This window comes from Leptidea sinapis, chromosome 7 (genome assembly GCF_905404315.1).
Source record: "Leptidea sinapis chromosome 7, ilLepSina1.1, whole genome shotgun sequence".
Classification (NCBI taxonomy): domain Eukaryota; kingdom Metazoa; phylum Arthropoda; class Insecta; order Lepidoptera; family Pieridae; genus Leptidea; species Leptidea sinapis.
In genome coordinates this window covers 12,547,261-12,691,439 of record NC_066271.1, presented here as the reverse complement: position 1 = coordinate 12,691,439, position 144,179 = coordinate 12,547,261, and the positions used below count along the sequence as shown (strand labels likewise).

At 36.2% G+C, this 144,179-nt stretch overlaps 6 protein-coding genes and 1 non-coding gene across 12 annotated transcripts; 4 read left to right on the top strand and 3 right to left on the bottom strand.

Moving 5' to 3' along the window:
• Positions 1-3,389: 3,389 nt before the first annotated feature.
• LOC126965477 (uncharacterized) lies at positions 3,390-6,018 on the top strand. Its single transcript, XM_050809108.1, has 2 exons — positions 3,390-3,902; positions 5,398-6,018. The coding sequence occupies exons 1-2, from the start codon at positions 3,582-3,584 to the stop codon at positions 5,776-5,778; spliced, it is 702 nt and encodes a 233-aa protein (XP_050665065.1). The 5' UTR covers positions 3,390-3,581; the 3' UTR covers positions 5,779-6,018.
• A 4,663-nt stretch (positions 6,019-10,681) lies between these two features.
• Positions 10,682-47,772, bottom strand: LOC126965233 (macoilin). 4 transcript variants are annotated; one of them, XM_050808716.1, is made up of 14 exons: positions 47,383-47,771; positions 44,567-44,708; positions 43,506-43,632; positions 42,401-42,561; positions 40,440-40,550; positions 38,337-38,483; positions 37,089-37,329; positions 33,943-34,056; positions 30,002-30,141; positions 27,808-27,980; positions 26,139-26,237; positions 22,191-22,329; positions 19,432-19,612; positions 10,682-18,107 (listed from the first exon to the last, which is right to left on the bottom strand). In XM_050808716.1, exons 1-14 carry the CDS (start codon positions 47,460-47,462, stop codon positions 17,836-17,838), a joined length of 2,127 nt encoding a protein of 708 aa, XP_050664673.1. In that variant the 5' UTR covers positions 47,463-47,771; the 3' UTR covers positions 10,682-17,835. The 4 variants fall into 4 exon arrangements, with proteins under 4 accessions (XP_050664673.1, XP_050664676.1, XP_050664674.1 ...); XM_050808719.1 differs by having other exon boundaries at positions 47,333-47,393; XM_050808717.1 differs by lacking the exon at positions 33,943-34,056 and having other exon boundaries at positions 47,383-47,772.
• A 6,411-nt stretch (positions 47,773-54,183) lies between these two features.
• On the top strand, positions 54,184-70,755 carry LOC126965243 (recQ-mediated genome instability protein 1-like). Its single transcript, XM_050808741.1, has 7 exons — positions 54,184-54,411; positions 55,031-55,221; positions 58,368-58,464; positions 62,833-62,945; positions 66,776-66,916; positions 67,729-68,483; positions 70,580-70,755. Exons 1-7 carry the CDS (start codon positions 54,335-54,337, stop codon positions 70,727-70,729), a joined length of 1,524 nt encoding a protein of 507 aa, XP_050664698.1. The 5' UTR covers positions 54,184-54,334; the 3' UTR covers positions 70,730-70,755.
• A 2,466-nt stretch (positions 70,756-73,221) lies between these two features.
• Positions 73,222-83,195, bottom strand: LOC126965226 (ubiquitin carboxyl-terminal hydrolase 16). 2 transcript variants are annotated; one of them, XM_050808697.1, is made up of 7 exons: positions 83,049-83,195; positions 82,005-82,878; positions 80,779-80,902; positions 80,050-80,200; positions 78,060-78,204; positions 77,483-77,578; positions 73,222-76,939 (listed from the first exon to the last, which is right to left on the bottom strand). In XM_050808697.1, the coding sequence occupies exons 2-7, from the start codon at positions 82,846-82,848 to the stop codon at positions 75,345-75,347; spliced, it is 2,955 nt and encodes a 984-aa protein (XP_050664654.1). In that variant the 5' UTR covers positions 82,849-82,878; positions 83,049-83,195; the 3' UTR covers positions 73,222-75,344. The 2 variants fall into 2 exon arrangements, with proteins under 2 accessions (XP_050664654.1, XP_050664655.1); XM_050808698.1 differs by lacking the exon at positions 77,483-77,578.
• A 2,464-nt stretch (positions 83,196-85,659) lies between these two features.
• LOC126965223 (Golgi-specific brefeldin A-resistance guanine nucleotide exchange factor 1) lies at positions 85,660-140,117 on the top strand. Of its 2 annotated transcripts, none has more exons than XM_050808686.1 (30): positions 85,660-86,168; positions 86,344-86,462; positions 87,885-87,993; positions 89,362-89,529; positions 92,148-92,250; positions 93,340-93,572; positions 96,275-96,455; positions 97,108-97,276; positions 98,751-99,320; positions 100,416-100,566; positions 100,812-101,008; positions 101,551-101,759; positions 103,166-103,331; positions 105,051-105,270; positions 107,024-107,172; positions 108,851-108,977; positions 110,233-110,357; positions 110,975-111,102; positions 112,655-112,877; positions 113,225-113,372; positions 123,168-123,274; positions 124,153-124,357; positions 127,928-128,043; positions 128,998-129,079; positions 132,505-132,590; positions 134,883-135,053; positions 135,759-135,926; positions 137,342-137,441; positions 138,155-138,618; positions 139,099-140,117. In XM_050808686.1, the coding sequence occupies exons 1-30, from the start codon at positions 85,868-85,870 to the stop codon at positions 139,768-139,770; spliced, it is 5,967 nt and encodes a 1,988-aa protein (XP_050664643.1). In that variant the 5' UTR covers positions 85,660-85,867; the 3' UTR covers positions 139,771-140,117. The 2 variants fall into 2 exon arrangements, with proteins under 2 accessions (XP_050664643.1, XP_050664644.1); XM_050808687.1 differs by having other exon boundaries at positions 138,155-138,250; positions 139,099-139,291.
• LOC126965540 (U11 spliceosomal RNA) lies at positions 89,990-90,120 on the top strand. The gene has a single exon (XR_007729554.1). It is a non-coding gene; the product is annotated as a U11 spliceosomal RNA (small nuclear RNA).
• On the bottom strand, positions 114,997-119,290 carry LOC126965262 (collagenase-like). The gene is made up of 5 exons (XM_050808764.1): positions 119,055-119,290; positions 118,137-118,404; positions 117,750-117,839; positions 117,148-117,335; positions 114,997-115,122 (listed from the first exon to the last, which is right to left on the bottom strand). The coding sequence occupies exons 1-5, from the start codon at positions 119,241-119,243 to the stop codon at positions 115,018-115,020; spliced, it is 840 nt and encodes a 279-aa protein (XP_050664721.1). The 5' UTR covers positions 119,244-119,290; the 3' UTR covers positions 114,997-115,017.
• Positions 140,118-144,179: the final 4,062 nt, after the last annotated feature.

Here is a 144,179-nt window from a genome sequence, read left to right as displayed (position 1 = left end):
AACATTTCTGATTTATATGCTAGTATTAAGTCATCCACATAAATGTTTGCAAACAGCTTTTCTCCTCCTTTTTCTAATATATACAAGCAAGGATCCGCTGAAGAATTCTTAAATCCGATTTCCAACAATTTCTCATGTAACTTCAAGAACCATTGTCTTCCTGCTTGTTTCAAACCATATATGGCTTTGTTTAGTTGACATATTCCATTATTTTTATATCTAAAAGCATTTCTTTTGCTTTTTTAATCAACTCTATGTCTTTTCCATGTGTAATTATGTATTTTAAATATTTATCCAGATTTTTCGGCTTCTTCATATAAATTTGTTCATCTAAATCGCCGTTTAAAAATGCAGTACACACGTCTAGTTGGATGGATAACTTAAATTTATTTTCAATTGCATGTGCAATAAGTATTCTAAGAGTACTCATTTTTGCAACAGGTGCAAATGTTTCAGTGTAATCAATTCCTTCTTTCTGATTAAACCCACGCGCCACAAGTCGTGCTTTTCGTCTATCTATTTCTCCCATTGCATTATATTTATATTTTAAAATCATTTTATTATCAATAAAATTTTTGCTTTCGTTCCTGTGTACAATTTTCATACTATTATATTTAAGATGAGATTCAATCTCGCTTATTATTGCATCTTCCCATTCATCCATGTTCTCGTCTATTTCACAGAGGAATGATTGTTCAGCATCCATCTCATAATCTTGATGCCATGCTGGTGGTTTTCTCTGTCTTTTATCAGTAGAACTAGTCAGATCTATTTCATCTGTTTCTGTATTTGCGTCAACAAATATTTCATCATTGTTCAATTCCTGGTCAGTTTCATCAATTTCATGTTCTTTCAAATCTTTATTATCTGCTACATTTTCTTTTTCAGGAGAAAATATAATTTCTATTTCCTTTTTATTAACTACATCTTGTTTTTGTTCTCCTTTGATCTCGTTTTCATACATTTTGTCCAGTATTTTGACATCTCTGCTAATCATTACCTGGTCTGTTTTTGGGTTGAAAATCCGGTATGCCTTGTGATTTTCCGAATATCCTACAAAAATTCCAGGTGTCGCTCTGGCTTCAAATTTTCCATTTTTCTTTCCATTTTTATGTACAAACGCCTTGGTTCCGAATATGTGAAAATGTCTTACTGACGGAACTCTCTTTACCCATTTTTCAAATGGAGTCGCGTTACCAATACTTGTGCAAGGACTACGGTTTGCCAAGTAGTTAGCTGTATTAATAGCTTCAGCCCAAAAAACTTCTTTCATATTGGCGTCTATCAACATACATCTAGCTTTATCAAGCAATGTCCTATTTTTTCTTTCTGCTAAGCCATTCTGTTCTGGCGTGTATGGTGCGGAGTCTCCTTTTGATGCCATTCTCCTTCAAATATTTGTCAAAATTATTATTAATATATTCTGTCCCATTGTCACTTTGTAAGCATACTATCTTCTTTTTGGAAAAGTTTTCAGCCTCATTTTTGAATTCCTTAAATTTTGATAGAGTTTCATCCTTAGTTTTCATTGTATATACTCTTGTATATCTTGAATAATCATCTGTAAATGTGATGAAGTATTTGGAACCCCCTTTCGATGGCTGCCTCATGGGACCACATACATCAGTATGCACAATTTCTAATCTTTCATTTGTACGTTGCTCATTTTTAGGTGCATTAAACGGTAGTTTTGTTGCTTTGCCTTTAGCACAGACTTCACAGTCTTTAACTGTGTCACTTTTATTGAATTCTAAGCCTTCCATAAGTTTCTTATCAAGTGCTATTCTCATTTGTCCTTCATTTAGATGTGCTAACTTTCTATGCCATTGCTGCATTTTGCTTGCTTCGCAGTAATTAGCTTTCTCTTCTATGTTTTCTTTAACGTAGTACAAACCGTCTGAATGTCTCTCTGCTTTTAACAGAATTTTATTGTTTCGCATCACGGTAGCATTTTTTTGTTTAAATAAAACTGTTCCACCTTTGTCTGTTATTTTTCCAACTGACATTAGATTTGTAGTCAGTGATGGTACGTACAAGGCTTCAGTTAGTTTCAGATTTGGTATTTTATAGGTGTAAAGATTTGCCGGACCTTGTCCTTCGATTTGTGCAAGACAGTTTTCTGATGCTAACCTTAACGTTTTGTTATCAGCTTTGTCCATATTAATGAATCTTTTCAATTCATGACTCATATGTGACGTACATCCGCTGTCAAGACACCATTTCTTAATTTTTTCTTTAATATCAGACGTATTTAGGCATGTTTCTTCTAAGCAACATAGACTTGCATTATTTTTATTAACTCGGTCCACTTTTGACCAGCATTCATGAGCTTTGTGTCCTTTCTTTTTGCATTTAAAACATTTAACAATAAAGTTTTTATTTTTGCCACGTTGTCTACTGTACAGCGCCTCTTGTTCAGAGTTTTGTTCACTTGTACTAGCTACATTTTTTCTTGCCTCAGCTTCTTCAATTATCTTTATTTTCAAGTTGTCTGGATCTGGTAGATCATCCCTGGATTCTATTGCAATTCTAAAATTTTCAAAAGATTGAGGTAAGCTGTAAAGCATCATAATACTAAGAAGATCTTTATTAATTGGTATGTCCATATCTGCTAGTTTATCGACGATATCCATAAATTTATTCAAGTGATTGACAATATTATCACCATCTTTCATCTTCTTCAATATCAACTCTTTTAATAGGCTTGCTTTTCTTGCAGGACCTTTGCTATAATAAATGCTTTCTAGCGTATCCCAGATATCTTTACTTGTTTGACAATTTTTAACTTGTTTTAATTCGCCCGGTGATATTATGAGAAATATATAGCTCGGCTAATGCTAACTCATCTTTTTCCATATAGTCATTCAATGCATCACCTTCTCGCGTTGGTCTCTTAATTTTATTTGAAACATAGCTCCAAAGGCCAAGTTTTAATAGTACGGCTTTTGCATGGATCCTCCATGTATCGTAGTTTTCTCTTTTCAATTGTTCTATGTGCACGTGATTACTCATTTTTCTCTTTTATATTCCCGTTTCTGGGCCCATAACCTGTTATATGAGATAGAGCAGAGTATCAGCAGTCGACTATGAGCAAATCAGTGCATTCACCATTATTTAATATAAGAAAACAACTTTATAAATGAATTACAACCTTTTATAACCATGACAACGTAATAACTGCTTTGTAGTCATAGTAGCCAAAAGTCACTAATTTCTTCTTCTATGAGTAAGACCTCTATGATAGTCTGTGGCCACCCTAATATAATGCATTTTGACGGACACTTTTTCATATACACAGATGATTCTCCTTGCCTCTACCCTCTCATACATCCGGTATGCTCCTGTCTAACCGTGCCTATCCTAGTCTTTGTATGTTTTACTTTTATGTTATTATTTCTTCTAAGTTCTATCACATGTGTTTTCTAACAATTTACCAGGTCATAAAATCCCAAACAAAAAAAAAAATCTAACAATTTGCTTACATTTTGTTGTTTTTACTTTGATGAACTTAGCCAATTTGATTTTGAACGTTGTCCTATTTAAGTATTTATATAGGACATATTTTGTAAGTTAAAAAGATTATGCGTTGGGGGGAAAAGGATACTCATGCATTCGTCAAAATATACTTGGCCCAAGAATGCCTATGGAATCCAAAGGATTTCTATTTTAGAAGTAAACCAGATAGACACACTGCGCGCAAACAAATCATATCACAGTTTAGTTTACAAACTGGAATATTACTAACAGAGGACGAAGTTAAAGCAAAAATTAGAAGCTTGTGTTCGACTTACTGTCAAGAAAAGAAAAAAATTGAGTCACGTTCTCGTCCTGATTATGAGTTTAGACCAAAAATAAAGTGGTTTTATGATTTCCACAAATGTTTTAGCAAACGGAATCTTCAGGTAATATTTTTCTATTGTTTGTTTCTCTTGATGGCCATTTTCGGACATGTTTAAGCACCTTATTGAATGATATAAATAAAATAAAAGGTATTTATTTCAGGCATAATAAAACCCATAGTTACAAAAAATTTTGGACACTGTAAAGGGGTGCCAAGTTAAAAGTAAAATTAGACTAACTAAAACTATATAAATATTGCACAGATTTGTGCAGTCATTTTTTGTTCTTGTCCATGTGAACAGAGATCCAGTGCTTAAACACTGGATTCCTGATGTCGTCAGTGACAGCCACGAGTTGTCGGAACATTGCAGTCTCCGCTAAAAAGAGGCAACGCGAGACCGAATAATGGCGAAAAAGTCGGGGACCCCAGCATCTGCGAACGTGCCTGACGCGCTGCAGCACCGCGGGAGCCGCATAAGAGCCCGGAACGCATCATTGTACTGGACTCTTATTCTGCTCATAGCTTTCTGAGAAAACGTTACCCACAGCTGGAAGGTGTACATGCCTAAACAGTATGCCTTGAATAATCTGGTTTTTACATCCTTGCTGCATTTTGCAAATCGTCGAGCGAGCATGTTGCCTCTGACTGCAAAGGCCCTCCGCTCGCGCTCAATGTCATCATCGTCATACAACCGTTCCGTCAACAAATGTCCTAGGTACCTGAACTGCTTAACTACACCAACCACCGTGCCATACAAAAACACACTCGGCACTCTCTCCGGAGGCTGTCTTGCCTTAAACACCATCATTTCAGTTTTAGAAACGTTGTATTTCAGTCCGTGCGCATTTCCATAATGCTTACAGACCGAAAGCAGCTTTCTCAACCCCTTGATCGAGGGGCTGCGGAGCACCATGTTATCCTCATAGCTTAGGTTATTCACGCAAATATTCCCTATATGGCAGCCGATCTTGGTGCTCCTCAATCACCCCATTGACATAAAGATTAAACAGATCCGGAGAAGTCACCCCCCACTGCCGAAATCCACCCCTAGCCTATAATTGCTAGAAGTTGCGTCACCCCATTTTACACAGTTATATATTATATAATTAATGCTTAGCATAAGTACTATTATACATATTTTGCTTAGTTAAAATGAACATGTAACTCATATGTTTTATTGTTTCTTCTGGTATACATCACTTCCTCAGCCATATACATATAAAGTACAGTAAAAGATATTTAATATGATGAAATAAAGTAAAGAGACACCATAATAGTTGCTTAGATAATTTATATGTCGAAATAGTCTCTTGCTGTTAGACAACAGATTAAAACAGGCCAGGTTTAATACTTTAGTGTTTGTGACAAAATCCATCTTACACTCCGAATTTGTATGACACTGTGTTTATGTGTGTATATTGCTCAAAATAGAGGTTAACTCTATACTCAATTTTTTTGATGTTTTCACAGCTGTCATAGCCTTTCTAGACGTATAAATGATCTAAGCATATTTGAGTACCATAAACAAAACATTCATTCAACATAATCTATTTTAGAAGTCACAATCCAAACTTGATGGAGCAGAACATTCAGACGACTCAAATTCCAAATCCTGGGGAGAAAATGATCAATCAGATGATCAAAGAAATTTGAGCTCACAAAGTGACGAATATTTATGTATCCTTAAACCTGAGCCAGAGCAAGAAGCTATTATTGCCAATGAAGATAATACTGTGTATAGATCAAAGAGACGGAAATATGAACACAGATCAAATGAAGAAAACAATAACAGTAGAAACAGGAAAGATGAGTTTGATGTTTATGGTGAATATGTTGCAGCCCAGTTACGGACAATGGAATTAAAAAAGGCCCTGAGATTACAACTTGAAATACAAGAAATGATAAGTGAATCTCGATTATCAGACTTAAATCAATAAGTTTATAGTTCAATTTTATTTACAATTTTCAACATAAGTGCACTAATTTTAAGTAATATGTAAAGGATGTAGTTATTATTATTATATTGATTATTTACTGTTAATTTATTATTATAAACAAATAAAATCTTTTTTTATTCATTCTTAACATCAAATGATTGTGGCCCAGATGACAGCAATGATAATGCACAGATAAAATATGTAGCATCTGATTTAGAAATAAAATCCAAACCTTTCAAACATGTGCATTTTATTTTGGCACAGACTAAATACAATTTCTTATTGTTTGGAAGAGTGAAATGGAAATTCATTTTAGATGGTGTAGCACACATTCAGTGCTGAATCACAACAGCTGTGGTTTATCATCCATTGTTGTGGTGTGTTGTTTATGCAAGTGTTGCATTTACAAAAAAATCGAGGTACTGTAGAGGCTTTTTTGACCTATATTTTATTAAGAAGTGAATTCACGCATATTAGTGTGCTTGGAAAATAAATGATAACTAAGAAATTGCGATTTATTACAAATACCTACACAGATTAATAAGATTCTTAAATTTTAGGAAAGAATATAATTAAACAAAATGATTATTTTTTCTTTATTTTTATTTTTCCCTTACCGAAGGGTTCCCATTTTTCTTTTCCTATTATTTTAATTTTTGCGCAATACTGCCGCGACAGCCTTTTAAGTCCTAAAGAGTAAAAACAATAAGTATATCCCGCTAAGAATGTTTTAACTAATAAATTTCGACACGGCAACACTGATTTTTCAAATCTACCAAATATTTTTATATGATCTTTTAAATTAGTCCAAACTTTATCAAGAGTAAAAAGAATAATGTGTGTAAGTAACATGTTTTCACATAAAATATTTCGATGTGGTAGCACTATTACTTTCAAAAGTACCAAAGAAGTACCTCTTAAATCTATCAATGTAAGAAATATAATAAAACCTAATATTATACCTAATCTGATGTTTTTTCATTCCACAAAATACCTACTTTGCTTTAGTTTTTTCAGCATAGCCCATAGAGTAATTGTTATTCTAGCTACTTCCAATAATAATTCAAATTGATTGAATTGGCCTCAAAATTTATTATTTAGTTCTAACAACTGATTTCATATTGGCATTTTTACAGGAGCACACGGTCTAAGCCCGATTGCAAAAATACCATCCGGCCTGCTCGACTTCCTGACATGCAACGAAAACAGAGCTCGCCGAACAGTTTTCTATCTGAACTGTAGTTAGGTATCTACTTCAGGCATAGAGATCTGACACCGTGGGATAGTCGGCGGTGTTTTTCCTTTGTCGTCAAGAGTAGATTTGCAGGCAAAAAGAGCGCACAGAAGATCGGCTTCCTCTTTTGCCTTATGAGCCAGGTTGTCATTCCTCATGTGCAACGGAGGCAGGGACGGCTGGTTGAAGTTACTAAGAGCAGCTTACGACCACGACCAGAACTTGCGTGTGTCATTCGGGTAACTGGAAGCTTTCCAGTTTTGACAACTTGCTTCGATTTCGCACGGGCGATTTGCCGCTTAAAGAATCTGGAGGCTACGTTATATTTCCACTTTCGATCCTTTGAGCCCAGCGCCGCAACCCAAGTTCGATACGCCTGTTTTCTGCAGTCGGATGCTGCTTTAACTGACGCATCGAACTAGGGCTGTGATCTACCACCGATCGGTACTACACAGCTTGGCATAAAAATATTAATGCCCTGTAGTATCACATCGGCTACTGCAACCACGCAGGCACTGGTTCGCTGGTGGTCTGCGACGTGGGCGTTGGATAGGCACTACACTCCTAACCAGGTAATGTTCCAAGAGGGGCGTCGACAGAGACCTGGTAACTATCTGGATGTTTAGACGGCATGTGGCTGTCCGCATTCGGGAGCCGCGTTGGCGAATCAACCAATTGGGACAGACCATACGCCAATGCAAAATTATGCACAGATCGCCCTGCGTACCTGCCTTTAGTACGTGAGATCCAAGCCATTCGGCATTGTGCCCGTTGAAATCACCCAAGACTACGATTTCAGCGGATGAGATCTGTGCAAGCACATCGTGAATTGCCGCTTGAACGCAGCCCATGAGATGATCCGTTTCTGCGTTAACACTATGGAACACTAGACATACGCATAGATGCGGACGGGTTCCTTAAAAATCTACACCACTCACAATTGCCTCAAATACTCAATCAAAAGCAGATATCCTCCCTAACGTACACACATACCATGGCATGTGACAAAAAATTATGCTCAATTTTGTAACCACGGGGTCTCAAGGTGGTGGTGGACGGCGTTTAAATTGGAGTGGATTCCCTTGATATTGTAAAAGTCCACATTTCAATTTTAAGCCCTTTTTATGGCCCGGAGTAAGTTCTCTAGTCGGTGTTACTAACTGGTTATAACATTATTAAAACTACGTCGAAAACATTCGAACTTTTAATGACGCTATTTTATTTTAAAAGATAACCCGAGTATCATTTTATTTTTTCTTAAACCAAATAGTGATCAGTGCGATCTGTCATTTGGATTGGATCACTTAAAAAATATATTTTTTCGATCTTTTTTCATGTTGGGGCAAAAATATCACTTGGAATACTTTCGTTCTCCCTTCCACTTATTTATAGTCATGACTCATGTGAGTGTATTTTTATCTTCATTATAATTTTATCAAGGGGAGTGTTCAGAGGAGCTGTTCAGGTTGATTCCAGCGGCCAAATTCCACCACCGAACATTATGTGCAAAGTACCACCCGCATCATGTAGACGTCTGGCATTCCACGCGTTTTGCTAGAAATGTCTTGCCTTGCATAGCCTCTTTGTGGATTTTCGTTTTCCAGAACAGATACGACTTAGGGATGTTCAAGAAAAAGGCATACTCCCACCTTTAAAAGCCGGCAACGCATTTCTTGACACAACTGTGGTTGCGGATGGCCATGGGCAGTTGCCTCACCTATCCCCATGCGTGAGCCTCTTGCCCGTTTGCCCCCTCTTATTTAAGAAAATAAAATTACAATGCAATATATATATAAAATACGTGAAAACCAGTCCAGCCTATTATACATTACTGTTTAAAATTATGTTTGTTGCTAATTAAGTTTGTTGTAGATAGACTCTGGCTGCTGTGAAAACGTCGAAAAATATTGAGGTTCACTCTTAACCTCTATTTTGAGCAATGCAACACTAATACAAATTGTCTAAGGTTTGTTGTGGGATTCCATGTGAATTGTCAGTAGGTTATAAGTGGGGTAAGACATCCATGGGTTCCATTAACACAAAAATAAAACAATTTTTTAAGACAGATATTTATTGCTGTAACATTCGTTCGTAGTACAAACAAATACCACATAATTAATGTCCTTTAGTGAAGATCCAGATCGATTCACTTTACAATTTTCTCCATTTTCGCGCTCAGGTCGGTTCTTGTGGAAAAATATACTATCACGTCCGAGCTGCTGACATTTTACAACTTATATTGAACAACAGAACTTAAAGCTATTTAAGTACAAGGAAAAAAATCCGTCCGATACTTACCTACACAGAATATAACTGACTCGCTGGGTTATTGTACATCTTGTTAAGTTATAACTTAGTTTAAGCCAATTTCTACTTCACGACATCAATATTGGACACACAATAGTTATTCAATTCGGTTATCAATTACTTTATAATTATATTAATTGCTAACTTAAAAAATACATACTTAACTATCGAAAATATGGTGGCATAAATAAAATAATAATAGTTATACAATATTATGTACTAGTATTGGCATTATCGTCTCGAATTATTGACAAATGAAAGAACACTGACGCAATTGATAATTGTTATATGAAGAAAGGCCCATTGTTATCAAGAATAAAACCACGGTCAAACTATATGTACAAGAAAATAGAAATGATTAGTTAGTTCATCAAAATAACGTGACATCATTCATTTTGTCATTTGCAAGTTAATTTCTTTTATCTGGCAGGGTTCTACGTTGTAGATCCATGTTATACAGGTAAAATGACAAGAGAATGCTTATACTATTGGCTTATGAAAACAAAGATGGCCTGCAAAGAAACGAGAAATATTATCTACATCTAAAGATGTTATGCTGATTAATATCATCGTATAAAAATTTAAATGATGAAAAACAGCGATGACAATAGATGTTATAAGACAATAGAATGGACACTTCCATTTAAACATTTTTTACAAGTCATGTCATGTCAAGCCATACAGAAGTGAAAGGAATGGTCAAAATGAGTCATGATTGGGAAGGTTCGGTAGAAGATTTACAGCCTTACTTATAAACGTAGTGTAAAGTTACAGCGATGACAATAGATGTTATAAGACAATAGAATTGACACTTCCATTTAAACATTTTTTACAAGTCATGTCATGTCAAGCCATACAGAAGTGAAAGGAATGGTCAAAATGAGTCATGATTGGGAAGGTTCGGTAGAAGATTTACAGCCTTACTTATAAACGTAGTGTAAAGTTACAGCGATGACAATAGATGTTATAAGACAATAGAATGGACACTTCCATTTAAACATTTTTTACAAGTCATGTCATGTCAAGCCATACAGAAGTGAAAGGAATGGTCAAAATGAGTCATGATTGGGAAGGTTCGGTAGAATATTTACAGCTTTACTTATAAACGTAGTGTAAAGTTACTCCAACTTTAAACTTACTTCTCCCTGCCATGTAATTCTGTAGTGACAAAGGTAGGATAAGGACAAAAAGTTTTAAACTTGGAATAACTTTACTTTGCGTTTATAAGTAACACGGTTAATGTCTACCCACACATATATGTTAAGTCCGTGTTCCGTCAAGGTCTATCTGGTATCAGACGTGACAAAGGCCGGGGTCTCCATATAGGCATTTTAGTCGCTTTCTTCTGTTCGTGTTCTCGGAGCGTAACAGTTTTGTGGAATGAAATGGATTATTAAATGGAAAGCGATACATGTCATGGCTCTTAGCTCACAGGATTCAATTGGGTTTGCAATTGCTTTAGATGTAAAATAGATGGATGATGAAAAAGGGAGACAAATAGTGATTAGTATGACAAGTTTCTGTAAGTACAGACTCATAATTTTATAACTAATGATTAATGTGTACCAATCATTACTAAATTCAACAAATTGCAACGAAAATCTCAATGAACACAAATTGATTTGAAAACAAAATTTATGAACGATGCGTGGCTACCCGCTACCTCTCGCGTTCCGTGCGAGCGTTCTACAACTGAGCCAACCGTTCGAGTGACGTAAATGTCTTTGTTCAACTCTCATGTGGCTTCATTTTTTCTATTTTAAATTTGTTTAATCAATCCCAGAAGTGAGGGTTATTACTTTAAAAAACAAATTGTTAGTATCAATAAAGTCATGCACGTCACGGCCCGTCATTCGCCCGGGCCCTGAAACTCCTTTGCCGACAAGAACACGAATGTGTGTGATTTAGCATAAAAGTAGTGAAATATAAGGCAACTTATGTTTTATCAGACTCCAGGCGATACAAATTCAATCCGTAGCAGTTGGCACATGGACAAAGAGAAAAAGAGACAATTAGACTTAGGCTCTTTCGTGGCACAAACAGGTTACCACGAGTTAGCAGAAATAGTTATTTAGATATTATATATAAAGAAAATTGTTGAATTGTAATCTTTATCTAAGATATATACCTCACTATATATATATTAATGAAACACTGTGAGTACATTAATATTTCCGCGTTCTGAATCGATGATGTCGTGAACTACAAAATGGCGACTAGAGTAGACAATGTTGTCGCAATCTCATTCTTAATAAAATAAACTTCGATCAAATATTTACTAGATTAAAGGGCACAATTGAACGTGTGGCCATAATTCTATTAAGTGTCAGCCAACGTACGGACGCGCCAAAATGCCTCCGTGTGCTTTTAGAAAAACCTTTAGAACTAAAGTGTCTGTGTTTCAGTTTAACAAAATTTAAAAATCATTACTTCGTGGATATGGGCGCTAATAATCTAATAAATATTTTATCGAAGACAATAAACAAATCCTATAAGAACAGCCTCTGTCTAACAAAATTTCTTTAGATATTATTAAAAAAAAACTATTTCTTACATAACCATAAAAAAATTATTTTTAAAATTTTCGCATTTGTTTCTGTTATGGATGGCATAAGGAGAGTATACAACTCCTTTACAAAGAACAAAATGGAATAAACAGACAAAATTATATCTAAATTATTTCAATAGCCTCTTCGTGTAAACATAGAAAATCAAAATAAGAAATTGTCGTACTTGGCGTAACCTTATAATATTTATATATAAACAAATGCAATGGAAATACAGTAGAAAGAATGGAAGATCATAATATTCAACACGTTTTACCAAAAAAAATCAGCCTCATGCTTCCAAACTCCCGTCAAAACATAATACTGTTAGCTGAGCTAGGCTCAACATCAACATCTGTGTAATGCACAAAATAAAAAAAATAAACAACATCGTTCAAGTATGTCCATATTGGTTGTAAATTTGTATACAATTTCGAAAGCGCAGCGTCCAAATTAACTTATCTAATCTAGGTCATAGCCTCATATGAAACGAATATTAAAAAATATAAACGTCAAAACGCTGTTGTCAGGTTTTGGCGCCTTTTTAGGTACACGTGTATGGATGAATGCGCATACTGTGCAGTGCCAAAGAAAAAAAAAGGTACACGTGGTGATCTGTGATAGTCAATAATTTGTTAGATACACAAAAACTTCATTTCGATCTTCACTTAGATATTTCATCATTACACATTTTTCTAAAATTATGATTGTGGTAATTGTAACTTATATTGTTGAAAGTAAAATTTAAAAAAAAACTATTTTATCATGCGTTTTCACTTCCTATCGTGTGCGTACACCATACTATATTGGAGAGATGATGATCCACAGAGGAAACATGATATAAACGTATTTAACAGAGACTTATAAAAATAATTTTCCTCAAGAAAATGACGCAAGTAATGAGAAGCCAATGATCTGAATAACAATAAAATAAAAAAGGTCGAAGTCGAGTCAAAAAGGCTTATAAAAGTAAACAGGTACTTACATTTGATTTTTGTTATAATAACAATTCTAACAGTGATGTAATATATTCAAGTCGACCAATAAATAATAGACATGAATAGTTCCGGATTAAAATAGTTCCTGGAACTATGTTCTCTAATGGAACGATAAAGGTCCAATCCAAGGTGTGACGTTAAACAGGTTCGGACAGTCCGATCGAGCCACGGACAGAATGAGCAAATAAATATTAGGCTGACTACCGAACCGACGTTCCAGGTACGACCCGACCTGTCATGGGTAACATTAACACTATATATAATCTGTTCTCTGTGGCCTGTGCCATAAAGTCGAAAATCATTTATTAGTATGTATAATTAGATAATAATTTATGATTTTTGGAGGATTGGTTTTAATCTACAATAAAAAAACTGTTCAACTAAACTGTGTTGTCCAATATGTAACATAAATTAGGAACTGTAAGAAGTAAAACCTTGTTTAAATTATGCATTATTAATTCCAATATTTATAGTACATTATTTAAAAAGAATCGATTTTTTTTTTTGGAATATAATATCTCGTTAACCAATTAAAATCGAATCGAAACAACTCGTCATGTGGTTAGTCTATGATTTCATTGACATTCAGCGTCATTTTTTGCGTACTAAATACCACTTTTAGTTAAACTTGAAACTAAATACCTACACGTAACAATAAAGGATAATTGAATTTGATTTCAATCCCATACCGTTATTAGTGTGTTTTTGCGTCGAGTTGAGTAACTTATTATATTTCTTCCGTATATTATGCTAAAACTATTACAGTGAGTGTTATTTATTATGAATTAAAAACGTAGTCCGAACTAATGTACCTACTTACTTTATTATGCGATTAGTTTTTCTCTGAATCTGGGGTTCCAACCAGAAAAATATTGTTGTGATTTGTAGTGTACTGACATCTAGTCTTAACAGAGTATGTGTTAACTATCATTGTCACTGTCACGACATCGACAGTGACAATAACCGTGTGACGTTGAGTGCTATTAGGAAAGATTAGTTGTTTCACTCGTGAGCAAACGATGAACATTACATGAATGAAAATAGAATTATCAAGTTTTATTTTATGCTAACATTTATCGAGACACAAAAATATTTGTACGTGGCCCAAGCTCCATACAATACTGGTCATTCTCCTTTAACTACGGTGATGTAAAAAGAAACGTAATACGTCGTTAGGGCGACATCTAGGGGCTTGTATAGGAAATAAATGACACAAAAACTTACATGAGCATATTAACAGCACAGTAGCAGAGAAATGACGGCTACAAACTGTTCTTTATCTGTTTTATTACTCTTAGTCGTTTTTGTACTTTCAGTATGATGGATGAATTATTATGTCAGTTCAGACACTTTATTTATTAACTGTGTCATTTTTAGACTTTATGATAATTAATATACAACGGAAGAAAGTAAATGTAAACATATTATCAAATAGAAGTCGAAGAATTAACGAGCTAATGTTTAAAGTAGGTAAATATTAATTAGGAAATATTCTAAAGCTTATACACGAAATTAATTCAAATCAGACTTATAAAAATAGGATTGGTGGTAAATTTATTATTTGGACGCCACGCTTAAATTAAATATTATATTTATCAACACAAGTAGAGAGGTTTGAAGCAACAAATACATCATATTTGTAGAGAAAAAAAAATACATTAATCTTATTAAACACGTTTAAGTCATAAGTAAACATACATACTTGTAAAAGTACATTAGTGAAAGTACCTCACAAATGCAATGCAAGAAATCTGATTGAAAGTGAACCGGCTGCACTCAGTGGACGCCATCTTGTAAACAGTAAATCCCACTTTGACAGTTCCATGACGTCATGCTTGACAGTGTCAAACTGTCAACTTACACGTCATATCACACAGATAACTATATATTACAATTAATAATAGTAACAAATTGTAAGATCATTAATCTTTTGTTGGATCCGGGCATTTCTTTCATACTTATAATAATAATTTGACAAATTACTCGGTCACCTTCAATAAGATTAATGTATCGCGAAACATGACGCATTTATCATTGAAAATGAGAAATGCGTCGTATTTCAACAACATAGGACATCTGTGGACCATTCTATGGATATCGATCAATCAGATCTCAGCAGCAACTAGTCGCTGTGGTCAGCGTTTTCTAAAATTAACGGCAATTTGATATAAGGTACGACTTTGTGTAAAAAAAAAAAATTCACTAACGACATGACTAGCGTTGTTACGTATTTGTACAAATCGCAACATAACACAACATTTGAGATAATTATAAATTAAGGCGGCAATTTAGGATAATAATCTATAACTGTCTTAGTAATAAACGCATCGAAATGTTACTCCAAGTTTAAAATTGCATCTCCCTGTCATGTAATTCTGTAATGACAAAGGTAAGATAAAGACAAAAAGTTTTAAATTTGGAATAACTTTACTTCACGTTTATTAATAACACAATAAGGGTAGAAATAAACTACTCCATGCCATGGTACCAAAAAGGCGCATTTTTCTGCCGTGAAGCAATAATGTGTAAGTATTATTGTGTTTCGGTCTGAAGGGCGCCGTTACTAGTGAAATTACTAGGCAAATGAGACTAAACATCTTATGTCTCAAGATGACGAGCGAAATTGTAGTGCCGGCTCAGAATTTTTGGGTTTTCCTGGGCGGAACCTGAATTAATTACCTTCAGCTGAACGTCTTGCTCGTCTTGTCTCTTATTTTCATAAAAAAAAAACATTTTACAGAAACAAATACATAGCGCACGTGTCTGTAAGTAGCTAATAATAAAAACAGTTGTGACACATCAGAGCCCATCCTAACACAGCTTTTGCGTAATGGGGGCGAAGCAATTGTTGCGACATAACACAATGTAGGTAATAATGCCTAAGTTTAAGTATCCCATATTTAATATAATCCCAGGTCATCTAACAAAATATATAATACCGATGCGGTTTTAACTGGACACGACACAAGAGTAGTGTGTTTCTGGCTTAAAATATATGCAATAATTATTACATACTCTTTGAATGGCAATCGAGAACTGGCATATCAATAAATATCCAAACCGGTAATAAAATTACGAAAAGTATGTTAAACAACAGTAATGACGTCACTTCGATAAAATTAACTAATCGAGGCCGCTGCTTACTTGTACTCTTTCACAGAAATTTCTGAAATAACGTCTCCATTCCATATTGACGTTTCATGAAAAATATCACCATTTATTATGCAAACATACCGGACGAATGAATATAAAAATACCAATGCTTAAACGAAATGCTTAAAAAATAAATGACTTGACAACTTTTTTTTACCTAAGTTTTAATTTCCGTTAGAAAAAAGTTTAATTATAACAAAAAGATGTTCAAATACTGAAGATTTGCAAAACACCGCGCAGTGTCCCATACATTTCCTTCTCAACCTTCGTTTTATTACGGACAACGACAAATGAGTGTACGGGTCACCTAAGGGAAGTGATCACCGTTACCCACTCTCTCCTGGAAAACTAGAGGAATCTTAGGACCGTTGCCGATCTTTTTTTGTTATTGTGCGTTAAACAGTTTTAAAATATAAAAACAGTATACACAAATTTAATGTATACCAAAATTTACGAACGATGCGGGACTGCAAGATTTACGGTCGATGCGTCACTCGAACGGTTGGCTCAGTTGGTAACATAGCTCGGCAATCACGGGTTGAGTCCCGCATCGTGTACAAATTTTGGTATAAATTAAATTTGTATATTTAATCCCAGGAGTAAGGGATGTTACTTAAAAATAACAACAGTATTCTTATAGAATAAAGAAATTATGAGATTTTCAATTAATCAAAGAGATTCATACCTTACAAAAATAAGTACACGGAAATGTGGTTATTGTAAACAGTTTATCAGCAAACTTGCCTTTGATATTATTACCACCGCTTCTTTGTATTACAAATCTACATTAAAGAAACGAAAAAAAAAATATAAAAAATGAGATCATATTATGTCGTAAAAATATCAGTAATATTGATGTTACTGAGCCGGACGCTTAAAGCTCTTGTTTTATCGTAAGTCATTCAGTTATATAATATGGTTTTATCAAAATTGACTTTCATAAGTGTACAAATTTAATTTTAATCCTACAGTTTGTGTGAAAAATGTTTAATATAACGATATTTCTGAAGCCGAAACATGGGAAAAGAATAGACAATAATAATACGATTATTATTCGCAATGAAGTCATCTTGGAATACCAACATATTACCTCATGAGATTTTTTTTTTTAAATGGAATAGGAGGACAAACGAGCGGGTCACCGGAGAAGAAAATAATACTAAAAGAACATTCTTTAAGTATATGTTTCTTTTTCGACCTTATGAAGCGTCGAATGGTGGGTAATGATCAAAAGGGGGGTAGTATATTATACAAATACGTAATTATACCTCGGGAATTATATTAACAGTAATATAAGCACTTAAATTACCGCATACACAAGGCTATATGAGAGGAGAAAGAATACTTTCCTACTCATTTCGACAAAAAATTAATTACTAAATAACTTTCCATTTTCTCAATCTTGGTGGTATATAAAAGAATTTTGTTTTAATGTGAAGATCTATCATATTTATTGAAAAAGGCGTTACATTGCGGAAATCCATAATTATCCAAATGTTTGGAGTTTTCTTTAGCGTTAATTCCGCCAATATTTGTCTTTAAACAATTCGACACGTGTTTCACCTCTACACGCACTGGCACTGAGTGCCAGAGTTTGGCGAGTCAACATCTCCTGAGAATGCCTCGTGTAGAAGTATCGTATTTGGATCTATCATATTATTAACGCTGAGAAGACTCTTTTGAATGAATTATCCAAGATGACTTTGATCTGATAGCTCATTGATTCTCCCTATGAAAGTAATCATCATCAAGCACACAGAGTAATTCACAAGATAGATAACTGAATGACTTACGAATCGTTTGTATATTTAACTCACAATTACGCATCGGAGCAGAGTCGTTTCGGGGTATAGTGAGGCGCGGCAGGATCCAACGGAGATCGGTCATACAGCTCGTGGCTCTCGAACGGATCACGATAGTCGACGCTCTCGCGGTGCTCGAACTGCTCGAAGTACTCATACTGATCAGATTGCTCGAGCAGTCTGAGTTTGGACACAGCGCCGGACATGGGCCGGACTGGCTCGGATGGCATTACCGCTACCATTTGAGCCTTCAGCTCTTCTATCTCTTTCTCCTGGCGTGTTATTAGTCCTGAAAGAATAAAACGGATATTGCTAGCATAAAACAGTCGAAATGTAATTTATAACAACCCTTTTTGGGCGAGCGAATTCTTTCTGTAATTATCTCCCATAATGCAAATTTTACCAGTGGGAGGCTCCTTTGCACATGATGTCGGCTAGATTATATACCCACAGCGGCGCCTTTTTCTGCTGTGAAGCAGTAATGTGTAAAAATTATTGTGTTTCGGTCTGAAGAGCACCGTAGCTAGTGAAATTACAGGGCAAATGAGACTTAACATCTTATTTCCCAAGGTGACGAGCGCAATTAGAGTGCCGCTCAGAATTTTTGGTTTTCCAATAATCCTGAGCGGCATTACATTGTAATGGGCAGGGCGTATAAATTACCATCAGCTGAACGTCCTGCTCGTCTCGTCTCTTATTTTCATAAAAAAATATTATAATATAGAGATAATGTAAAGAATGTAGTGGGTGTTTAACTACTATAGTGGTCAAAATCGATGATATACTGCTCGAAGGACCAATACATTTTTATACCTTATCAAAATGTATTGGTCCTCCAACAATCAAGGTATGATGAGGAAAAATTTTTGCGTACGAACCCAGCTCGACTAAACGATACTATACGAGGCAGCATGACTAAACAAAAATATCAAGAGGAGATAGTAGAACCTGTTTGTGTCCCGCACAGAATCCAAATAAGCCAGGAATTTCTATTCATGCACGACAATGTATCTTCCCATAGGAATTGGCAAGTGTCACCCGCTCTCCGAGTACACGATATTCGAGATTTGGTTTGTTCTTCTCAGACGTGCGAATTAAATCCAATCGAACATGCTTGTGACATGTTGGACGGGGTTTGTGGGGTTTTCCGTCCAATTTGATAACATAACAACGACCTTTCGAACATATCTAAACAGCATTTGACCCCATACCACCAAGATATTGACAACCTAAAAGGTATAAACAAGTCGTTGCCAATGTATGAATAATGCCAGAGAGGGCATAGATTTAATAAGATCTTTCTAATTTACATGCAAATTACTAACTTTACAAGAACAAACAAAGCTTTTCCTAATTAATTTTCTATAGGAATTGATAACTAATGTAATATTTTAACGAAAAAAATACAAATCGAGTAGTATTGTTTATTTCTTATTTAGGCCATAAAATAATCTTCGATTATTCTTTTTACTACAATAGCAAATTGCGCATAGTTTTTTTTATAATCGATGAAATTTTAAATATCCCTAGAATGTGTTGATGTGTGTATAAAGTGTGAAAACATGCCTACTGAATTTTTAACTTGAAAGATCCACCTGAAAATAAACACTTACCCTCCTGTTGGGTCATGTGTCGCTTAGCGTCTCCCAGCGCGGACAGCAGTTCCAGCTTAACGCGTGTCTCCGACGACAGCGAGAGCTCCAGGTGAGCTGCCCGTTCCTGCAACGCTTGCCACGTGCGAGTACACGGTTGTTTAACTTTCGCTTCCTCCTGTCTCGCCTCTAGTGTTCGTACCTACAAATTATTATAAAAATTATATGTCAGCTAGTCAGCTTCGCCAGAAACAATACCCGATAGATGTCATTATTTAAAAGGCGTCAAATCCTATTGAAATGGCGTTTGAGTGAGGTCTGTGTTCAGTTCCGCAGATACGTCGTGTCATATCGTTTAGTTTTAGACGTCAAAACTGACGTTCGTAAGTGATGACAGAACTTGTTGAGTATACATAATGGGAAATATAATAATTAATATGTATTTCAAATTGTATCGTTTTATTTTTCACCCATATTACTCTTATTAAATAAAGCGTATTTCCCCAGAACTATTCAAAATTACCAAGTTCCTGGAGAATGCGCTCTATTCAGATATCAAAAATATAAAGTCGTTATATACATAGCAATATTATACTATAGACTAGTTCCTATTACAACACTCAGAGGGCGCTTCAAATTGATCGTTCAATTTAATTGCCGCGAGTGGGCTCATCAAACTTAGCCCCCCAAAAAAATTTATTTTCTATTTTTGAATTTTCAATATCGCATATCGTTAGTTCGTAGTTTGTTCTTAATTGGTCGCTATATATAATTGTTTGTTATTTTGTTGTTTATTTAAAAACAATTAATTAAAAACAAACCCTTTAGTTAGCCCCCGCCCCCTGTTAATGGGGGGAAACGCCTACTATTTGGTTCTGGCACTCGCCGGCCGCTGCCGCGGCACGCTACGCTCGGCTCGTGCGTTGTGCTGTTCTAACATAACCTAACCTAACCAATTTTAATGAATTGCAATTTTTTTTTTAAATAAATAAATCGAGAACAAACAAATGTTTATAGAGAACAATCAAGAACAAATGGCGAACGAACGATGTAAAAAAAAAAATCTGGGGGGCTAACATTCTTAAGCTCCGCGAGTGGGCGCTCTTTTCCCCTATTCTTATATAGTCTTTGTGTTGAGGCCTTCGGTAGAACTCACTGAACTTTTTATATATTTCCATCCGTACTTATTGTCCGATTGAGTTTAATTATTGAAACTAAGTATACCTTTGTGGAACAAGCCGACCAGACTCTTATTTCGTGTTATTTCTTGTAAATAAGCGCTTTCGTCCTCACTTCTTCGTCGCTTGATGGCAACGGTAGTGTAACACGCGCAATTCGTAAATGTAAAAGCTTATATTTTTTCGGGAAAATAAATATGTGAAGATTACTTCATATCTTAGCAGTTTTTATAAATAGGCTAGTAGATAAACGCTCGCTGCGTATACAGAGGGTTCTTCGATTCAGCATTATTCTATAAAATTAATTCAAATAACGTTCTAAGTATATAAATTAACTTAATTAACCTTGTCTTACGTGTTACGATTTTTTATCTCAAGTAGGCCACAACCGGAGATAGACTGAATATTGGGAATGGCCGTTAAACAATGATTCTTGTATCGTTTCAGCGCTTGGGGACCTGCATCATTAAACTAAACTTTTACTGTTATATTAATACACGCAATGCAAAGTTACTACAAGTTTAAAATTACTTCTGCCTGTCATGTAATTCTGTAGTGACAAAGGTAAGATAAAGACAAATGGTTTTAAATTTAAAAATAACTTCATTTTGCGTTTATAAATAGCAAGTTCTGTGGTGCAAATGCTAGGGTCGTTGCCTTTCATTTGGAAAGCGCACGTTTGACGACCAGTATGTAAATATGTGTTTAATATATCTGTATTTTTGATATTTAGACACCACACCGCCATATTATGAATAAATTCCAAATTTGTGTGATAAGTTGACAAATTCACATCGGCCCAGTGTGAGCGATTGAAAACCATGGGCTCAAAAAGGCTTGAATCCATCGTCACATCGAGTTAAGGAAAAAAAACCGTGAATTCCACCTTCCCATACAACACTGTGCGACATTTTTTCAAAGTAAAAAAAAACTCTTTCCAATTATGCTTAAACTAAGCGCTTTTGAATTGTCACTATAAATATTTCTTTTAAAATTAATATTACTGAATCTACCATAAATACTTACTTTCATTGTATTACTTCTTGATTTTTTTTGTTTTTTTTTTTCATTATTTGTAACACGCTTATCTTTAGTTTTTTATATGCGAAAACTGTCAATGGTAAGAAGATTTATACTTTTTTAACCTATTTATGTTACGTTATACTATTTGTTTTCCTAATAAAATAAATAATATGTTCGGAGTAAGTAAGTCGAAACGCCAAGAGTTAGGATATCATCCTTACCATTTGGATGTGTGGCGTTCCTCCACAGTGCGGTTTTCAAGGAGCTTTCTTCCACGTACTACAAAGCTGTGGAATGAACTTCCTTGTGCGGTGTTTCCGGGACGATACGACATGGACCTTCAAAAAAAAGCGCGTACACCTTCCTTAAAGGCCGGCACCGCTCCTGTGATTCCTCTGGTGTGTTCACTTGAACAACAGGTGACCCGTACGCTCGTTTGTCCTCCTATTCTATAAAAAAAAGTAGAGCCCGTGAAAAGAACATACGAGAAACTCAACGGCCACTCTCTTCAATCAGATACGAGTTACAATGGCGTTGTTCGACTATATCTCGTGAACTATCTTGACTGGAGCACCGTACCTGTTCACTGGCTTGCACCAGGTCTCGCTGCAGTCGCTCGGCTCTCTCTCGTGCGCGCTGCAGCTCTCGGCGAAGCGACGAAGCCTCTGCCTCTTGTGAGTTCAATTTCGAACGACATCGCGTGCTTGAGCATTCTCCACTAGACAAAAATTATGAAATGAAATATATCTTTATTGCACACCAAAAAATAATTGAACATAACAAAAATCGAGACTACAAAAAGCAATCTCCTTTCAAAACTTCCATCATTTGGGCTTCCCGAGAGCTTATGCAAGTGGACCTCCAGCTTCCTCACTGGGCGTAGCATACAAGCCGTTGTCGACGGTTTTTGCTCGAATCCCAAGCCCGTGAACACTGGAGTGCCCCAAGGCTGTGTGCTATCTCCCACGCTGTTTCTTCTGCATATCAATGATATGTTGGACACCTCCAACACACATTGCTATGCAGACGACAGCACTGGTGATGCCGTATACACGGGCCATGCAAGTCTCTCTCGGGAAAACGTCAACCAGTGCCGGGAGAAACTTGTGTCTTCTATCGAGTCCTCTCTCGAGAAGGTCGCGGACTGGGGTAAATTGAACCTTGTCCAATTCAACCCCCAGAAGACTCAAGTTTGCGCGTTTACCACTAAAAAATCCGAAGAGCTGTTCAACCTGATTCCCGCCGCCGAATTCCACCTTCGCACGACACGCCACAAGTTAGGATATCATGCCCACCATCTGATGTGTGGCGGTCCTCCACAGTGCGGTTTTCTAGGAGCTTCCTTCCACGTACTAGCACAAAGCTGTGGAATGAGCTTCCTTGTGCGGTGTTTCCGGGACGATATGACATGGGTTCCTTCAAAAAAAAGCGCGTACACCTTCCTTAAAGGCCGGCAACGCTCTTGTGATTCCTCTGGTGTTGCAAGAGAATGTGGGCGGCGGTGATCACTTAACACCAGGTGACCCGTACGCTCGTTTGTCCTCCTATTCCATAAAAAAAAAAAAGTAAATATAACCTAAAATTATTATTCAATATCCATTGTTCAATCGATAATTTGTATCTTATGTCTATGCCTAATTACTGTCTGCTAAAAGATAATATAATATATATATATGGAAGGTTAGCCAGCAGCTAATAATTGAGGACTCACAATTCATTCATTTTTCAAGCAGGTATCGAATCTTTTAAAGATACCTACTTATTGAATCTTATTTTGAATTACTGATTTGAGTAGGTATATATAGTATGATGGTGTCGGATCATTCATACAAATAATCACAAGGTCTGGCATGTCAATAAAATGTAGATGTCAATTCCGTTAATGCAAGATGTTTTGTTTTTTAATCTATCTATATATATATATTTATATATAAATGAATTGCTGTTCGTTAGTCTCGCTAAAACTCGAGAACGGCCGGACAGATTTGGCTAATTTTGGTCTTGAATTATTTGTGGAAGTCCAGGGAAGGTTTAAAAGCTGAATAAATATGAAAGTGTTCGTTTGATGTGTCCCCCGTCGTCCGATATTTGTTTTGTATGGACATATTTTCTATCAGAGAATTTATTGACGCACGGTTTGACAGTTCTTCTGTAAAACAAATTCATTACAACAACAGGGAGCATATTTTACGAAATAATTCTTGATGTCATGATATATTATTGACAAATTCATAAAAAACATTATTTTATTTATTACTAGCTGATACCCCGCAACGTCTTTCGCGTACGTATTTTTACACCTTGGGTTACATTACTGGACTTGAACAGTGAAAGAAATATTCAGATCGGTTCAGTAGTTGCGGAGCCTTTTCAAAGCAAATAAACAAACAATCAAATCTTTCCTCTTTATAATATTAGTATAGATATACAGAACAACGTCTGTCGGGTCAACTAGTAAATTATAAAAATTTATTTCTTTTGACTCCCATATCTTAGCGCCTCAATATTTTTTATATAAACATCGTATAAACTTAAGTTTATAATTAATATAAACTTGTACTAGTACGATGCTTCCTTAATTTTTAAATTGTGTGGGTCCATTCTCGCCATCATCCTTTTTTGTATTTAACATTAAGCTAATATTAATTTGAATGTGGGGTAAAGTTTTGCTGATGAAATAAATTAATTTTCTATGTATTAATGTTATTGTATATCATTGGTCACACTGTAAGGTTAATCGTTTGGTCGTAGCTTCGCCAACATTAACTGTCTTATTCATAATGACTTAACGGAGATTTAAAACATCGCTAATATACGCTTGTTAAAAAATGGTATTCATAAGCGCATATTAGAGCTAAAACGCTCATTATCTCTTCGATAAAGCTGACGTGACTTATAGTAGCTAGGACCCTTCTATAAATCTATTTTAAGCACTCGAACGCAAAAAACATGGCCGACATAGATCAGCTGTTCGTTAAATAATGTGATAAATAGCTTCCCGCTCATAGTTTTTGGATATCCGTCATATATTGACAACCGACAGACTTCAAAACTTTGAGTTTTGAATTATGAAATTATTTTGACACCGACTTTTAACAACTGACAAACCATTGACATTGAAAAGATGTCTGTTTCCATTGACACATGACATGTTTTTTTGTACGAAATGGCACCATTGCGTACTATAGAGACGTATTAGTTATGGGAGATTTATCTAACGTATATGAATAAGGAATTTTATCGGACGTTCGATAGGCTTAAAACACGTTTTAACTAATTACCTTGTTGTCTTGCAAGCTTTATAAGCTTTATACCTTCGAAAAACGTTTTATTATGAATAAGGCAGCAAATCTTTAAGACATACATAAACTTCTCTGACACTAACGTCAGATGTCAGTTTGACATTGTCGTTTACTCTGACACACACCCAGCGCTAGCAGCTGACAGTACGCTTTGAATCGGTTCACGTCGAATCAATGGTTATGTTAAAATTTAATTGGTTTATGACTTTTTAATAAAAAGTGATCTAAAAATAACCTTTAGCTGCTAGTAGGTACTTACTAATTTTTTGTTACGTCATAGACTAAACATATTTAACGTGACCAGCGCAATCGTTCGTTATCGTAATCGGCTCGTTAAATAATAAATTTAAAGAAGTAGGTATTATGACAGTGGCCTCAGAATTTGGTGTTTGTACAAAGGAATAAAAATAATTTCACAAAACTAAATGAGTATATATTAATACTAGAAATAAGAGTAAACTTGTCATACCTGCCACAGGACTCCATAAAGTCAGTAATTCTTACTACTGTCAATGTGTTCGTTTCTATAATAAACTCCCCGAACAGATAGCAAATTATTTTATTTTAGTTTATTTATTTAATAAGTACAACGACATTACACATATTATCCTCGCCAACTAGTCTTATATATTACAGGGTATTGTGTCTGATATGTATAACAATTACGGTGTACGTCACTTTGCCAAATAACTATGAGATACTAATAATACTAAATGATTTTAAATTTTAAATAATTAATAACAATAATATAACTCAATTTTGAAATGCTCCCAAATCTTTTGCTTAAAACTATATAAAGAGTCATGAAACACATCCAACTCGATGCGACCATTTTTAATGTCTACTAGCTGCCCCGACAGACGTTGTTCTGTAGATAGTAAAAAAACAACTGTTTTATATTTCAAAACATCAAAAATTATTTCGTAAATATGCTCCCTGTTGTTAGAATGTAATTGTTTCGGCACTGCAATGTAATGGACAGGGCATATCAATTACCATCAGCTGGACGTATTACGACTTATTTTCATATAAAAAAAAACAATGTTATCAGTTCAATAAACGTTTTGATTTGATTGATTTGATCACAGTGCCCCTTAGAATTTTGTGTTGTCATTTACAATCGCTTAGGTAAACATTTTGCTAATCTCTTTATGTGTCGTTATAAAAAAGAGATACTTATTTGAAAATGGTAAAATGTTGAAGTAATCCACGGTGGGGTACTCACGTGGCTTGCTTCGGTGTCGGGGCGGTACTATTGGGTTGTCGTCGCTCTTCGTTCTGTCGCCGCTCCATCGCCATGCGTTCGTTGCGCCATGTATTCATTCTGTAAACACAAATTCAAAGCGTTCGTAGCGGTTCTAGCAAGTTATCCAAATCAAATCGAAACCGAATTTTTAATAATATTAAGTTGTTATATTATATATATTACTGCATATGAAAGTGAAGTTTTGTGGTCGCCGTGTAAAAATGGCGTAATTGTAACCGCGATGAATATTTGCCGATGAATCAACAGGTGTACGTAAAATTACATTAAGGGCGGTTTTCCTGTCACGCGGATTTCCATCCGGGGGCGAACTTGGTCCGCATGCGTTTTTTTTAATGAAAACAAGGGACGAGACGAGCATGACGTTCAGTTGATGGTAACTGATACACCTTGCCCATTACAATGCAGTTCCACTCAGGATTCTTATATAACGGCACTGCAAATGCGCTCCTCGCCTTGAGACAAGATGTTTAGTCTCATTTGCCCAGTAATTTCACTAGCTACGGCGCCTTTCAGACCGAAACACAATAATGTTCACACATTACTGCTTCACGGCAGAAATAGGCGCCATTGTGGTACCCATAATCTAGCCAGCATCCTATGCAAAGGAGCCTTCCACTGGTATACTACAACCGCTCCTGTCTACACGCAAGACAATGTCCCACCTGCAATCAATCCGCGTGCAGCACGCATGATAGGAAACACATGTAAAAAATTATAGGATGCGAGTGAAATTCCGCGTGACAGGAAAACCAGTCTAATATTTAGTCTGGCCACAAATACTGTTACAATTAAAAATAAAAAAAATATTACATTTGAATTTCGAATTTGTCATTTTTATATGATTGTTTTTTAAAATTGAGTAATTAAAATTGTTTTTTAATATTTTAACAAACGAAATGACCGTATTTATGCTCAGAGCTCTAAGAAAGATTCCAAATGAGCCGACAGCGTGCAACGTGGGTACTATCTGACTTCAGTGATGGTTTGGTGGGGTATTTATGAAGGGGTGATTGAGCCATATTTTTATGAAAAAGGTATCAAAACATTGGCACAAGTGTGTCAAGATACCATTCTTGAGAAGGTAGTGAAGCACCTTAATAACACCATGTTTAATAACAAAGAATGGTCCTTCCAGCATGACTCCGCGCCGGGTCATAAAGCTCGGTCTAAGCACACTTGGTTGGAAACAAACGTTTCGGATCTCATCAGAACTGAGGACTGGCCGTCGTCTAGTGCCGATCCTAATCCGCTGGATTATAATTTATGGTCAATTTTATACGGCTTGCTCTTCATGATAATTTGAACTCCCTAAAACAATCCGTACGATTGGCAGTGAAGATGCTATTTTAAATTGTTTTATATTTATGGATATAAACTAACACACTGTAAAAATAATAAATATTATTTCCAATAGAAATATTTTTTTCTTTGTTTCAGTAATTAGGGCAAGATTATACTCCTACCGCCAGATGAACTACTCTGGTACATCGGACATTTCATACGACATTTGACCGGGGAGAAGACACTACTATACTACTTACAAAGTTAGTTCGTGAAGGGTACAGCTTAAAAGTTATTATTATCTGGGTACAGCGTGGACTAGTCCCTGCTGGCCAGGTCAGCTCACTTGTGCTGCAGCGCCGTGTGCGCGTGTTTGAGATGCGCGTGCTCCGCTCGCCGCGTGCGCTCGGTGGCCACGGCCGCCGCCAGCTCGCGTCTGGCGTCCGCCTCTCCGTTCCGCGCCGCCGCCAACTCCGTCTTCACCCGCCGCAGCTCCTCGATGCACTCCCGTGCTATGCGCTACGTGACAAATATTCTTTCAAAATAAGTTAATGGTTCCAAACATTACGGCCGGAAGAAGAGCACCTACGTGGTCGCGGAAAAGTCTTGGCTGCGCAACATCCGAGAGTGGACTGGCGTCGCGAGTAAGGCAAAACTATTTCGATGGACAAAAAATTAAAACTACAAAGCTGTCCGTCAACCTTCGCTAGTCGGAAAGGCACGCGAAGAATATGGCAAAAGATTTAATGAATGAATGATGCTGAGGAGTGTTCCCAAACTAAAAAAAGTGCAGTTTAATTTAAAATGAAAAATACAACTATTCAACAGAATAGCATTGAATAACTCTCACTAACTGTTGTTCAATGTAACTCAATGCTATATGCTAATTTAGGATAGCTTAGGTAAATCTTTTCTTTTGTCTAATAGTAATAATTCTAATAATTTTTAATTTTAAGACCTAATATTTTATGACAGTATGTTGGCAAGATATATCAAAAAGTAAAAAATGTACTTATTAAATAAAAAAACAACCATCTCTAATGCTCTACCTTTTTAGATAAAAAGGACGCTCTATTCATTCAATAACTATTCCCAAACAATATATTATACTAAAGAAGCCTCACTCCGCAAAATCAATTAAAGAAATAGGGACTCTTGCGGCCATACAACAAGGTGTAATTCAGATCGCACAGCGCTAACCTACATTTTTATTCACCTAGAAGTTGCCTCTCTCTCTATCGCATGACTCTTACCTCTTCTGACGACATTAGGGTTGACTTATTTAACTAAAACTATACCTAATATAAAGTCTTCTATAAAAATAGCTCAGATTTTTCTATAATATAAATACGTATGAAATCGTAGTTTTAAATCAATATTCCTTCTTTGTCAAACCTACATTATTGCAGATAGTTATGTATGCGCTGGAACACCACAACACAGTCAAACCTACTTAGTATATAGGAAATAAATAGGTAGCTATCATGAAAGGTAATTTTATTATAATAATAATCAGTTTAAAATAGTTTATTTCAGCGTCTTAAGGACGCTTAAAAAAATAAAATTTAGATGGCAATGACTCTTAATATGCTTTTCTTTATTTAGGTTTCTCCATTTTTAAAATAATGATCGGTAAAGTAGTTGACAAAAAAGGTCGCGAGTCCCTACTGGCTGGCCTACTGTGCAGAGGCCGCCGCACCAACTAACGATTTCGATACCTGCACGGGGAGTGAAGAAGGCCTGCTATATAAATATATACTTTATCTTATTATTTTTGTAGTTTTTAACTCAAACTACACAAAGATTGAAAAATGAACGCGTTCAGTCCAGCGCTGATGAATTGCTACGAGCGTAGAGCTACGTCGCGCTGACGATAATCGTCGGTCCTATGTACGCCGGTCCGCTCACGCGCTATGGCGATAAAAGTTACGCGCGTAGAGCTACGTCGCGCTGGCGATAACTGCTACGCGCGTAGAGCTACGTCGCGCTGGCGATAATTGCTACGCGCGTAAAGCTACGTCGAGCTGGCGATAATTGCTACGCGCGTAGAGCTAAGTCGCGCTGGCTATAATTGCTACGCGCGTAGAGCTACGTCGCGCTGGCGATAATTGCTACGCGCGTAGAGCTAAGTCGCGCTGGCGATAATTGCTACGCGCGTAAAGCTACGTCGCGCTGGCGATAATTGCTACACGCGTAGAGCTAAGTCGCGCTGGCGATAATTGCTACGCGCGTAGAGCTACGTCGCGCTGGCGATAATTGTCGGTCCTATGTATGCCGGTCCGCTGACGCGCTATGGCGATAAATTAATGCATTCAGTGCCACGCCGACCGAGCGACCGAACCTACGCGCGCGTGTAACATCGTCATCAAAAATCGTAAATAAAAATTCGTGTTCTGGCAATTTCGAATATATATCAACGGAACGTCCTGCTCGTCTCGCCCCTTATTTTCATAAATAAATTCCCAAAGATGTTAAAAAAGAAAATTAAATGAAATAAAATATTATTGGAGTGGTTATAATATTGTAATAGTAAAACTGACCTCTTCCTTTTCTCGCTTTTCCTTCTCCTTCGCTTCTCTCTCCTTCTCCTTTTCTCGTTCCTTATTACTACTGCTATCTCTATTACCCTTTGAACACTCCTTTGTGTTTATCTCCAGATCTTTGGCTATAGGTTCTTTTGCTGAAATAAAAAATAAATCCGGTGAAATAATCAATAATAATATAATAACATCGATTTTAAAAAACCAATACAGTTTGTTTTTCTATCAATATTAATTTTTGGCATTAACAAAGCGAAACCCAACAAAAGTGATTCAAAGTGGAATTTCGAAAACGATCACAGATTATTGTAGTCACTAAACGGCTTAAAACATGCACAGACGGCCTCCACGAGCTCATATTTATACAAATATGAGCTCGTGGAGGCCATTCTTGAAAATTCATTAAAAATACTCATTTATTCTAAAATACAACGGCTTTTCAACTTTGTGTCGAGTGTGTAATAGTTATTTTTGCAACTGTTGTGTAATAAGGGGTATTAAAACACGAATGTGGATTTATCTCACGAGGCGAAGCCGAGTGTGATAATAGTAGCACATGAGTGTTTTAATACCTAATTATCAACAGTTGCATACAAGACTTTATCTACACCCAGAATATGAATCCTCTAAAAGATTCTGGAACAGTTAGCTTACTGCTAACATTAAAACACCAGTCCTAGTAGTAACCTAATATCATTCGTTACTGATCATATACAAATAAAATAAGTATTAATGAAACAATTATTTATTTTAGTAGTAATTTACATTTTGTATAGTGCAATAATTAAAATTCACTCGAATATAATGTTCTTTTGCAGCGTTTAAAATAAATCGCTCATTTTTTGTAAACAAAACAATAAAAATATCGAAGAAAAATGGCGGGGATTCGAATAACCTACTTTTTTTTTACGGCGCGCAACGTTCTGGGAGTCTGGAGCCCACGTAAACGAAAATGTTCTTTTTTTGAAATTCATGCAGATACCACGCATCGAGCAATAAGAATGTGGCTGTATGTTGAAACTCTTTGCGCATGAAGGGATAAAAAAAAACATAGGAGTATTGTTATGAAATTCAGTACAACATTACAACACTCTTTTGGGTGATGTTATGGTTATTAGAACATTGGGTGTTTTAATGTTGGCAATAAGCTAACTGTTTCAGAATCTTTAATAGAGGATTTAAAGCATGGGTGTAGATAAAATAATATAAAACACAAAATGAATGGATTATATATTGTGTGGTCTTATACCTTGGTTTCGATAGCTTCCAGATACATTCACTCAAATTATCCTAAATATAAGAATTCTTTTGCTACGTACCTAAGTAATTCGTGTACATACACTTTCGCGCGCGTAAAATTCGCGCGTTGAAATCGCTCGGTAATCAACAGATTTGAAGTTTAGAGGGATCGGATCGCGAAGGGTTAGTTGAAACGAAACAGAAACGAAATATCAAAGAAAAATTGTAACGTCTCGGCGAAATCATTAATTTTCTGAATACTTTATTAAAGACTTGGAATAATTATTTTATTTTATTAAGAAATCATGCTCTCTTATACAATTAAATTTACAGCAATATGACGACAAACAAAGAGTGAAATTAGAGTTCATATAGAATCTTTGCGGTATCTATAATTAATTAATTACATTGACGGACTCATAAAATAAATAAAAATGTCGAGACTGACCCTTCCTTCCTTGTGCGGTGACGATACGACATGGATACATTCAAATAAAGTGCGTTCACCTTTCTTAAGGCGACACTAAATGCCAGCGACCTTGAGCTATATGAGTTCACGGCTGCCGGCCCGCCATCAATGTAACAAAGACAATATTTTCAAAATTCTTGCGTGGAAAACAGTTTATATGCTTACAATCCTCGTTATTCACTACTAATCTGAATAAATGAACCTACACAAAAAAGTATAAGCTATAAGAATAACTTTTCTCAGAGAAGTACCAAAAAAATGCGTCACGCCATGCCAAAAAACTTATTTAACTTAAAAGAAAAGTGGTAGTTCAAAAAGGCTCGGCAGTGTTAACTATAACCAACAGCAAGCATTAGCAACCTACAAATAAGACTTAAGGATATGTGTAACAGGATTAAGTAGTGTTCTTGATCGAAATGCTATACTTTCACAACAAAACTTGTCTAAAAACACCATGTTTGCGTGTTTTCTGCTTACTCTTCGCCTTAAAGGCCGACAACGCTCCTGTGATACCGCTGGTGTAGCAATAGAATGTGGGCAGCGGTAACCACTTAACACCAGATGAACTTAACACAGATGACTTAACACGCTCGTTTGTCCTCCTTCTTCATAAATAGCGTGAGTTTCTTGCTACTTCTTCTCATTAGCTCAACCCTTTACGAAGTAACGGTAGATTCAATAAGAAAAATATTTTTTGACATTCATAAGTGTCATTTCCTTGACCTATATGAATAAAGTTATTTTGATTTGATTTGAAAAAGCATTGGTTAAGTTCTTTTTTATAAAAAATAATTGATGACGAAAATATAACGATTTGGTTATGGAATTTACTATAGTTATCCGATGAGCATTGTATAAATATATTTTGGGCATAATAAGTGCGTGTAAAATAGAATTGTTTTGTTTTTGTTTTAGCAGTACGCAACGGAAGTTGGTAAGGGGCATAAAGATTCACTTTTTCTTCACTACGTGAGAAATAAAATCAACAGCTCCTTGAATGAGGAAACATAACATTGTAATGCGTGTCTTTTCTATTTTTTCAGTATCATTAAGAAAACTGGTATTTTGCATTGGATTATGACTAAAAACTCAAACTTCGCAGCCCCTCCCATATTGCAGTTTGCTTGCAATGAGACTGACTCGGGTATGCAGACTTCGGCGTAGTATTGTTGACACATTTTACACTTACGACGGCGGCAAATAGTCGGAGCGCGCGAGACGATATCAATGTGGTCGGTATTTATTTTAAGGTGAGGTGAGGTTAGTGAGGTATTCATTTGTATTCTGGTTTTTAAGAACTTCATTTGTATCTTTCAAGTCTTGTAATATATACGTGGAATTGCGGATTCGACACTACGCTTCAAATTCCAATATACTACGCACATATGCTAACCTAACCTAACGGTTTTAGTTAATTTCGGGACTTAATAAATCACGAATCTATATTAACCTGTGCATGTGTAACAACAGTTGATAGCTTTTATTGTCACGCACGTCCCCAACTATTGTAAATATTGCAAATTTGAATCAAATTTATTCAGTAGTTGGCCCACCGCCCGACCGCACCATTATATCGCGCACTCGGTTGGTCGTCGTGGTAACTTCCAAAAATATTTGTCCAAATGATGTAGCTTGAAAGGCAAAGTTTATCTATTTTCAATAACAAAAGTGATAAAAATGTTTATTTGATATAAGAATCAATTTGAAATAACCCCATGTGCATTAAAATAAACTATTTATATTTTTATAATATTTTATGGTTCACAATTTTGGCGGTAATGGCTTGCACATATACATAAATAATAGCATTTAGCTGTATGCTGTGGCGGGCTTTTTGTAGGACTATTAAAGATAAATATTTCCATTATACATTATATACGTGTAATTCCAACGGTTTTTGCAGCAGCACACCAGAATGGCTCCCAGACTACAGAATTTTTTTTTTCAAACTGACTTGGCACTTATCGTTATATTTTGGATAATTCACCTTATATCTTTATAAATGATAACTTAAATGTTATTCTGATGTGTAAGCTATATTATTGTAGTTTCATCAAAATCCAATCAGTAGTTATTGCGTGAAAAAGCAACAAACAAACACACATACATCCATTCTTACTAATTTTCGTGTTAATAACGTTAGTAGGATTAAAGTAAAATGTTAGTCAAATATTAAAATTTAGTATTTTTGCTGAGCATGATCGGCTCATCAAAAATAATTTACAAGCCTTACATTGTTCTGTGCTCTTATGATTATCAATGTTCTCCTTATCTCTATTTCTCTGCTTTCTTTTCTCTTCTCTTATTGTACTACTTTCTTTCTTCTCCAATTTTGTTTTTGTACATCCTGTTAAATATAAATATATTATATCAATGCAATGTATATTTAAATTTGTATATATACCATGAGATAAATGTTACACTGTCTTCCACGCAGGCTTCTCGGGGCATAGTGATGTTGTCTTATATGTTTTATCGATGTGCATCCATACCTCTACATCTCTGTGTTGCGTGATGGATGATATTGTCTGATGAAAGACTTATGGTCGATTTTTTTCCATAAGCCACGTTTCATCAATTTTACAACCCAACCTAAACCATCGGCCGATGACTCCGAGTAGAGAGATATTATATGCGTCACAAGCTGAGCGCTTAGGCCGATCGTGCCTCTCTATCGCTGGTTCCGCGCTCTCGCTTGCACGCTCGTTAGACGCCGGTGTTCATCGATTTATAAGACAAATCACGTCAACATATAGGTACGGTAACAAATTCGTTGTGGTTATGATGCGTGATTAAAAGTGAAAAAAATAATAGTAGGATGAAACTTATTGGAAAAAGAAGAGAATAAAACAAAAATGAAAGTAAAAATGAAAAGTGAAATAAAATCCAAAAAATTGGTTTTTTGAATTTTTCAAATAAACTTTGAGGTTAGGTATGTGAAAAAAAAGTGAAAACAAAAGTTGTAGATCTTCTTATTACCTACAACTTTGCCATTTAACATTTTGCCATTGGACTTGTACTTTTGTCGGAAATAGAGATAAACCGTTTTTTACCCTTAAACACCCCCCCTTTTCTACTTCCCGACCTCAGTTCACCCGTAATTTATTTTTCCATTCATTTTCGATATATTCTCGTCCTTTTCCAATGGGTTTCATCCTACTATTATTTTTTTTGGTTTCAAAAATTATCGACCCTGATCTATATTGATTAAAGGGTTTTTTTATTATTATTTTATTGATTTATCTATTACATCATTGTCACCAAATTTTGAACTTTACTCGAGTGTCGACATCACAGATATAGAAGATTATTCTGACGAGGCAGACACTCATATAAGTTCTGTAATATCGTACCGTACCTAATATCGTACCGTCATTATTTGAAGTCACCAATTATTTACGACCTATTATGATATACATGTTTGTTTGGCCGGTTTGTCCTATTTTCGGGTAGCGTTTCGTTCTTGTAGATTTAGTGTGATAAATACGTAAGAATTTAAGGAAATTGCTGAAAAAGCCATAATTTTACGTACATGGATATGAATAAATCGGTAAAAATTCTTGCTCTATACAAAGACACGAATTTAAATAAAAGAACAGACGAGTATATGTTGCAAATCAAATTTTTGGATCTCTTGCTGAGAATCAACAGGTCTCCAACCACAAATTGACACCTATTTATGTAATTAATTATATTATTATAGTCAATCACGTACTTTTAAAGTTTTCAGTAAGAGAAAATATAACCAAAACGGGAGGAGCTGCTTGTATAACTAAAATTCACCCAATTTTAGAGCAAGTGTGCAGCGTAAAGGTCTGTACTGGCATTTTAGTCCGATCGTTGTCGAATACTCGTCGTCGCCTAAAAAATGAATTTTTGAATAATAACTACGAAACTTCAAAGCCCTCTATAAATTCAAATAAGTCACTATTACTATTAACCTGCCTACCTACAACAAGTAAAACAAATAATACCTCCACAAGACAATTTATTCTTGACACAATTTTCAACTCAACTGTTCAACTTTACGGGTTGCCTATCCCACGGTATAATAATATACTACGCCTGGTATTTTATTCCCACAATGGCCCAAGACTACGTCATTTCATCGCTATTGTCGTGTCGCTCACATCTATAGCAAGTCTATAGCGTTGTTTCACTCGAAAATAGTTCGAGAACAGTCATCGCAACATCGCAACGTATGCTTAGGCCAATCACGTGACACAGCTGTTATGGGCAGAGAATACCAGGCGGATAATATTAATATACCATGGCCTATCCCTTATACTAAAGGTGGTTTTAGCACCATAAGGGACCCTAACCATTGATGAAACGCACGAACGAGGTTAGGTATCCCCTAAACAAATTTAAAGGTCTCCCTAAACTTAGGGGGCGTTGGATAAAACGGGCAAATAGTCTACCGAGGGGCTACATATAGTCTTTTCAGTAAGTTCTGCTTGTTGTGGCAGCAGTGCAGGTTAGTGAGGCAATTGTCTTGCAAAGGACAAGCCGTTTCAGCAACAACAGGATTCCAGATGAGGCTCGTTGGTTACGAGCGTAATGATCACTTGATTGTACGATATATTATCTTGTAAAACAAGCGGAATTAAAATTACGTTGCATTTTTGGTGAGTGTACGCGCTTTTTTTGTAATCACCCATACCGTATCGACCTGTAATACACCGCGAACAAAAGCTCAATCCAGTTTCTTAAACCGTAGAAGAAAGTGCTTTGAAAAATTCCACACATCCTGAGGATATATGGAATACGGCGGTAGGGGTTTTGGTTTAAGAGCGCTTCGCAACGTTTCCCGTGATGAATGCGGTAGAAGACAATGAAGCGATATCTGTATGCAACGCTGTTCACAGGGAACTGGATACCCGACAAGAGCAGTGATGTGTTGCATGCGGTTAAATGGTCCACTATGCTTCACTTAGGATTTGATAACAACCTGGAGTATTTTTTACATCTATACTGCATCTATCACGGGAGTGTTCCGAAGAGCTGTTTAATCTGATTCCTGCCACCAAATTCCGCTTTCTCACGACACGCCACAAATTAGAATATCATTCCTACCATCTGGGTGTGTGGCGTTCCTACACAGTGCGGTTTTCAAGGAACTTTCTTCCATATACAACAAAGCTGTGGAATGAGCTTCAAAAAAAATTGTTAGCAACGTACCTACCCTTCTTTACTACTACTTACTTCTCGGTAGATCATCTACCTGAGAGTTGAACAAGACATACCAAGATTTACGATCCATGCGTCACTCGAACGGTTAGCTAAGTTGGTAAAAGCGCTCGGGCAGAACCTGAGAAGTGCGGGTTCGAGCATCATTCCTAAATTTTGGTTACAAATTTAATTTGTATAACAACGTACCCTTGCTCTCAGGCGTGTCGTCTTCGTTCGCCGCACCGGCGCCCTTAGCGCAGCCATTGCCATTCACGTGGCTGTGCGTTTGTGTGCCCTGCGAGTTATGCGTGCGTGCCGCAGGCGCGTTGTCCGCACTCTGTGACGTCTGCGTTTTCACGCTCTGACTCGAAGCGAACGGGTTTCGCTCCAACGTCTGGTTCGCTTTATCTCGCTCCCTTTGTGCTAAATGCTTTTCTAATTTCTCTAACTGTGAAAAAAATTGATTATAGATGCAAAGCGTGTATGTATATAACGTGAAAGAAGTCACAGTGTTGGTAGGCCCCTCACAATATGGACCGATGATTTGGTTAATATCGCCGGAGTGCGTTGTGGATATCTTTTGGGGAGGCTTTTGTCCAGCAGTGGACGTGTTCCGGCTGATATGATGATGATGATGACGCATGTTTTTCATGAAAAGACCGGGAATTTAAGGTCCTCTTGCACCTGGAGTTTCTCGTCTACCACTACACGCTGACCCAGGGTGAGTTAGTAAAATTTACACACAGCCATTGGACTGCATTGAAATTTAAATGAAAATAGCTCCCGTATTACCTACAGTATTTGAATTATTCAAATCTAGAGAGACAAACACACATACATAAAATAATACCTTCACGAAGGTGATGAAAGGCGATGTCTAATCGGAGCGTAAGAAATATTTCAACTCACATTAATTCTACTTACGGCGAAATCCTCCGCGGTTATCTATATAAAGTATTCATAGTTCGATTAAAACTATACGCAACGTTGAAAGAACATTTTTACTGCATTTTAAATGCAAATTTGTTACTCTTCTCTACTTCTTGCGTCCTGTATACTTATTTAGCCGGTGCTTTGCATTATCCGTGCGAGAATGACGGTATATCTACACTAAGCCTACAAGACAACACTACACGACACAACATCACAATAAAGTAATAGAACAGTAGGTTTTCTAACTTCATACAAGAGCCCCCACAATCGACGCACGCACACATACAAACGATTAACAAGGCCTCTAAGCAATCTTGGGGAGACAAAACTATTGAGTGCCACGCAGTACACCGCCGAGACTAGTCTCTGTCCGAGTTAAATTAGCTGCGCCGCGCTGTCCGCGTCGTCAAATTTTTTGTATGTACCAATCCTAGCTCCGCACAGACGTAGGTATAAATTTTAAGGACATCGCAGAGTTACGTTACTGTTCTATTACTTGTACTGTGACAACACTCAGGCTACCTTAAACCGTAGCTGCGCATGCTCCGTGGGACACAAGCCGTTCTCTTTGACGAATCGCTTCTTTAACGTGTCGTTCATGTGCCTCACCTCTGGCCCGCTTTGGACCGCTTCGCTCATGTTACTACTCTCTTTGATACCATTCTGGCTCTGCAACCATAAAGGTCATCATTTCATCGCCTTCAATCAAAATAACTGATTATATTTAAGTAAACAATTCACTACTTTTCTAAAACCTGTCACGTTTCAGTGGCGCTCATTCCAGTAGCAGAATGATTTCATAACGTTTAAGATATATATTAAACGACAACCAAGATACCTTTCTGTTAATATGATAAAATATTTAAATTTTGTAAGAGGACGATAGAATTCACACTACATCGTATACTAGCATGCCACTATTAGCATATATTTTGTGATTATTTTCAAATAATATTATATTTTAATCAACACATAACTAGACAAGCAGATCAACTCAAAAACAGATATAATCCATATTTTGTTCGTAACTCATCTATCTATATTGCCATCACACCTGTTCGGACACAAACATATACAAACAGCGGCGGTAGGCCACTACTTCACAACGATTTTCTGTGTGAGTGTGTACTAATCTGATCGAATCTGGCCCGTTTGTACCTAACTTGGTCAAAAGACGGCAGCTTTATACACATTTTGACGTTCACATGTAAATGCTATTATTTTAACGCCCCGAGGAGTTTTAAATTATGCGACTAATTTTCAATAATTAAACTAATTTCGCATAATTTATTTTTCAATATTGGTCAGAGTTGATACAATGTTAATTCACGATTGTCGGTTGTAACTTCGTATGTAGCTCACATTATATTCTCAAAATTATCAAGGTGCTTTTTTATACAAGCGAAATGTACGACGTATACTAATTATTGATCTCGCAACTACCGTCATTTTTTGGGTTTCCGTACAAAAAGGAAAATCGGAACCCTTCATTTTCCGTCCGCCCGTCCGTCCGTCTGTCTATCCAAACCCCTCTTCTCGAAAACACGTAGACGTATGGAGTTAAAATTAAAACGTAAACTCAGCTATACAGTCACAAAATCAAACTTCAAGTTAACGTAAGCAAAGATACTGGCGTTTATGGCGCAAGAAACGGAGGTAGTGGGAGGCTGCTTTGCACAGGATGCCGGCTAGATTATGGGTACCACAACGGCACCTATTTCTGCCGTGAAGCAGTAATGTGTATACATTATTGTGTTTCGGTCTGAAGGGCGCCGTAGCTAGTGAAATTACTGGAAATGAGACTTAACATCTTATGTCTCAAGGTGACTGCATTGTAATGGGCATTGCGTTTCAATTACCATCAGCTGAACGTCACGCCCGTCTCGACCCTTATTTTCATAATAAAAGTTGAGTAATCATAAAAAAAAACGTGTACTTCGACACTCTAAGAGAATCAAAAATCATAGGGTATTTAACGTTGACCTAAAACTATCATATTTGGCAAGTATAATACAGTCTCATTATTATTATTTGAAGAGGGTAGCTATTTCCTAGTCCTAATGATTCCTAGTAACACCGCGTCCAAAATTGAACTATTGTGTTCGCCACTCATACTAAAGCTCGTCGTCAAGCCCTGCTGCCTTTAAGAACCACAGTATCTCTTTGACGCGAGTGTTGCAAACACCATCTGGTGGCACGAAGTAGTCGCCAAAGATTGTGTTACGCTTATGCATTAGTGGGCTGCAGTCGCAGAGTAGATGAATAGGCGTTTCATCATCCTCAAGGCAGAATCTGCAAGTTTTGTCGTTTTTGATGCCGACCACACTGAGGTGCTTGTTTAGGCGACAGTGCCCGGTTAGCATCCTAGTGAGTATGCATAGATTTCTCCTGTTCAAAGATAGGGCTTCATTCGCATAACTACTGTTGAATGCCCTTATCAGTGCTTTAAACCTGAAGAGTCTCATACTACATGCATAAAGAAAAATCTGACATAAACCTAATCTGACTAACATTACACACCAGATTCGTCCTACATGTTCAGTTTAAGGCTACTTATTTCCAAATTAATTTTGCCTGACCTATTTGGTTGATGCAATAGAAACTTCTTTACTTCTAAATGTTTACCTGTTCGAGTGCGCTTTCCGGCAGCGACTCTCTCAGCAGCTGGAAGTAGAACTCATTCTCGGCACGGATTAGCCGCTGTCGTCGCTCGCGCATAATTTGACTTACGTACGACTGAAACGGTAACATCATTTAGTTGTGGCTTCAACAGAACCAGTGCCGTGCATTGGTTTTCTAGCAAGGTAAGCACTGTAGATCTAACTAGTCGTATTTGAGCTTTGGAATATGCAATCAGATTACTTACCGTATGTATTCAGTATCTAGCGTAAGGAAAAAAATCATGAATAGGTGTTCAAAACTTTGGATATAAAATAACTGGACTAAATTAAATTAACTTTAACACTATATTTATTTAGGTTCATAACAACAAAACTCCAATAATATTCAAGAGCATTCATTCAAAGAAGATTTACTATTTGCTTGGGCATAGCTTTCTCAGTCCTATGCTTCCCCGTGACATAAAAAGATAGGTCCCAAGGGTGTCGTTAGAGGCTACTAAGGGCATTTAACAGTGGGAGGCTTCTTTCCACAGTATGCCGGCTAGATTATGGGTACCACGGCGCCTTTTTCTGCCGTGAAGCAGTAATGTGTAAGCATTATAGTGTTTCAGTCTGAAGGGCGCCGTAGCTAGTGAAATTACTGAGCAAATAAGTCCTAACGTCATATTATCAAGAATCCTGAGCGGCACTGCATTGTAAAGGGCAGTGCGTATCACTTACCAGCCGAACGTCCTGTTTGTCTCATCCCTTATGGTATAACAAAGCTTTATCGCCTACTTTTCATCCCAATACCAGTAAATTTATGAAAGCGCAATAAAACAATTTTTCAAACTGTGATAATTAAAGTCTACAGAATCTAGTTTAGGGGGCAAGGTTATGAACTGTAAAGCAGATCCTGAAGACGGAGAGGATAGTTGCACAAACATACAAATATTTACGAATCTTGCGTCATCGGGACTGCTAGCTTTGTGGTTAGATGCCAGAGGTTCGAATCCCACATCGTCCATAAATTTTATAACATATACTTTTAAAACCACAAGAATGAAATAAATTGACATTCCAATAATACGAGTACTACCACTTTAAACTTTTGCAACGCTCCTGTGATTCCTCTGGTGTTGACAGAGAGACAGCCATTCCACTTATTTACCATCAAGTGACAACACGTACACCAGGTTTGTCTTCTTTTTTCGTATAAAATATCACCCCCTCATCGTCCATTGACCATGACAGTGTCACGTACAAATTTGCCGTTGCATAAATGTTGTTCAGAAGTTCGAATGTTGCTTAATTACCACCGTTTAAGACGTGTAAATTGCACAATAGACCTGTTGTGCAGTTTATGATGTGATGACCATCACTTATATACAAAATATACAGTGGGACAAGTTTATGCAAAGCTCAATGGCATACGAGAAGATAGTCCGTGGACTCTATAGCATACTGCACAATACAAGTAATAGAACAGAAGCGTAATTCAGCGGTATCCTTGACATTTATACGTCTGGGCGGAGCGCTAGGGTTGGTACACACAAAAAGATTGACGACGCGAACGGCGCGGACTACGGCGTGGCACTCAATAGTTTTATCTTCCCAAGATTGCTTAGAGGCCGTATAACTCGTGTCTGTGTGCGTGCGTCGATTCGGGCCCTCTAGTATGAAGTTAAAGTACTGTTCTATTACTGTATTCAAATTCAAGTATTTTTATTCAAAATAGGATGTGACATTACTTATTGAAGGTCAAAAACTACCCGGGGCTCAAAAATCCGCAGGCTTTTTTTTTCATCAGAAAATAAGTTTATAAAGTAATATTGTACAATTAAACTTATTATATATAATAGCGTGAGGGTCGTTCCATTCCTAATCGTTGTCAACAAATGTCACACAAACGCCTTTTAACAATTATTTGTGTATATAGTAACATTTGAAGCGTTCCTCAAGGGTACGTGCACAGTGTGAACATACCTTGATTCCAAAGCCAATCGTCATGGCAGGATATCCGATGCAGTGCGCCGCGAGCGGGCGCCATATTTCAGGCGGCGGGCTGCGTATTACAGTGCACTCTGCATACACCATCATGCAACACAGTATTACTGTCTGCGCGAACATTCCCGGCTTATCGCAGACTGCACAACCACCAATATTGTAAAAAAAAACATACCGACGAATTGAGAACCTCCTCCTTTTTTGAAGTCGGTTAAAATTAAAATTTTATTTCTAACATGTAGTAAAACATTTCACAACCACGCGTTATGTAAGCAATTTCTTGCCTCGTACAGCATTAAAGGCCGGCAACGCATCTCTTGACACCAGTTGTTGCGGATGTCCATGGGCGGTTGCCTCACCACTCCACCATCCCGTCAGCCTCTTGAATGTTTCCCTACTTAATATATATAAAAAAAAATGGACTTGAAATATTTTCTCGCACTTATGATGACGCCAACTTCTTGCTAGCTAATTTAGCCTTGCCTTCTAAATGACTGAGTATTTTAATCCTGTATGGGAACTAACGGAAGCATCGTGGAAGAGTGGTGATACAGTATTTTTATGGTGGTTAAGGTGGCGCAAATGTGAGTCTCCTGGGGGTTAAAACGAACAAGGTCACATATAGCCCCAATTCGCGACCCTCACAATGGAAATCTAGGTTGCTATAAGATAATGTTTCTTCCAGCACTGAACAACACAGAAATGAGGATCATTTCATAGTTCAGGTTGTAAATCATGGAAGAATGTTGTTATGCAGCTTAATTTTACCAAGTGATTCAATGTTTAGATGAGCAAAAATGGATGTAGTTCCTGAAAAACATTCCAAGCCACAAATGTCACATCTTAAGGAATTCGTATTTAAAGTTTAATAAATATATCTTAGTGTATTCCATACGTATTGGTTGGGCTACCAAATCATGATGTCATTTAAAGAGTGACAGTAGGGCTGCCATTTAGTGACAGTAGGGTCATAGTACCATTTTTTGTAAGTGTGTTAATATGAATCACATGACCAGTTATTGTGGTTTGGAAAGTTTTACTGGAATTTCGTCCAAATGAGAGCAAGATATTGAGTGATACTTACATGTGCTCCATGTATAATGCACCCAGACATAGGTGCCGGCTAAAAAATATATATATTGCAATGGTATCACCATGAAGAATATTATATCTGATGTCACGGCCATGCATAAAAACACTATTGTGAATGCCTGAAACAAGTGAATATAATACAGTATGAACTTAATGATTCAAGGTTTTACTAGGCTCTTTATAAAGCATTATCAAGTGACAAGAATCTGGTAGGTATACAGGGAGTTCTTACATTACCATTGAGGGCTTCTTTGATCATTAGATGATCTCAAATTACAGACAGCTAGACATGACATTAACATAGCAAGTATTGAAAAGATATGAAATTCCTTCGAGAGGTTTAAAAATAAATAGGTTCTAAAAAGTTAAGGTTTACAGCCTAACCAAAGATTAGCCCATAATTCAGAAAGTTGCTTGAGAATTGTCAAATATTAAAAAAAATTACAAAATGATTGGCAAAGAGTATGTGGTTTCTATTTTTGTCCTTCACTTCATGAATTATATTTTTAAGACAATACTATATTAATGTTGATTTTAAATTCAATACAAAAATAGATGACGAAAATTTTAAAATATACTCCAGAAAAAAATTTAATGCTTACTATTAAAACACCAATGCATGTCATAATCAAACTTATTTATTCCATTATGAATTGCTGTGTCTCGATTAGCTACTTCCTGAGACAAGTTGTCATGAATGAAAAGTATTACAAACATGCCTTATGCAATTCTGACATGTAAAAATGATAGCAGGACAAAAATGTATCTTAAACAGATATATCAAACCAGTATCACTTGTATAACTATTCTGTGTTTATAACAATAATTTTGATAAATTGTAAACAATAAAAGTAAACATAGTAATGTTTACACTTCGCTAGCTCTAAAGTAAAACAGGAAGATTCATCAAAAAATATATCCATTTACTCTTCTGCAAAAAATGTAGTAAGTAAATCAGACATTTTTTTAAATATATTCCCTAATAATAGAAGGAGTATTTCTTGCCTGTGCCATAATTGTTTGGTTAGTTGTTAATACATATCATATACTTACAAGGCCTTGAAATTTGAATGTTTCATGAGCTGCTTGGAATAATATCCAAAATGGGTAGATAAACTCAAATCTGAACTCCAATAAATAGTCAGCCACGATGACGATTAGCCAAAACGATATGAATTTTGCATATGTAAATGAACTGCAAAGAACATTAGTCATTTTAGAATTAAACACAAAGCTATTAAAACAGCATTGTTGGCTTTAAAATATCAGATACATAAACTGCCAAAGAAACTTGGAGTAGAAAATGTAGAATTCACATCAAATGTTCTTGAAAAGTTGGTCAAGTTCTTGATTAATTGTAAAGTATTAATTATAATGATTTGGCACACCTTCCTCCCCAAATCAAGGGAACCAAACTGTTAATGAAAAAATAAAGCACAAAAAATCAGCTTTCTTAATGTCACAAGAAGCAATGCTCTTTGCACAATGTAAATAGTCAACCCTAATTAGCAGGGTACTGATACTTCCCCATTCTACTTTGTAAAGGCCAAATGAGACATGATTTCCAGTTGATCTTGATACTGACTGTGTAATGCTATATATTTAGCTTTTATCATGGATTCATGGATATCGATTGGTAATTTGCGACTAACTGCAATTTTTGCACTGCGCATAGTACATTAAGTTAGTAACCTAGAAGTACTAATTCTATGTGCAGTGTTCAGCCACAAAGGTATTCATGTGTTCTGAGAAGGATGTGGGTCCCGGTGTAGTTACAGGAACAGGGGAGACTCTACCTTTAATCTGAGGGTGATGAGTGCAGAGTAATGTGATGGGGGTGTGTGTAGATATATGCACTAAACATATAAACGGCTTCACTCACTGTTTCATCACTCATACATATGAGATGGGACATCACCACAAACTCATTACACTCACCCTGATGAAGGGCCTCCAACTGGTTTGAAACCAGTCAGTACTAACATTGACAAGCCATGTGTAAAGCTGTTTGAAGTAAATAAAGTTTATAATGTCTCAGAAACGCTTCAATAATTTAACATATTTTTTTATTTGTGATATTCACCTAAAATACTCATTTACCTATATACTGTAAATAAAAATAAGAAATAATTGTGACTAACATACTTTTATACTAAAGATTTCTCTTTAGCAAGTTCCTTTCAGGTAATTGTCACATGCACAATTGTATACATACTGTTTATTTTGCCATATATTAGCCGCTTAGGCTGAAAGTGTGTCTAAATAATCTATTTAGGTATAAATATCTATCTGTTCTGTCTCACCGCCTCAGCAGTTCTGCCGTGAACATGATCAATGCAATTAGATTAAAATATCAGTTTCAAATTAATAAAATATATATTGTGAGTACCAGTCATAATAACTATTATCTTTCTGTAGCATTGCATAGCCGTACATAGTCATCTAGACATCCTCAAGCTATGTCATTTTTGCCCCATCAAATTGCCAATCAAAGCAAACTAAGCACAAGCTGGAAGAAACCTATATAATTAGGTAGTGCAGGAGACTCATGGGTAAAACCTGAAGCCCTAGAGATTTGCAAATTTAGCTTTATACATCACTAGCTGACCCGGCAAACGTTGTTTTGCCATATAAAGTATAATTCACGCGATAGTTTTATAAGTAATAAAATATTGCCTATATATATATATTGTACATCATTTTGTTCTATTGTCAATAGTTATTGCAGCGCACGCAAAAATAGGTTTTCGATTTTACACCTTGTGTTACAAAATAGCAATTTTATTACGGATCCCTAATTTTGAAAAAAAAACATAGCCTATATCTAGTCTATCTCTATAGCCTTCCTCGATAAATGGAGTACCCAACACTGAAAGAATCATTTAAATCGGACCAGTAGTACCAGAGGTTAGCGCGTTCAAACGAACAAACACTGCAGCTTTATAATATTAGTATAGATAAGAACAATTATCTAATACGGCATGATAGCTAGGTGATCCAGTGCTTTTAATGGTACAGTTTGCAGGGATTCAAATGGCTGGCGTGCATATAGATTACAGGATGAATGCAAACCAATAAGTGGCTAACTCAGCAGCACATCCAAAGCTAACATGGAACAATGTCAACATTTGCATAAATATTTTAGACATATAGAATCACAATGATTTGTATTGCAACATTATACATAATAATTATTTTTACTAATAAGATAAATACTTAAACAAAAATAATCAGAAACATACTTTGGCCTTAACTATAACCAATAATCAAGGAACTGGAGTAAATTACTGGAATCAAAATCAAAGTATTACCTATCTTAAGAACTATTCATATGAGGAACTGGAAAACCATCAAAAGCCTAGAGAGCTTGTTTCTAGATCTCTCTTGAATATAATACTTAGTTTATTGATGCAACAGACACAAATCTGATCAAATAGTTTTTCTGTCTATATTCATCATTAAAACAAAACATTGAAACTAATTGTAATGTTTTATTTATGTTTGTGTATGTTCCTTTAGAAGTCTCTGAAGACAAAGTGACCACCTAATATTTTAAACCAATCTTTATTTTTAGACACTATGTAGGTGAATGTTAATTCACAATAGAAATATTTACCAAATTTACTAAAGGGTCAGTATGTGAACAAGCCAATTCCGAAGACCAAACATTACCGAAGCCCCCCAGGGATGCTCCCATTTAGTTTTTCTAATATCAACAAATAAATTTAGGCTATTTGCGCCGGATGGCTCAAGCCCACACACTGATAGAAATCTTGTTTAGTTGTAAAATCCTCGCTCGAAAATAACCACGGTACGGACCTAAAATTATTGAAGAGCTTCTCATATAATACTTAATTTTCTGCACCCACCTTCCATATATTGCCTCAGGGATTTTAGTGCGCTTTATTGGGCGCCGCATTTTGACAATATCGGCGTTTCGTCTCTTCATACCTATTTTGTCCTCCACTGTGTAAGTCACAAAGATAGACCCCTGTTTCACAACACTCACATAAAAAGAAACATTTTAAAAGAAAATATTTTGATCTTTTTGTTGTCAATCACATTCCAGATATTTATTATTTTGTGAATTTAAGAGGGAGACAAAAAATTGTACGTATTCTTCAAGCTATTCAGCTAACAGCTTTAAGCTAAACTGGCACTTGGCAGTAAGCACTTCGCGCAGGGCATGAATGAAACTTCCATACCAAACCAACCATACACAGAACACCAATAGGCAATACTCTCAAGCTTCCATACCTATAAACTTAAAAAGTACCTACAAAATACAAATAAGCGTTGTATGGCAAGTAGCTCCACCTGCAAGTCACAGTACGAACTACGAAGTACTACATTACACTAACTACATTTTTTTTAGCAGGCAGGTATGCGTTGCTGCTATAAGTGCTTACAAGCATGCCCTGTCACATTGGGCTTGCTGAGTACTCGTAATACCAGCTTTTTCAATGTTTCCCATAAAATAATTTGTATTTTAAATCTATTAATTTCCTTATGTTTTTGTATTATATTTTATAGACCCTGGTGATGTTTAAAATTAATTTCAGGGGGAAATAAAATGTCTGTAGGTATGTGTGATATCGAAGTCTCATAAAAACACTCAAAGGTTTGACAAAAATAGGTTTCACGCATGTCTGTCATCGCTGCAGCTACAAGATATCTACTTTTTCCATAGATATAAACAAATAATAAAAAGATAAGTATTGCTCTCGCGTTACTTATTTAAGGCTAGTCAAAAACCGTGCCGAAAACGACTTGTGCGGGCGAGACACTTATTATTTGAAGTAAAGGGATCTAAATGAGACATTTGATTTGTGAAAGAAAGCATTCGAAGCAAAATAAGATTTAATTATTATTTCCACGAACACATTTAGTAGGCTAAGGGAAACAATGGGACAAACTTTTTTTACATGCCAGCAAAAAATTACAAGATAACTGTGTTTTTACTTTTTTATATCTTAAAACATGGCATCAATATTTACAAACAAACTGCGAATTTACGGCGTCTTGCAACAGCCGCGCTAGTAGATAATAATATCGGCCTTAATGTTAGGTAGTCATAATAAATCGCTCGTATATAGAAGGAAGAGTGTCGGTGTCAATATATTTCCTTGAGGAACACCAAAACCACTCTGGTGGATCTTCCGCCGCTGAAATCGAATTGGTGCTCTGGAACGATTTTATGCCTTTCAAAGTATGTTACGACTCTATTATTGACAATTTTTCCTAGAGAAAAGAGAGAGAAAATACTTAGAAATTAAATGGGCCTATAATTACAGGAGTTATATTTATCACCGTTTTTAATAAATAGAGGTAACGAGCGCTTGTTTCCATGTATCAAGGAAAGTACCTGTAGCTAAACTTAAATTGTAGATATGGGTAGTGGTTTAGTTATAATATTTAAATTATAAATAATTTAGTTTTATTGATTTAATAAGTATGAGGGTGCATTTGTCTAGACTCTAGACCTAGAGCGCTGTGTTGTTTAAGACCGTTAATAAGTTTACCGACGTTGTCTTCGTCTGTCAGTGTCAAGAAAACGAATTAACCGATGATATGAGGAGCTCTTCTATAGTAGAGATTGTCCAAAATTCCCAATCATCCATTGAGTATGTGGCTTTTATGGTGTTTATTTGCTAAGGCTTGAACCACTACCTTCTAGGCCTGTCTCACTCTCCGTGAAGGTATCGAAATCGTATAATATGTTGCATTATGATATGTATGATAAATTATATGTTACAAAAATGAGTAGGTATCCCTTCCGTACTCTGTGCCAATACTAAGTAGGTTTAATGGTTGTGTTTCATTTTTTGTACTTATACCACAAGCCGACCCAAAAAAGTATTGTGCTATAGTTAATATGGGCGGAGGGCGTGTGCAAGTCTAACACGCGTCAAGACTGATAGAAGCTTTCCTTGAATTCCTACTTTTTGAAGAATAAAATGAACTATCTTGACTATGTCGTTTTCTTCCAACGCATTCATTACTATCTGCAATTATTGATGTATGTTTGTCAACGAAAGAATATTGATTTAAAATATAATAATACTTATTTACAGTAATATAGCATTAACTGAGCTATTTTATAAGATGACCTTATACTAGGTGGGTACAGTTTTCTACCTTTTGCTATTGACACGAGAGTGGGTCAGGGATTGGATATAATACTCCGCTTATAGGAACGAATCTTTATTTGCGTTCACTTTTTCTGAACTTGCACTTCGCCGGTCTGCCGCTGTTCCTCTTGTGGGTGGCGGTACCTTCAACGCGTCACACCGTACCGAACCAAAGAGACCGAAAGTCTCATCTATCTTCTTCTTCACCTGGATCACTTGGCACTTTTCACTACTTCTTCTTTTCTTCCTCTTCTTCCATAACGCTTTCGAGTCAGAACTAGAATTGCCGTAGGACACGCTTAGTACGGCTTATATACCCCCGGATCTGTTCTATTTTCAAAATGATTCCCCCATTCATTTATTCTTTAAATTTAAATTGTACTAGAAATTTCTTTTTACTATTGTTATCCTGCTTACACATTTTCCATCCTCTTTACTGTGTTCTATTTGATCTTGAACTGACTAGAAATTTCCATTAACTTTACAAAACCCAAAAAATTCTATACACTGGTAGGTGTATCGAACCCGGGTCTACCGGGTTAAAACTTTTCCGCTGAGCTACGAGTATTGCTGACGGACGTGTTGAAATTAAGAATGTCTTGAAGTTTGAATACTCTCGTCATTAACGTTGCTGCACGATATGAAATTTGACAACCCTCGTCATATACGTCGAAGCGTTGTTACGCAACACTCTGGAGTTCAGTAGGTACCTATGTCAAAGTCGATATTTACCTAGTTCTACTGATAGATATGTATTATATTTGGTATTATAAATGTCTCGTATTTGGTATCTATTTGAATGAAATTGTATTTGAATGTAGACACTAGCGGCCTTACAAATAAAATTGGCATAGATTTATAACTAAGCATAAACCAAGAATATGTATAACCTCTCGTATGTTAACTGTCTAAATGACAATTCAAGCCCATCTGTGGATCCCATTACAGGACTTTCCACAGATCTGGGTTTGAGCGCTAATTTTTGAGACCTAGGTTTGAAAAAACTAGATGTTCTCTTAATCTAGTTAAAAATTTGTAAAACTACAGATAATTTTATAATTAAGATATATTCTTCAAAATTTCTTACACTACTTTCACTTAACTTTGTATTGCATTGCAACTGTTCTAGGTTAAATAATATTGGTCTCCTAAAACATAACTTTTATTCTCTCATATATAAAAATAAAACGATTGCTGGATGTAATATTATATTTTATTTATACAATCTAACATATATGATAAAAATAAAAAACAAATGGCATATGTTCTATACATTTATTTTATGTTCTATACATTTATTTTTCAGTACACTTGTTTTTAAACTTGGGACCAAAAAAGCACCTCTTCAAAAGTCACTTCAGTGGGTCTCATATCTCGTTAGTTAATAATACATTCCTGGCGTCAGGGACAAAGCATTTTTTGTTTACAATAATTTGAACTTATTGTCAAGCTAGTTTAAATAATGACACGCTGTAATATTCAACATATCTTGAATATGAAAGTATCAAAAATGAGACTCATAATTGGTACAAAAAACATTGTCTCATAAAGACTAAGATTTTGCAGAATTATGTTGATACAAAAGTTATCATTATTAATTGTTCAAGATTTACATAGAACTAGGACTTAAATACAATGAAAAAACAAACATGTTTGGAAGAGAAATATCAAAAACCATGTTATTAAACATAGTCAAAAATGAACATATCTGCTCTATGAAGGCTATATAGTATGGATACAAACAGACCAAATTACAGGACACTGTAATTTGGTCGCGTCAGTAGAAGGTTTTCGGACTATTATTATTAACAGCCTGTACTGTCTTACTGCTGGCAAAAGGCCTTCCTCAACACCTTCCAATTATCCCTGTATTTTTTCGGACTAAAATTATATTCAAAATTAATGTGGTATGGCTCGTAGCAAGTGAATACACACATTGCAAGCTTTACAATATGTAATGGTCCTCTTCTTGCAGACGGCGCACGGGCTTAATAAAATCATAATGTGCAGGAGTGTGTACTGCTGCTCGGATGGGTGCATTGGGTGCAGGCGTTCTGTATGCTACCAACAAATCAGTAATTAACGTCTTCCGGAATTTAGTAAAAACATTAGAAGTACTAAAAGCAATCAAGTCAATAATAAACATTTTAAAAATAGATCCAGCGGGTCCTGTGACAGGACCTTCCACAGACTGTGTCCTGTAATGGGCGCGTTAACATACAAGAGGATAATGTTTACAAATAGACATTTTGCATAAAAGTGGTTTGTTAGGACGTTTCCCGCGTTTATTTTCAAGGCAGCTTGTCATTCATTGGCAGAAAAGTTATAACTTTATACCAAGTTTATTTGTAAGGCCGTAGGATTTTCTAGGTCAGGTTTGGCTTTGTTGTCAGTACTAATTTGATGTGTAAGTATTAAATTAATAAATAAGTATACAGATTGAATTAGATTTTTAAAAGTATAAAACCCCTTTTCATCAGAAAAGTGAGAGTCATGCGATTGAGAGGCAACTTCTAGGTAAATATAAATGTAGGTTATTAGTGCTGTGTATTCTAAATAGAAGAACTGAAGAGTTACTATTTGAAAATGAATTTATTTTGTAAGACAAACTTTACCACACATTCACAAAAAAAAAGTTAATGAAAATAAAATATAATCTTTATCTTAAATACAAAATAAAAAGAAGAAAAGCAATACTAATTAATTATATGTGTGGCACTAGTCTTCCAATACTGGAGTCTACTCAGTTACAGTTGTGTCCTTACTTGAGCACAACACTGTTTAGAAGTAACCTCATTGTGTGTGTTTAAGAGTTAAATATAAATAATTGTGGCACTAAAATACATATCTTACAAATATTAATATAAAAAATATTTCTTTAGTTGATTTGGCGGTGCGAGCAAACTGTACTTGTACTATTATGCTATTAACTGGAAGTCCTTAGTAACCAAGACATAAAATTAAGAAAACAGTCCTGCTTGCTACAGCCGTCAAAACAAAACTGACTTTTGACATAAAAGCCGGTCAACCTAACTCGGGACCTGCATCGAGAAGCGACATTCTCCCTCTCCGCATTTCCCACCCCGCCGTAGTCTTTTTACAGTGCGTTCACAGTTATTTACCTCTAGCCGTTAGGTTAGCTAACCTGAGTGTTATATTGCCATATTTAGCTTCTATGACTCCCTCAAACGACAAGTTGAATTTTATGGTATTGATGATATTTTTTTCTTACAATAAGTATAATGATTTGAACGTAAAGTTTGTACTAAGATCTTTTGTTATCGGGACGGTTGAACGCATTTAAATTTATATTTGGAGTCATTACAGAAATTTGCTTACCAAATTTTTGTTATGTAAAGGTTAATTTTCAATAATAATTACATCAGTGTGATATATTTATTATTATAGTCTATTTTTCCTAACAAATGTGGCGTACAGAGAACCAGCTCGTACCAAGAGATAATTCGTAGGTACAGTTGGGGATCATCGTACGCATGAACGATTGAACTTAATGGTTTTTATGCAGTGAATGAATAGTATCGGGTAGAAGAGTAGAAATAATACGACAAGTTATTTTAATAGTTTTAGTATTTGGATTCCGATGATAAAAAATATACCTATCTTATAATATTATTTATACCTATCTTATTATATTAATTTCCGTTCGCTTTGTTATTTAATGTAAGTTAAAAATTATTTGATGTAAGATAATATTTTAAAATAAAAAACAATTAAGTGATCGGGAGACTTCCGTCAGGAGCGAAGTTCGTTATTCCAATTTAATTAACTGTTCAGAAATATCACAAAATATATGATATAAAAACGCTAGATACTTCACAGTACGACTCGACAGGAACACCAATATAAAGAAAACATATAATGACTTCTGTCAGAGGTAAGATAAATGTGAACGGACTGTAGTAGCGTTCGCAACATAGCTCACTGAACTCCGTAGATTATTATTCATTATTATACTTTAGCAACTTTATATTTTAGCAACTGAACTTAACATAGTCAATAGTAATAATTACAAAAAAATTTTTAGTTGAACGGACTAAAATTAATCATATAAAAGTTCGATATCATTGCAAGGAAGGAAATGAACTATTAATTTTTAAGGACATAAACAATGGGGACATCTTTTAATTTTTTTTTATAAATTTGTAACATTATAATATGGTTTTTACCTTACATTTATACCTTGAAATTTTCGACTTTACTTCATTAAACGCCCTATAACAAGTTTTGACCAAAGATTTAGAGAACTGATCCATAAATCGTAAACAGTGTCTTACAAAAAAAATTACAAAAATAAAAGATGTGAAAATTTATTTTCTACACTAAGGGTTTGGATAACTTTTGTACCTAACCTAACATGCATAGTTTACGAGATATCGGCCAAAAACTTATTTCAAAAGCTGCACCTGGATCTGGCAACTTTTTGTGATTTTTGCCCTAACCTAAGCCTTATAAAAACAATTTTACCGCTTTTGTTGAGTTTTTCTTGCTGACCGTACTTCCTAAAGCTGTCATTCGAGGCAGGTCCCGTGTTAAGTCGACGACTGAAGGAGTTGTAAAAAATATGAGATTGTTTTACAACTTGTAGAACTTCAACTGTATTATTGTTTATGCCTACCTATAAACATGCAATAAATTATTTATTTATTATAAAAATAATTTTAGAATTAAAATGTCTAATTTATTAGTATCAGTTAGATCATTTCTAGCTACAAATCACATGTTAGTAGATGATGAGTGGCTTTCTGGGTTAGTTCATAGTTGTTATTTATATTTTATTCTGGGAATTTTGATCCAATTTATTTTGCTAAAATATCATGTTTGGAATTAATCAAAGTTATAAATAAAGTCATGATCCAGGTATTATTATTTATTATCCATCTTAGTGACTAACAAAAACCTTTTTATTACCATTGAGGTAATATTATATATACTACATACTAAAGAAAAAGTCTCATCTTGCTTGTCTGTAACTCTTAAACTTGCCATAGCGAACCCACTTTGACTAAGTGTTTGTAGCAATTACACACACTAAAGTGCCGAGTTTTATTTAAAACATACCTTCATACATATTGCTATTGTTAAAATAAATAACTACCAAAATTCTAATAGGAAAGGAGTGACCTTACTCCACTAAGTTCAACATATTATTGTATTTAAAATACAAACGACAATATATCATCAGTTAGAAAACTCATAATTTTTGCAAAAACTTTGAATGCTTGTTAGTGTAAAAGTATTCAGCCCTCTGACTTCAAGTTGCACTCAAGTTATTAGGAATTGCTTCTCTAATATATATTCCTATACAATATTTAATATAACTTATTTTTTTAAATTATCTACTGTTATAAAACAATTATTTTTTCAGATGTGTTGAATATTTATCTGAAGATAACAATTATAGTGAATCAGAGATCAAGCAACTATCTAAGGAGCAATGGTTACTCAACAATCTAAAGGACATATGCCCCGGTTCATTGCCTAAAGATTTGAAAAATATACACAAGATTCTGTTGACTGGCCGTTTTACTCTCCAGATAAATGCGGCTATTGATATAGGTATTATAATATGAATTTAAAATTTTCCAAAACCTAATTTAAAGTATTTGTAGACATATTTAGTACTTAATAGTTGGTCTGAAATAGTTGAGGCTATTGACCTATTTAATTCAAACATTAGTCTGTAGTCATTATTGCTTAGTATTTATTTAACACATTCACTGTAAACCTCGGAAGTTGATGAGCAGATATCATTTTACCAGTCTGGAACATAAATCTTTGTTGAAAGTTACCCTCGGTAACTATTGGTATTGGTAAAGGGCTCCTGTTTCCGCAATTAGACCTCTTAATTGGGTCCATTTTGCGTGCAGAGTTGGCCAGTCATTCCAACCAGCCCAGCTCCTTCCAAAAGTTCACAACACTCCTGGGGTGTTAGCAGACTTCCTGGAGCGACCTTGTATTTACTAAGGTTTGTTCCCGTTGGTTTGCCACCCCAACACATTCCAGGATTACATGAGTGACCGTTTCATCTTCGGTTAGGCAGCCCCTGCACTTAGGACTGTCCGTAACGCCAATTGTAAATAGGTGTTTGTTCAGTGATGTGTGTCCCGTTAGGGTGCCAACCATAATTCGGATGTCATGTCTGTTTAGGCTAATAAGTCCTTGGTAACTATTACCAGTAGTCCCTGCTGCCACTGAGCATGGGAAATGACGTATACCATAGGAAAGCATATCTTTTTGCGAATCTTTATGTGTCTAATGCAACTCTTAAAGACAATGCTATGGGACACTACAAAAGTTCCATGTTGTTAGGACCTAAGTAAACTTATACAGTAACTGTTTGCTTTCCTCTGATGTTAAGCAAGTCAAGCAGGGGATGGCATGGTCTTCTGTCATGCTCAGAATGTGTGCCCTGTGTAGAAACCAGTGCTAATAGGTTTATTATAAACTCATGTTCAAAAGGAACAGTCCCAGATTCGTGGAAGTCAGCCCCTGTCCATCTGATACCTAAATTGGTGGCAACCAAATCAGACTAACTATTAGCTTAATCCTGAAACCTCCATACCCTCGACAATCATGGTGAGGAGAGAAGAGCACCATCGATGATCTGGTCAAGATCGCCGGAATACATTGGATGGGGGCAGCGCAGGACCAATCGTTGTGGAAATCTTTTGGGGATGTGTTTGTCCAGCAGTGGACATTTTCCGGCTGATGATGATGATGAATACTAACAACAAATAAAAACAAAAAGTATAAACTGCAACACAGCTAACAAAGACCTACTCCGGATACAGAAAGGAATGATGTTCTATACACAAATATTTAAATAGGTTTTGGTTTTTTGGTAAACACTAATTTGGTACATGATCAATGATTTGGTGAATGCCCTCAAATCAATAATTATATCTTTTCATAATAGTGTCTATTTACGTCAATACATAGCTTAGATGGAAGCACTGGTAAATGCACTTTGAAACGCAGCCACAAATGCCTCAGCGTCCATAAAACGTTACCTCGTAGTTTAATTTACCATCGAGAATAAATAAAAAATCGCAAGGTGTGAGGTCTAGGCTATATGGTTGGTGACCCAGTAATCCCACCAGTTTTTCCAATCGCCAAATAGTCGATCGTTCGCCCTACGGTGTGTGATGAGGTGTTATCGTGGTGAAGAAGGATCCTATTGAGATGTCGTTTCTCCCGAACTTTTTCCAAGACAAGTGGCAAATAATTGTTAGTGTACCACTCTACTACACTAACTGTTATTTGATCCTATAAAATCTATTGCCGCGTAATGACCAGTCTTTCCGAAGAATGAGGCCACCATCTTTGTCCCTCGGAAGGATACACCCACGGAGCAGTCTGTCTTTTGGTTTCGGGATCATAACAGTAGATTTAACTTTCGCCACCCTGAATCACTTCCATTATCGGTCAAATTATGAGGCTTCCACCGGGCAGAAAGCTTTCTGATCACGTTCGTGGAGGAATCTGTGCACCCGACTTATACCGATGACTAAGCTTGTCCCAATCTGCTGATAGGTCACTCTTTTATCAGTCTCTATTATGCGCTGCACAACACTGATGTTATCTTCTCGTCGCCATAGAAGACCCTCACGCAGAAAAACGGTAAGATTAGTGCGACCACGTTTAAACTCATTTGTAGGTATACTTACACTATATACTTACTTACACTTACATTTGTATATTATATTGTAACCAATTGTAAACAGTGGCACGAGATCTTTAAAGGCCAATAGTCTATCATAACTTTCTTGTAAAATTATGTGAGCTAGAATGAATTAAAAATCATTGCTCAATTCATGCCGACGTGACACAGACAATTTTCAATTTGCCGCTAAATCGTAAAACAAATGACAAATGAATATAATATAAATATACTCAATGATATTATTAGAATACCATTTTTAAAATTTAAGCTTTTTTAAATTTTATTGAGTACAAGTGGCCAGTTCTACACACTTTCAGTGTTGTTTAGTGTCTTGAAAGAAGAAACTTGTAACATCCATCGTCCTTTGAGAGTGAGCCAGAGAAATGGCAACACTCCCTTTACTTCCACTCCTAGTATCGGAATACTAATTCTCGAGTCGTCGATTACCAATGCCGCGATCATCTGGAATGCAAGCTAAATTGGCTTCGAAGAAGTTGGAGTTCATTGAAAGAGAAGGGTAATATTACTTCAGGCCAAACTAGCGCTCTACAAGGCGTAGGTCCAGCCACGCGTTGAGTATTGCTCTCATCTCTAAATTGGTATCAGCTCGAACCAAATGGCCGCGAGTAACGCAAAGCTCTTAGAATTGTCGGTGATTCATTACTCTGTGAATATCTCAATCGCTTGGATCGATGGAAACGTCCGCGTCGCTTCATTGCATATCTTCTACTAAATATTTTATACCTGTTTAAACCGAATGCCGCCGAAATCCACGTCCGCATGACATGCCACAAATTTGGATATCTTGTGTCTGTTTTCAAGCAATTTTCTTCCACGTACAACCTAACATTGAGGGAGAGAAAGCATAATATTTTCCCTATGTCTCGAGGACGATACGACGTGCGGTCAACACTCTTGTAATCTATCCTCTAGTGTTGCAGAAGAATATGTTTGTTCTTCCTTAAAGATGTACAGGTCAATAAATAAATAATAGTATCATAGGTATATAATACAATGTTTCCTTTTTTATTTGTTATAGGTACACCAGCATATCAACAATATCTTAAGTTACAAAAAGTCAACACTGAAAATATCGATGCAACAGTAAAATTTGAGGAGAAGGTATCCAATCACAGGTGAATAGGACCCACATATACCTTGTCTGGCCCTAAGTTCTGTTACAAATAAAAATGCATTTAGATTTTTACGACGTAGTGAGTAACACATAGATGGACAACAGCTATTGAATGCAAGGGAGAAGGCCTGCCTGTTAGCCTGGATATAGCGAAGGCCTTTGATCGTGTATGGCACAAGCCGCTTCTCTCAAAACTTCCATCATTTGGCTGGCCCGAGAAATTATGCAAATGGAACTCCAGCTTCCTCACTGGGCGCAACATACAAGCCGTTGTCGACGGATTTTGCTCGAACCCGAAGCCCGTGGATGCTGGAGTGTCCCAAGGCTGTGTGCTATCTCCTACACTGTTTCATCTGCATATCAATTATATGTTGTTCAGACCAAAGCACTAGGGATGCCGTATACACGGGCATGCAGGTTTCTCTATAAATATATTTATATAATTCAAATAGGTCATTTCTATAAAAAATACTTGGAGATTGAGACCTTGTGCTGGGATTTATTTATTCTATGTTTAATTATGTATTGTATACCTGTTTGTAGTACTAATTATGAAATAAATATAATAAAACTAGTGTAATAAAAAGCGCGTCCACTTTTCTAAAATGCAGGTAACGCTCCTGTGATTCCTATGGTGTTGCAAGAGAAGGTGATCACGTAACATCAATGACCCGTACGCTCGTTTATTCGCTTCGTTTTAGGTTTTTTACGCTCTTCAACAAAAAAAAAGTAATTGATTCAGGGCATATCCTATATTCGACGGTAAGCACAAAGCATCAGGTGTTCTTTGGTGATGCACGAAAGAGTCCTATTGAGAATCTTTATGTCTCGCGATAATTATTATGACGGTTACTCACGATCATAATATTTACTATTTTAAAGTTCCGCTTTTAATGATAAAAGTTTAAAAAACATAGACATATGACTGATATCTAGTTTTAAAGTGTCTTGAGAATGACCGACAGACCTCCCCATACCCACTTTGCGCAAGGCAATCGATGCAATTCTGTTTTATTTAACACCTCATTCCATTTTTATGACTAAATATTAACATTGAAAAAGGTATGTGAATTGTCGGAAAACGATCGAAGTTTTTGACTCAAGGCGCGGTCATACCTCAATATCCACAAAAATTGGTTTCTTAGAGAGTTGATTACAACATAACGCAATTAAAATATTCTAACACAAAAAATACAGTACACAAAGAGGGACGTAAAGGAAATTTTGGACCGAATAGAATATTTATATATAATTTGAAATATCCAATAAAAAATTTGGAAGTTGTTTCCCAAAAATAAACTTTGGAGTCAAAAATCTCCGAATTTTCAGCTATAAAAACATATTTTTTTAAAGAATTTAATAGAATTTGTACTTTCCTGAAACTTTAACCGAACTAATTTTCAATTTAATATGTAGATTTTGAATTAACGAAAGAAAAATCAGTAAAATAAATGCCCATTATTTGCAGCTTAGCCACATGATCAACACAAATATTGTAGGGTTGGTTGTAGCATTTACAATCCTAGTCAGTTCGCGCCTTATGAAACGCGTTCCAAATTTGAATTCAAAAATTATTTTTTTAAGTTGTAACAGTATTTATTGCCAGACTAACTACTAACTAACTACTTAATAAAGCAAATACTCATTTGAGGAAGTAAAGAGGAAGTATCTGCTAGAGTCAATCATATAATAAAAGGCATTTATTTTCTCAAAATTGATTCCTTTAGAATTCTTTTTGATGTCATTTCTTATACTACTAGATACTACTACCGCTTCGGAAACAAATGGCGCTCTGAGAGAGAAGAAGCGGCGCAAGAAACTCTCCCAGCATTCTTTTTTTTTGCGCTCTTTTCAATAAAAATATACAATATTGTACAGTCGCTATAAAATAATCACAATCTAGTCCCAGGCTGTCCGATCATTTAGATATTCAGCAGTGGAGTAATAGGATTTACGACAGAGCCATTTTTTTTATAAAACATTTAAATTTATTTATAGATAATGCCTGAACAGTGGCTGGGACTTTATTGTAGAAGTGTATACATTTACCCTTAAAGCTATTATGTATCTTATATATTATTATTAATAGATTTTTCATTCCATTTTTTCTTAGATGACGCCATTTTGTTTTTATGAGTGCTCTAGGTTCACGGAGTTTACACTGTAGTCCGAGTACCTAATCTCGGACGTTACTTGTAGTAGTAAAACTTCATAGTAACCGGACCGTGAAAACTCTGCTAAAAGCTGGTGTAAAAATGTATTTTTCATTTCTCATACTCGGAAAGTAATGTTGTTTTGATCTGATTATTGGGTGGAAAATGCTGCTTCCCTCCATGGAGAGGGAAAAACTTATACAAATTACTTTCCACCTAAGGGCCGGAATGAACTTCAATAATAGAACTGCTTTCAGCTGTGCAGTTTTATGTAAAAAAAACTTATTAAAAAAAAAGCTGTGGCCATGTGACTTTCTAAACAGCCAGTGTGAACATAGCGTAAACTTCTTTGAGCGGAATAAGCCGCAACAATTACGCGGTGAGTTCCATATTTAAAATTTAAAAAGTTGTCATAAATTGTCCTAATTTGACAATTAATTTTAAATAGGTACTACTTATATTATGATATATTATCAATGCATGGTTTAGATAAGCAACTAGTTTTATTTTCCTCTTATTCGAAATGGAAAGTAAAATGTTTAACATGGGTAAAAGAATCAATTCCTGCTCGGACTACTCGTATAGCCACCCTAGCTGCGCTCGGGCGTCTAAATACCTCGGGAATTGATTCTTTGGACCCTCGGTTAACCATCTACTATTCCAATACCGTTGTTAAATATGGCGTGCTTTCAGAGTTCTCTTTCTTTAACGCGTTCGTGACTTTCTTTTACGAGCCCGATCATAATTTAAGTCAATTTAAAAAGTTTAGTATCAAGAGTTTTCCTACTTAATATAATAAAGTCGGTTAGATTTATACGAGTCCCTACGTTTTAGCATTGTTTCTCGATATTATTTTAAATTGATTACTTCTTATTTTTATTTACCTATGTATGTACTTATGTAGGGATGTTGAAAAAATTGGCAGTTGTAGAGACTGCCGATAGAAGTGAAAACCAAGAACTTTTAGTATTAAACTTTGAAATTTAATAATGTAAAAAAACAATTAAATTATTAAATTAATTTATTTTTAAAACTATTTTTCAATAATTTCTTAATCAAACAAAAACAACATTTCAACAATGCGCAGTATACACACATTGAACTTTCCACTAAATTCATTCAATTTCACTAATAAGCAATTCTTTTGATGACATGGTGCTACTTAGCCCCTCAATAAACGGTCTTCGTAAATTAGTATCGATTTGCGAAAGTTACGCCTTAAGACATGGATTAAAATACAATGTACGCAAATCAGAAATGTTGATCTTTAGAGCTGGTAAAGGTCCGGAGAGGATACCACCAGTTTTATTAGATGGGACACCAGTTCGGGTTGTGCAACAGTTCAGGTATCTCGGACACATGTTGACGGGGTCCCTCAGCGACGACCTTGACATAGAGCGAGAGCGAAGGTCACTGGCAATAAGGTGCAACATGATCGCTCGCCGATTTTCTCGGTGCACTGAGGATGTTAAAGTTACGTTGTTCAATGCGTACTGTATGAGTTTTTATACTTCACAATTATGGATCAACTACACCAAAAGATCCTTTAACATCCTCAGGGTTCAATATAATGATGCCCTTCGCATTTTATTAAAAATGCCGAGGTATTGTAGCGCGTCGGGCATGTTCGCCGACGCTGGAGTCCCGGACTACTACGCTGTTATACGGAATAGAATAGCGGGTTTCTGGGAAACCGTCCGTTATTCTAATAATAAGATGATTAAGGTTGTCGCTGAGGCATCCATTGACAATGTGTTTTACAAACACTGGCTAAGGGTACACCAGATCCCTAACGTAAAATGACTATTTATTTTTATTTATTTTGAAGTGACTTTAATTTTATATTAATTAATTAATTATCTTCATACATATTCTTTTTATAATTTTAAAATATTTTGACTACCTACTTATATGTAAACATGTTTTCTATGGGTCCCTGACCTGCAATAAAATGATTTTATTTATTTATTTAAATCAACAGCACTAATGTTGCACAACACGTCAGCAGTATAGCTACAGATACACTGCTATCAGGTGACACGATATCACGACATTTCACCCATCCAAAAATTGTCGTACTATATATATTTATATTTTTAATTATTTATTAATTGCGTGTGTCAGTCATGAGCATGACGGTGACGCGAACCCAAAAGATTTTCCCCTACCAATTATCATATATAACTAAACTACAAGTCACTCTTTTATTTTTTCAGGATGATAAAGCTATACATGACAGATGGTGTACAAGATGTGTCCGGCATTGAGTACAGGCCTATGCGGAATTTAAGCTGTGACATAACACCTGGCTGCAAAGTTCTGATAAAGGGTATGTGGCTGTCTATTGTGGGGGATAAATATTAGTGTTTAAAAATTTAACTAAAACAACTTAATATAAATATGTATTAGTACATTTTTATGGAGTAGGTTTGAAAATGTGGAATATTACATACCTGTTGATATTAGTATGGTAGTACTATTCCTTTGAAGCTGATGAATTATAATAAGGCTGCGACTCCACCAAAGCGAAGATATGAGATGTTTTCGGCTAGCGTGTAATAATATACTAATAATTATAAACTTAGTATACTACCGTAATAAACGAACCCTGAGTGAAAGTGAGAGAACTATCCTTACATAAAAACCTAGATGTGAGAAAGAGACGGAATAGATAAAGACAGTGAAACCGTTTTGAAACAATTTAGTGTCCATTAGTCTCCTGTCAAATTGGACCGCGTTTTACTTTTGGTTTTTTTTATCGTTATTGTTCTGTGTTTTAACGGATATTAATTAAAAAATATAATGGTGTCGTGTTCTTTATTAGATTGTGTTGTTACATATAGCAACAATCCAACTAAAGAATTATTTCACAGATAAATACTGATTCTTCAATACTACTTTCGTGATGTTTATTTTTGTAGAAAATATGCACTGAAATACTAAATATTACATTTTATATATGCAGTAAACACTATATTTTTTATGATAATATTAATTTAAATAAATGTATGTTAGAAAATAAAAATTACGTGAATATGACGCCGTTTATCAATACACACTTTACTGACTCAGTAACACATCTGTAAAACTAGCACACATTATTCAAATTCAATTATTTTTATTCAAAATAGGATGTGAAATCACTTATTGAAAGTCAAAAAAACTACCACCCATTCCAAAGTGAATGCCTAAGGCCTGAGAAGAATGGGCGCAACAAACTCAGCGGTCTTTTTTTTTCATCAAAAATATGTTTTACAATTAAAGTAACATTTACAAAGTAACATTGTGCAATTAAACTTATTATTTAATAGCCTGAGGGCGGTCGCTCCATTCCCAATCTGTGGTATCATTAAGAAAGTCATTTATGTTATAGTAACCTTTACCACACAAACGTTTTTTAACAATTCTTTTGAATAACGTAACACCTTTGTTTTGAACATTTTATGGGATCTTGTTGTAAAAGCATATACATCGCCCCACAACAGACTTACTAACTCGACTTAGCCGAGTAGTAGGCATCATCAGTTATTGTCTGTTCCTGGTGTTAACATTATGGTTATGACAGTTTCTGGCAAATTCACTTATGTGCCTATGAACATACATTACATTATCAAGAATATGTTGAGAAGTAACAGTCAAGATGTTAATTTCTTTGAATTTTGCTCTCAATGATTCCCTAGGACCTAGGTTATAAATAGCGCGAATAGCCCTCTTCTGCAGCACAAATATTGTATTAATATCGGCAGCGTTGCCCCATAGCAATATACCATAGGACATAATACTATGGAAATAACTAAAGTATACTAGTCGCGCCGTATCTATGTTAGTTAATTGTCTAATTTTATTAACCGCGTATGCTGCAGAACTAAGTCTGTTCGCCAATCCTTCAATATGGGGGCCCCATTGTAATTTGGAATCTAATCTAAGTTATGCCAAGAAATATAGCAGATTCCACCGGTTCTATCACCTCTCCATTTAACAAAACATTTGCATTTACATTTTTGACATTTGGTACGGTAAATTTAATGAATTTAGTTTTCTTGCTATTTAACAATAGGTTATTAGCGCTAAACCAGTACACGATGTCAGATAAAATATCGTTCACTTCGTCATACATAGCTTGGTTTCTTTTCACTTTGAAAATCAGTGAAGTGTCGTCCGCAAACAATACTACCTTATGTTTTTTCTCTATAAGATTAGGAAGATCATTTATATAGATAAGGAAGAGGAACGGTCCAAGAATAGACCCTTGTCGTACCCCCATACTGAGAGGAGTCCCAGGAGATCTCCTGCCATTCACGTCGACCCTCTGAATTCTATTGTTTAGATATGAAGTCAGAAGATCGAGCGCAGTTCCTTTTATGCCATAGTAGTATAGCTTCCTGACCAGCGTTGAATGTTGAACACAATCAAATGCCTTAGATAAATCACAGAAGATGCCAAGTGCATTCTGCGATTCCTCCCAGGCATCAAAAATATTCTTGATTAACATTTTAAATTTAGTCTCGCCGTAATGAAGAGAGTGTTTATCTATAATGCTAGTATAATAAGATTGTGGTGTGCACGGTAGCAGTCCGGACTTGGATACTGGCTAAACTGGAACAGAGGTCTATGTGGAATATACAAATTTAATATGTACCTTAATTTATGAACGATGCGAGATTTGAACCCGAAAAATTTTGACGTCTCACGTCAATTTCCTAATATGCAAGTTGGGGTTTAGCAGGTTATTAACTGTAAAGTATTTTTTTTTTATGAAAATAAGGGACGATACCAGCAGGACGTTCAGCGGATGGTTATTGATACGTTTAGGATTCTTGAAACTCTCAAAAATTCGGAGCGGCACTACAATTGCGCTCGTCACCTTGAGACATAAGAGCGCCCTTCAAGTCGAAACACGGTAATCTATACTAATATTATAAAGCTGCAGTGTTTGTTTGAACGCGCTAATCTCTGGTACTACTGGTCCGATTTGAATGATTCTTTCAGTGTTGGGAAGTCCATTTATCGAGGAAGGCTATGTTTTTTTTTTTCAAAATTAGGGATCCGTAATAAAATTGCTATTTTTTAACACAAGGTGTAAAATCGAAAACCTATTTTTGTGTGCGCTGCGAAAACTATTGACAATAGAACAAAATGATGTACAGGCTATAATTACTTACTTATTATTACTTATAAAACTATCGAGTGAATTATACTTTATATGGCAAAACAACGTTTGCCGGGTCAGCTAGTGTTACACATTACTGCTTCACGGCAGAAATAGGCGCCGTTGTGGTACCCATAATGTAGCCGGCATCCTGTGCAAAGGAGCCTCCCACTGGTGATATATCATGTAAATGGAGCTACAACCCGAGAGTTGAACAAAATATACCAAAATTTAAGATCTACGGTTGGCTTAGTTGTTAGAGCGCTGGGACGTAACCTGAGAGAGATAATTTTAATACATAATCATCAGCCCGAACACGTCCACTGCTGGAAAAAGGCCTCCCCAAAAGATCTCCTCGACGATCGGCTATTCCGGCTATTTTGACCAGATCGTCGGTCTGCGACATGGGATGGGTCGTTCCCTTCCCTAAAATATGGTTAAGGGAGGCGATGGCTGGCTCATGCGTCATGCTCGTGAACGGACGCTGTTTGTGGTGGCAGGATGATGCTGTTGCCGCAGGCTCTGCTTCAGATTCTTAAAAGTTATTATGTATATATATATTTTTTATATAATACCTTATAAAAATGCTCACAGAATACCTTTATTTATTTACGGTGTGTGTGGATGATGCAGCTACCATACCTACTCAATAACTTTTGTTTTGTATTAATTAACATTTACTTTTGTGACTTACTCGTGTGAGGCATTGACCATTTGACGTTTAAGTATGTTTGTTGATTAAAATGATTTGTAAAACGATGAAAATATAAATCTTGATTTAAAAGAGTGGCAATGAGTTTGTTGCTACATCTTCTCATTAGCTCAACCCTTTACGAAGTAGCAATAGATTCAATAAGAAAAAAATTTTGTTTTTTGACATTCATACGTGTCATTTCCGTGACCTACATGAATAAAGTGATTTTGATTTGATGAGTGTAAATCTGTAAGACCTAAATTAGATTGTAAATTTTTAAACAATGAAAAGAAATTTAAAAAAAATGGTGTTTCAGGGCCAATAGAATGTCGTCGAGGTATATTGCTTCTAACGGAAAGCAACATGGAGTTACTAGGAGGAGAAGTACAAGAGATAGCTATTTCTAATTCGCTCGCCGGGCTATTGTCGTCCAAACTTGGTCTGACTGTTGATCAGGGTAAATACACGCTGTTTTTTTTTGCTAAAAAGAAATATTAATATGACTCTGCATTGCATTTTGAAACGCAGTATCACCAGATACATTATAAACTAAATAAATTACTAAATATCTGCCAATATTATCACATGAATAAATAAATGAAAGCTTAGAAACAGTTTACAATTTAATATTTTCATGGGGCTGTCGTTTTGTTATACAAAGTAAAAAAACCCACGCAAGTGTGAATTGAACTGCCTTGAAAGATGAAAAGGAAAAATATACAGTTTATTTAAAATTAAAAAAAAACATAGGTAGTTTAGTCCTGCATCAACCCGGGTCTACTCTACGATAGCCAGGTAAACTTCACGAGGCGTCGATTGTTCTGTCAGCGTATTGATATAACTAGGGACTGCAATATTAATTTTAATCCAGTTAATTGTGAGACAACTTAGTCCCGCTGCTAACAACAGTCGCGCTGCGAGGATGCATCATTTCATCAGTGAAAGACATGCGACGATACGGTCGCGTAAACGAAGCCTCATAGAAAGGCATAATTAATTGCACATACATTACTACATCTTGGCAACATTAAAACAATCTATACGCATTTGATAAAGTGGCCGAACTAGCTAATCCCCGTGTTGTATGACGTATTTTCTATCGATGGTGCACTTCTTATGCTGACGGAAGTCTTATTGAATTCCGGAAACTCCTTGGTCTTGAAGGAGGAGCGATATCTCTGCGCAATATTTTTGCAACTGGCCATCTCATTGTGGCATGCCCTTCTGTGAAATCCGATGAAAAGTATTTTTATAAGTTTATATTTTCAGGTAATCTAAATTTAGACACAACTGACAACAGACCAAGAAATCCAGATGTACCAGTCCCGCACACACTGATGCCTCCTGCACAACCGACACCAGCGCCAGTGTTTGAACCATCATACAATGAAACCCATCGCCCAATAGCCAGAGTTACCAGCCTGCAAGTTTCTAACTTTGCTGACGATGAAATAGATTTAGAACAGGTAGCGGCGATAGAAGCTCTATTTGTCGACATACCTAGTAAGCGACCACTCATCGACGAAAATCCTCAACCTGAGAAAAAAGTAAAGATAGACACAGGAGATGATTATCCTGACGAAAATGACGTGTTTCTGGAAGATGAAGACTATTTAAGAGAGATAGAAGCCAAATTTGATGCAAAAGAGATAGAAATTAATCAACAGGGTGGATTTGCCGTGACGAAGCTTGAAGTAAAGGATAATCAGACAACTCATAGGGGACCTGTTTCAGTTAGTTCTGAACCTTTTGTATATATAAAACAAATAAGTGAAATGTGTGACAGTGATAAAGTCGGTAGGGTGTTTAAAATTAAGGGACAGATAATGAAGTTGCTGTCAAAGTTATCGGTAGGGAAGGACGGTTGGAATTTAAAATGTACCCTTGTTGACGGTACTGGTGCCATAGATACTGAGTTTACTAGTGATGTTCTTTCTAAATTAATTGGTTTTACACCAGAAGAAATGAGTAATATTAGGAAACAGATAGCGACGAAGCCGGAGCTGAAGGAAAATTTTGACAAAGTAAGTTATTTAATTGTTGCAAGCTTTTTTTCAGGTTAATCTTAAGTGATGGTACTTTTTTACAAAAATTGGAGTGCCTTCCTTGCTTAAAATGAATAGTCTTCTAAATCTTATAGTGTTCTTAGTGTAGATGATGTTTATCACTTAACATCAACTTAAGGCCTTGTTTGTCCATCTATTTCGTGAACAGCATATTTTATTCTGTATGTGTGTTTCTTTTATGAAACAGCTAAACCTCTTTTGTGTGTGGGTTTGGCTAGATCTCTTAAGTATAATATATATCAGATTTTTCTTTGTTTTTAACCGACTTCAAAAAGGAGGAGGTTATCAATTCGATCGGTATTTTTTTATGTATGTACACCGATTACTCTGAGATTTATGATTAGATTTACGTAATTTTTCTTTAGTTCGATACAGAATAGATGCCATTTGGTCCCATAAAAATTTTATATAGTTTGGCCCAGTAGTTTTCATTTTATGAACATGTTTTTATGAAAATTTTTGTTTATCTCGATGATATAATTGTTTTTTGTGTACGGCTTTTTTAGAAGTTTTCATTCAGGTTGATTACATATTATAATTATTAACTGACACTAAAAAGTAAAAAATAAAAAAAAAGCCTTGGTTAAGAAAACCGACCTCAAAAACTGAAAAGTATCAAATAATACCTTTACCTTATAAAAAAAATACTATTATTTGTATGTGCTACATATTGATAGCTTTGAAGTCGGTGCAAAGCCAAATGTACTAATAGTAAGTACCTACAGCCGCCACGCGTGACTTTGAGCGGGATAGCTTTGTCTAGAACAAAACAACTCAAGCGGACAGACACGCGTGGCTAGACAACCTTAATAATTACAGTGTCTAAGCCGTTTTATAATATTTAGCTTAAGGCTTGGCTCCGACTTAAAAAACCTATCTATGTGTTGCACATATAAATAATAGTATTTTATTATTATTAAACGTAAAGGTGTATTAAATAATTTTTTTAGTTATTGGATACTTTTCAGTTTTTGAAATCGGTTTTTTTAAACGAAGTTTTTTTTGTTTATGTAGGTATGATATTTAAACCAGGTAATTAAGGGCCCCCTAGTCTTGTATATTTGATATTGAAATAGGCTCGGCGCTCCTCTTATCCCTAGCTAAGGCAGAGGGCATCCATGATAAATCGTGTTACTAAAGATAATCTTTGGAAATTCTGACGGGCGAGTAAATATCGTGCAATAGTTGCTCGTTCTTTGGCGACCCGTGAAGTGATGTTCTCTTCAGTCGCTCCATTCTCTGACAGCTCCCGAGGTAAGAAATATTGTAGACGCATTCCACTTATATTTTTTCGTTATGAGATATTGTTTGTTATGCGCCATTCTCGTGTAGAAATACTCTGCGTTACCCTTTCAGAACAAAACCTTGTCGGTAAAGGCGATAAGAAAAAGAAGAGGCGAAGAAGATATCCTTGTTGTCCATCCGCATATACCGGTATATAGAACGAGACGTGCCCGTTATGTATCACTGCTTGATGATATGTTTTCCATACCTCCACCACAAAATGACAGCTGTCCTTGATCAGATTTTATTTATATATGGCGTAGGGCCAATGATGTGATGAAACATAATACGAAATCTATGCACATCGACATGCGGCTTTAAGTCCGGAACATGCATGTTCGGGGTGTTGATGTAAGCGTCTCTTGGTTACTTCAAGCCGACTGTCCTTTCCGCCCCTAGCCTACGGTGAAGTAGAAGGCTGATCATCTGGGAACTCTTTGCCTCAAACTTGTGTACTAACGACACCGTCGACCAACTGAGGTGCCGGATTTCTATGCTTCTATGTAGAGTTCAGGAAGAAGTGAGGTGAGCTCTATTTTCCATCGGACCGGGTAGAATTTATCCTATCCTGCTCTGTAACTGTGCTTCAGAGTTGACTCCGCTTAGACCCATTTTAGTCAGCCCATGTCCAAGAAAATTTCTCCCAATAAGTATAACGAAACTATGAAAAGAGTCTCCTAAAAAAGCGCGTACACTCTTCTTAAAGGCCGACAATGCTCAGTGTTTGATCACTTAACATCAGATTATTATAAATACTTATTATATTTCAGGCCCTTCAAAAAGTAAAAGACACACTCCAAGTTCTATATTGTATTATTGAGTTAACAATAATGGATTTCCCGAAGATTACGCAGCTTATACCGTTCGAAGAGAAACATGCAGAGTTGTTGAAGAGTAGATTAAAAGACTCTGGCTTATAGTGTTAATAAATGTTATGTTCACTTTATATTTTGTTTATTCTTGTTACATCATATATTTTTAATAAACCTTTGGTGCTTAAACTTTATAATTGCGACTACTGAAGGGATAGCATTTAGCGATGTGATGAGTACGGCTTGACTCGAGTCATTATATGAAACGTACATTGTTGTTTTAACTCCATTTCGATCTTTTCCTTGTTGTTCTAAAATTGGGAGTGAACTCGAATTTCCAGTTCTTGACTCGACTCAAAACTCGAGTACGGGGCTCGTACCGCGTATTTGAGTCATGATTCGAATACCGTATAAACCACCAAAACAGCGACTCGGCACATCACTACTAGCATTTTAAATATGGCGCTCCAAGTTATATCAATTAATGTACCTAGAAATGTATGATAAGGTGCGTAATTACTTAGGAGCCATCCATAAATTACGTCACTCGATGGGGGGGTCGATGAAGTGTGACATTAACAATAGTGCAAATTAAACATCTTAGATTAAGAATTGGTCTCCGCTGCGCTCCAACAAGTACCGCACTACCTAAGAACAAAAGCATTTTTATTACGACAACTATTAGATGCTTGTGTGCATAGCATCTTGACACTCAATGGTATCTTTCAAATTTTGAAACATACGCTTCGTGTTATTTTACTTTGAAATTAATAAATCCTGATGATATGTGATCCCAGTGTCTTTCTTATTTCTTGTAGTATTAATTTTACAAATTTTTAGGCAACCCGGGATTTTAGTTTCAACTATTAGCAAAATATATCAGAACATGTGGCACATCAACGTCACACATTGTTCGAGGCTGGCTCGAGTACGCCCACTTGGCCGTACTTGCGACTTCGCTTGTGGTATCCAAAGAAGATGTAAATACTACCTAATAAGAGGCCGGACTGCCTAAATAAAAATTTAAATTTAGTTTAGTATGAAACGTGCAGTGATTTGACATAAGTTTGAAATATTATTTAGTAATTACAATATTGGCGACGAAGTATAATCTGACTGCGAACAGTTTTGTAGTGGATTTCGGCTATCTACGTTTTTTTTTCAAGATCATAGCCGTCATCTCTTAATCTATCAATGACTGCACATTTCATACAATCGAGCGAATCGCTTTTTTCTTAGAGTTTCGCTAGGCTGGCTGTACCGTTCTGGGATAAAATCTCTTGGACCGCTGACATATTCTGATGGTGGGATGGGCGCCAGTTCTCGACACGAACCTATGCGAGACTAAGCGTCGCTAGGCTGCTACTTTACGCCGGTTTTCTGTGCGACTGTGGAACTAGTCCGGTTTATTCTACTTGTTCGTCATCGAAGAGCCCTTAGTCGCCTCTTACGACGCCTGATGATCTGGTACTTGGCGTGATTAATGCCGGTAAAAGGCATTTATTTTCCCAAAATTGATTCCTTTAGAATTCTTTTTGATGTCATTTCTAATATACTAGATATTACTACCGCTTCGGAAACAAATGGTGCTCAGAGAGAGAAGAAGCGGCTCAAGAAACTCTCCCAGCATTTTTTTTTTGAGCTTTTTTAAAAAAAAAATACAATATTGTACTGTCATTGCATTTGCTATGAAATAATCGTATTCTAATCCCAGTCCGAACACTTAGATATTCAACTGTGGACTAATAGGATTTACGACAGAGCCATTTTTTTATAAAACATTTAAATTTATTTATAGATAATGCCTGAACATCGGCTGGGACGTTATTGTAGAAGTGTATACATTTACCCTTAAAGTTATTTTAGTTAGTTACAAGCAATCCCTTATTTCTAGTGCTGTAATAATGAAAATCATACAAATTATTTAAATTTTCTTTAGTGTTAATTCCGCCAATATTTGTCTTTAAAACAATTCGACACGTGTTTCGCCTCTACACGAGGCATCCTCAGGACGTGTTGTCTCGCCAAAATCTGGCACGAGTCTCGTGCGAATTGTCGAATTGTTTTAAAGACAAATATTGGCGGAATTAACACTAAAGAAAACTTAAATAATTTGTATAATTATGGATTTCCGCAAAGTAACGCCTAATTCAATAAATTTTCATAATGAAAATCACTTTTAAGAGCAAAAAGGTGACGATTTTTTTGAACCTATATTAAATTTTCATAAATGTACTGACAATGAAGAGTCATAATATTTATTTCTTTGAGAGGCTGTCTATAACCAAGCTGATATATAGCACGAGCAGTTTTTTTTCAGAGCAAACACTATATCAATGTCAGCAGCATGACCCCACAGTAAAATACCGTACGTCATGATGCTGTGAAAATAACTGAAGTACACTAATCTAGCTGTCGCAACATTCGTGTACTCTCTAATCTTTCTAACGGCATATGCCGCAGAGCTGAGTCTAGACCTTTCTAGGGCTAGCAGTAAAAGCTATACAGGTACTGCTATAATATACATATTGCTATTATTTTAGACTCATATCGAAACTCATACATTATCGAAGTTAATGAAATATAAAGAAACTACAACATTTATAACTATATTATTTAATACACCTGTTCAACACAATTATGGGTCACTACAATAATATACAAATTTATCACTACACATAACATAATTCAACTCAGGGTCAGACACCACAATACCTGACAAACGTAACATAATAAATCAAATTATAGCAACACTTATACATTAAAATACAATTAAGGCTAAAGAGAACTCCTTTAAAGGCCAATCGAAAAATTAAGCAATTTTTTTTTAATAAATAACCACTCAGGGAAACGACAACGCGGCTTAATAGTGTTACTATAATTGAAAAATACACGCATAATAGAAGATATGATTATTTTTTTTATAAAGCGATATACATTCGTTTATAATCTATTATAGATGATAAAATAACACGACATAATAATATGTATTAATTAATATATTGAGCATTCGTTTTAAAATAATCCAAAAACAATAGTAAAATCCATCCAAAGGCACGAATGATAGAGATGAAATGTTACGTGCTATGGAAGACTGGACCATAAACAATCATAAGTGTTGCCAAATCACAAGTAACAGGGCTAACCTGATAAATTGAGATATACTTAATACAAATAATTGGTAACATTAAACAATTCAATTTTATTGCGGTTCTCATCTAACCGATACGACCAAAGCGGTCTAAAAAAAAATTAACTAAATTTTAAGAGATAAATATTTATCACATATTTGTTCGAAATTATTAGTGAAACAATTAAAGCACGCAAAAGATGCATGAAACAATAAATTTATAATTTTATTTACTTAAAAAAATATATTTTATATAATTATTATGATTAATGTTTACAAGATAAGATATTACGATGCCTGACTTCCATAGATAAGAAATATTTTATAGAAATTGGCATAATTTATTAAAAATGCTGCTGATGTTATACAAAATTTGCTGCAATTTGGATTAACCCTTATTCAGTGTATCCGACATATCAGACATCCTTTACGTAGAGAACGGCCGTTTTTTTTAAAGAAGAGATAAATTACTACCTTCTAGTGTCAGTAATTAGCTGTCAATAATCTGAAGCTGTCCCAATATACGCGATAAGTCATCCTTATCGCCTTATATCCGTACGGGTATACGGTGTACGTATACGCGTGAATTGCAATTTCCATACAAATTTTACATCGCTGGTAAGCAGCTATACGTCGTCCCATTGACAGACAGCGTGCACGGATAAGGTGAGTTACCGTCGATAAGTTTATTGGGACAGAAAAGTTTACGATAGTTACGATTTTTATCTCAAGTTAGAGATAGACTGAATTTTGGGAACGGCCGTTAGTGTGTACCTTACGCACAAGTGGGCCTAAAGGCTACGCGAGCAATACTAACCAGGCAATAAAGTTCATAAAACAGCATAACTTAGCACAAGTTAATCACAGGAACTGTTGATACATTTAAACAATAAAAGCATACAAATACCGTTGAACAATAAACACTGCATTTCATTCTTTATAAATAGTAATAATAATTATATTACAAAACGCAACATTCGGGTCCTTAATTAATATAAATTACAACATAATTAGAGTAAAGCTGACACTGACGGCAGACGGATTAGGGATTTAAAATAGTGGGGGGAACAAGCTATGTACAGAGATGCGCAAGCACACGATTCCTGCTACGAAACGTCAGTCTTCCACCTAAATGCTATCCAATGTTATCTGTGTAACTCAAGCCAATATTACACGTTCAACCTGCCTCCTCTGAGCTCTGAACTAGATAAAGGCAACAATATCATGTTTATCTGACCATCTCGAAAGGGAGGGTGCACAAACTGAAATTATCATTTATTTATCCACTTGTTGAACAGTTACCGCGAGAGAAGTCACAAACAGAAGCAGAACATGAAATCCTAGAACAATAACATTATTACTGTGGAACTTGGGAGACACTTCAAACGCATACAATTTTTTAATTAAAATATTACTTTTGAAATTGAAGGACAATCTACCCTAATGATATATAAATTGAAAAAAAAATGTGTTTACGGTCTATAATAAGGAGGGAATCATAATATTGAAATAATTTTTACTATGGATTCATGATGAACGCGCAAATATTGGCTTTGTCTTTAGGCCGTTTTCAGTCCTTCCTTCCTTTAAGATTTATAAAATCCTTTCGTAGAATAGTAAATAAGCTTGGGCCTTTAGGACTTTTTCTTCTGTCACTTCGGAGACCATACTATCTGATACGTAGTACCATTTCCCAGGTGGAGCTTCAGGAGCGGGACAGGGGCCTTCACCTGATTCGTAACCAGAGAGATCAGATTCAGAGTCGGCGTCCGCATCGCCACTACCGGAAGCTGGTATGTTTGCACTCTTCGGCAGGAACCACCACCTCGGGTCACCAGGCTTGACAGGCTGGCGAACCTTCACGTAAGCGACGTAATGCCCGCCGTGCATTCCACCCGAGTGCTCGACGATACCGTATAAAGAGTACAGCAACTGGCTCTGTCCACGTGCAACATTTGGCAGTTTCTTCAGCTTATCCATAGCGCAAAATGGGGCTAAATCTAATATGGTTGGAAAATCTACATGCTTGGTCATCTTTCGGAACATGCAACGTGGTCCTAATTGGAATCTCTTCAAGTGCAGAATAAGAATTGCTGGAGGACTGGAAACGAGAAAACGTTTCGAAGCATTTGTGTATATAGTTTTTCCATTTTTGCCATTGATTCTCTTTGTGCATGTTTCGCAGCCAACTTTGTTGTTATCAGTGAGTAACTCCAATGCCGTGAATTGGCTAAGACATGATTGGATGCTGCACTCGTCTTCATCGCACAGGTATCTGGGAGATAGGGGGCTCTGACGTGGCAACGACATAAAATCACGGTTGAGACTTCTGTCAGCATCAAAATTGTTGAACTTTGGTTGAGGAATAGGTGGTATTTCAATTATGTTATCTTTTACAGGTGATGGGAAGATAGGTTTGGTTTTTACTTTTTTTTTAGTTCCATCCAACATCAATTTGTCGAGTTTATTGCTTACTTCTGTATTATTGAACTTATTAACTGTTGTGTCTTCTGTGCCGACAGAGTTGAATTCCCAGTTGAGCTCCAAGAGATCTCGACTAGCTTGTGTGCTAATACCTAGATCGATAACTTCGTTTGAATATTCTGGAGCAAAAGATATCCTGGAAACCGGTCGCTCATATTCGTTCTTGACTGGTGATAGTTTATGCTGTGGACTGGAGAGGTCCAAATTGACGTCACTGCAAAGCGAGCTATGGCTACCTAACTCTTTACCATTTATAGGCGAATCCACATTATCGACAGTTTCTGTCGAGTTATGTTTCGTTGCATCTGGACTGGCTACCCCTGAATCAGGATTGGAAAAATTCTCCAATGGTTTGTAATCAAGGACAACTGGTATGGTAGAAGTTGACGCTTCAGAGTATTCAGCTTTATCTTTGTCTGTTGACTCTGGCGTATTATCAGATTTCTCTTTATCCAAATCAACAGGGATAAAATCAAAATCAATGCGGATGGAGTTTGAACTAATGACTTTTTCTGAGTTGTACCCAGACTCCATATGGTAAGACGCAAAGTTTTCTGCGGTGTGCGGTAGAGACGGGGTGCTGGTGGTCGCAGTAACTTTCGGCTGTTCTTCTATATTATCCTCTATATCTGCATCAGATTGCTCAGAAGATGACTTACCATCGTCTTTTCCGTTTGTTTCACCACTTTTATCTTTCGATGTACCTGTAGCAACGATTGCTTAATGTTACTATGGACAGTAGAGAAACAAATAATTTACTAAAATAAAAATAAAGCTATTCAAGGTAACAAAATAATTTACAAGTTTTTTGAAAGGCAGAGAATAAATTTGGTTTTTTTTTTGGAAGTCAAGTTGCCCATCATATAAAATTAATTAAAAAATATTGATATAATTTTCAAGGTTCTTGGGGTAGTAGAGAATGAACAATTTGTTATTTTTTTAAAGTGATATTATATGATTTATCACTTCTGGGATTAATTACACAAATTAAATTTGAAAACAGAATTTATAAACGATGCGGGACTCGAACCCGCGACATATCCCGTTCCGTGCGAGCGCTCTTCCACTGAGACAACCATTCGAGTGACGTAAAGTTTATAAATCTTATTCAACTCTCAGGTTGTGGCTCCATCATTATATATTTATGAAAATTGTCTTATTATTTTCTAAACATTACCTACCCGAAAATACTCTTTAGATATAAGAAAAGCAAGAGAAGAAAAATGAACCATAAAACTAAATTGTACCTTTGTTCTTCCTAGCAGCTTTCCTTGCAGCAATTCTTTCTTTTTTCTGTTGATGTTTAGACTGTTTCTCATCTTGTGTGGTGAACAGGTTCTCATCTGTAAATGTTATGTTCACACTAACTAAGCAGGGGTTATCAACAACAAGCTTACTTTTTCTGTCATCAAGATAGTGAATAGTGAAACACACGACCCCAATGCTGGAGGTATCGAGAAACTAATTTAGACATTAAAGGTATAAACTAATTTATCGTAATTATAGTAATCAGGTGAAAAACTATCAAATATTTAGATCATTTATAGATCTACATAGACCGAAAACGTCAAAAACAATTATTGAGGTTGACAGTTAACTGCTATTTTGAGCAATGTACGCACACGGACACAAGGTGGCATACAAATCGCGAGTGTTAGGTGTAGGTTGTCACACAAACTGTAAGTAATAAACCTGGTCTGTTTTCGTTGGTTGTTTAGCAGCAAGAGGCTCTGTCTATATGTATAAATTATCTAAGATCTAATATAACAAATCATTAGTTTGGACCAAACATACATAATCATACATAAATTTAATCATCATTACCGTTAGTTTTTCTTCTAGTGACTGCAGGGGGTTGGGGTCTTGAAGCTGCCACAGGCAAAGACAGGTCTAGGAAGTATTCAACTCTATCCGACTGATGATAACAATCCTGGCATTCAAGTGTCGAAACTAGGAATCCACGGAAAACCTGCAATAGCATAATAAAAATTAAATTAGTCAAAGAAAACAGTATAACAAAGCCTTTATATCTATATTATTATTCTATATTTCCTGTTTCAAATGTTGCTCATAGCATACATTGTTGGTATAAAGTTTATAAATAAATATAAATAAATAAATTCTTTATTTTGCTAGAAAACATGTAACAATGGGTGTAAGTAGTTTTAATGTATCAATGTTATCGGCCATTTCTGGCATGCAAAATTACTATTAACAAAATTCTAGTTATTATTATAATTGATTAACAAACTCTATATTTTAAGCACTTAGGTTAATTTAAATTATAATTATTATTTTAAATGTCATTATTTAAAGACTAGAATTAATATATATTTTAAAGTCAATTTAATTTAACCTAATGTGTCAACATTTCATTTATGGAATAAAAACATTTATCTATAAGCCATGTAAAAAGATCCTTTTTAAATCGTTGGACGGGTAATACGCGTAAGCTTGGAGGGAGTTTATTAAATATTTTTATACACATTTTAATTACTGAGTTTAATTACTCTTAAAAATTTATTTCTTTAATTCTGTAGTTCTCCTCAAAATTTGCCAGACTTTCCTTCATAGCTTAAGTAAGATCGTCTAGACTTTCACACAAATTTCATTTATTCCTTTCCGTTTAGTTAAATAGTTCCCGTGACATAGTTAAAAACCTACAGTTACTTATATAGCATAGTACACAACAACTTACTGCACCTAAACTAGTAAAATTAATGTATTTTCAGTCAAACAATGTGTATTATAAAATTTATAAATCCCATAAAAGTGATGGGGGTTCCGAGGGTTCAGCATATCTTCATTCATATTAAATCAATTGACCACTCAAGACACCTCTATACCTGGAGATCTCCTGGGGAGCGATACAGAAACCAGATCGATTGTTTTATGATAAATACCCGCTGGATACCGCTGGGTCATCTGTCAAAAATGTAAAACAATCCCTGGTGCTTATTGTCGCTCTGACCATGTGCTGCTGGTGGCTGTGTTTTCTCTGTGGTTAAATGTGAACCATAAGTCGTCACGGTCTGTGACTAGATCCCTGAACCCTTCAGTGCAACTATGCTTCCGGAATCTAACAGAGGAAAGACTAGCCGAGGCCCCACTGACTGCCACCACTGATGTCAATTCACAATGGAAACATCTTGACTGACAGACTGCAGAATGCTGCCGTAATGAAGGAATACCCTGAACTATCCAGTGCTATAAAGAAAAGCTTTCGCCTTGATAAAAACCACTTTATCACCAACATTTACAGTGAAGTGGAATCACATGCAAATAAGTTACAAACAGCAGACTTGTTTTAAAGAGTTTGTTTGTAGAGCAGGCAGTGCAAACCCAAAAGATGGGTCATACAGGACCCCGACAGTAGACCACTGATGGAACTTGACAGGATAGCAGAGAGATGGCGCTCATACTGTGAGCAGCTATACAAAAAGTCATCTTCAGTGGTTGACAGTCGCGCAGATTGGGCGGCCTTAGAGTTGGAGCCAGATATTTTACGGTCTGAAATAACGAAGGGAGGGTCAAGGGAAAAGGTACAAGAGCAAATCCTGAAAGTGCGACAACTGGTGGAGAAATGCTACGAGATTGACACCCCAATGGTAATATGTTTTGTAGACTACAGCAAGGCTTTTGACTGTGTGGAATGGGGTTGTTTGTGGAGGGTACTTGGCGAGCTTGGTGTACCTAATCACCTAACAGTACTGATCCAGTCCTTTCCTATCTGGCAATGTGAATGGTTAAATGTGGAAAAAGACAACAGTAGGCCCATGTTGCATAAGCCCAAAGAGATGTGTAAGAAACTCACCTGTTCTGGTTTCAACATGGTGTCAGAAGCCTGCTGACCATAGAACTTCACTTTCTGCTTTAACTCAAAATCTACTTTAGCCGGGTCCACTTTGGAGCTCATTCCCAAACTACTTAAAATCACTGACTGATAACGTCTCAAGTCTTCAGATCTGAAATATTTCACAAATGTTCATCATCAACATAAGAAATTAAAAGCTTTGAGATTGCATATGTTCCATGGGCAGTTGAATATACTAGTCACTTAACCTCATACAGCCTTTAATATATAAAAAAATCAAGGCTTAAGAGGATTGATCATCATTTATGTGACCTCCATGCAAGCTTAGAATAAAGGTTAGATTATCCCTGTAATATTATAGTAACTATTTCTTGACATTAGTTTACTTGTATTGCAAACTGGAAAATTATTTATTACAACATAAAAAATACTTATTAAACCTTATTTTAGGTTTTTAGTGTAAGTGGAGTAAGAGTCTTCTTCACAGATTAGGAGGATGTGTAAAAAAATATATTAGTCTGACAACTATTTTTACAACCTTAATGAATAAATTGGTTTTTATTTTTTTACCTGTTAACATATAAGGAAATCAGATTTATCCAATATTTTGGATTTACGTCAACCTTCTTAAAATGTTTAGTTACTTTAGAACTGGGCACCTTATAAAATTTCATAATGGTTTTTTTTTTAAATATATTGTGATGAGCTTCCTCATCTTAATTGAAGTACCTGACAGCTTCTAAGAGGTGCCGGAGCAACTCATGTGAATCATGCTGGTCACCTCCACCAAACTGTGGAAGCTTATTAACAAGGGCTGAAAGCAGCTTGCGTGGAGTGTACACACACCCATCACCTGAAATTACAATACCAAAATCATTAATCTGACATTCTTAATAAATCAACAAAGATTAACTAAACCTATCATTGAACTGGCATCAAAATTTCTCCTAATTTTCCACAGGAGGGACTCAATGGACTGTACGAAAAAACCCAAAATAACAAACCTAGTAAAGAGATTCCCCTAGTTACCAATAATAATATATATACCAACCAATATAACATATATTATAGTAACTTCTAAAGTTTCATTGGTTGATTGATTTAGATCACAAAAATAACACAAACAAAACTCAGCAAAATCAACAGCTAATTCTTTCAATTGCAAAAATTTGTAGTAGTAGTGCCCAAACGGAAACTGAGAGGTTGCCATTTTTAGTGCTGCAACATTCATAAATTTTGAGAAGAAGTAAGGGATATCCACTTTAAAAATAACAAATAGTTTATAATTATTTTCATAACTTTATACCATGTCCTAAAAACTATAGTAGAATACAATATCAGAACATTTACATAACATAACATAACCTTTTTTTGTGTGGAAGCAAAGTTTGAAAACAAGGTGAAAATTTTAAAACAACTTTAATTCAACTGATATAATTTAACACTGCTATCACTGAATACCTAATCACATTTCCATAAAAAACACAAGACATATAGGACACCAGATAAATACAGGAAAAAAATGAGATCAAGTTAATGAAACAATTACATATTTACAAGCCAACCTTGAGAGTTTTTCTTTGTTTACTGCCTGTCATAATAAATAGACACCCTCATAATAATTAGCTTGTGCTAAATACCAGTCAAATATTGCAATAATGAGATTTTTTATTAACTTCTCTTTATTCCAAGAACAATAATGTAATGTGAATGAAATATACTTATGCATGTAGTAGGTACTTATTATTTGATTTAAGTACTGTATTTAGAATCAAATTTTACTATCACCTATCAAAAGCAGCTGAACTCAAGTCTGCTTGCCAATGTGTGAATGTGATTGATAGATTTCACTGCACAAATATTTAATAATTTATGAAATTATTCAAACTACTAAGTCTAAACTGTCACTGTTAGTTTAAAGTTATTTGCAGTCTTTTTTATATAGGTTTTATTACCAGTTTGAAGTTCTTCCAGTGTTTCGGAGAGAGTCCTTGTCAGCATGCCCCATTCTCCTAATTGTCCTGTTATTGGTGGAAGTTCAATTTCCTTGCCATCATCACCATTTTCCTCTTTAATTGTCAACTTTCCACCAGGTAAAGAAAACCTTTCTCCTGGTGCAGCCATTTCTTGCAAAACATTCAATAAATATGGTGTCTGTACTAGACACTGCATTACTGAATTAAAGAAGCAAGTGTTACCAAGGTTTGTAAGCCCTCGGACTCGAGGAAAGTTCAAAGCCATAGCTTTATCTTTTCCTTTCTCAATTGTTATTATACTGTCTACAGGCACAGAGAGATCCAAGTTGTTAAGGGCAGGTGATTCATGGTATAGTTCTATTGGAGGTAGTCTTGGGTTACCATTTGCTTGCTTTTTGAGATATTCAATACATTCATGTAGTTTTTTAGAACTTGTTGCTGTCACTTCATTATTGCAATTGTAGCAGTACACTTCCCAGGTGGTGGTGTTAGAAGTGAGGGCGTGACAATCTGAATGAGGAGTGTTGAAGTGATTGAGAGCATGTTTATTTCTTGCTCTTCCACATAATTGAGAACCACATCTCAAGCACATCCACAGAGTCTGATCTATTTCAAAATTTGGATCTTCTACCTCAGTTTTGGGACTTTTCTTACATTCAGTGCATTCCTTCTCAAAGCCATTGGTTTTAAGGGATCTTTTTAGTTTGGTGAGATCCACCGCCTTAGCGACATGAGGGCATGTGGACTTTGCAGACTCATCGCACGATTCCGTCGATTCGTCGCCGTTCTCGGTTGGATCGCTTTGTCGCTTTTTCTTAACCATTCTCGTTATTGAAACTGGGTTAAGCACCGCCTGCAATGTAATTAGATACAGTCTGGAATTAGAACAACCAAAAGGAGACAAAAAGAACTTGAATTGACAAATCAGTGTCGATAGCACGCGTGACAACGCACATTCACTCAATAAAGTAGGAAAATTGTGAAAAACGCAGTTAAGTATGCAATAAGGTATTTAACACTTACAATTCATGTGGTATAGAATAATTTAATATACACAACGTCACAATACTGTTAAAATTATTCCTAATCTTTGTCAACTTAATGAAAATCACAATCGGCGGACATCTTGGTGTTGACAGATAAAACAATAACGAAGAGAAACTATTGTTAGTGATGTACACTATTGACTACAATGGACCTAGTCCACCTCCTTCGTTTATATAATAGTTTGTTTATTACTAATTGCACGCGATCACTGATCAGGCGAATATCTGTGGCAATTCAAAATGGCTCAGTATGCCTAAGCTTTATTTTATAAAAAAAACATAGAGGTTGTTTGATTTGATAATTCTATTCCTTTAATATAAATTATTATGTAAATTTATAAAAAGAATATAGATAGTAGCGTTTAAAATGATATCAGAAAGAGTTAATTATTTTTAATAATACTTATTGTATTAATTCTGTAATGATCAATTTCGATGCTGTTTAGCTCTGTGTTCTTATCATTCTACGCTTTTCTCTTTTATTCGATGCTAAGCATTCTAAGTACATTGTCTGGCTATAAGTTCTGTTACTTCTAATTACACATTTTTTTTATAACGTACCTCCTGTAACCGTTCTATGTTGTTGTAAAAGTTGTATGTCTTATATAATTATAGTCTTACCAACAAATTATAGGTATTGTATTGGAAAAACCTTTGGCTTTAATGCCGGCCCTTAATGTTCCTGTCATAAATCATACTTTATCCTATTTATTTCTACATGATTAAGTAATAAATCCTTAAAATATAGTATGAGGCTTGCCTAACACAGTTGGAATTTCTCCCTGAATTACATCAGAAATCCCGGAATTCCAAACATTTTCCACATTACAGCGTGTGCAGACATACTGTCCCTTACGTGTCTACCTCTTAGAATATTAACACTACAGAAGTAGCGTAGGTAACTTCATTACAAATAGAAAGTACAAGCGATATACAACTCAGGCTGAGATAGAACGCGAGAAAGCTATAGATGTGCATATCTATCGCGTAACCAATTTATTTACTTGGCCCAATGTTAAACTTTGGGGCAAATAAACAAAGATCTGTCGTGTCATCGACCTTGCGAATAGTATTTTTGTGATTTTATAGTTTAGAAACATATTTGGTGTGAGATACGGATGCCTTTCAACTTATAAAAGATAAGGCCATCGTTGGGTATTGTGTGTTTGGTTGCCAAATCCGGGAGTTAGCTTCCACACGTAAGTATTGTTTTCACCTAACATTTTCAATATAATTTCTTATAAGCTCATATTAAATAAATTTTATATGAAATACTCTTTCCAAAAGTATTGATTTTTGATCCATTATCACCTATTTTCAATAAATTTGTCAGAATAAACATAACATAAAACAGTGACCATCAAAATATGCCATAACATAGATATAGTTCTACCCAAGTTATAGGGTAATGGTTTATTTTAAATCTTATTTTTTTTTAATAAAAAAAATCCTTTACTTTGCTAGAAACATGTAACAATGGGTGTAAATAGTTTTAATGTATCAATGTTATCAGCCATTTCTGGCATACAAAATTATTATTAACAAAATTTTATTCCATATTTATTAAAATTACATACAGCAGGTATTCATTTTTAGTATTAATAATATAAAACGGTGTATTTTTATGGAGTAAGGAAATTAGAACGACATTTGTGCGTTTTCCTGTGATGGATAATAAAACAAGGAACATGATGTAAGGATGTTGGACAATGTGTAGTAAAATAATCTATTTCAGGTTTCCATTACATTCAATACTAAAAAAAATAGATAAAAGCAACATGTACAGTAGCGATTGCCACATCAAGACGAATATCACGTTGTTATTTGTTTCCACGATCTTTTTAAAAATGCCAACGTATTGCGTGGTATGCGGCTGTTTGAACTCAGCTCCATCAAAACTCCGGTTTTCGTTTTTTAAACTCTAAAGTAGTATAATACTAATGACTTATTGTTATATTATTATTATAATTAGTTGGTAGTCAAATTATAAGTCTGTGAGATCGATTATAATTAAGTCAGAATTATAGCTAACTCACTATATAATAATAATAATAATATTGACACACTCTTACACTAATTATCTTACCCTAAGGCCCAAACTACGCATAGCCTGTACTATGGGTACAAGACAACAATATATTTAATACAATATACGTACATAAACATACATAAATACATATAAACATCCATGACTCAGAAACAAACATCCATATTCATCATAAAAATGATTGCACCTACCGGGATTCGAACCCGGGACCTCTAGCTTCTCTAGCACCAGGGTCACTATCCATTCGGCTATATGGGTCGTCGATATTTTTTATATCAATAATGTTATATAAAAAATTATCAATATAAATAAAATCACGGTCACAATTTCCATTAGCTCTTATTAAAGTAATCCCGACTACTACTCAAGTCCACTAGTTTTTAGCTTATTTTTCTTTTATTGTTTTTTTGGTCTGATCTTATCGATGATCGATGATCTTCCCAAATGCTCTAAATAAAAAAAAATATAGGTGGAAGTTGAAGTTGATACTTTATAGTTAATACGTCAAAAGTCAAATCGTCAACATATGATTTCAGATTTTGTTCCTGATCAATCATCAATTAAAATTTAAAATATTTAAAATTTGTTTTGATATATATTTTTATTTCGACACTCGGCAATTAAACGATTGAAATAATTAAAAAAATGCTTCTGGCAAATTTGTGACGTGGTTCTATATGTTGAGAGTCAGTGCCATGTAGTGGAAATTATTGTAGTGTTTTGTGTAAATTGTAAATAATTCTAAAAAAATGTCGATGCCCGGGAACGGTATCTTGGTTGTGCAGGGCGAGATGACCATGCTGGTCACTGCCATGCGACGGAGTACCCGCTGGGGCTCTCACTCTTTTCCAAATGAAGAATATGACATGCTTATGCGAACCTTTCAAGACCTTAAGACAATTCTGAATCAAGTAGACGACTTAAGACTTCTTGATCCACCAACATACTTAAGTCCCTTCCTTGAAGTAATAAGAAGTAAAGAAACAACAGGACCAGTAACTAGTCTTGCTTTATCATCAATACACAAATTCTTATCATATGGTATAATAGGTATGTAGATAAAGATATAATATTAAATATACAAATATCTTAAATAAGATATGTATGCATGTTTCAAATTCTTTAACACTCCATTACCTGTAAATTAAAATATAGGAATACATTATATGCAATTACTCTATTCACTTTTATGAAGAAAGAACTTAAATCAAAACAAAATTTGCAGATACAACACACCCAAGTGTACCTGCTACTGTGGAAGACATAGCAGATGCTGTAACTCATGCTAGATTTGTTGGCACTGATCATTCATCTGATGGAGTGGTTCTTATGAAGATTCTACAGGTCTAAAATTTTTTTTCATCTGAAGAAACTCATGTTCATAAATGTCCTAGTAAAATCCCGTAGTACTTAAGAGGGGGTCAGGTCTCTGTCTTAGTGACAGCAGGTATAAGCTGACATTTTAAAAAGCACCAATCAAAAATACCATTTGGAAACTGACAACTTTCTGCTGCTATCTCTTGTATGTAACACAATGACAAGGTTTCTATCCCTGTTCAAAAATGTGGTGGTTATATACACTAAAGTGGCTTGTATACACTAAGAAATTTCTCCATGCTGCAGATAGAACATATTCATCATGACCACAAGAGTTTTCTCAGATCCGTGCACAAAAACTTCTTGTGTCTATTGAAGGGGTGACAAATAGGAACATGCAAACATTAAAATTGTTTTAGGGCAGTTGTGCTTACGGTGTTGTTATAGACAAGACAAAAATTATCTTAACCACCACTCTTCTACAACATCTCCATTAAAGCTTCACCTAGTATAGGAATACTGGGTCATGAAATCTCGTTCGGAGGGCTAAAGCAAATTAGCCTCAAAGAAGCTGACCATAATAAATAGAGCACGGCAATACTTCAACCCGTTCCGAAGAGCTGTTTCACCTGATGCTTTCCGCCGAATTCCATCTTAGCATGACAAGCTACTTAATAGGATATATCATCCCCACCATCTGGATATGTCCAATAGGTGGTGGTGTCCACAGTGCGGTTCTCAAGGAACTTTTTCCACAATAATACATACCACATACGTCCACATGTATGTGGAAAAGAGCTCCTTGAAAAAGAAAAACCCTTTTTTTCCTTCCTTGTGTGGTGTTTCCTGGACGATATGACATGGGGTACCCATTCAAAAAAAGCTTATACACCTTCCTTAAAGGCCGGCAATGCTCCTGTCATTCCTCTGGTGTTGCAAGAAAATGTGGCGGCAGTTATCACTTAACACCAGGTGACCTGTACACTTGTTGGTCTTCCTCTTCTATAAAAAAAGGACATACATAAACACTACTGCTTACAAATTAGCGTTATGTATGTAATAATATGGAAATACAAGCAATTCCTTGCATGTCATGTTGTAGCTATGAATACCACTAATATAAGTGAAGAGATAGTTTTTATGAACAGACTTATGATATTTAATTATTTCTCCAAGAGCCCCATATAATACACATATACTATTGTACCGACTGTTAGAGACAACCCACCGTTTCAGGATTGATGACACTCATATATCAGCCGTGCCCAGTTAGTACCTTGACACTGTCAGATAAAATTCTGATATTGTAGTTACTTTTTCTTTTTACTTTTCTTCTTAGTATAGTGTTTGTGTCTTTCGTTTGGCGACTGCACACTAACATTGGAAGATAGAACTAGCTTCCAGCTCCCATTCTGAAACTCGTCCTAATAATATTATTAATCACTACAGGTACTTCGGACCCTCATGCTGAGTCCAGAGGGTGTGATGTTGACAGATGATAGTGTATGTGAAATAATGCTAAGCTGCTTCAGAATTTGCTTTGAGACAAGGCTAACAGGTACCTATAATTTATTTCGACACTATTACAATTTTAAAACGGCCTTCAAACAAAAGGAGAAAATATATCAATTTTAATTGTATAGATTTTACGCTGAATTAATATGAAAAACTTATTTATTGATCTAAAAAGATTTTTTGGTGATTTCAATTTGCTGATTTTCTCTTAATAGTAAGTGATACAAGCTGCCCATTACAATACACGGCAATCCTGGATTGTTTCCGAAATTCTGTTATTATTATTTAACCCAGTACTTTTACTTACTGGCACCTTTTAAACTGAAACACATCTTAAGGTGCGTGGACGCTACCCGCCTGCCGGCATGCTGTCGAAAGAAGCCTCCCACTGATAAACTCTTGATTAATTTCGCACTACGTCCGATCCGTATCCGTGAAAATACGGTCCATTGTATTTTTTTTTTTATGGAATAGGAGGACAAACGAGCGTACGGGTCACCTGGTGTTAAGTGATCACCGCCGCCCACATTCTCTTGCAACACCAGAGGAATCACAAGAGCGTTACCGGCCTTTAAGGAAAGTGTACGCGCTTTTTTTGAAGGTACTCATGTCGTATCGTCCCGGAAACACCGCACAAGGAAGCTGATTCCACAGCTTAGTAGTACGACGAAGAAAGCTCCTTGAAAACCGCACCGTGGAGGACCGCCACACATCCAGATGGTGGGGATGATATCCTAACTTGTGGCGTCTCGGACGAAGGTGGAATTAGTATTCCAACTTCGCACGTCACGGTTAATCAGTAGTCGTAGAATTATTTCTATGGTAGTTTACGCACAAGATTCGGCATCCGATTTTAACATTTACGCCATCAACAAGTACTGCTAATTCATTGCCACCACGAAATTTAAAAAAAAGGATGAATCCAGTTGTTGTCCAACTCTGTAAATATACAAAAGAATATGAAAATGTAGTATACCAAAAAGTGGCCCCCTAATTGTTTGGATTTGGAGGCAGAGATCGGACTAGAGCGTAACTAATATCCGAATTTGCTCTGATCTGTATTTTCACGGGTACGGTTCGGACTCTGATCGGACGTAATGTGAAAGCGCTCTTTCTGCCTTACACTTAACTTTTGTCTATTTGTAAACAATTCACATTTACTTGGCTTATTCTCAGCTATAACTTTATACCAAGTTTATTAGTAGTAGGGTCGTTAGTATGTTTCTAATATATATGTCTTCAGCTTCTAATAGGTTGAAACCATAATATATTATCGCTCTGAGAGTAACATGTCGCGTGATGAATGATTCATTCAAACGCAACTAGAGGGCGCCATATTAACTAATGACAGAAACTATTTGTAAGAACATTTTATAATTAACACCATATACATAAAATGCGAATATTGCAGAATTGCTACGTCGTAACGCGGAACAGTGTCTGCGGGACATGACTCAACTAATTTTTATGAGGCTGCCACAGTTCTCGTCTGAAGACTCTCAAACATCCTTCACTAGTGTGGGCCTCTCCCTCAAGAGGAGAGATAAAGTAAAGAAGAAAATGTTATCAACCGCTAACAGTAAGTATTAAGCAAAGATTCATAGATTTATGGCAGTAATACTTAAAAATGTCTCTTATTCTTATCTGATATAAGACCTAGTTTTAGGAAATTTTGGTTCAATCGGTGTTTTATTGGACTTCTAGCGATTGTTTGTTGTCTTTTTAGAGTAAAATTTAACCCCATACAGTCTACAAATAATAAAATTTTCGATCTCAGAATGAATTAGGTATGTAACTGAAGTCTGAACTGAAATGAACCATTGACATAATTTTAAGCATTCAGTACCAATTAAAAATTCATAAGAATTAATATAAATTAAAGCAGAAGATAGATTACATATTCCCACAATTTCAACCAAGATTATGTTGTCATCTTTCGATGTTGTGCTGTGCCAACAGATGGCGCTAACTGTATCTACAAACTCACTAACAAAGTACAGTTGCTACATATCAGGTGTGCAGCTCTACATGCTTTGGACAAAAAGGGTGTTTACCGCTTTGATGGTACGCACGCCGGTATCGGCGTGTGGGGTATGGTCATCAAGACATACTCAACACATAATTTTTGTTTTCGTGAGGCAGTTGGCTACCACTATGTACCGGCGCCTCCTATATAGTTTTATTAAACATTATTTTATATTTTTATCATTAATGCGCAGTGCGCTACTGTAGTTGTGTGATGTGTCAACTGTCATGTGTGTATATTATGTTATTATTAGAGTCCGGATTATATGCTTCAAAAAATTCCCAAAAAAAAGGATGCAAATATGCAAGTAAAATAATTAAAATATATAACAGGAAAAAATAAAAACACATATTTTTATTTCATTTTATAAAGGCTTGTACTGACAATCGTATTTGTGAAAGAAACTATCACAAGTTATACCTACTTAGGTAACAATGAAATTTAAGATTTACCTTTAAAAATATGTACTACTAAGTACTGTTCTAAATGTTCTGTAGACAAATTGTGTCTACGATCGCTTAATAAATTTTTGTTAGCGGAAAAGGAGCGTTCTACGTCTACTGAGGTTGCTGTGCAGAATTTTTTGAGTGTAGGATGGGCAAGATCGTGCGTAAATGCAGATTTTTTTTTCTAAAATATGCAACTACCGCTGATAAGGCACTAAATATGCAAAAGCATATGCAATATGCATTTGCATATAATCCGGTCTCTAGTTATTATTATGGTAAATAAAATAAAATTTTAATCAATTTATATTATTCATCAAATTATGTTGTTGTTTAGTATTATTTCCTAATTTAAAAAGAATCTTTTCAATTTGGATTGGTACTAGCTTTATCCCGTATCTTGGTCGGTCGTCGGCTTCGTCGCCGTTAATTTCGTATACCGCTCCTAAAGGATTCAAATTTCATTTAAAACATGTTTCTTCGTTTGTAGCCACTACCACTAGGCTGGATCCTGATAGTGTAGGCCAAATTTCTCTATGCTTGGTTTAGTAGTTAACAGTATTCTTACTAACTCACCCGACATACCTACGTTGTTAACATTCCAACGACATGTTAAATGATGCAATGTATGACCGTAAGGAGCGTTACTTTTTTAACGTGCATGAATAAATAACTTTTCATATTAGTATTTGCTGATTGGGCGGCTCGTTCTCAAATATAAAAAAGTTGATATATATAATTATTCCCAAAGTTAATTATTACTAAGTTTTACTTCAATCGTACGAATCTTAGGCCAGAAAAAAAATTGAGTTACCCTCAAGTCTCAAGTCGCGCCTTAATAAGTTTTATTGCGAATAACTCTATTGGCGGCACGGTTTGCACTATCTTTGCCTTGCTGTGGTAAAAGTTGAAATATATTTTTACATCTCAATAGCATTAACAAGAAAGCATCATGTAGGCTGGCAACATTGGCAGCGGCTATGACTTTCCACTTGCCCTTGTCATATAAAAATACTCAAAAAAAAAAAGAATTTATACTTTGAAAACCAAAACACTATTGGTTTTTTTTATGCTATTATGATATTAATAACAAGAAAAATTAAAAAAATATAAATTATGATGGCTATGTTAATGTATTTATTTAAAACTTAAAATATTTTTTTAATTGATATGGTCACTATAAGGTGTTGTTAGGATAGCTTTTTTTATGAAAATAAGGGACGAGACGAGCAGGACGTACAGCTGATGGTAATTGATACGCCCTGCCCATTACAATGGAGTGCTGCTCAGGATTCTTGAAAAACTTCAAAAATTCTGAGTGGCACTACAACTGCGCTCGTCACCTTGAGACATAAGATGTTAGGTCTCATTTGCCCAGTAATTTCACTAGCTACAGCGCCCTTCAGACCGAAACACAGTAATGCTAACACATTACTGCTTCACGGCAGAAATAGGCGCCGTTGTGGTACCCATAATCTAGCCGGCATCCTGTGCTAAGGAGCCTCCCACTGGTTATAGCTAATTACGTAATAACTTAACCCATAATGACCTTTCAGGAAAAATTGACCCTAAACAAATTGACCGACTTGGTATTAAATGGATCTCTCAACTTTTTACGGTAGAAGACCTGAGTTGTGAATCTTGTTTTTTTTACAACTTATGTTTTTGATTGCATGATTTTACTCTGTGTAAAGATTGATTTGACCATTTATAATATACCTGCAGGTACCAATTCTCTGGACAGAAAGTCTCCTGTCACGGAAGCCGCGATCGCCGAAACCCCGACCGACACAGACACCAACAAAACTCAAGCAATAATTGCACAAAAGTAAGCATAAAAAAAGTATACCCACCGAACAACAGGCTACAAGTTCGATTATTACCTCTATTTATGATAAATCAAATCAAAATCACTTTATTAATGTAGTTCACGGAAATGACACTTATGAATGTCAAAAATAAAATGTCAAAATTTTTTTTTGTTATTGAATCTACTGCTACTTCGTAAAGGGTTGAAGCTTATGAGTAGTAGCAAGAAACTTACCAGTGGGAGGCTCCTTTGCACAGGATGCCGGCTAGATTATGGGTACCACAACGGCGCCTATTTCTGCCGTGATGCAGTAATGTGTAAGCCTTACTGTGTTTCGGTTTGAAGGGCGCCGTAGCTAGTGAAATTACTGGGCAAATGAGACTTAACATGTTAAGTCTCATTTATATATAAGTTATTGGGTTTCCCCGGAAGACCAGCGTTGTGGATTCTTTCGAAACCACAACTATGCTGAGTTGGGGGCCCATTGGCGTAAATAAATCATAATTACAATAGTATAACTTTAAGAACTATTATCAGAATGTATGTAATGTCGTCAATAAACATTTTTTCTTTCTTTCTTTCTGCTCGTCTCGTCCCTTACTTTCATTAATAATCCCTGTCACTAATATTTTGAATAAATCAAGTACAAACAATTTGTGTATAAGTATACAAATTGTATGTAGTGAGTTAAATCAGTCCCTAGTTTTATGTTTCGCCTACTGGCAAAGAATATATAATAGTACAAGTACGCAAGTCCCACTCTGCAAAATCAATTAAAGAAAAAGGGGCTTTTGGTGTTATACAACAAGGTGTAATTCAGATTGCACAGAGCTGCTAACCTACATTTTTATTTACCTAGAAGTTGCCTCTCGTTCTATCGCGTGAGTCTCACCTCTTCTTTCGACATTAGGGTTGACTTCTTTACCTAAAACTTTACCTTACCTAGTTTATGGTTATCATATAAAATAGCTCAGTTTTTTGTATAATATAAATAGGTATGTAATCGTAATTTTAAAGCAATATTCTTTGATGTCAAATCTACATTAGTTACAGATATTGGAATTGGATTTTTTTTTTACCAAAATCATATTTTACACGTAATTTCAGTCAAGACAAAAACCTAATCAACGAGGCAGAAATAACGATAGAGCCACTGGAGGGCATAAAAAGTCCGAAAAAGCACGGTCGTCACTCCTCCATGGACCTAGCCAACGAGAACACGCCCATCAGCCAGCTGTTGGAGCGATGCGTGCAGAGTGCTGAAGAGAAGACTCAGGCCGAGAAAGTAGAGGAGATTGAGAAGATAGAGAAGACAGATGTTGGAGAAGGAGTACCTGAAGGTGGGTTGGTTTGATGATTTTTATTAAGTTTACATTATCTCATTGTGTTGAAATCAGCAATTATACAGCAATGCCGCGCAGCCAAGATTCAAACTATATTCATTCTATAAGAGAGGGCTATAAGTACGTTGTATTTATTGTTTAGATTATATTTTTTTTATAATAAGGGACGAGACGAGCAGGACGTTCAGCTAATGGTAATTGATACGCCCTGCTCATTAAAATACAATGCCGCTCAGGCTTCTTAAAAATCCAAAAACTCTAAACGGCACTACAATGGCGTTCGTAACCTTGAGAAAAAAGATGTTAAGACTCTCATTTGCCCAGTAATTTCAATAGAGAAGAACCGGTGTTCTGTGAACGGCTGGATCACTTGGCGTTGCGTACAGACGTCGCTTCATCGTGTGTCTTCTACCGCATTTATCACGGGGAGTGTTCCGAAGAGTTGTTTAACCTGATTCCTGCCGCCGAATTCCACCTTCGCACGACAATGCACAAGTTAGGATATCATCCCCACCATCTGGATGTGAGGCGGTCTTCCACAGTGCGGTTTACAAGGAGCTTTCTTCCACGTACTACAAAGCTGTGGAATGAACTTCCTTGTGCGGTGTTTCCGGGACGATACGACATGGGTACCTTCAAAAAAAGCGCGTACACCTTCCTTAAAGGCTGGCAACGCTCCTGTGATTCCTCTGGTGTTGCAAGAGATTGTGGGCGGCGGTGATCACTTAACACCAGGTGACCCGTACGCTCGTTTGTCCTTCTATTCCATAAAAAAACTGCATTAATAGCCTACCAAGGGTATGTTTCATCGCTTCTAAGGTATGGCGTTATCCTGTGGGGTAACTTGGTATTTGCTAATAAAGTTTTTATTAAAACAAAAAGCCTGTCTGAGAGAATTATGTAGACTGCAACCACTGGATACCTGTAGGCCTTATATATATATATATATATATATATATATATATCTCTCTTTATGTATATAATTCTTTTGTGTGTGTGTATGTCACTGAACTCCTCCTAGATGGCTGGACCGATTCTAATGAAACTTTCTGTGTGTATTCAGGTGGATTCGAGAATGGTTTAGATTCACAATTGAAGTACCTCCTAAACGGCTGGACCGATTTTGATGATATTTTTGTGTGTTCCAGTGAATTTGAGATTGGTATGTGTCTTCAGGTGGATTCGAAAATGGTTTAGATTCACAATTAAACTACCTCCTAAACGGCTGGACCGATTTTTCAAATTTAAGACATGTGTACAGGACAACGTCTGTTGGGTCCACTAGTATATATATATGAATTGCTATTACTAGTTAAGAAAAATCCAAGCTATTTTAAAACTTACGATGAGTTTTGAGAGCTCAGAGAAGGAACAAACTAGTTCTGCCTCTTAAAAGGCTACAGATGTTTGGAAAGAGTACACACTACATGGCAATAACTATGTATAATAAACTTCCTGACGACTATAAAAGCAGTAGTTTCAATAAATTTAAAAGGAGAACTCAGGAGTTGCTCATTAACAAATGCTATTATTCTATTATTATTATTTTATTGTTTCCGAGTCATGGATGTTTAAATGTATTTATGTATGTTCATATGAATTTATGTATGTTTAAGTAAGTATATTGTTTTCAATATATCATTGTCTTGTAACCCCATAACACAGGCTATATATGCTTAACTTGGGGCAAGATAATTTGTGTAAAAAGTGTGTCAATATTATATATTATAATATTTCAGAATTCTATAATGATAATCTTATCTTAAATTAAGTACTACGGTTAAGGATATTTTAAAATTATTGACAATAATTGGATTTGGCCTTTTATTATATTGACATTTTAATCATTATTTTTATTTTATTTTTATGCTTTGTTTGTATAATTTCCTTGCAATAACTTAACTTGTTAATCCTATCTTGTTTCTGTTTCTTTATTCAATTAAATTTAATGTTAGGCTATTAAATAATAAGTTTAATTGTACAATATTTATTACTTTGTAAACATATTTATTCGATGAAAAAAAAAGCCCGCTGAGTTTGTTGCGCCCATTCTTCTCAGGTCTGAGGCATTCATTTTGGAATGGGTGGTAGTTTTTTGACTTTCAATAAGTGATGTCACATCCTATTTTGAATAAACATATTTGAATTTGTAATATTCAAACATCAGTTACACTGGTAAAATGTATAAGGCTCATCAGAAAATGTTTTCGATCTATTGTACCTGCATTTTATTGAATAAATAAATCATTCATTCATTCATAGCTATGGCGCTCTTCAGACACACATGAATGACATAAAGGAACATGTGTTAAAATTTACACATGTTCCAAACGGTGGGTGACATTTCTAATAAAAATATTAATTCCAAAATAAGTTAGGTACTAACTACATTTACCAAGTAATGTAATCTAGATTGTGTATTTTTATAACAGTATCCCGAAGATATACTTGTCTTGTCATGAATACTGAAACAAATAAAGAAATAATTCCCATTGCAAATAACATTTATTACTTTCACAGTGTGTTAGTTTGATACATAAACATAAAACAATTTAAAATATAAAAAGATTATCCGATTTTAAAGATTTATAAAGAAAATCGAACCACTTCTTCTCATTTAAGGTCGACTTTCCCGAATTGATATAAATTATGACATTGTATTAAGACTAATTGTGTACTTATTGAAATGTAATATACAGTGGATCCTCAAAGCGAAGAAGAGAGAGACAAAGTGACCCAAGACGACAAAAATAGTGGGGAGGTACCGAAGAGTGAGAAGGTGGAGGAGTACGTGAATCACAGAGGGATACGGTTCACTGCACAAGACGATTCTACCAGTCTCCAGCCGTATGGAGTTGGCTGTGTTCGAGAGATATTCCGGTTTGTATTGATAAATTGAAAACAATATTTATAAAAATTAATTTTACAAAGTGTTTATATAGAATTCCAATAACTTTAGGGTTATAATCAATGACGTTCTATACATACGGACATATCATTCGCAGTCTGATAACGGAACGACGAAAGTGTGCTTAAAGCCAATGTAAGCACACTTATCACCTTAGTCTACTGTGTCTCAATCAACACGCTTAAGTGTGTTATAAAACGTGCTAAAATAATACATTAACGTCAAAAAAAAAAGATGGTGTGACTTACCATCGGTAAGATTATTTTTTTTATATAAGATTGATATCCAAATAGCGGAAGTAATTTAAAAAAACGAATATTTTTTCATTAAATATGGTACAATATTATTGACTAGTCCCCAGACAAGACCCGGTTGTCAGAATGGGACAGATGAAAGGACACACTCAGAAATGTTGAAGGTTATTATGGTGTCATTTGTGGCATGTGCCACATTTTGGCTTTGATTTTGTATGAAGTGCATTGTATATATGTATAGAACATCATTGGTTATAATCTATAGCTAAAAAGGAAAAGAAAATTCCAAGGAACATGTTTTCTAGAATGCATATTATGGGTGTAAAAAATATTTAGATCGTTGTCTTGATTGTCTCTGCTAATGTTGCAGGTTTCTGATCTCGCTGTGCAACCCCCTGGACCCGCAGAACACCACTGCCATGGTCCACCTGGGGCTCCAGCTGGCGGCCATAGCCCTGGAGGTGGCGCCCGACCATCTGCAGCGGTATCCCACCCTGCTACACCTCGTCAAGGACCCGCTTTGTAGAAATCTGTTAAGTGTAAGGTTTTTTTTAAATTGGAATCAATAACGAGCCAATAGGCTTAATTCTACCAGTGGGAGGCTCCCTTGCACAGGATGTCGGCTAGATTATGGGTGCCACAACGGCGCCTATGTCTGCCGTGAAGCAGTAATGTGTAATCATTATTGTGTTTCGATCTGAAAGGCGCCGTAGCTAATGAAATTACTGGGCAAATGAGACTCAACATCTTATGTCTCAAGGTGACGAGCGCAATTGTAGTGCCCCTCAGAATTTTTGGGCTTTTCAAGAATCAGGAGCGGCACTGCATTGTAATGGGCAGGGCGTATTAATTACCATCAGATGAACGTCCTGCTCGTCCCGTCCCGTATTTTCATAAAATCCACTCGATGTTGAGACGCACACATTGATCGTATGTGTGTGTGGCCCGTAGCGTGTGATTTCAATTAACTTTTGCGTTTGTGAACCAATTAGAATGAAACAAAACAATACACCATTATAAGCTTTGACTGTTGTATCTATACATTGGCGCATTGACTCCAGTTGTTTAGAATATCCTTGGTCGATAAGCAGCAATGTAAATCATTTATTCAGTTCAGGTTTGATTCGGACAATGACATACATGATTATGGTGAAAAATGTAAGTACATTGTCTTTCACACTTTGCCGTTCCGCTATCAGACTGCGAATAATATAGTCTATATGTATAGTGATTGGAAACAAACACTAAATGCTATATGGAACTTGTTACAACACATCGTCTTAGCATTTTCTGGGATAAGCAGCCATTTAAAACAGGCATAGTTTGACCTCGCTAACATAGTGTTTTTTTTATGAAAATAAGGGACGAGATGAGAAGGACGTTCAGCTAATAATAATTGATACGCCCTGCCCATTACAATGCCGTGCCGCTCAGGATTCTTGAAAAACCCCAAAATTTTCTGAGCGGCACTACAACTGCGCAAATGTTAAGTCTCATTTGCCCAGTAATTTCACTAGCTACGGCGCCCTTCAGACGGAAACAGTAATGCTAACACATTACTGATTCACGGCAGAAATAGGCGCCTTAGTGGTACCCATAATCTAGTCGCCATGCTGTGGAAAGGAGCCTCCCACTGAACTGAACCTCCCACATCTTCCACATAATGTAAGCATATACATAAAAATGCTACACATAGGCTATGACTAAAGTGTATGAAGCCCTTTTGATTAACTGGCCATTGCGTTTGGTTGAAAACATGGATTTGTAAGGCATGAGTATTTAAAGCAGGGGTTATACACATGTGGATATTTAATTTTACACAAAATTATTAACATTCTCTGTTAATATTGATTGATTTGATTGAAAAGAGTGCCCATTGTTCTTCTCACGATCTCTACTTATTCCGAACATATGGTAGGTAAAGTAAATTAAAAGAATAATTTATAGTGACAATTCAAAAGCACTTAGTTTAATCCTAATTGAATAAACTTTATTTGACTTATAAATTTTCAGCTCTTAGACACAGAACGGATATCAATATTTGCATTGGACCTGCAAATATGGTTCCTGTTGTTCGAAGCCCTAAGATTCCACCTCAAGTATCAAATGGAGGTGTTCTTCAAGAAGATCATCGAGATACTGTCTGCAGACACCAGCAAGGCAATATACGAGCTGAAAGAGATCCACCACATCACGTTGGAGCATCTGACACAAATGTTCAGAATACCCGGCTTGTGTACTGAAATATATCTCAACTTTGACTGCGATGTGTACTGTATCAACGTTTTTGAAGAACTAACTAAGTTACTCTCTAAGAATGTTGTTTCATCGACTGCATATAACATTCATACACTTTCCCTGGAGGTTATAATGACTATAATTGAGGCTATAGAGACCGGGACGTCTCAGAAAGACGTGGAGAAGAAGAGTGACTATGTGTCGCTGGAGCTGGGAGTTGAGGGGGGGTTGGATGAACAGGAGACTAGACATGGGGAGTACTTCCTGGGGAGAGTAGGCAGGCAGGTGCCGTGCGGAGAACTTCCTACTGAAGCAGAGCTGGACAATATTAAGAATATGAAAAAGGTTAGCATACATTTTATTTTTGTAGAGAAGCAAATTTCTAGAAGTACCAGTAATTTAAGAGGAACAAACCCATCTTGATGGTTTGTTTGTGGGATCAGCGCACTCTTAATAATATTTTTTTATCATTTATTAACTTAATTGGTAAAGATGTAAAGTTGTGTAGCTTTTTTATAAACTTGGAAGTAAAATTGTTACATAATATTGGTTAGCATGACTTAAGACTATTACACAAATAAATAAACTTTGAAAAACAAAATTTTATGAACGATGCGGGATTCGAACCCACGACCTCCGGCGTTCCAACTGTAAAGTAGATCCTGTAGATGAAGCCACAACCTGAGAGTTGAACAAAGCAAAAATTTTTATAACGAGGCGGTACTCGAACGGTTAGCTCAGTTGGTTAGAGCACCGGCACGGAACGCCGGAGGTCGTGGGTTCGAATCCCGCATCGTTGCTAAAGTTTTTTTCAAAGTTTATTTATTTGTGTATTAATCCTATAAGTGAGGGTTATCACTTTAAAAAAAACAACATATTGTTAAGACTATTTTTATTTGAAAGGTAATATATGTCTTGATTGTAATAATATTTTTTAAATATCTTTTTAAACTTTATTTTATGAGGTTCGTGTCTTATATTTGGAGGTAAATTATTTAGTATATATGGGGTTCTCTTTTTAATGTTCTATCTCCGTAATAATTATTAACTCTAGGTACTTCATATATTTTACTATCAGATAGATATATTTGAAACTGTACTGTACTTTTTCAAAAATTTTATTGTACATCACCAAGTGGGAGGCTCCTTTGCACCGGATGCCGGCTAGATTATGGGTACCACAACGGCGCCTATTTTTGCCGTGAAGCAGTAATGTGTAAGCATAGCTGTGTTTCGGTCTTGACATCTTATGTCTCAAGGTGACGAGCGCAGTTGTAGTGCCACTCAGAATTTTTGGGTTTTATAATAATCTTGAGCGGCAATGCATTGTAATGGGCAGGGCGTATCAATTACCATCAGCTGAACGTCCTGCTCGTGTCGCCCATTATTTTAATATATATATATATATATATATATAATCGTAGATATGTCTTTATCTAGTGGGTGACCCAAGGAACAGAACTGTTCAACCAGAAACCGGAGCGCGGCATCGAGTTCTTGCAGGAGCACGGCGTGTTAGCCACGCCCCTAGACCCTCATCAGGTGGCCACCTTCCTCAGGGAGAACCCCGATCTCGATAAGAAGATGATCGGTGAGTGACAATAACTCATGATCAAAATAAGGAGTTATCTTTTTGCTTGCTTTACGTGCTTGGCAACCTCTATGAGTATTTAGCATAAAAATAAAGCACACTAAAAGAGATAATTTCGACGAGCGCGTAGTGAAGTGGTAATGTGATAATCTCTCACAGACCGACATATAAACTTACTAATTGCAGAAGTCATGCAGAAGTTATATGATAAGATGCAGGAGCTACAGCTAAACAATATTATCCAGGTGAGTACATCTGCAAGCGGTCGTCGCGCGGTGAGGAAGAAGACGGCGTGAGCGTCCTGACCGCGTTCGCTAACAGCTTCGAGTACCAGGCGCTCCGCATCGACCAGGCGTTGCGGCTCTACTTGGAGACCTTCCGGCTGCCGGGAGAGGCGCCGCTCATCTTCCTCGTGATGGAGAAGTTTGCGGAGCGCTGGCATGTGAGTGGCAAACTACGACACTTTGATTAGCAGGCCATATGCATTTGATTTAAATAAGGGTTAAATATATTTTTTAAATTATATTTGCCACTTCATAATTATGGCTCATATTGTGATAAACATTAAGTAAATATATATACAGAAATATACGCGATATTCTAATATAATTGGAAAGTACGGCCGGTGACCATATCGTCGCACCACCTTGTGCGTGGCCTACCAACACTACGGCTTCTGGTACGTGGTCGACATTCGAGGACTTTACTGCGCCACCGGCCACCGATTTGTCGAACTATGTGCCCTGCCCTCTGCCACTTCATTTTCGCAATCATTTGGGCTATGACTTTAGTTCTTCTACGGATCTCCATATTTCTAATCCTCATTGATCTCACAGGGAAACTCCGAGCATAGCCCTCTGATCAACCATGAGCTTTTTCATCAGGGCTATAGTTAGCGACCACATTGCGTACCGTAATTCATCACTAACAACACAGGACTGGTTGAAAAAAGTTTCTGCATGAAGAATTTTTGTTATCTTTCAGTCGACAAACGGGTCTCCGTTCGCCAACACGGATGCGGCGTTCCGTCTCGCGTATGCCGTGATCATGCTCAACATGGACCAGCACAATCACAACGCGAAGAAGCTCAACGTGCCCATGACTGTCGACGACTTCGTGAAGAACCTGCGCGGCTGTAACGGATCCGGGGACTTCCCCACCGACATGCTCAGGGAGATCTACTACTCTATCAGGTATGCTATACTTTGTATTGTTAAGGGTTAAAATAATACTGCTTAAGTACGTGTCGGATTTGATCACGAAAGGTTGCGCACCATCATAAAAGATTTTACTATGTACCATTGACAAAATTGATTCACTTCATTGATATTTATTTCAAAATAATAAAAAAAACAGTTAGGTTTATATTTGCACGAAAAATATTGTATGACAATTAGTGAACTGTTAGTGTTTGATAAAATCATAACTAGTTACTTAGGAAATATATTTTCAAGTTTAAACCAACGACGAATTAGGACCAATTTGTTTATTATGACTGTAGGAAAATGTATAATACTTTAATGTAAAATACTTTACAAAATTAATGTATTTAGTATTATAAACTTAAAATATAAATAATAATATGCTTAAATAAATAATATTCTTACATCTTGTATATATTTTTACCACGTCCATGGGCGGTTGGCTCACAACTTCCTATCACGTGAGCCTCATGCCCGTTTGCCCCTTCTTATATTGACAAAGTATTGCTGCTGAAACAACTAATAAAAAACCAAGATGGCGAATTCCAAAATGGCCGCCATGTATATTAAAGTAAAGATATTTATTTTACAAAATTATTCAATAGAAAATTACAAATTTAATTTTTACGTCACGCCTCTCGGGTTTCGTCCGAGTGCTCTTATCAACTGAGCCAACCTGGGAGTTGAACAAGACATACCAAAATTTACTACCCGTGCGTGCTTAAACGGTTGGCTCAATTGGAAAGAGCGCTCGGACGGAACCCGAGTCTCGCATCGTCCATGAATTTTGGTACAAATTATATTTGTATATTATTATATTCCAGAAGTGAGGGTTATCACTTAAAAATAACAAACTGTGTTATGTCTTTTTTATATTAGATCTATTATAGTTATTTATGCAACTGTTGTGTAATAGTACATATTAAATCACGAATCTGGGTTTATAGTAAACACGAACGGTGATAATAGTATCACATGAGTGTTTTAATACATTATTATCAACAGTTGCATACAAGACTTTATCTAGACCCATAATATGAATCCTCTATATAAGGTTCTGAAAAAGTTAGCATACTGCTGACATTAAAAATGCCAGTCCTAGTAACTATTACACCATCCAAACGAGTGTTGTAATGTTGTACTGAACTTCATTACAACACTCGTTTGGACGGTGTAATGATTATTAGGACATTGGGTGTTTTAATGTTGGCAATAAGGATTCAAAGCATGGGTGTAGATAAAGTATATAATAGCACTTCGTGTACTTCGCGAGTCCGACTCGCACATGTCCGGTTTATATTGTTACTACTTGTATAAAGCTCGCTCCCGCGCGTTATTCGCCTCAGTTTGTACAGAGCTTTAAGAACCCTATTGAGTGATCATGTCAAATTGTGTAGTAACGAGGAGATGGTAATGCCGGCGGAGCGGTCCGGAGCCGTGCGAGACGCGTACCTCTGGCGGGTGCTGCAGCGGAGGGACAAGTCGAGCGCTGCGCTCTACCGCAGCGCCCCGCCTCGTCACACCTTACACGCACGTCTGCTGCCCGCTGCCTGTCCGCCCGCGGTCAGTACATTCCAACATTTAATACTGCAGAACCATACTGCTCCAAGTTTTGAAGTTATAATTCTTTAGGCGCGTTATGAAAAAATTATGAAAGCGAAATTATCTCGCGCATCACTGTAACACAAAAGTAACAGGGTAAAGTTGGTTCCTAAAAATTTCTGATGTTTGCGTCATTCGTTATTTTTTTTTTTGGTTTCTTCGTCCATACATCCAGCCGTATTCATTATTTAATAGTTAATTGTCAAAGCCATCTTTGCAAGATTTTTACGAAATTGTTCTTTCTTAAAGTAAAAGTAGAATAGCACGAGGAATAAATAATTTTAATGATTTTTGCTTCGTTTGGCCAAAAGAAGTATAACTTCTTGCGTGAATACATAAGTGCATTTTTTTTGAAGTGAAAACTTCTTTAGCGGCGTTGAGCACTTTTCTTAGATGGGTATAAAATTTCAAACTCGCGTCAGGAGACGTGAACTGATCGAAAATTCGTAAGACAGTCGTTGAAGTTATGAAAAATTGTAATAGTTCTGAAGTGTTAAATTTTTTATGTAATATAAATTGTCATTTTTGTGTACTATGATATGACAATTTATACGCAATAACTGAATATTGTATTTAACCACATAAATGCTAGTAGTTTTATACAGATAAATCAAGCAATTCGTGCGAAATTATTTCCTTACCATTTCAAAATATTCAAAAAAGTATAACGATCATGTTCAACTATTGAGTTCTGCCGGCACTCCAGGAGTGCAACCCAAATATATATATTATATATATTTAACACAAATATATACACAGTATATAAAAAAATATGATACTAATAAAAGAACCATAATACTATAGTTGCAATACCTTACATTCTAACCGTTTTATTCATATTAACAGCATTCGCACAGTTCAGTTTAGGTACTTAAACTGAATCGCTAAGATTTGTACCATGAAGTGCCTATAATTGAATCGCTTCTGTAAGAATAAACGAAAGAAATTTGTCTGTGGTCCGTGGTGAAAGAAAGAGATGACGCTGTACAGTCGTTGCATAAGTCTGTCTCTCTTACTCGAACGATATTCGTTGCGTTACGAAACCTAAAATGATATTGTAATTGTATATTGCTTAGATGTTTTCGTAAAAATAAATTGATTAAAACGAGTTATGAACGCATTTGCATTCATGTTTGGATTTGACAGGAGCACAGAGTTAATTTTTTTTAATTTCTTTCTTGCGAACAGGCTATACGAGCCTTACTGTCTTGGTTTAGTATATTCATATTCGGTATTTATTTAAAAAAAAAAAACTGAAAAATGTATTCTCATCTCATCTTTCATTCGTTAGCTATTTTTTTAAAGTTACTAACAACACGATTCACTTTCCGCTAAGAAAGTAACAACTTTTTTGGAATCGCTCACTTAGACAAATAAGTTATCCAGTTTAGGTTGAAATATTACCTCATGATACGAATGAATGAACGAACTAAAACAGTTTTCGATTTAATTTCCGACTTGATTTCACGTGATTAGGTTCACGATCATTCGATCGCTAATAACGTCGTGGTATAAAATAGCAAAGCAGTTCATTTAAGGTCGTCAATTGAATCGCAATAACAGTTCATTAATGCAGCATTCAAGAAACCCTCTTATGTGAGGGTGAAGGCTTCCTCCAGTCTTTTCTTTATCTTTCTTTCGTCTTTGTTATGGAGATATAAAAAAAGTTGTATTTGGCAGGTGTCAGCGTTGTCGGCGGCTTTCGAGCGTGCCAGTGCTCCGAGCGGAGACGAGCCGGACGGTAGCGCGCTGGTCGCACTCAGCGGGCTGGAGAGATGCGCCGCGCTGGTGGCCCGCCTCAGTGCCGCCGAGGACTCCCTCACTGTGGACTCTCTGCTTCTCACGCTGTGCAAGTTCACCGGACTCCTAGCTCCGCAGCACGCTACCTACATCGCTATCGGTGATCATTTTAACGTCATTCTGCAATAGTATTTTGATTGATTGACGCGAGACACACATTTTGAAATACATACAACACATACACAATTTGAAAACTATATATAAATTTTATGAACGATGCGGGACTCGAACCTTTCAACTCTCATTGAGTCCCACAACGTTCATAAATTTTGGTTACAAATTTAAAATTGAATTGGTTAAAGTTGAACCATTCTTAGCCAAAATTTATGAACGCTGCGGAACTTGATGAGACTTGAACAAGGCATATTAAGATTTACGATCCATGCGTCATTCGAATGGTTGGCTCAGTTGGTAACAGCGCTCAGACGGACCCTGAGAGGCGAAGGTTGGAGTGCAGCATCGTTCATAAATTTTTGTTACAAATTTAATTTGTATAATTAATCCCAGAAGTGGATCACTTTAAAATAAGAAATTGATCAACCAATTCAACACGTATTTCGCCTCTACATGAGGCATCCGCGGGAGGTGTTGACCCTCCAAACGTTGAAACTAGAGTAAACTAGGTAAAACTCGTTCGCGCAAATTAACGTCTAATTTAATATGCATTCTGCCTTACACTCACTTGGTTATCAGATCAATAGGTTGAAAATCAACTTGTGTTGTTTGTTGTGCAGAAAAAGGCTATACTTGCTAATATATAATATAATAGTCTGAGTCATATTTTTTTTTAAATTATTAAATATTTTTTTTTATTAATTAGTAACCAGCTCGGTGAAGGTCGTTCTGTATCGGGATCCTATACTATAATAATAACCTGGGTCACAAACAATCATCAAGAGATAATAGTACAAAACAAATGTGTTACAAAATTCAAATTGATTGTTATAAAGCGTTAATGTGGTAAAGGTTACTATAACATAAAAATCTTTGATAATGATACCACAGCTAGGGAATGGAGCGGCCGCCCTTAGGTTATTTAATTAATAAACTTTAATGTGACTATTGTGAATATTTATAAAAAGAAGACTTCTGCTTGTGTCCGAGAAGAATCTCAGGCCTTTAGCATATGTTTTCGAAGTAGTTTTAAACGTTTAATAAGTGGTTAAAAATATATTATATTTTGAAAAAAATATATCAAATTGAAACCGTATGGGCGTGGTTTAATCATAGATAATTTCACCTATTTTCACTAGGTAAAGGAGATATTGAGAGCGTCCAAAAGAAGTCAAAAAACGTTAGTTAATTGATTGAAAATATTTTCACTTAAAGTACTTAAATACTTATACAATTCGAGTTTAACTTAATATAATTTTAACTTCAAATACTGTGTTATTGAAGTTATATCTATATCATTAGGCGCGTTATGAAAATATGATGAGAGTGAAATTTTAAGATGCGCGCGCATCACTGTAACACAATAGTAACACGGTGAAGTTGGTTCCAAAAAATTTCTCACGTTTGCGACATTCGTTATTTTTTTATGGTTTCTTCGTCTATTATTAGGATAGGCAAAGGGTACAAGCCCTTAGAGCCGTATTCGCTTTTTATTAATTAAATTGTCAAAACCATCGTTGCAAGATTTTTACAATATTGTTCTTTCTACAATCGTACGCTCGCACGAGGTGTTTTGTTTTAAGGTTAGTTTTACTAACTGTGTGTACTTCACACACACTTCTTGAATAGTAAAACTGTGTCGTCAACTTTCGTGTTTTTTTTTTCTTGAGAAAAAATTATTTGAATCGTAACTATTCTTGTAGTAATATAATTAATAAAATCAATAATATTTTATGTAGGAGTGTCACTCGGGCAGTCCGCCAAGAGTCGCGCGGCGCTCTGTCGCGCATGCGCCGTGTGGTCGCGGCACGGGGCGTACGCACGCGACAGCTGGCGACATCTGCTCGAGATCACGAAGACGCTTTACATCGGACGACTGCTGCCGAAGGTAACCCAACGTCACTGGATGTCAGTGAAAAGACGCGTATCGTGTCTATCGGCCGTTTTCAATAACACATCTCTAGTTACGGATACATTGCTGTCACCGTTTAATGACAAGATCTTATCTATCCGTAGTTATGTCCAGTATAGTTATAGTCCAATGCTTTATGTCAATAGGTTATTGAAATGTAAGTAAGCGTAAGTATATTAAATATTGAGAAAAAAAACTTATTAAAGGACTTGGACACGAAGTGATGCGTACCGTCGTAGTAGATATAACGCTATTGTGCATTTTAAATACTTTGGCACTGAATATGTAATAGTATTAGTATAGAAGGCTTATTCCGCAAATAAAAGTAATAATGACTCTTGCGGCCATACAATAAGGTGCAATTCAGATCGCAGTCGCTATTAACCTACATTTTTATTCACCTAGAAGTTACCTCTCTTTCTATCGGGTGACTCTTGCCTCTTCCGACGACATTAGGATTGCCTTCTTTACATAAACTATACCTACCTAGTATAAGTTAATCTTATAAAAGTTCTCAGTTTTCTATAATATGAAATCGTAATTTTAAATAAATATTCTTTCGCTCTCATACCTACATTCTTTGCAGATAGTAATGTATGCCAGACCACGCCATAGTCAACACAGTTCATTGTTCCGTTTTCAATTTCGATACGGTACACATGGAGTGAGACAGACCTGACTTTTGTGACAGTAAAAGAGAAGGCGCCAACCCAAAATGTAAAAAATTTTAATCAGCTATTTTATTTTTTTATGGGACAAACGAGCGTACGAGACTCATGATGGGCAGTGATCATCGCTGCCCAAGGGATCTTGCAACACTAGAGGAATCACAGAAGGGTGGCGGGCTTTTTAGATAGTTTTCTTTTTTTGAAGATATCCATGTCGTATCGTCCTGGGAACACCGTTAATAGTTTATATATTTGCTGTCAAAATGTCTACTGTTTAATTTTTGCGGTTAGTAATTGAGTTAATGTTGGTTACGCAATCTCATGAAAAAGCTCATGTTTAAATTCATCCCTCAATAAACGATCTTATAATAAAGAACAAACTAGCCCTTATAAAACTATCGATATTTTTCGATATAATAAAAGGTTCAACTTTAAAAGTGAACTAAAAATGGTATGTCATAATAATTACGAGAATAATATGATTTTATTAAATTTTTATAAATTTGTCTATTAATAAAATATATACAGTATTAATGGATGTACACATAGAATTACTTTTAATGTTACAATCAATTAATTAATGTTTAGTGTGAGATCAATAGTGCGTGTGCGCTCGTTACCTATGCGTTTTTTTGATTTTCATATTTAAATTTGTGATCTTTTATTGATTTTGCTTAATCTTTTATTGTAGGTTTGAATGTTAATTAATAATCCGAAAGTCTTATATGTGTAGATAGAGCCTCTTGCTAATATGCAACGCATGAAACCAGGCCAAGTTTATTACTTTAGTGTACGTGACAAGCTACGTCTTACACTCGCGATATGTATGGCACTTTGTTTTAGTTTGCGTGCGTTGCTCAAAATAGAGGTTAACACTTCGCAGCTATTTGTATCTGAGTATTAATTATCTAAGGCGAATGAAAGTTTTTGTCATTCTATGTAAAGATTCTGTGAAATATAAATTGTAATTTTTAATTATCTGTCAGTGTTTGATGGAGGCAGAAGACTATCTCTCTCCCAGCGGTACGGTGTCTCTGGTGCGAGAGGCAAGCCGCGGCACAGACTCCGGTCTGCTATCCAGCATTTACTCCTACATAGCGCTGGGAGAATCAGGTTAGTTTGTTATGCGGTACGTTTGGTGCGAATACCTCGGTTCTTCCGAAAATTGTTAGCCATGGAGTAAAAATAATCTCATATAACTGTTAATAAACCTTCTTCATATTTTAACTACTAGCTGACCCGGCAAACGTTGTTTTTTAGGATTAAAATGTTTACATAGTAGATCTGGAAAATGAACTTGGACAATAAGAAGATGTAGGGTTATTAGTAAGGAATTTGTTGGCTAAGGCACGTCTTACAGTCTACGCGTGAACAGAAGAGATCTAGATTATTATCACTACTTGACAGATTGTTGAAGCTATTGCTTGATCGCCAAGTAAAAGTATTTCTTTTATAGTTTAGGTTAGTGTGTTGAAGTCTTAGTAAATCATGCTGTCTGACGGTCTGGACAGGCAATTAGCCCTTGGGCTACTTTAAAAAGGAGAGTAATATCAGCTATATCACGACGATTCTTTAAAGGCAGGAGATGATGTTTACTGGAAAGATCGAGGTAGTGAGGTAGGAGGGTGACTTTCACACGATAACAAAGATGTTTGAGGAATTTCCTTTGAATATTTTAGATGCGGTTAACATACTTCAGGTATGATGGGTTCCAAACCTGAAAGGCATACTCTAGATTGCTCCTGACAAACGAACAGTACAGAATTTTTAAAGTTTTGATATTTTTAAAGTGTTTTGAGCTACTTATGATGCAACCCAGAGCTTTAGAGGCTTTATTAACTATTGTATCAATTTGAGTGTCAAAAAGTAACTTTGAATCACGGTGAACACCCAGATCTCTAATAAAACAGCTACGGTGAAGTTTAGTATAAAAGGAAGCGTATAATCAAACAATGAAACGAGTTCGAATTAGACGCGTTCAATTCTAACTGATTTTGAAGGCAATAGTGCTCAAGGCGTTTCAAATCAGATTGAAAATATAAGAATGTGATTTTCATGTATATTTTCATGTCTTCCGCAAAGCAAAGAAGCTGTGAATGATGACCTATGTATATCGTTTACAAATATGACAAAGAGCAAAGGACCCAAAAGGGAACCTTGTGGGATGCTACTAGGGATAGGAACCCAACTAGATATTGTATAGTTGTTAATGACCATTGTTTTAGTTCGGTTATGAACATATGATGTGAACCACCGCAATAAATCGCCACTGATGCCTATCTTTTTGAGTTTATCAATAAGTATATGATGCTGTATCCTGTCAAAAGCTTTACTGTAATTAGTGTACCCTACTTGTCATGTATAACAGGTGTTCGCGCGCCGAGTGTGCAAGAACGCGCCCTGATAGACGCAGCGCGGGAGTGTGTTCAATCGTGCAACCTCCCAGCTCTACTAATCACCGAAACCAAGTTCCTGCCCCTCGAAGCACTGCAGGTACGTTTATTGTGTGTCATGTATACGACTCAGCCACATGGTAAAATCCGTCAATGGATGCCTAGGCCTATAGTAGTAGATGCCTATCTTACCAAGCACAGTTCAGCATTTAATGATTATTGTGAGCCACCTCTCCAAAGATTGCTGGCATATTGTAGTCAGGTGGTTCAAATTTAGTCCACTTTATTCCACTGAAGCATCAGCAGTCACCTAAATAAAGATTGTCATCATCAGCTCAATCAGGAAATAATATGGTATTGCTTTTTGGTGTTGCTTTTGATAGGATTAACTAACCAAACTTTACTTATTCATATAAATGTTACAAATTCATCAACATTCAATGTCAAATATTAGGATTGACTCTGCTAGTTGTTTTTCAGTCATTTCTTTATTAGTCGGATCTTGTAGATGCGTCTGATGGACTGGCTGACTTGACCAAATAGGCGTATGTTTGAGTAAATGCGGGTAAACTTTATCTCGTTTTATTTTCAGCATTATTTTAATGACTCACACTCTACAATTGCTAGCCAGTTTAACTTTTATATTTTATTCATTATTCGATTTTGGTCCTTCGAGTCAGTTCAATGAGATTTATAATTGTATGTTGTATGTTGTAGGAGTTAATCCGTGCTTTCGTGACAGTGGGCGCGCCCCCTGACCCAGATAGCTTGCAGTTGAACCCACAGCTCGAGGACATCACTATATTCTTCTTCGAGTTGATGGGTCAGACTCTCATCCAAAATCGGTACGTAGACAAATACGGTTTGCTATATTCGATATGTACCTATTTAAAATATTTACATTACAAAAGGGAATGAAAACTATATTCTTTAAATTATAAATCACAAATTTCAAATGATGTTGAACATTGCCATAATAACAAACTTATTGTTTATTATTATTACAAGAAAGAATAAACTTGTAAATAGGTTGTTTGTGTAAAGTTATGTAATACTTGACCTAAGTGTGTGAGTCATAAGGTCGAGATTCCTTTACGCTGGTAAACTACTACCTATCGAATTTTGTATGTCTTTCACAAAAAATTCGACATGACCTTCGTAAGAATAAGTAAAAGCGCTTCTTCATTATTTCTTGAATATGTGAATTCACAACTAATAATAACGCACAATAAGCAATTTTAAGGCCGAAGTATTTTTTCTATTAATATTATTATTAACTTATATAGGTTTTTGTTCAATCGCACACAAACATAACACGTTCTTTTTCTTTTAAAGATATTAAGTAATGTAAATAAATATTGGTAAAATTTTGGCCATTGAAAACAAGTGAGCCTTGGCAGTAAGCGTATATAAGAAACATGTTTGATCGAGACTGGTATAAGGCGCTTAGTGTAATACCTACTTCCATTTCCTATTTGGATTTTCTTAGACTTTCTGAAGTGGATTACCAGCTTCCTCACAGCATGAAGGTCTTTGTGGACGGTTGTTGCCTCTGAACATTGGTGATGTCCAAGGCTGTGTTATATCTTCTGCACTATGAGTACTGTCACCTATAGTAAAGCCAACAATACGAGAAAAAGAATGTAAACAAAGTTTCAGGGGTTCAAAATACTGCTTCGATAGTTAAAATCAACAACTACTCACAATAACAACAAAAATCAAGAATAAAACTAACAGTAACGGATTAATTAAATCAAAAAATTAAGATAAATACGGTTATGATATAATACGTATCACTTCAAACGAAATCCCAACAGGGATGAACTTCTTCACAAAATGGCGGACGAAATATTGACAAGTGCAGTAGTACTGACTGCTTTCCTGTACCATGAAAGACGCAACGACAGCTGATGTCAAGCAACTCTCGCCATTACTGCGTACGAGCAATAAGAACAAAGATAATTATCGCAATGTAACTAAGTAACGGTCCGTTAGTACATTATTTATCTCGTCTCGCTGGCTTTAGTTGTCACTGTTTCTTCTGCATATCAATGATATTTATTTATTTATTTTTGATGATATGATATGTGAAATGCCTCCGATATACATTGTTATACCGACCTTAGTATGGGGCTGACATATTCACTGGTTATTCTGAGCTTTCGGTAAATAATTGAACTATAGCGAAACAAACTTATATAATCTGTTTGACTTGATCCCCACCGTCGTTCCACCATCTGGGTGTGTGCGTTCCTTCAGAGTTCGGTTTGTAAGGAATTTTGCGCTTAAGGAAATTGAAGGCCCATTAACACTCGTTTGATGGCTCTGGTGTTGCAAGAGTGTGGTGGTGATCACATACCATCATATATTTACCACCATACGCTTCGTTTCGTGTAGCGACCGAGCGTGCAGCGTGTGGCCGGAAGCAGGTGGCCACTGGGAGCGGGTGGTGTGGTGGAGCAGCTCGTGCGGCAGCCACGCCCTGCAGCGCGTGCTCACCGCCCTGCTGCGTACCGCGGCTCGCCTGATGCGCTGCGAGCAGTGCGCCGCCGCCGTACTCAACAAGCTACAGATGCTCTTCCAACTGCCCTACAAGCTGTTCTACCAGAACGCCGAGCTGGTGAGATATATATTTATACTTACACTGAAAGGCATAAATCACCGAAGTACCCCCAACCTGCGAGCATGTATCAAAATTGTAATGAATGTAGACGAAGCGCGTGATTTGTAAAGATAGAAGCAAGTGGTATTCTATTGTCTCTGCCTACCCCGACGGGAGCAAGGTGTGAATATGTGTGTGTGTGTAAAAGGCATAAAATAGCATATTGTCTCAAAGATGCAAGACACTTCCGATTTTTGCTTTTAAAAAATAAAATTAATTAAAGCTTTAATTGTCCTTAATTCTTGTTTAATTCATCTTATATTGCTGTATAACTGTAACACCGTAAATATTTTACGGGACGGCAGATATCGTGCGGCGTGTACGAGATCGTGAAGACGTCTGCGCAGAACGTGCACACGAGCGCCGAGTGGAGTGCACTACTGGCGTTGCTAACTGCGGCCGGCGCGGGGGCGTGGCCTAGCTCCGCATCCGTCGCCGTCGGATCCGCCGCAGGTATAGTAATACCAACTTATCTGTCTGTCAAGTGGCAAAAATAGGAACTACGGTCGCCATGTTGAAATGTCATTCGACTATCAGTGTCTACTACCTTCGAGTGTTCCGTGTGTTTTGAATTTTAAGCGTTAAGTATGCCCCGACTTTTTTGCACATTGGAATTAATGAGCAACACTGAAACAACAGTGGCGACACCCATCAGTTCACAGATAAATTGGTAACACTGTATCTGTGAAATGGCAAAAATAGGAACTATGGTCGCCATGTTGAAATGTTATTCGACTGTCAGTGTCTACTGCTTTCGAGTGTTCCGTGTGTTTTGTTCCGATACTTCTGAATTTTAAGCGTTAAAAATGACCCGACTTTTGTGCACATTGGAATTAATGAGCAATACTGAAACGACCATGGTGACACCCATCATTTGACAGATAAGTTGGTGACACTGTATCTGTCAAGTGGCAAAAATAAGAACTACGGTCGCCATGTTGAAATGTCATTCGACAATCAGTGTCTACTACCTTCGAGTGTTCCGTGTGTTTTGAATTTTAAGCGTTAAATATGCCCCAACTTTTGTGCACATTGGAATTAATGAGCAACACTGAAACGACGATGGCGACACCCATTAGTTCAGAGATAAGTTGGTGACACTCTATTTGTGAAGTGGCAAAAATAGGAACTGCGGTCGCCATGTTGAACTGTCATTCGACTGTAAGTGTCTACTGCTTTCGAGTGTTCCGTGTGTTTTATTGCGATACTTCTGAATTTTAAGCGTTAAATATGCCGAAAGCTACACTGAATCGTCCGATGTACTCATACTTAGGTTAAAACTTTAAAACCGGCAACAGTAATATCATGACAACAAATAAATGATAGGCCATATTTTTGTGTGTAATAAAATGGAACAAACGTGCAGAAACGTGCTCCATTAAATATAGCAGAAAACGCACTTCTATGACACAAATTTCTTATTTTTTTGTAAATAATGATGATTGTTTTAATTAAGTCATTTTTATCACTGTTTAGGTAAATAGTGATTTAATACTGAATGGCACTGAGCTGTCACACTCGGGTATGTTCATTCGTTTTCATTGGTACCAGACACATATCAGTGAAGATTAATAAATGACGCGTGTCTTATCTTAAATCCTACAGTTATGCTCATGAGTACCGCCTTAAACGTTTACTTTATTAGTACCAGGCGAATATATATTGTGTTGAATTTGTTGTTCAAGGTCCTATTTAAGCATACTTTAGTAATTTTTTATTCAATTCGGCGTAATTTTGCGGAAATCCATAACTATCCAAATGTTATCAGTTTGCTTGTTAGTCCCGTGCCAGAATTCGGCGAGTCAACACCTCTTGAGGACGCCTCGTGCGATACACGTGTCCAATTGTTTAAAAAATCATAGGAGAATGAACACTTAAGAAAACTTATAACATTTGGATACATAATTTAGCTATTAAATTCAATGACAGCCAGTGGTGCAAAAATATTTGGAAACTTTGCTGATACCCAAATGGGATACAAAGAGACAAGGTGCTAAGGATAATTTCATTGGGATGTTTATATAATTTTGACTTGGATTGGATATTTCAAAATAAAATACAGTCTTGAGCCGTGTTAGTTTATTTGTATGTTCGTGTCCTACATCCGTGCTTGAATCCATGCCGTGAACGACGTAACCCTGGCGAAACCGGCGGGGAAACCCCACTGGCAGCCGCGAGCCGAACCGAACGAGGTGATACCAATCTGCCAAATAAAAGAACAATTAGATTACGGTTCGTGTTACTGAAAATCTCTTACAGTATTAACAGACGATCGAACTTGGTACGGGCCCGACAGCGGATTCCGTACGCTCCATACCATATCCGTTCGTCTGGAGAGTTGTCTGCCGAAGATTATTATTATTTTTTCGTGTTCGTTCGGTCCGATGGTTTGCACATCGAATTTGGTCCGCTCCGTACCAAATCCGCGAGTCTGTACGCTCGGACCGGACAAACGCAGTCACGTTTGAAACATTCTGGAGGTAGCACTTGCGTCAGCGCATGTTCGCACTATGGCGGAGATTTTGACAGAACGCGAAGTCCTTGTCGATGTTTTGGCACTGTATAAAGACTTTCCGTGCTTGTGGGATACATCACATGAATTGTATTGCTGAATTTCAGCTCTCTAAATTCCCTTCCTGATGCAAGATATCTTAACGTTGCAATAAGTCGCTCTTCAGCAGTAACAGCTTTCCTCATCACAGTATCAGTTTTCGTGATTAGAGGTTTAATCAAATTTAAGAGTTCCTCAAAGGTTTCGTGATCTAGTCGCAAGTATAAACGGAAGTCTTCGCAATCGAGCGATTTGATTAACTTCATGTGACTTTTTTTTCGTGATATTTGTGGCGGCATTACTGTTGCCGCAACAACAATCGCAATTTTAGCGCGCTTGGATAACGTCGGAGGCATGACGTCTGAACTGTGTACACGCCACGCGGTTACTGCGAGATCCGGCCGTCTGTTGAGAGTAGCGGATTTGGTACGCCATACCAATCCGCTATCCGGCCCGTACCAAGTTCGATCGTCTGTTAATACTATTAGATACTAAATTATATTCGATGCACAAGGGTTGTGCCGACAAAAACAAAACCGCGAATGTAGGTGCACAGTTTTTTTTCTAACTCAAAATCTATTTTAGTAATTTATTCATGCAGGTCACAATTTCCATTTATAAGGCTTAATGGGAAGAAATGTCATGAAACTTATTGCCACTGTTTCAAATCAATATGTACTGTTTTAGCATTTAAAAAAACAACCCATGTACGCGAAGTAAAGTTTAAAACTTTTTGTCTTTATTCTACCTTTGTCACTACAGAATTACATGACAGGGAGAAGTAACAATTTGTAATGTTGTTAAAGTGATAACTCTCAGTTTTATGAACGATGCGGGACTCGAACCCACGACCTCTCGCCTTGCGTGAGAGTGCTCTGCCAACTGAGCTAACCGTTCGAGTGTCGTATCGTCATAAAATCTTGTATGCTTTGTTCAACTCTCAGGTTTTAGCTTCATGTGCAAGATCTACTTTACAGTTGATAACCTGCTCAACCCCAATATTTTCATATAAGGAAATTGACTTGAGATGTCGCTCTTGTAAATCTAAACAATTTGTTGTCTTTAAAGTGATAACCCTTACTTCTAAGATTAATACACAAAATCGTTCATAAAATTTTGTTTTAAAACTTTATTAGGGAGAAGTAATTTTAAACTTGGACTAACTTTACACTGCGTTTTTTAATAAGACAGAAAAAGTGTAACTTGTGCTATGTTGTTATGTCGGGACCGCATGATAGCCGCAAATGCAGTAGAATGCTATAAGCATATTTTGTTACCTAGCATAACAAATGAATGTAAACTTTTGAGAAATATCTGGGATAATAAGACATTGACTATTTGACGTTTGAGTGTGTCTGTTGCATCATTTTACATTTAACATATTATATTGTAATTTTAAATGATTTGTAAATCGATGTACTTAAATGTAAATCTTGGTATAAAAGAGTGGCAATGAGTTTCTTGCTACTTCTTCTCATTAGCTCAACCCTTTACGAAGTAGTAGATTCAATAAGAAAAAAAAATTTTTTTTTGACATTCATAAGTGTCATTTCCGTGACCTACCTATTATTCAAATTGATTTTGATTTGATTTAATGTTTGAAAATAATTCTCTTGTGCATGGCGTCGCGTTGGAGAGGTTTTTGATGAAAATGTGTTATTATTTGACAATACGTACCAACTCTCTTCCATTCGTGGTGGTTATGACAAGAGGGCCACCGGAGTCCCCCCCACAAGTACTGGTTCCTCCCGCGCCGCTTGTGCACAGTGTTGAAGACACGATGATGCTGCCGAACGACGCCGCACAAACTTGGTTGCTGATGACTTGCAGATTCACGTGGTTCTGGGTTTGGCTAACACCAGAAACTAAAATACCATAATATACATAGATACATTTAACCTTAGACAATTTAGACGTCTAGATAGGACCTCTTGTTGTTAGGCGACGCATAATAACATTGCTTCATTGCGGTAAATGTACCTACACGTTATATGCATAGTCAAAGTCAAGTAAAATTTATTCAAATAGGTTTTAAACCTAAGCGCTTACGAATCGTCATTATAAATATTAAAATAATTACTCAATCAACATCTATGAAACTCAACGGCTACTTTTTAAATCAAATTGATTATTTAACGAATTCATATTAATGTAAGGTGCAGATAGTATCTATAAGTGGAAATGAATATGACCCAATTCATACGCAGCCAAATATTTAAATTAATGATGAGCTAAATGTTCGTAGAAAGTCAGAGAAATGAAATGTCAGGTTTACTTACAATCGCTAGTTTTTCCGTAGCCGGCAGCTGTCGCCCATGTGCCAACGTAATTATTGTTTCCCGTTGCCAAAGGTATGGGACTGATGGCATCTGAAATTTTAATGTTTTTTTTAATAATTAAAATATTTTTCGACTTTCATAGAGGATGAGACCCACCTCTATTGTGGGTACTACTACTCCTACATACTATATAGGGGTATCTGTTGTATGATAAGACACAAAAATTCTGTGAGTGCAATGAACGGGGCGTGCCATTTACCATCAGGTAATAAGGTTTCTTACTCAAAAGAAAATTAAATATGAGTTTACCATTAAGTTGAATTTGTGCACTGGAATTCGAAAAACGAACAAATATTTATGTAAATATATTTAAAAAAAACTACTCACCAGTTAATTGAACGGGACTTATCGCCGCAATTGCAATGTCGTTGTTGAGGGTATTCGTGCTGTATCCAGCGTGAACTTCCACGCTGTTAGTGTTGATTCTGACCCCGCCGGAGAAGAGGTTCACGGAACCCAGCACCACTGTGAAGAGGAACGCCTGGTTGCGACCGTCTCGCCAGCAGTGCGCGGCCGTTACCAACCTGGTGCTGCTGATTAGAGATGACCCGCAGACGGATTGACGCCCATTCGATAGTGTGATTAGAAGACCACCCTGGCAAAACAGAATGAAATCAATCAAACTATACGATAAAATTCATTCGCCCCTTGATCATGATGAGCTTGAAACTGGTTCAAAATATCGGGTATCTCAAAAATATTACAACTACGAGGAATAGTTTTTTAAGATTTTCGTTTATTACGCCAAAGAATAATAATTTCTTGCGTGCGTACATAAAGTACACACAAACATTTTTTTAATTTTCTAGGAACTATCAGTTTGACCTCTGCATTATATGTATATTGTTACATGTAAGCCATTAATAGATCTCTTCCTCCTAGCCCAAAGGGAGATTTTATATATTTTTTAATTCTACTATTGCAAATCTCTTCTCCGCGCAATGCACGGCCCCGATCCGTATGGCAATCACAGAAACTGACACGGAGAATTAAGCTCAAAATATTCCGGTCTAATGTGAAGACCGTATTCATGTATGGGTGTGAGACGTGGAAGATCACCATCTCTCTGGCGACTGTCATTGACGAATTGAAAGACAACGGAAAGACCTGGAGTGAAATTAAGAGAGATGCTCTTGACCGATCGCGATGGAGATGCACTGTGGATGCCCTCTGCTCCAGCTAGGAGATACAGGAATTTAATGGATGGATGGAAACAGCTTAGATTTTGAGTGAAATGAAGCTTACCAAATAAGGATGTGATCCAAGCGCTGCCGGCGATCCACCAACTATCCTGGCGCCGTCAAAGTCTTGAGCTTCCTCCAAGTGCTTGATCAGGAAAGCTTGGGGTATTCCAATGGTCTCATGATAGTTGATCGTTATCGGCTCCCTGGCGTAACTGAAAGCCAAGCTGACGATGACCAGGATTAGCTTCATGGTGGTGATTTGTGCTCAGTGTTGACGCTGTCAGCTTAAATACTAGTCAAATTTATCTTATCTAAGTTAACTAATATATTTAACCTTAAGTTTATATCAATGATTAAGATTAAATTGAAAACCGATTGGGGTCAATGTATGCAGGAGACCAAGATCACCATTCGTTCATTTTTTTATGATAAAACTGTTGGTTGCGCCAACTGAATATAGCCCTTAGTGTCGGGAATTTTGTGTCTTTTTGTATTTCGGTGTGTTTTCCGATGTGGCGTATCGTCAATAAAGTATTTATCTGATCTTTTTTGAATTGGGTTCTTTGATGCGGTTTCCGGTGCGAGTTGACTGGTAGAAGGCTTCTTCCGACGTGGTTCGGGTATTATCGTTACACGTTGACCGCTAATCATCACTGTTACGTCAACGAGTATGATAGTTATTGTGCAACCTCATTGCTACAGCCAGGGCCGGATTTAAACTTAATGTCGCCCCTGGGCACCGGAAAACAATCGGCCCCAATACTGGACTTCTACATTAACTTATACTTTATATATTTTATTTTTCAAAAATAAAATAACTCATTTATTGCAGAAACTTTATTATATGTCATATATTCTAAAAACATGAATAAATATTTGTTTTTTTCTAACAATTATAAATTTGGCACTATTTGGTGACCATAACACGTCTGATTTTTTTTTAACAGAATTAATTAATTATATTGAGCAATCTTGATAAGACTATTTTTTTTTTTACTTTCAAAATTTTACCGCCCTGGGCACTTGCCCCAAATGCCCCTAGTGTAAATCCACCGCTGGCTACAGCAATAGTAAGCATTGTAGGTTTGCTAGCATTATATCTGCGGGGAAATTGTGATTACAATTATAGGGGACAATAAAGGTTTAAAAATTTATAAATTGAAACTAATCAAGTGAATTTGCATATAGTATTAAAGAAATGGCGCTAGTAACTTTGTTCTTGGCGGGGATATATCCCGAATGTACACGTTTTTTTAATTTTCAAGATTTAATGGATCTGTTCTCAAGATTTGAGACAAAAACGAGACTGAATGGAATATACAACGAATATTGAATGAACATTATTAACTATTATCATTAGCGATTAAATTAGAAACGATTTCCTAAATTTATTGAACAATGCTGATGCCCTCATAACGTTATTAGCGCCGGACAATCTGATCAAATTTTAATCGCTATTTTGATGATACCATTACATTAATTAAAGAAGATAAGATTGCTGTAAATAATCTATATTTTTATATGATTGAATGTAAATTGACTAATCTCGTTCAATTAAATGGTCCGCCTTAGGTATAAAGATTGAATTTCTTTAATTGTACTTATTGATGAATTCGTTAATTGTGTTTGCTCAACTGTTTTGTAAACGTGTTATTTTAATTATAAATGTCCTTTATTCTTATAAAATATTTTTTGATCACTTCATCTGAATGGCGTGACGTCACTAGCTGGTATAGCCCCATGAACTCCGTTACCTATTATTAGATACAATATTTGAATTAAAAGTAAATATTTGTATTGGGGTAATTTGTAGTGGAGTAAAGTCCTCAAAAGGAAGACGTAATGTTGGTAGACCCCCCACAACATGGACCAATGATCTGGTCAAGATCGCCGGAATAGGATTAGATGAGCGCAGTGCAGGACCGATCGTAATGGCGATCTTTGGAGGAGGCCTATGTCCAGCAGTGGACTTCTTCCGGCTGAAATGATGATTTGTCATGATCATCATCATCACCATCATCAGCCGGAAGGTCCGTCCACTGCTGGACATAGGCCTCCCCCAAAGATTTCCACGACGATCGGTCCTGCGCTGCCCCCATCCTCATGATTCAGATTATTTTTATACAAATATAAAAATTGTTTTTCATGCAATTCAGGTTTCTATAGCGAAGTTCTTGTAATTTGGAATGCATTTCAGTACGTTATAAACACTGCCGTATAGTTTCCATGTTAAGGGGTCTATTTTTTCACATGAAATAAAAATAAACTCAGCTGATTCAGACTTGCATGATAGATTTTACAACCTCATTATAGAAGTTTTTTTTACTAGCTTGACGTAACATCTATGACTAGGTTTTAATTTTGAATACTTTTATTTAAAAAAATACTTAAAATTTCGACGGAATAATGTATTGCCCATATAAATGATAATTTAGCATAATAATCCTATAAGATTACTTATAGAAAACTAGTCTATTTATCCCATTGCTTGAGCTAGAAAAAGTCCAACATTCAAGATAGTGGTAGTTTTGGATATTATTGTTCTTCACGAATTTGTCAAAGACCACCTTCGTTTAGTTGCGATAAAGTAAATAAAACACTAAAAAATAATAATACTAATATTTAAGTAGTATCATATATTCATATTAGGTATTCTTGACCCATCATTCCTGACAGTGGTATTAGTTTAGGATATTATTGTTTTTCACGAAGTTGTCAATGGCCATCTTGGTGCAGTTACGATAAAGAAATTAAAACGCTTTAATTATAGTCAAATATTAAATCGGTTAATTTTTAATTCAATCACCGTACGAGGGCGCCACTGAAAATTTCGGGAATCGAGGAAGTGACACAACATTACTATTTAAAAATGTATTTATTGCTTTTCGAAGTATTCTCCGCGACATTTGGCACATTTTTCCATACGATGGAACCAATCATTGAAGCAACCATTCCATTCGGAAGTTGAGGTCTCCAAAATGGCCGTTTTGTAGGCGTCCACAGCTTCTTCAGGTGATGAAAATCTCTGACCACGCAATTTATTCTTTATTTTAGGGAAAGTATAGAAATCATTAGGGCTTAGGTCGGGGCTGTACGGCGGATAGTCTAATAATTCTTTGTTTTCTCGCTCTAAAAACTCTTTTGTTCTGTGCGCGGTGTGAGAACTCGCATTGTCGTGATGGAGGATGATGCGGCGGTTGCAGTTCTCTTTACGGAGTTCAGAAACGACCTGTGGCAAACAAATGCTAGCATACCATTCTGAATTAACCGTTCTTTGTCCCTCAAGAGGAATAGTCGCAACGTGGCCGGTTTTGGAGACAAACGTCGCCACCATTTTTTTTGCAACACTCTGTGAACGAACAATTTTTGTTGGCTTTAACTCATTTTCGAACACCCAAACTCGTGACTGGTTTTTTGTTTCGGGTTCGTACGATCCAGGACTCGTCACCTGATACGATGTTGTATACAGCATTTGAGGACCCTGCGTGGATTCTTTCGAGAGTTCGGACGCACCTCTTCACAGAGCAAATGCGGTAGCCACCGGGAAAACAACTTTTTGACACCTATTTGTTTATGCAAGATTATTTGTATTTGACTCATGCCAATGTCTAAAGTTGCGTGAATTTCGCGGTATGTCACATGTCGATCTTCCTCAATCAGCTTATGCACTGCATCAACGTTTTCTTTGGTGACTGCAGTTTTTGGACGACCATGACGGGGATCATCACTGAGCTTGACACGTTCATGTTGAAATTCAGCAAGCCAGTGATTAATTGTGGTTTTGGATGGGGCTTCATCACCAAATGCAGAAATCATCTGGTCAACACACTGTTTTGTGTTAAACCACTTCGAAAGTCATAATAAATCATCGCTGTAGAATTTTCTCGAGTCAATTCCATTTTCTCAACGACTAAACAAGTTTGACAAGATCTTGTGACAAGACCGAGAATTTTTTTTTAAATAAATAAATGGTATTCAATTTTTAAAACCAAGGAGTTTCAATTATAAAGATTTTAATATGACAGAAACAGTGGAAATATTCCATTCCCGATACTTTTAGTGTAGCCTATGTATAACGGAGCCCCTTTTGCCGTATTGAAAATTATCAAGAAACTTGATACACACATCAACACAAGTAATGGAATGCGTGCCTAAAATTAAATGTTATTTACAGCTTCCAGTCGGTCGGATGGATCTGAGGATGAGAGTGATCGGCTGCCCACGAGCGTATCCTCCGAGAGCGATCTTTCGCAGTCACCACAGAGTCAAGGATGGGTTATGGTGAGTACATTATTTAACAATTTTTTGTTATAGAATGGATGTTACGTAATGAAGCGACGCGTCGCACTGAGCGTCGCTGTCGTCGCGGTATTAAAACACGAATGTGACTTTATGACACGAGGCAAAGCCGAGTGTGATAATAGTATCACATGAGTGTTTTAATACCTAATTATCAACAGTTGCATACAAGACTTTATCTACACTCAGAATTTTAATCCTTTAAAAGATTCTGAAATAGTTAGCTCACTGCTAACATTAAAACAGCTAGTCCTAGTAGTAATCTGATATCATCCATTTCTGATTATATACAAATAAATAAGTACCTATTAATGAAAGAATTATTTATGTTAGTACTAATTTACATTGAATAATAAGTTCTTTTGCGGCGTTTAAAACATCTGGTGGGGTGCTGTCAAAACTTGAATCGCTCATTTTTATAAACAAAAAAATAAAAATATCGAAGAAATATGGCGGGGATTCGAAAAACCTACTTTTTTTTACGGCGCACGACCGTCTGGTAGTGTGGAACGCGCGTAAACGAAAATGTTCTTTTTTTGAAATTCATACAGATACCACGCATCGAGCACTAAGAATGTGGCTGTCTGTTGAAACTATTTGCGCATGAAGTTCGAAAAAAAAAGCAAAGGAGTGTTGTTATGAAATTCAGTACAACATTACAACACTCGTTTGGATGATGTAATGGTTATTAGAACATTGGGTGTTTTAATGTTGGCAATAAGCTAACTGTTTCAGAATCTTTAATAGAGGATTTAAAGCATGGGTGTAGATAAAGTATGTTAACAACCGTGATCTTAGATTATTAGCAGTATTGATCGGCGTATGCCATATTTTAAGTAATAAGCCACATAATGGTTCAGGTGGGGAGGTCGCCAGTGGACGGCGGGGCGGAGGCCGACCCGTGTCCGTCTCGCGTGTCGCTGCGTGGTCACCGCAGCGCCGCGCTCGCTCGCTGCACGGAGGCGCTGGCCCTCGTGATCCGCGACGTGGCGCACGTGACACCGCACAACTGCCGCGCCGCCGTGCGTGCGTTACGTCTGCTGGCCGCCGCCACGCTGCAAGCGGGTACTGACTTATTATTTTATTACATACTAGCCGACCCGGCAAACGTTGTTTTGCCATATAAAGTATAATTCACGCGATAGTTTTATAAGTAATAAAATATTGCCTATATTATAGCCTGTACATCATTTTGTTCTATTGTCAATAGGCTTTCGATTTTACACCTTGTGTTACAAGATAGCAATTTTATTACGGATCCCTGATTTTGAAAAAAAAACATAGCCTATAGCCTTCCTCGATAAATGGACTACCCAACACTCAAAGAATCATTCAAATCGGACCAGTAGCTTTATAATATTATAGTATAGACTAGCTGACCCGACAGACGTTGTTCTGTTCATAATAAAAAAACTCTGGAATTTCGTAAAATCCGCTTAGCTGACCTCTACTCGGTGAAAAGAATATTGCTACCAAGTTTCAAGTCTTTAACTCTAATGGTTCCAGAGATATCGTGATGAGTGACCATATACGTGGAAATCTCTTATATAGATTTAAACAATTTATTATTATTAAAAGCCTCACTTCTGGAATTAATTGGACGTAATTCCAGAAAAACGTTCCAAACCACAATCATGTCGAAATTGAGTTAAGACCACAAAACTGGTCACGTGATTCATATTAAAGGGCTGGCAAAAAATGGCAGCCCTACTGTCACTCTTTAAATGACATCATGACTTAATAGCCCAACCTACATATTTAGAATACACTAATATTTATTAAACTTTAACAAATTCCTTAAAAAGTGATGTTTGTAGCTTGGAACTGGTTGGTATTCAATAACCTATCTATCCTTAGTTTAACTTACTAGAGGTAGACAAATCTATCTTTTTACGCTTACTTACATTTCAATAACCTATCGACATAAAGCATTGAACTATAGCTATAATAGACATAACTATGGATGGATAAGATCTTGTCACTAAACGACGATAACAATATATCCGCAACTAGAGATACGTATTGAAAACGGCTATAAGTTGATAATAACTATCACTTAGCGTATGTATCCTAAACTTATCCTATCCTTAAGTAACAACTGGGAAGAGAATGACCCCTATGTCACGGCCTATCCTAGTTTGGGGGTCGAGGGTAATTTTAAGCAAAATTGTATTTTCTTTTTGTAACAAATAAATATTTATTATATTACTAGCTGACCCAGCAAACGTTGTATTGCCATTTAAAGTAATAAAAAAGAAATAATAAGGGGGAAAAAAACAATAGATATATGGGGTATAAAAAATAGATGACGACCGATTCACAGACTCACCAAATATTAAATCGTACATAAAATCTACCAACTATAGGTGGCTAAAATTAAGTTTGTTTTTTACCTCCAGAGATAGTTAGATATAAAGATTCATATTAGTTATACATTTTAAACTATTCCTTCAATATGATTTCTGAACACATCAAAGGAAAAACAAAATTGTTGTTTTTATTTAATTCCAAGCATTTTCATATTTATTCATCTTTGAAACCTTCTGTGGACTTCCACAAATAATTCAAGACCAAAATTTGCCAAATCGCTCCAGCCGTTATCGAGTTTTAGCGAGACTAACGAACAACAATTCATTTTTATATATATACTAGTGGACCCAACAGACGTTGTCCTGTACACACGTCTTAAATTTGAAAAATCGGTCCGGCCGTTAGGAGTTCACTAACATACACATGAGCAGGAGAATTATATTATATGGACGGAATTGAGAATCTAAACCAATCTCAAATTCACTGAAACAAACAAAAAAGTCATCAAAATCAGTCCAGCCGTTTAGGAGGTAGTTTAATTGTGAATCTAAACCATTTTCGAATCCACCTGAAGACACACACCAATCTCAAATTCACTGGAACACACAAAAATATCATCAAAATCGGTCGAGCCGTCTAGGAGGAGTTCGGTGACATACACACGCACACAAGAATTATATATGTAAAGATAGATATTATTATTTATGCTGAATCTTGTGTATGGCGATGAGGTAAACCTTAGCCTAGAGGAATTACTTTGATAGCCCTAACAAGCATGCAATGAAATCAAGAACACCACGCAGCTAAAAAACTATTTAAAATTATTGTTCGCTGTTGGTCTTCTTATATAAAATAAAAGCCATTTTCTTTCTGATTTTTTTTGGATGCCATTACTAAGGCTACCACCGCTTCGGAAACAAATAACGCTCTGAAAGAGAAGAAGCGGCGCAAGAATCTCTCCCAGCTTTTTTTTCCGCTCTTTTTAATAAAAATATACAATATTGTATTGTCATCTCTATTTCAAGAAAATAATCATAATCTAGCCCCAGGCTGTCCGATCACTTAGATATCCAGATGTGGTGTACTAGGATTTCCTACAGAGCCATTTTTTTTATAAAACATTTAAATTTATTTATAGATAATGCCTGAACAGTGACTGGGACTTTATTATAAAAATGTATACATTTCACTTAAAGCTATTATGTATCTTATAAATAAATAAAACTGGAGAGATACCCAAGAAGAGGGTATGTAAGATAAATAATGTGGATAACATCTTGATAATAATAATAATAATCATTTATTCAAGACTAATAATATGTGGTACAGAATGTTTAGTGCCCTATCCTCTGCGGTAGTATACCCTGAGTTGCAGAGGATAGGTCCTTCCGAAAGGTATTATTATACATAATTAGCAAACTCACTAAAAAGAGGTATGTGTGTGTGCGTGTGGGCGTGTGTCTGTATGTCTGAGTGTGTGTTTGCGTGTGTGTGTGTGTTTTTTTTTTAGATTATGAAGATGTTTAATTTGTGGAGTTTGGTGCAATATTGAAATAATTTAAGATTTACTATTATATTGAGGGCCTTAGCTCATTTACGTATACGTTAAGATAGACTGTGACAGCTGTAGAACCGTCGCGTCGAAAGAATTAAGCAATACACGCACACTAACACAAAGTCACATAAAAATCGCGAGTGTTAGGCTATGGTCTTGTTACTTACTCGTTACTCTGCGTCATTGTGACGCTTAGTGTATAAATGTACTGTTGTGGTCTGTTTCACACGTCAACACTGGCGTGTTGACGCCGTACGCGGCGTCCGAACACCGTGCGCCGCGTTTCTAGTCATTTTTAACCTTTGCAGCGTGAAGGTCGTCGCTCGCGTCACACAAAATGATGAGGTTTGATAATGGAAAGGACAAGTTGTTGATTGAATAAATAAAATCTTATAATGCAGAGTATGATAAAAGTGACAAGAATCATAAAAACAATATTTATAAGCATCAATGTTGGGAAAAAAATAGTGGTGCAGCCACTGAACCACCAGCGTCACGCCAGACGTATTGATTATCGATCGCCGACGCTGTGCGTTGCGTCCAGACGTTGGAAGCCACGGAATTGAACGATGACGCTAACGCTAAACGCCGCGTACGGCATAAAATAGGAGACCATAGCCTAAGACGTAGCATGCCACGCACACTAAAGTAATAAATCTGGCCAGTTTTCATCAGTTGTCTAGCAGCAAGACGCTCAATCTAGACGTTAATAAATCATGGAAGTTGAGGATAATTTTTACACGGATGGTAATTTATAATAAATATTTTAGGTAAATCAAAGTTAGAGACGTCTGGGTCGCGGCGAAGTCGTCGCGGCGGGGCGACGTCGGCAGAGGGCTCTGGTGATGAAGACTCACCCGACCAGTACCACCTGGTCAGCATACAGGTGCGTTGTTTACGATAATAGACTGAACACGTCATGATCGGTTTTGGTACGGCCGGTTTCTTCTCATGAGCTCTAATATTTTCGAACATATGATAGATTTTTTTGTATTAGGTTCACTAAACGGGATACACTCTAAGTATTGTATAAAACAGAAAAATAGGTTAACATGTAGGGGCGAGTGCCTCCTTCTGGAAGTGAACACAGCATGCTTTTAAATGTCTAGATTTTATATAAAACTTAAGCTATAGATGAACACAATTCAACCCCACAGTCCCCAAGCCAATAATCCGCTTTTAGCAGAAGTCTTCTGAACCTAGGGACTCACGGATTGAATATGTCTACCTTCTGAAGACTTCATTATACAGAGAACAAATGCGATATAAACTAGAATGTTGACCACAAAGATTCAGTTATTTAAATGAAATATCCGGACGACGGAGCCTTACTCGGATTTTTAAGAATGTACAAAACTTGAACAAAAAAAAACTAATAGGACATCTGGTTTTGAACCGGGGTCTTCTGCTTTCTACATCACCCAATGTTCCATCTGAGCTATTAGAGTCTTGTATATAGTGGCGAAATTTGCCTTCGTATTCTAATGTTATTGTAGCTGTTTCACATTTAAACACGGATAAAACTCCATTTTTTTTAAATTGAAACCTAGCTTGATCGATTTATCGCCCCCGAAATCTCCTGTATACTAAATTTCATGAAAATCGTTGGAGCCGTTTCCGAGATTCAGATTATATGTACAAGAATTGCTCATTTAAAGATGTAAGATATTTGTAATGACTCCTGAAAAGCGCTTTAACGGATACTAACTGAATATAGAAACACAAAATTGCTTACACTTTCGCTAATTATGTTTTTTGGAAGTAACCTTGCACTGAAATGCAATTTTATGTTCGCCAGTTTATGTTAAATGTTTTACAATTATTCTGTGCTAATTTTCAGCTGTTAGACCTAATGCACACACTGCACAGTCGAACCGCGCAGATATTTAAATGGTGGAAAGACGAGGCGGAACAAACACAAGGTATGTGTCATTTTATTTACAATCTAGCTGACTCGGCAAACGTTTTTTTGCCATATAAATTAATTTTAGAGTTAGACCGTTGCTTGGACATTGCAAAATTACTTTATCTTCTAAAATAAACGTAGCCTTTGTTACTCCTTATTACATCAGCTACCTGCCAGTAAAAGTCCCGTCAAAATCGGTCCAGCCGTTTCAGAAATTAGCCGGAACGAACAGATAGACAGACGAAAATTGTAAAAAAATAAAATATTGTAGATAGAATATTTACTTACCCGATTGAACCGGGAATCTAAAATGTTAATGTTAGTTGTATATCCGGACGGCAATGTCAGCCTTTTATTTTTCTAGACTTCTTCTAAACGTTAAAATTTATGGTCATCCTTTTGTTTCTGGTACTATGTTATGTAGCACAAAATAAGCCTTATGATGAAGCCTTTCGAACAGTATGATAAAGCTACAGGGTATATTTTTATATTTCTCGTGCATCGGATTCGAAATCCGAGTAATTTGCTATAAATTTGCTGTTTTTCCCGCGCTTTGTGAAAACAATAGTAAGTATTCCCACCTTAATGAACGGCAATGCTATTCTTTGTATTGCGGATGTCCATGGACTGTTGTTTTTTTTTATGAAAATAAGTGACGAGACGAGCAGGACGTTTGGCTGATGATAATTGATACCCCCCCGCCCATTACAATGCAATGCCGCTCAGGATTCGTGAAAAACCCCAAAAATTATGAGCGGCTGTTTCCCAAATTCGATTACTTTAGTCTCTGGCCCGTTTAGATTAGATAAATAACAAAATGCTTTTAATTTAAATGTTAGAAGGATATAAAATTTTTGAAAATATTTTTTCTAATTGGATATTTTTATAGAAATGCTTTTACATCTTGATCGTATATTCTATCAACAATAATTATTGTTTTATACAGGGTGTCCCGTAATCAGTGGACCAACGGGATACCCGTGATAGGGGTGGTCATCATCTATCGAAAACACCAAATTTTACTGTTCTAGGGCCAGTAGTTCAAAAGATATGATTTTTTAAGCATTATTTTGAAAATTCTACCCTTATCAACACAAAAGTTGAAAAAAAATATTTTTTATTTTTATTTTGCCCTGTTTCTTAACTTAAGGTGGCTGAGGAAACATGTGTCTTCACAATTAAATCCATTTTTGTGAATAAATATTGCCAAATTAAAAATTAAAAACCAAAACATGCGCAAATATCAAATAACTAAATTTGCAACGTGATGTTTGAAGCAAGCTAGTGCAAAAAAAATGTATGACAGCCTTGCGGACCATTATTTAAAAAACATCTGCAGTTCATACTGATTCCAAAAAGGTATAATTAATCATTATTGTGAAACAATAAAAGACAATAATTATTTTAAATCAACATTAGATAGCAATTTCTTGGCGGAATTTACAATAAAACAAAAGTAAATAGTTAGAATTTTTTTATTTATTTCTTATAATAAATGTTCGAAATGTCTTCCTCTTACTCTAAGGCATAGCCGGCATCTTCTTATAAAATTTCTTTTTAAACTTTTTAACGCCCTTTCATTATTTTTGACTTTTTCACTCACCACATTCAGTTTTTGTCTTAGCTGTCTTTCGTTATCGTTAACGGTTTCATATACGGATTCTTTAAAATATCCCCATAAAAAATAATCCAATGGATTAAGATCAGGTGATCGAGCTGGCCATGGGATTGTACCTCCTCGTCCAATCCACCTACTTGGGTAAGACTCGTTTAAATATTCCCTCACTTGTCTGCAATAATGAGCGGGTGCGCCATCATGCTGTAACCACATCCTCTCACATACCTCCTGTGGTACATTTGCTAATAAATTACTTAAGTCATTTCTTAAAAATTGCAAGTACCGAGCACCATTAAGCCTCGGTGGGAGCTCAAATGGACCAATAAGTTTACCATCTAAGATTCCAGCCCACAAATTGACTCCAAACTGGTGCTGGAATCTATCTTCTCGTACAATACGTGGATTCACAACAGCCCATTCATGTAAATTATGAATGTTAAACACTCCAACTCTTTTAAAACACGATTCATCGCTCCATAATATTGAATTGAAAAATAGTGGATCTTGTCGGCATCGGCGAAGCATCTCTGCACAAAAATCTATCCTCCGTTGATAATCAGCAGGTAATAGTGCCTGCACTCGTTGAATATGATAAGGGTATAAACTGTTTCTTTTTAAAATGCGATGTACTGTTGTTTTTGCTATACCAGTACGTCTTGAAATACGACGAACACTCGTAGAAGGTTCTTCTGTCACTTCGGCCAGTATTTGAAGTTCATCGACTCTTCTAGGTCTTCCCACGTTGTTTGCAGCTCCGGGAATTCTGCCTTCTAAATACGCGTTATTTACACGGAGAAAAATTCGATGATCCGGATAGCGGTCGCGATTAGGATAGCGCTCACGATACGTACGGGCTGCTTGCCGAGCGTTTGCATTACACAGACCGTAAATAAAATACATCTCAGCATATTCACGAGGAGTATAGGTATTAGGCATTTTATAAAATCCGGGCAAACAGTATCCAAATCACAAAGACAAACAAGGTCCAATTCAAGCGTCAGTCACCAAAAAAAAGAGTCGTAATGGTAGCGAAGTAAAAAACACGTGTGCAGCTACGAGCTATGAGCAAGTCTCTGATGAAACTAAGAATAATTTGAAAAATTAGGGTGTGGGGATCATAGGCGTCGGCCAATAGGACCCCGTAAACGAAAAAGGTACCTGAGCGAGAAAGAGATAGCATATTGTGTTATCTCTCTCTCGATAACAAAATAATTCTCAGAATAGATAGCGCTTAAATGTTTCTCGCAATTGGAGTCTAAAATTGGTTATTAAGTTATTTTTTTTGTAAAATGTAATATTGTTATACCTTTTTGGAATCAGTATGAACTGCAGATGTTTTTTAAATAATGGTCCGCAAGGCTGTCATACATTTTTTTTGCACTAGCTTGCTTCAAACATCACGTTGCAAATTTAGTTATTTGATATTTGCGCATGTTTTGGTTTTTAATTTTTAATTTGGCAATATTTATTCACAAAAATGGATTTAATTGTGAAGACACATGTTTCCTCAGCCACCTTAAGTTAAGAAACAGGGCAAAATAAAAATAAAAAATATTTTTTTTCAACTTTTGTGTTGATAAGGGTAGAATTTTCAAAATAATGCTTAAAAAATCATATCTTTTGAACTACTGGCCCTAGAACAGTAAAATTTGGTGTTTTCGAGAGATGATGACCACCCCTATCACGGGTATCCCGTTGGTCCACTGATTACGGGACACCCTGTATAGTTTAGTACATATTTTGTTATATACTGTGGAACTTGATTGAGGCGTTTGAAAAATATTCTAACGGCTCCTATGAAATTTTTATTACGGTTATTATAGGGGCAGAAGAATACGACTTATGGGAGGTGGCGTGGAAGCCGCTGTTACAAGGCATTGCTGAGTTCTGCACGGATAGAAGGAAACAGGTCAGTTGTTGTTTATCGTTGATAATGGAATGTTCAGGTAGATTGGTGATAACGGCCGTTCCCAATATACTATCTACAGATAGAGATAAATTACTACCTTCTACTGTCAGTCATTAGCTGTCACTAGTCTTTGACGACCCATATAGCTGAATGGTTAGTGACCCTAACTACTAAGCTACAGGTCGTGGGTTCGAATCCCGGTAGGTGCAAGCAATTTATATGATGAATATGGATGTTTGTTTCCGAGTCATGGATGCTTAAATGTATTTATGTATGTTTATATGTATTTATGTATGTTAAAGTAAGTATATTGAATTAAATATATCGTTGTCTTGCAGCCCATAACACAGGCTATATATGCTTAATTTGGGGCAAGATAATTTGTGTAAAAAAGTCTGTCAGTATTGTAATCTGAAGCTGACTCAATATACCCGATAAGTCATTCTTATCGCTATTATATTGGGACGCGTGAATTGAAATTTCCATACAAACTTGTATCGCTGGTAAGCTATTCGTCTTCCCATCGACAAGCAGCGTATGGTGAGTTACCGTTGATAAGTTTATTGGGACAGAAAAGTCTACGATAGTTACGGTTTTTATCTCAAGTAAGAGATGAGACGGTTGATAGAGAATAACTGTACACATTTATACTACCCGGTTACATAATCTCTGGAATTGACGTCGATGACGTCATATCGTCTCTTTGTTACGGTGTGCACTATGACGTTCTATATAACGAAACAACCTTAACGAGCACTTACTACTTACTTACATAATAAACGTCAAATTTACAGGAACGGCTCAAAGTGTGCTCCGCCTTGCTCAATTCACAACCTCGCTGGTCAGAATAAGGCTTGTGTGGCATTTTGCAAATAGCAAGGTGTTATTTAATAAAAAAAAACTTATACAGTTTAACAGTATTAATATGATTACAATGTTTTGTCATTTAAATAACTATAAATATAAGTAGCAATAATGATAGTTAATTTAGTTATAATGCACAGCCCCCGGTTACTACCTCATTTAATAAAATTCGTCAATTGCATGACAATTCACATATCATGTCAATTTTAGACGTTCAATTTCAATTTTTGATAGTACATTGTCATTCTTATATTTGTCGCTGGATGTATTTGTGGATAACAACTGCAATCAAAACGTGCTTAAAGAGGCAGGAGGGCCTGCATCAGAACTCATCTTGTGTGATGTATGTGGGTAGGTAGGCAGGCAGGTGGGTGTGAGCAGAAAAATCACAAGTCCTTGTTACAATCACAGTTGTTTAATCAGCACAGGGTTTATAATCGAAATACACATTCAAATTAACAATGTACAGTCTAAGCAACACGAAAACCAACTTAATCATATCACTAGATTAAACTATCGTTCGGATGCAAAGCGATTCGTCATACGCGTGGTGTGCGGGCACCGTCTCGAACAAAAAGTGAAGTCAAGATGTCCGCCCGCACTGCCATCGACAATGACGCTTCGCTAGGCTGACTTTTACAGCTAAAAGTCAACCTGACGTCCAACGTTGGCGGATGCGCCGTCATTCTATTAATTTCGTTATTTATTTGCACCTCGATCGTCTTGTTGACAAAATTTACAGAAAGTTTGTTGTGATTGTATCATTCTGTGTTTTTATGCAATGACGTTCTATATATAGACAAATCACATCGTATAAATACAAAGCCGAAATGTGGAACGTGCTTACAAAGTTACACCATAATATCATGCTTCGACTGCTGTATCTATTAATTGCCGCATTTACTTCAGTTGTTTTGATCAATATGTAGCAATGGTGAATTTTATTTTCTCAGATTTTGTCGAATTTTAATAATTAATAGGTCTATATTCTTTATCAAAATTTGAATGTGATTTGTCGTCCTACAATATTTTGGACGAGATCGTTTGTCGACGATATTTTAAGTAACTTCAATGGCAGTTATTAATGCCTTATTACAACAATATTATATCCGTATACGAAGAGTGAGAGGCGCATAAAATTTAACGTAGACGAATAAAAGACCTCTTTGAGCCCCTTTGTTTAAAATATTCTTGATCGGTAAGTGACAATGTAAAACATTTATTCGGTTTATGTTCGATTCGGAGAGTGACACACGACTAAGAAGAAAAGTGTGCCTACATTGTTATTAAGCACACTTATGTCGTTCTGCTATCAGACTGCAAATGAAATGTCCTTGAGAACAGAACGTCATTAGTTTTCAAAAAAAAAACCGGTATCGTTTTGCTTTCCAAGAAATTTTCGTGTATTAAAAAGTATGTTTTGCACAGGTGTCAAACAATGCGATCGCGTATCTTCAGCGCGCGCTCCTGGCGCCGGCTTTGAGCCAGTTGGGAGGAGCAGGCTGGGAGGCGTGCTTCTCTCACGTGCTGCTGCCGCTGATGACGAACACGCCGCGCCGCCCGGACACGGCCGCGCGCGCTGACACGCTCATGTGCAAGGTACTTTATAATGGCTGTGCACGTGTATAGCATAGTAGGTGTCTTGTTTAGCTACTAACTAGAAACAATAAATTCAATAAGCGAGCTAAGAGCTTCATAGGTCTTGGAATTCAAGTTTATGTTTTTTTATGGAATAGGAGGACAAACGAGCGTACGGGTCACCTGTTATTAAGTGATCACCGTCGCCCACAATCTCTTGCAACATCAGAGGGATCACAGGAGCGTTGCCGGCCTTTAAGTACGTGATTTTTTTGAAGTACCCATGTTGTACCGTCCCGGAAACACCGCACAAGAAAGTACATTCCACAGCTTTGTATTAGAATACCACTATATTCATATCTGGTTCTGCGCATGCCGCCTAAAATTGTAAAACATTAAGTAGGGTAAGTCGTTATATGATTTAGAAGACGGGCTGGGAGTTTTTTTATCAGTTCGTCTTCTTACGTTAAAGCCCCTTTACATCAGTTTGATGTAGTTTCATGATATTTACCGAGTGTTGTTGCAATATGACACCCAATGGTAAATAAATATATTTCTATTATGAAAAACGTTCTTCTTTTTTATTTTCTTATGCACGTCTAATTAAAAAAAATACATAGAGTGACACCCACCATTGGCAGGAATCTTGATGTTCTACATAGTGACGTACCGTGTGCAGCGAGCTTTATATGTCGTCCGTACTGATGACGTGTGCCCCCTGCGCAGGTGTTCCTCCAACACCTGCAAGTGCTGGGCGGACGGCCGACGTTCTCGTCGCTGTGGACCAAGATAGTGCGCGTGCAACAGTCGCTGCTGTCGTCGGACGCCGAGCCGCTGCGCGAGGGGGCGCTCGAGTCGCTCAAGAACATGTTGCTCGTCATGCACAGCGTCAAAGTGAGTTGCCACGTCCAGAATTACTAAATTAAATTGTTATTAATAACTCATATTTCAGTGCCAGTAGACGAGGTTCTGCTAACACATTCAAACTCTTGTCAAACAAGCAGCGAAACGAAAGTGTGGCGAAGTGTTTTCATTTTGTTATGTATACGATAAGTTACGTGGCGACCCGAAAAGCGTTTACGCCAGGACAAACCAAAGAGAGCACGCGAAGCGAGGCGTGAGCGAGATAGTTGTATTTTTTTATGATAATAAGGGGCGAGACGAGCAGGACGTTCAGCTGATGATGGTAATTGATACGCCCTGCCCATAACAATGCAGTGCCGCTCAGGATTCTTGAAAAACTCAAAAATTCTGAGCGGCACTACAATTGTGCTCGTCACCTTGAGACATAAGATGTTTAGTCTCATTTGCCCAGTAATTTCACTAGCTACGGCGCCCTTCAGACCGAAACACAGTAATGCTTACACATTACTGCTTCACGGCAGAAATAGGCGCCGTTGTGGTACCCATAATCTAGCCGGCATCCTGTGCAAAGGAGCCACCCACTGGTATTAGCTGGCTTTGTATGCATGACGAAAAAAAGAGACCGAATGCGAGACGAAGAGCACTTCTCCATGCTTTCAGTTCGCATTTATGATTTTCAATACCTTTAATGTTATGATTGGACAAAGAGCACAAAGTAAAATTTTAAAGTAAATATCAAATCTTACGCAAATAGCTTACGAACAACACAGAGATTCATAATTGTCTCAGTATGGGTAACGTCATGGCAACCAATAATAAATTAGACTTTAATATAAAAATCTAGTTACTCGACAAAAATCTTAATCACCCGTAATGCAGTTCCAACTGCCGCCTACCTACCACTTCAATCGGCATGTTATCTTATTCTCGTTTTTGTTAATCAGTAGTGGTACTAAACTCGTTAAAGATTTTAAGACTTAAACAACAAAATTGGTGTAAAGCTCGTGATAATCTTATATCATTTAAACGTCTATATACATAGACAGTGCAGCAGTGAAAACATCGAAAAAAAAATAGAGGTTGACAGTTTTTACCTTTAATTTGAACAATGCACGCACACTAACACAAATCGCGAGTGTAAGTAGTAGCTTGTCATGCACAGTAAAGTTTTATACTTGGCCCGTTTTCAGCGATTGTCTAGTAGCAAGAGGCTCTATCTAGAATCTAGACGTATAAATTATCTATGGTGAAAATAAACTCTACCTACATAGATTGTTATTTAATTACACGCACGTGTAGTACGGCTATTTACACGCCTGAAACCTAGAACTGCTAAGGTATAATTTGTTTCAAGTACGTGAATATTATTTTATTTTTATGATATAAATTCTATATTTGTCTATTATAATATAAATATTGATATCCCTATTATGTATGCACATCAGATATTCAACAACGGTGAGTGCTACAACGAGCTGTGGTACATGACGTGGGACATCATCGGAGAATTTCAGCCTACCCTCAAACAAGAGCTCTTCCCCGATGGTGACTATATTTCATAATTACCTTTTTCTTCATACATATCACTACTTCTATATCATCAAATTGTAACAGACATATAAAAACACGCAATATTATGGTGTATGTGATTTTTATACACTTATTATGGCCTTAGTTCTAACTCTTATGTTACTTACATGATTTACTGTAATTATGCGGATGAAGACTGCCTCTTATTTTTATTAATGCTAAACCACGAAGTAGTTGGATATTTTTTGTCGTACATAAATTCAATTTGACAATTCGTAAAATATAGTTTTATAATTCATAATACATGGAATAAGCGGGATTCTTCTGCGGGGAAACTAAATGATTTTCCTTCACTATTAAGTCCATATCAAAATGATATAATTACCTTAATATGTTTCAAACTATCAAAGGCTGTCTTATCTTGAAAAATTACAATCTCTAGGAATCCTGTTATCTAAACGGTTTTTTATATTTTATTTCCATGTTGTCAGAAGACATTAGTATTCATGTTGCAAACGATCTTGCCAACCACTTGATGTTATGTGATCACCGTTGCCTACTCTTGCAACACCCAAGATATATAATGCAGAAGCGTTGCTGTCTTATAAGCTGATTTTAGTAGCTTTCGATGGTATTGGCTTGCGTACTAACATAGTTTCCTATACTGCCGAGTACTTAATTAATCATTAATTGCATTTAAGAAATTTAATCATCGTTTTTTTTTCTAGTGAACGACAACACAAGACCAACACAGAACCTGCCGAGTCACATGCAGCCGGCCATACCTCACTCCCTCCCAACTCTCATCCCCGTCGGAGCAAATAGTACGAACAATCATCCACTAACTGACACAAACAGACAATCAGTAGTAAACCAATCAAATGCACAATCTAGTCCAATACACATCCAATCAAATATCCTTGTAGGTCCGGTGGCCAACTCTCCTGTTAATTTAATTCACACGCCGCCAAGCGGGCCCACTTTGATAGCTCCGACACCCATTACGGCAGTACCCGGACAGGCTTATGCTAGTTTTAGCCCAGTTAGATCCAGTGGACAGAACGTGGCTCCAATCAATCGAGTATTATCACCGGTGTCGTCTATACCAATCAGCGGTATGGTACCAATCAGAAATCCTTTGTACGACCAATCAGGGCTCACCTCTTCTGTGTTGCTACAGCCACTTAACGAGGTAGGTATACCTTATAGTATTTAATGTATAATGATTTGTCCTGACTAACTGGTTCATCAACGCATTGTTTTTTTCTTATTCAGTCACTCGCCAAAAATGACATGACAAAATTAAGGTTGTCTACTTTTCATGTTTAATCATTACATCAAATTGGCTTCAATTAAATTTTAAAATTCATTGTGTTTTATAAATAAGAATAGCAAGTCAAATCAAAACTTTGTCTTACAGATCTATTGATTGAGGACTTATATTACTGTACTAATTTATCTTTGTAGAATCCTAATGAGCATTTAGAATTAATTTTAAACAATGGGCTAGATGGCTCTTTTAATATCATTTAATAAAACTAATAAACAATTGATATTTAAATCTTAGTTTAATATTATCCACGGGCTTAAAACTTAGCCAAATATACAATAAATTTTACAAAAAATGTTATTATCAATATAGCTGTTTTTAAACTATAATTGCTATTTACAGATGATCTCTACATCGATCGGAATATCTATTCAGACTCAACCAACGGACCAATCACTTGAAACAAAAAATGTGGAAGTTACGTCTAATCAAGTCAACGAAAATCAAGACAAAGAAACCATACCAATCGAGTCAGTTACACATCAATTAAGAGAAATAAAACCAATTGAATCAACAATCCATCAAGGTCTGGCGGCAGCATCTATAAATACTACCAATCAATTGACAGAGACTTCAAACCAATCACTTATGATCAATCAGGACCAAGCAAAATCAAGTGACGTATTATCTAATCAAATAGATCTTGGCATGGACGCTCAATACAATCAGTCATTATCTACAGAAATGACACAAACCAATCAGTTATTGCAAAACAAACCAATCATAGATGAGAACGTGCAAAGTGGTGAAATATTCGCCGAGTACATAACAAACCCGTACAACGACGTCACATCGCAACTGTTCGACCCCGAAGATAACACCAGAATCCTCAATTCTGAAATCCAGAAGTCGTTCAGTGCCAATGTGACACCTATGCATAGTGCGAATAAGACTCAGTTCGGCTCTACGGACAATGTAAATCAGTCGAGTATATTCAATTTCTCAAACTATTTTGGCTCACACGTCGCTGGTTCGGAAGTTTTTGATACTCTGATGTCGACGCAAGAGGGATAGCGGTGGGATGTCGACATCGGCACATGGCTTTAGGCACCTGTACGCGTTTTACGACTGCCACTCGAGACTATAATTATACGATTAGTCGATTACTACAGTCGCTAAAGATGGATAATTTTCGGTCGTTGACCTTATAGTCGGAGAGCTGCAAATCAATTTGCGCAGGGTGATATTAATTATATCAAAGTCTATTATTATTTCTGCTAGGTATTTATTTTTATATTGAGAAAGTTTAGTTTATTCTTGTTTTGTATTATATTGATAAATAATATGAATAGTATATAGTAATAATGATGTCTCAAAAAAATCCAACGAATGACGAGAAATAGTTAAAATATTAATTTAAATTTAGTCATTATTATTCAATCATAATAATTAAGATATAAAACGAACGTGAACAAGGGGTCATCCATAAAGAACGTCACACGTTAAGAGGGAGGCAGGGGTCGACGAAGTGTGACATTGTGTGACAAGGGGCGGGGTCCCAAACTATGTGAAATCACATATTTCAAAATATAATATTTAATATCAAAGTATTACAATTATAAATTTAAATTACATATCTGATAAAGAATAACATAAAAATAGTTGCAACTTGCAACTCTGTTTTTGACATATATTGAAACGGCATTTTTTTCTTAGTTCTGCAATTTTGTGATTAACTCGTGAAACACTCAGACACGAAAACATATTATGATTTGGAGACAAATATTAAAAATACACGAGAATTGCTGCTGACAAACTGTGGTGCAGAGTTCTCTGTATATATCGCTATGTAATTTTTAATTACTAAATGATTTTAAAAAAAAATGGAACACCTTTGTTTTAGTTTCATAAATAGAAGATAGATAAGGAAGGGGGAGGGGTAAATAAAACAAGAAATTCGTGTGGCGTTATTAATGGATGGCCCCTAATATACTAACACTTTACGATAATGTTTATTTAAACATCTCAAATACTGATACAAATTTCATACGAAATTACTGTTACCGAAAGGCGCATTTTGATTAATTGTTAAAACTGTCTTTCAATGCAACATCTGTCGTTATTTAATATGTCTTGTACATTAAAGAATTTGTTTCTTTTACATTATCATAATGAATTAATGTTTAGTTCTATAATTCTATATCTCCAGTCAGGAAGCCCAAAGGGGAGATTCCATATATATATTTTATCAATCTACTTTATTTATATATGATGTTAGTTTAAAACAATATATATGTGAAATCATCTCGCGGGTTAATGTATATTTTTTACAACAAATAACGTGTTTTTTACTCTGAGCCCATATTATTCACCAAGTTTCACGATTGAAGGTCAATGCAGAGTATTTCACAGATTTTTGATTTACCCGCATTATCAAATATAGGGGTAACAAAGCCCTATCTTTTGATTGTTTTTTACTAGCTTCAATCAAGTAGTAATGGTAAGAACGGGCAAGAAAATTATTAAAAATAGTGTAAGAGAGTCCACTCTCGTGATATTTTTTATTTAAAAAGAAACCATAACAATATAAATAATGTCGGCCTATATTTCTTTCACCAATACAATATAATATATACATGTTATATTTAATTATCTCATATTAAAATAATCAAAGCCTCCAAATATTCGTAAAACAGAATTTTTTAGGGACTGCCGCGGCCTATATAAAAAATTATCACTTTGTATTTTTAAGTTTTAGTAGTTTTGGAAATCATTATTATGTTTCTACCATAGGCTTACAACATATTAGAGTATAGACAAACCAAGCGTGTGAGAGAGAAGAACATCTCTAACGGAGATACAATGAGATAGAAAAGGTAAGCGAATCTATTTTTACTGTAACGTTTGATTGACAAGTCGTAAGGGCTTTCAAATCTATGGTTGTAGTTGAAGAATATTTCAATCATTTTAATGTTGAAATTTGTTGTACCACACATAAGAACAACCTCTTGGTATGATGGAAAACGATTTAGGTAATGGCTTCTTAATTTACAAAAAATATAGACTAATTATATTTGGCTGAATGCGCTTACTGTGCAGTGCTAAAAAAAAAACAGCTGTGAATTGACACGTGACGTTGTCAAAAAATTTAGGTTATATCTAAACGTCAACAATGTTGATAAATGACCCAACCACCCAATGATACTAAGCTGCATATACTGCCAATAACAGAGGCACAGTTATTCAGATCAGAGTTCTTTTAAAAACATACAGTATGAAAAAAGCAGAAATACTGCCCCGGACCATTACTAACCAATCGACCACTGTTGAATTTAAATCTGCCAAACTTTTATTTCTTTTTAAATATAATGTTTGATTATATTCGAACGCAATAGATACATTATGTAGTCTTATTTGAAAATACCGCATTACATCAATTAATTTAAATGATTTTTATGTATATCACAGTTCACATTCCATTTTATTTATTTATAATTAATAGTCAAGTCTTGACTTATCAAATTCGACTACAATTTTGTGTATAGTATAGCAACTAATTGTTTTGTATAGAGAGTTATATATATAATGTAATGTTTAGATTTTTATTATTAAAATGTGTTGATATATTCTTGTCTTTTATTGGCTATAATATACTTATTGTTTTTTATGTTGGTCAACAAATTTACTACAGCAAACTGCTCAAAAGCAAAAAAAATTGGTGTTAAACACGTTCGAAGGTACATCGAAAATTTACTTACGCAGCGTGAAAACACAACTTCTCATTCCAACGAAGCTCGTAGTCATACTGCCAGTTGCCATGTCTCCCCCGGTCTGACTATACCCATAAACCGGAGTCTCGCACAGTTTGTTGGATAGTAATAATATGACCACTGTATGAATGCTCCCTCTGTACAAATCCTACCTGCTCTCACGCTTACCATGTTCAAATTCAAATATTTTTTATTAAAAATCACTTATTGAGCGTCAAAAACTACCATTCAAAATAGAGTGCCTCAGACCTAAGAAGAACGGGCGCAAGAAACTCTACGAGCTTTTTTATATAAAAATGTGGAGTACAATGTAATATCGTACAATCAACATTTATAATTGAAGAGCCTGAGCCATATCATGTGTTATATATATGCACCTACAAATAGTGGACCAACTCCTTTGTTAAGTACATTTAGCGGCTGAACCTACGAATCTTCTGTCACAAAACATGGTTTGAAATACTGTACACAGTCATTGAAGCCACAGGTGAGGAGATGAAGGAGAAACGCCGCCCACATTCTCTAGTAACACCAGAGGAGTTATAGGAGCAGTGCCGGTCTTTAAGAAAGATAAATAAAAATATTTTAATTATAAAAGTAGTAGAAAGTACTAAGTTTATAACAAGATTAACTAAGCAAAACGCAATATGGGGCTATAGCAAGCCACCATGATAATACGTTAAAAAAACTAATTTCAACTACACGCCAAGCCACTCTAGCACTGTCAGAGTACATAATATGGAGTATTGTTCCCATCACTGGTCTGGCGCCAGTGGCGTAGCGTGCCTTGGCGTAACCCCGTATAAAAATTTGTTGGGGCCCTTATGAAGGGTACCTAAAGATTTCTCACAAAAAAAATGTTTGCATAAAATTAAAAAAAATATTTATTCATCGTAATTATGTCACTTATTCCAAAATGTTTACAAACAATTCAAATAAAACTTCACTGTCCTTGCCTTTTTTATCGCAAGCAGCAAAAGTTGTTATTAATTTTTGATTACGCACGTCGGGGACCCCGTATAGTTGTTGCAGCAGTAGCTAGCCCCCTGTCTGGCGCACCCCGGTATCAGCACTTACCATTAGACAACGTGCAACGCAGAACTATGAACTATGCGTGAGTTGTCAGGATCCAGTTCTCTGTGAACTAGATCACTTGGCGTTGAGTAAAGACTTCATTTCATTAATATGTTTTACCGCATTTATCACGAGGAATGTTCCTACGAGCTGTTTGACCTGATTCCTGTCGCCGAATTTCCCTGGATATCTGGCGTTTCTATACAGTGTAGCTTAAGGTTTAAATAACTTTATTCTCACTAAGATCTATGTCACATGAGAAATTAACATTATTACAATCAAAGTAGGTATCTACTTACAATGATTTTCGTAGGTACAATCAGCGTCAAAAAGATAGCGTCACCGAAAGTGACCAAATAGATAGCTTCATCCAAAGTAATCAAATGTATCGGGACACCATAAACGTCATAAACAATCTCATTTGAATCCGAAAGTTCATTTTCTACAAATGTATCCATATTTTTGAACACTGGCTGGTTCTACATTTTGGCGATTTGTGTGTAGCGATATATTTGGTGCTTTGAAAGTAGCTATGTTTATGACATTTATATTGTCCCATTAAATTTGTTTACTTTGAATGACGCTATATCTATTTGGGTATTTTCGGTGTATCGATGTATATGGTAACGATGAATGTTT

Bases quoted from the DNA above. Each gene is read 5' to 3' on its own strand.
- LOC126965477 (XM_050809108.1), top strand. From the start codon at position 3,582: ATGCGTTGGGGGGAAAAGGATACTCATGCATTCGTCAAAATATACTTG. The intron at 3,903-5,397 runs GTAATATTTTTC...AATCTATTTTAG, and splicing joins TTAGCAAACGGAATCTTCAG to AAGTCACAATCCAAACTTGA.
- LOC126965233 (XM_050808716.1), bottom strand. From the start codon at position 47,462: ATGAAGAGACGAAACGCCGATATTGTCAAAATGCGGCGCCCAATAAAG. The intron at 27,981-30,001 runs GTCAGTTTTACT...TTTGTCACGTAG, and splicing joins AAAAGCGAGAAAAGGAAGAG to CGCATAGCACGGGAGTGCAT. The intron at 26,238-27,807 runs GTGAGCTGACCT...TTGTGTTTACAG, and splicing joins CACACGGCGCTGCAGCACAA to AATGAATACATGGCGCAACG.
- LOC126965243 (XM_050808741.1), top strand. From the start codon at position 54,335: ATGTCTAATTTATTAGTATCAGTTAGATCATTTCTAGCTACAAATCAC. The intron at 54,412-55,030 runs GTTAGTTCATAG...TTATTTTTTCAG, and splicing joins GATGATGAGTGGCTTTCTGG to ATGTGTTGAATATTTATCTG. The intron at 58,465-62,832 runs GTGAATAGGACC...TTATTTTTTCAG, and splicing joins GAGAAGGTATCCAATCACAG to GATGATAAAGCTATACATGA.
- LOC126965226 (XM_050808697.1), bottom strand. From the start codon at position 82,848: ATGGTTAAGAAAAAGCGACAAAGCGATCCAACCGAGAACGGCGACGAA. The intron at 78,205-80,049 runs GTGAGTTTCTTA...ATGCTATTGCAG, and splicing joins CCATGTTGAAACCAGAACAG to GTTTTCCGTGGATTCCTAGT. The intron at 77,579-78,059 runs GTAATGATGATT...TAACATTTACAG, and splicing joins CACTAGAAGAAAAACTAACG to ATGAGAACCTGTTCACCACA.
- LOC126965223 (XM_050808686.1), top strand. From the start codon at position 85,868: ATGTCGATGCCCGGGAACGGTATCTTGGTTGTGCAGGGCGAGATGACC. The intron at 105,271-107,023 runs GTGATCATTTTA...TATTTTATGTAG, and splicing joins CGCTACCTACATCGCTATCG to GAGTGTCACTCGGGCAGTCC. The intron at 113,373-123,167 runs GTATAGTAATAC...TGTTATTTACAG, and splicing joins CGCCGTCGGATCCGCCGCAG to CTTCCAGTCGGTCGGATGGA.
- LOC126965262 (XM_050808764.1), bottom strand. From the start codon at position 119,243: ATGAAGCTAATCCTGGTCATCGTCAGCTTGGCTTTCAGTTACGCCAGG. The intron at 117,840-118,136 runs GTGAGTAGTTTT...TTAAAATTTCAG, and splicing joins AAGTCCCGTTCAATTAACTG to ATGCCATCAGTCCCATACCT. The intron at 117,336-117,749 runs GTAAGTAAACCT...ATGGTATTTTAG, and splicing joins CTACGGAAAAACTAGCGATT to TTTCTGGTGTTAGCCAAACC.